The sequence below is a fragment of the Stegodyphus dumicola genome, chromosome 7 (assembly GCF_044657685.1).
Source record: "Stegodyphus dumicola isolate Sdum_Otavi_A_Nest chromosome 7, ASM4465768v1".
NCBI lineage: Eukaryota > Metazoa > Arthropoda > Arachnida > Araneae > Eresidae > Stegodyphus > Stegodyphus dumicola.
The window spans coordinates 178,749,551-178,871,446 of NC_140774.1; the positions used below are offsets into that span (position 1 = coordinate 178,749,551).

Below are 121,896 nucleotides of genomic sequence, written 5' to 3' on the forward strand. Positions count from 1 at the left end.
GGCGCAGTGGCTAGCGCGTCGCGCAGCAGCATCCTAAGTCCGGGGTTTGATCCCCGGGCCAGGCAAGGTTGACTCAGCCTTTCTTCCCTTGAGTGGGTCGATAAAACAAGGAGCAAGTTCGCATGGGGACGAAGCACCGGGGGCGTCCTGCGAGAAGCTGGCCACTTGTCCAGGACATATACTCACGCTTTCCCGGGGCCCATGGTCTAGAAAGCAGATATCAGGACATTGCGGGCCATGGCTCTCTATGGGCTGTTTGTGCCACCGAATTTAGTTTTAGTTTTAATTTAGCTGTGAAATTTCAAACCCTTACGCTTTCTTCATAAATAAATCCTGTTGCGTGCGCACGAGTTCGTTATGAAATGAATGCACAAGTCCGATGAAAAATGAACAAAAATTTATTATTATCACAACAAAAATGCTTAAATTTTCTCAAATTATCATGCAGTATTATAATATCTCACAGTAGTTATCTTTTAACTACTCAAATGTCCAATAGAACGTAATTCAAAACAGCTAAATAACGCTAATCCGCGAATTCGCTACAATCAACAAGAGCAGTTTTCTAAACAACAACAAACTAAGCAACTACTACGAACTGAGACGTTTTCCTCCTTTTATAAGATTTTAAAATCACGCGCTAGAATTTTCCAGTACTTTCTCGAAATCAAAAAGAGATATTTATTTATTTAATGCACGCGCTCTTGTATTTTCAATTTTCCGGCTTAGCTTTCTTTTAATATTCGTCACGCGCTGCACTGCGCGAGAAATAAAACCATTTAATTTGTAATTGAACTAACATTAGCTTTTTAAATACCAAATTCGTAACACTGACCGCTTCCCAAGGACTGCACGTCCCGGGCAGTACAATCCCTGGACAGGAAGCTAAACTTACAACTGTGGCATAAATGCAACTGAGGCATAAACATTACATCACAATATCAAACAACATGAACAATAAATGCAATAACTAACTTAAATCAAATGCTATCAAATACTAAATACAAAACAAATACTAAATACAAATTAAATCAAATATACATTTAAAAACAAAAAGGACCATGGTCTTATACTATTTACAATTATTTACATTACGTACTATGGCCATAGTAATGAGCTAACCTGTCGTAATGAACGACTTTAGGTTTAGAGTTCGAAGACTTACGAATCCGAACCACGACGTCATTCAGCCTATTTAGGACAGTGTACGGGCCATCCCAAGGTGACTGTAATTTCGGACAAAGTCCTTTCCGTCGAGTCGGATTCCACAACCACACCTTGTCTCCTTCGTGGAATTGATGTTCAGTAGCTCTTGTGTCGTAGCGGGTCTTCATCTTCTCCGTCGCCAAGTTGACTCTCTCTCGTGCAAAGTTGTGCATCACTTCAAACCGGGCCTGGAGATCTTGAATATATTCCTCAGACGATGAAGGAGAATCCGGAGGGCGACCAAACAATAAATCACAAGGCAGACGAAGGTCACGACCGAAGAGCATCTGTGATGGGGAATAGCCGGTAGTCTCGTGAACAGCACTGCGGTAAGCCAGTAAAAAGAGTGGTAATTTCTTGTCCCAGTCCTGCTGGTTTCTGAAAACCACTAATGAGAGGTTATTAAGGATGGTTCGATTGAACCTCTCTACCATGCCGTCCGACTGGGGATGTAATGGCGTCGTTTGGGTTTTGTCAATGCCGAGTAGTTTGCATAGTTCTTTGATTACTACCGAGGTAAAATTCCTTCCTTGATCGGAATGTAACTGAAGAGGCACCCCGAACCTGGAAATCCAGTGCTGTATCATCACCTCAGCTACTGTAACAGCCTCTTGATCAGGAATAGGATACGCTTCAGGCCACTTGGTGAAGTAATCAATGACAACGAGTATGTATTTGTTACCATCAGCAGTTCGTGGCAGAGGTCCCAAGATGTCAAAGGCGATACGTTCAAACGGCGCACCTACGTTGTAACGTTGCAGCTTGCCTCGGCTGCGTTTCCTCGGTCCTTTCCGACCTGCACAGGCATCGCAAGATCGGCACCACTTTTGCACGTCATCCTTTGCATTATTCCACTAAAATCGCTCAAGAACTCTCTGTAAAGTCTTCATAATTCCAAAGTGACCTCCTGTAGGGCTGTTATGTAGTTCTTTGAGGACATCAGGAATCCGGGATCTTGGAAGTATCAGTTGCCATCGGAACGTCTTCCCATCATCCGACTCGAATTTCCGGTATAAGACGCCGTTTCGAATGTGAAGTGAATCCCAGAGTGCCCAGTATTGTTTTGTTGTAGGACTACAGATAGAAATGTCCTGCCATGTAGGTTTTCTGTTTGATGACTCTATTAAATCAAGTATGGGTTTAATGTCGCGGTCTTCCAGCTGGTCTTTCCTGACTTCATCATCACTCCACGGGTCTCGATCAGCCGATGTTGTAATTTGTCTTGCGACCGGAGTCAGCAGCTCGTATTTCGCTTCCACCCTGGAACAATATCGGCAGCTTTCTGGGCAAGGTCTTCTAGACAGGGCGTCGGCGTTCCCGTGTGATGATCCCTTTCGATGACGGATAGTGATGTCATATTCTTGGAGTCTCTGTATCCACCTGGCTATTTGACCCTCAAAATTCTTGAAATTCAAAAGCCAGGCTAATGAGGCATGGTCCGTGCGGAGGAGGAATTTTCTGCCGTATAGATAATGATGGAAATGTTCTACAGCTTTGACTATGGCGAGCAACTCTTTCCTGGTGACACAGTAATTCCTCTCCGGTTTAGACAGGCACTTGCTCCAGTACGCTACTACACGTTCTTGGCCGTCTATTTCTTGGGACAAAACCGCACCGACACTTTCATTGCTCGCGTCCGTGTCGAGAATAAATGGTCTGTCGAGCTGAGGATACGTCAGGATTGGAGCAGATGTTAAAGCTTCCTTTAAGTTGTTAAATGCATCCTCGCATTCTTTTGTCCACAAGAACGTTTGCTTGCTCTCTGTCAGCTTGTGAAGGGGTCTTGCGATGGAAGAAAAGATAGGTGCAAAGCCTTAGGAAGCTTCTCAGCTGATGGACATTTTCGGGACGTGTCCAGGATTTCACCGCTGATACCTTTTCAGGATCCATACGTACACCTTCCGCAGAGATGACATGTCCCAGATAAGTCACTTCCTTTCGGAACAATTTGCATTTAGCGGGACTCAGCTTCAGATTGGCTTCTTTCAGTTTCTGAAGCACCTTCCTAAAATTTTCTAAATGTTCTTGAAAACTCTTTCCGACGATGATGATGTCGTCCAGGTATATCAGGCAGGCTTCGTAGGAAAGGCCTTTCAAAACAGTCTCCATAAGACGTTCGAATGTTGCCGGCGCATTACACAGTCCAAACGGCATCACCTTGAATTGCCAAAGCCCTTGTCCCGTAGTAAATGCCGTCTTTTCTCTGTCATCAGGGTCTATTTCTACCTGCCAATACCCACTCTTTAAATCAAGTATTGAGAACCACTTGCTTCCAGAAAGAGTGTCCAAAATGTCGTCAATTCTAGGAAGAGGGTAACTGTCTTTCTTCGTAACCTCATTCAACCGGCGATAGTCAACGCAAAATCTTGTTGAGCCGTCTTTCTTTCTGACAAGAACGATGGGAGATGCCCATGGACTTGCTGAAGGCTCGATAACATCGCTTTCTTCCATATCCTTTAAAAGTGTTCGTACCTCTTCCTGGTTAGCAAACGGTAGGCGTCTTGGATGTTGCTTGATCGGGTGATGATCGCCGGTATCGATTCTATGTTGTGTCAAACTAGTTCGACCCACGTCAGAAGACGAGCGGGAGAAAACAACTTGAAGATCTTTAATGACGCGTTCGGCAGCATTCTTCTCTTCATCATTTAATTGCGCATTCTGCAATAACTCCGATGTAATGCTCTCTGAGGACACGGGTTCTGGGATGTTGCTCTTTCTTTCAACGCTGGTTACTGGAGTACATGCTGCAACCACGTCGCCTTTCTTAATAACTCTCGCCTTCTCAGTTACATTGGCAACTCTCACAGGAATAACCATTCTCGATAGGTCGACGAGTGTTGAGGCTACTAGTACTCCTTTCGGGCTATTACAGTTATTGGGATATTCTATGATGCCGTAGCGAAAATCTCTGTTTTCGGCTATAGATCCAGGGAGTAAAATTTCTGTTCTTGCCGGTATTGTGATATTGTCTTGTGCTATGATTCTGTGGACAGATTTAACTTCTTCATTATTAATTCCAAATAACGTTATGTCCTCAGACGCAGAATGCAATTCATTATTTTTAAAGTCCAAGGAAAAATTATATTTCCTTAAAAAGTCTAATCCGAGTATGCAAGGATCTGTAACGTCTGCTACATATGCCATGTGATGGTAAGCGGCACTTCCAAACCTGATATTAACGTTCACTTTCCCCGCGATATCGATCTTCTCACCGGACACAGTCTGGAGGGTAACGCAGGGCGGCGTCCAGATAAGTTTGCTTCCCAATTGTTGAGCCAAATCTTTTCGGATGATGGTAACGTTGGCTCCTGTATCTATTGTCATATTGCAGGGAACTCCATTAATATGTCCTATTATAAAAAGTCCATTACTGCCGCCTCTCACTGCAGAAATCTGAAGCGCTTTAAACTGGGGCTTTTCATTATCTGGCAACCTCCGCCCCACGAGATGGCCACTAATTAGTTTCCCTGCTGCTTGCTAGGAGCGGTCCTAACATCCATGCCCTGGGGTGTTCTGCAGTTTCGTCGTATGTGTCCTTCAGCACCGCAGTTCCAGCACTTAACGGTCGGTTTCTTATCACCAATATTCCGTCTCAAGGCGTTGAGTTGTCTAGTTAAATCGTCTAGACGAAGCAGTGACTTGATTCTCTGGCTGCTGGACTTGAGGAGCTCTCACGGGGTGGCGGTCTCGACGAGTGGCTTGCTGGGCTGCCTCGAATTTCATGGCGTACACTAAAGCGCTTTTCAAATCTTTAACATCCGCCATTCGTAGAGCCTTCTGTATTTCGGGATCCCGGATGCCCTCGATAAAGTACTGCAGGGACAGGATTTCCCTCGTTTCTCTCGGGCACTCCGTAAAGGCGAGGTGGGACAGCCTTTCAACATCTGTGGCGAGTTCCTGGAGTGATTCGGTGGGCTTCTGTTGACGGGATTTTAATTGAAGCCTGCTGTAGTCTTTTAAACATTTCTCGCCAAAGCGCAGCTCCAATGCGCCGGATAAAGCTTCGAAGTCAAGTCTAAGGTTTTCTGGAAGCGTCTGCAGGATATCCGCTGCGTCTGCTCTCAGAGAAGCGGCGAGATGGCAGGCCTTAGTTTGGGAATCCCATCCATTCGCATCCGAAACGATAGAAAATTGTGTTTTATACACTTGCCAGGATGTCTTCCCATCATATGGGGATAGCTTCAGAGATGGACGAGCAGGCATCGGTAAGAATTTAAAACCCTCAGAATTGCTTCTTTCGTTCGCTATGCTCTTCTTTAAAGTGTCAACTTCTTTCGCAACGGCTGAAACCCTATCATCAATTTGTTGCTCGACGGCAGAAACTCGCTCTTCTATATGGTCTTTTACAGAAGAAACTCTTTCTTCTATTTCTTCTTTCACCGAAGAAACTCTTTCTTCAATTTGACCTTTTACGGAAGAAACTTTTTCTTCAATTTGCCCAACTTTATTTTCAACCACATCTATTCTGCCTTCCATAGCATCGAATTTGGTTTCCATTATGCAGGCAATTTCTCTTTTCATTTCGTATTGACTTTCTTCAATCTTTACTTGTACGGCTTTTATTTCGTCTTTAAAAGTTAATTGACCAGCTTGAATGGCCTTCATCTCTTCCTTAACGCATTCTTGTCCCGCTTCAATCCTTTCCTGATTAGATTTCATATCTTCTTTCAACGAGGCAAAGGCTGAGATCAACTGCGTTAATTGCTCTTCCATCGCTCTTGTTATTGGCATTCAAATCCCACTTCTGACACCAAAAATTGTTGCGTGCGTACGAGTTCGTTATGAAATGAATGCACAAGTCCGATGAAAAATGAACAAAAATTTATTATTATCACAACAAAAATGCTTAAATTCTCTCAAATTATCATGCAGTATTACAATATCTCACAGTAGTTATCTTTTAACTACTCAAATGTCCAATAGAACGTAATTCAAAACAGCTAAAGAACGCTAATCCGCGAATTCGCTACAATCAACAGGTGACAGGTGACGGAGAACGGGGACGCCTGGTGTTTAACATAGGTAAACAGGCGTGTGTCCCGCGCTCTCCCCTATCTAGGAATAACAACTCCCTGGGGCCCCGTGAGGCTGCCTCGGGAGTTTATAATACAGATCTAAAGATCAATACATGGCCAAACAGGGCCTGAGGATTATTGTTTGACAATGGTTGCGTGACAATAACTTTGTGGGTGTGCATGGCTGTTGGAATAACACAGATACATAAAAATATACAAAACAAATACAAGAATAGATACATATACAGGCAAAAACAAACAAATTCTAACAGATACGAACATAAGGATGCATTGATATTAAGATAAATATGAAGAGAGACACATATGTAAGATACAAGAGTAAAAACAAGAGTAATAAATACTTATAAAGTCATATGTGTATTGCTGTTATCCTTGGGGTTGCAAATGTGCTGTGAGCACTTAAACACAGAGATGAAGCTATTAGTACCGGATGTCGAGTTATGGTGCCAGGAGTTAGTGTTAGAGTTCGCTGAAAGTACAGTCTGCACTATAGTTCAAATTTGCAAGCGTTCAGGCTACACTAAAGTTTAGTGTACACTGTGGTACTAATAGCACTAAATTTGGAATTTGGCACAGTCACTAAGTTTTAATGCAATTGCTATAGGTTGGTACAGTCACTACAGCGCAGACACTATGTTAGGCACAGTAATTTCAGTACACAGTCACAATGTTTGCACAATTACTATGACTGTGAACAAGTACGGTGTAGGTACTGATCTTCACTGATGTGTGCACTAGTGCTTAGGCATAGTCGGAGTTGGTGCATGATGTATACGTGCGGTGCAATTATTACGTGCAACCATTCATTGCAATAGGTTGGAAGGTGATGTAGGCATTCGAAGGCAGTTTGAGTTGACACAGTTGGTACTCTGCTAGCACACCGGTAAGGTAAGTTCTAAAGAAGATTGACGTGTGCACATAAAGTTGAAGGCTTGGTGGTGGGGAGCTTTTGTTTAACAACTTGTGGGGGTGGCCCCTGAGTGAAAAGCTTTTGAAAAGGTTGGATAGTCGGTAGGGGGGACGAAAAGATGATCGTGCTTAATCTATTGCGATGAGCAGATATCTTGGCCCATTGCCCCGATTTGAGTGATAGCTTTGCAGATTTTAGTTATGGCTGGCTTGTGAGTGATGATAAAGCGGTGGTACGCATCTCTGTTCATGGTTGGACATGGGAGGTGATGGTCTTTTGTCAGCTGGCTGGTGAAAAGATAGTGGTCTGGGTTGCCTGGGGCTCCACAGACGCATATATCTGTTGATGAGATGTTGTGCCTTTGGAAGTAGCTGGGGAATGGGCCGTGTCCCGTGATATATCGTGTTAGCGGAGCGATTGCGATGTGTCGATCCGTGCTGACTTTGGGGAAGAAATCGTAGGTGCGGCGGCCAGTTGTGCTATGGTTCCATTCCTCCTGCCATTGTTGGAGCCCTTTACTCCTTAGCTGTCCCTTTAGGTAGGAAGGTGGGGCTTGAAGGTGTATCTGCTGTGCATTTGAGTCGGTTACTGCCTGATTGATCAACAAGAGCAGTTTTCTAAACAACAACAAACTAAGCAACTACTACAAACTGAGATGTTTTCCTCCTTTTATAAGATTTTAAAATCACGCGCTAGAATTTTCCAGTACTTTCTCGAAATCAAAAAGAGATTTATTTATTTAATGCACGCGCTCTTGTATTTTCAATTTTCCGGCTTAGCTTTCTTTTAATATTCGTCACGCGCTGCACTGCGCGAGAAATAAAACCATTTAATTTGTAATTGAACTAACATTAGCTTTCTAAATACCAAATTCGTAACAATCCATTTGAACATTTGCATCTGCGACTGGCAGATATTTTACTGTATGTGTAAGGTATTTTCTCCCGCCTTAAGACGTGCCTTCTCGCCTCCCAGGGTCATTTATTGTACTCATTGAGATCTGCGGTCTGACAGTCTATACTCTGGATGTATAAAATACACGAGCCCGATTCCTACTACCTAAAAGGGTAGCCTATGCTATCCGAGAAGGTAGTGGCTTCGGCCATCCAAGTGGATGACCGACAGCCATTCTTTCATCGGTTTCAACAAGCTCTACACGACTAAACGATACTTTTATGATCCGCATCTCCTGGATTGGGCCCTTGGGTAGAGTTGCTCAGCCTGAGTTTCAGATTCCTTTGGAAACTTCTTCGGCTCAAAATGGAAAGCATACAGGGGTGAGCCGTGTCGGGCAGTATATAAGGGATGCACGCAGCACGTACTTAAGTTACGTACACTCACGTTTGTGAAAATTGCAACACCAAGAAGGAATCGTCATAATTGAATGCAATTTAATACACAGTTGAGTGGTAGTGGTACAAATAAATGATTAAATGTTCAAAGCAAACAAACAATAACAAGAGATCAGAATCAGTATTTTGTGTGGCCACCACGCGCCGCAATAAGTGCTGCTACACGACGTGGCATGGAGTCAAACAAAGTTTGAATGTCTGACTGAGGAAGAGCATTCCATATCGTTTGTACGCGTACCCAAAGTTCGTCTGCAGACGCAACAGGACGAGGATCACGAGCAAGACGCCGACCAATGACATCCCACACATGTTCAATTGGCGACATATCCGGGGAACACGCAGGCCAAGGAAGAAGCTGTACCTGCTGCGCTGCAAAGAAGGATTTAACAATCCGAGCAGTATGAGGGCGGGCATTGTCCTGTTGAAATACAGCGCCTGGCAAGCTTTGAAGGAAGGGAACAGCTTCGGGCTGTAGAACTTCACGGATATACCGGTTGCTGTTCAGATTGCCCACAATTCGTAGCAATTGAGATCGTCTATGATATGCTATGGCGCCCCAAACCATAACTCCGGGTGTTCGTCCACTGTGGCGTTCGATAATGCACTCCGGAAGGTGGCGTTCACCGGCATAGCGTCTGACACGAATGCGGCCATCATGGTACCACAAATTAAAGCGGGATTCGTCAGAAAACACGACATGCTGCCAATCAGCACGCCAGTCTCTATGCTGATTGGCCCATTGTAGCCGCAGGCGGCGATCGTCGTGCGTTAGGGGGATCCTGTATAAAGGAGTCCGTGCGCGCAGTCCACACTGCAGCAGACGTCTACGAATTGATGAAGCACACAATGAAACACCTGTAGCTATTGACCACAGTGCTGCCAATTGTCTAGAGGAAGCTGTACGGTCCGTCCGCGCCATGCGGACCAGGTGTCTATCATCGCGAGCTGACGTCACATTTCGGGGTCCACTCCCGGATTTCCGAGTTGTCCGACACTCGTCCGTCCACTGCTTCCAAACGCGCATCACTGTGCTGCTGTTACGCTGCACACGAGAGGCTACTGCACGATACGACAATCCAGCTTCACGAAGGCCGATGATTCTCCATCGTTCAAACTCTGTATGTTGTTCAAATCTCGCTCTCTTTCGTCGACGAGGCATAAGTACAGATTGAGTTAACGTTTACCACTAGCAGATAACCACCGATAACCATACACGCCTCGCTACAGCCGTCTATTTATTCGGATCCATCAGCCGTTCAGAGGGCGCTGCTCAGCATACGCATGCGCTACGGATTTGCAATTCTAATCATTTGCATATCATGCGCTACTTTGCATTTCCTGAAAATTTCAGCTCACTCGCGTAAGTCCTTCATGGTGTTGCAATTTTCACAAACGTGAGTGTATTTAGCGTGAGCCTGCCGTCGTGGTGTAATTGGACAGCTAGCAATCGGGAGGTCTGGAATTCAAATCCCTGAGAAAGCATCGCTGATTTGTCTAGTTTCTTGACTTCTAAGAACAATAGTGGTTTCTATCGTGGCGTCCGAACTAAAAAATGATGGACTATAATTCGTCATCTCCATGATTGGGCGATTGGGTCCCGTCTTTCGCGGTCACCCTTTAAGTGGGATAGAAAGTAACGCGCTTTCTTCCTACTTACGTGTGCCATCCTTGCGAAGAGGAAAGCATATCCTTCTAGCAATCGGGAGTGCTGAAGTTTGAATTCCAGCGATGGCATTTCACATTTTTCCTGTCTCCGAAATAAAATGCTTAATAGTCTTTATAGATCTTGCTCTCCCTTCCCTTTTTCCCTGTGTGTATGTTATATGTGTGTATGTGTATGTTAAAGGATGGATCTATGCAGAGATATCTTTCAGACTGCCATGTTAGAATATACTCTCAAATAAATTTGAGTTAACATTTCTGAGAAGTTTATGGATAATTAGAATCTAATCGGATATTTTTCTTTTTCTTTTTCAGCTGTTAATAGGGCATTCATAATTAAAGAGGAAAATCCCCATTCACAAGAAAGTTCTCTACTTGAAGTTAAACATCTTGATACTGAGACTGACAAATGGCTGAATAATTACCTCAGCGACAGCCAATCAAATGAAATTTCATCAAAATTCGAGGAGCATAAAAAACGGTTAAGAGCTATCCGTTCGATATTTGACGACTTTGACGACTTTGACGACGACACAGATTCACATTATGATAGAGATTATGATACTGATGATGACGACGACGAAGATTATAACGAAGATGAAGATGTTGATGACGATTACTAGACAGCATTTCATCAGACTCTCGTGCTTTTAAGTGTATATATAGAGAAAATATAGTTATAACTATGACTCAGGCGTAATATAATCAAATGTAATATTTCTGAAAAAGAATGAATCATTATTTATTACAATTGTAAATGATTGTTGATTGTTTACATGCATACAAAAAGTACCTGTAAATAGCAAAAATTTGCCTATATGAACAATGCCGGTATTTATATTGTTTCAACATCGTTTTGTTTGTTTCAGTACCGACTACATGAAATATAACCAAGTTCTGGAACTCCAGGGCACCAAAACTATGTTGGAAGTATATCATGCTGTTGTTTCATCAAGATCTTCTGCTTCCAGATTAATTATACCAACAAAGTCATCAGACGGGAGTCCTCACACAGTCGTAATTCGGAGTACAATTGTATACATAATAAATACAATTGTATCTTAAATAAAATTTGCTACTATGTATAAAATAATAGTGATGCAACTTCAGCCTTATATTCTTTACCTGTGTATATATCCACAAATAATCTTGCTGCAGTATTGGCGATAAAAAGAAGAGTAACAATACATGATGTCACTCCTCTATCGTCCTCATACACTGAACAAACACACACACTGGCTGAATATTCAACTTACATGGAATAATCATCATTATTTGCATTCATTTAGCGATCAAAAAGGGAAAACTTCCGTCAGGCTGCGTTCAGAGTGAAACTTAAATGTCACAAGGAATAAAATACGGAAATTTCATTCACACCTGCGACACAGGGTTTAAGCCGCATACACTTAGAGAAGATAAATTTGCGCATGCGTGGATGTGTTTACAGCTTTCCCGCTCTGTTTACCCATTCAGGTTTCACGCGTTCGCTCTGATTGGTCGAAGCTTGTCCCAATTTGGTATAATGTGTAAAACTTCGAACTTTATACCAAGAGCCCTAAACCAGATTTTGTGACGTAGCACAGACTGGTTGCCTGTCAACGTAGGTGGGCTTAAACAGTACTAGGAGGTACTGGCTTAAACCGCTTATGCTCTTTATACCATCATCTGCACCATTCCACTCAAGAAGAGGGCCCACCAGCAGCCGATCGGTAAAGTCGCTGAACACTGGTAGTTCGGTCCGAGGTTCGAATCCCGCGAACGGGCTGGCTGCATGGGCGTTTTCGTGGTTTTACCCATGTGTAACGTGTATACGAGCCAGTTTTCCTTAGAAAGTCCTCCACGAAGGCATCCCTCCCCTTAGACAGATAGCCCTAGTGTGCTTTGCCATAATTAAACACACCACACCACTCAAGAAGAATAGCGCATTATTACTCCAGCAGTGTAATCATTGCAGTTTGGATGAAACAGATTCAGAAAAATAACAAACAAATAAATAAAATTAAAAGGTTTTTATAAAATAAGTTTTGATTTAAAACTCATAAAATATTTAATGAATGAATAGTGGGAAAATAATTTATCATATAGTTTAATGGATTCAAGAGATTAAATAATTATCTTTCAGGTTATTTAGATCCACAATTTTCGTGCTTCCGGAAGCTTTTCTTCATAACGTTAATTTTTTTAATAAATTAAATTTATTTAATTAAAAAAATAAATAAAATAAATTCAAATCTTAATAAGAGATATATTTTTGGGTGATAGAAGTCTCATAAAAGAATATAACAATGCATATTCTAATAAAATAACCAAATTTTAAACTGAAATCCTGAGAAGAAAGAGTATATAGACTTATGAAATGAAAAAATGAAAAGATTGTGACGCAGATTATTATCTTAATCTTGTAACATTTCCTGACATTGCCAAAAGAAGAAGGGATTTTGTGCCACAGTGTAGCAGCTATTTTGGGGAAAAAAGTAAAAAATCACCCAATTAATAGTTTTTATAATTCTTGTATTGAAAGCCAGCGAAGAGTTTGTTTTATAATCTGTGAAAATTTCAAACTTTTGCAACCAATGCATTTTAGGTATTTAAATTTTAAAATCCTAAACGTCAACTAGGCGAAAAGATCAGGCCATTTTCGAAAATTCGCCAAAGAGTTGGAAACAATGTTAGAAATTTAATATGAATTTCCTTTAAAAGAATTTAGAAAGTTTATTCGTTAAACGAAGATATGTGCGAAAAATCGCTTAAACATTTAAAATTTAAAAAATCTAAATTGAATTTTGAAAACATCACTTCACGGCATTGCATTGTCATCCACAATGAAGCTACTTAATTAACTAATACTTACTTAATTACTAAATACTAATTTACTAATTTTTAAAAAGAGTTTATTTCGGCTTGAAGAAAACATCACTCTACCTATTTATGATGATAATAATAATAATCTGTGTATTAAAATATTATACTTTTGCTGTAATACACCCCTTTCGAGGAAAAAATCTTGTTACATTTATTTAGTTTTATTTCTTATTTACTGTAATCTTCATAAAATGGTATGAGCGTGGGTTAAATTCAGTTAATTCTTTTAGGTTGAAAGTTTTTCCATATATATTAGCTTTATAGTAATGGTTTGAATCTATTTTCTCACTTAATTTGAGATTTTATTTATTAGAAATCATAAGTATGCAGGTAATTTTAATTTGTTGAATAAAAAATCAAACAGAAAATTATGTATCCTGCTTAGACCACAAGATCCAAGCTTGAACCTATATTTCAGAAGACCTCAATTTCCTCATGGCGCTGCTTTTCTGTCGCAGAAAAAGAAAATGAGATGGGGGGGGGGACCCTGAAAAACGCTGAGACTTAATCGAGCTCCATGAACAATAATTAACATTTATTCTTACTACACCAAAGCCTAAGTTATCAGTTCCGTTACACCCACCGAAGTTACAGACAGTGAGGTTCATGTGTCTGGATATTATGCAAAAAATAAGTTACAAGAGAAAAATTAGTTCTAAAAATATTTCTTATATCCATCATATAATTGATTAGTCTAAATCAGTTACTACATTGAGCTGAAGACTGAGAAACAAAAACAAAGCATTCCAAAATTTGTATACAAGGTGTACCATAAATGTTGCGACAAGCTTCTAGAGGAAGCATTGCATATCATAACGATTAAGAATTGCATAGGAACTCATGCCCGGAAATGTCAGGGGTATGTGGTAACAGGTAGAAGATGGCAAAAGCAACATGAGTGATTAATTGGAAACATTTATTGGACATGAATACAAATGGTGTACCACAGCTTGAATGTTACAAAAGATGCTCGACGTTTGCAACCTCAGACGCCAAATATGCCTGACATCGACATTTATTGACGGATATGTTCAAACACACCGGGAATTTCTTTGATTGTAGCAGCTGCGCAGGCGAGCCTTGCCCCGAGATCCATTTCAGACACAACATGATCGTGATACATGACACTTTTGATGGCTTCCCACAAAAAGAAATCAAGCCTCGATAAACCTGGTGAGCGTGGGGGCCAGGGAACTGGTCCACCACGCCCAATCCATCGATGCGGGAATGATCTGTTCAAATGGCTACGAACATCCAATCCAAAATGAGTCAACTTCTTAAGGACCCGTAGTCGCACAAATTTTGATGCAAACGTGCAAACAAACTGTGGTATGTTTGATACCGACGGACCATTGATTGCCGGACATGCTCAAACACACCGGGAATTTCTTTGACTGTAGCAACTGCACAGGCGTGACACAACAACTGCGCAGACACAACAGGATCGTGATACATGACACTTTTTAATGGCTTCCAACAAAATGAAATCAGGGCTCGCTAAATCTGGTGAACGTGGGGGCCAGGGAACTGGTTCACCACGCCCAATCCATCGATGCGGGAATGGTCTGTTCAAATGGCTACGAACATAAAGTCCAAAACGAGCAGGGGCCTCATCATGTTGGAATCACATGTTGCGTCTCACATTTGGTGAAACATCGTTCAAGCAAATCGGGAAGAACCTGTTCCAGAAAGATCAAATAATTCGCGGCATTCAAATGGTCCTTTGGTGTCAGGCATGTTTGGCGTCTGCAAACTTCGAGCATCTGTTTATAACATTCAAGCTGTTGTACACCATTTGTATTCATGTCCAATAAATGTTTCAAATTAATCACTCTGTTTCTTTTCCCATTTTCTACCTCTGCTACCACTTACCCCTGACATTTCCGGGTATAGGTTCGTATGCAATTCTTACTCCTTATGATGTGTCCTACCTCCCCTAGAAATTTGTCGCAACATTTACGGTACACCCTGTATATTACAAGAATGTAGAAGCTGCTGAAGTAAACAAAAGAAAAACACATTAAAAGCAAATACAAATATTATGGAAAGCAGTGATTCAAAGCTGAACCAATGACTTGCATGGACCAGTACACGACAATTCTTACATTTTGACTGGTTGACTAAAATATTTGAGCTCCTTGTGTAAGTGTTTTTTGATAGGTCTGGCAGATTTCATTCTGTTTTCCCCTTTAGTATATAATCCTTTAGTATATTACAGAATTCTTGCATTATTAAGTTTTAAAATGTACACATTTATAAAGTACATTACTACAGATGCATGGAGAGACTTTAATCTGTAAATTCTAAATATGAGTTAATGAAGGTAATTTTCGAACTTTATTTGAAAATAACAAATCTTCTATTTGCTAACCTGCGAAACTACAGGAAATATGTTCTGTAAAAATAAGGTCAGATCGAAAATGAAAGAAGCAACTGAACTCTCAGTTATCAGTGAAAGATACAAAAATAATTCAAACATTGGACCTCATCGCAACTGCGTTTTCGTTCTCAAAGATAATAAAAGATAATTCACCAACGAAACTCTGATTAAAATGGCTGTTTCCTATTTCTTCTGAAATTTGTGGGTATCAGTATCAGTTAAATGTATTGTAAAATAATGACAGACGGAACTAAATGTAAATGAGTGAGCACTGTAAGAATAGTAAGCAGAAAATAAAATGTTATAAAAAGTCTTATAATACTTCCCTTAAGTGTGTTTTATCAAGGATTCCACTTTCTAAGAATCTGAAATGGTGAAAATTTGTGCTTAAAGTACAATACCTATTCTAAAATACAAATTTATTTAAATTTATTTTTTTAACTTTGAAAAGGCATTTGCAGGAGGTTAAAAGAGGCATTATTTTAGAAAAATTAAAATGTCTGCTAAGTAGTCTACTCAAATATTCGCTGGAAAAAAATATATGTTTTTTTTAACAAATATTTTTCAGCAGTTCTTACTTAGAATATACCCTTTGACGTTTGTGAAAGGACTGACAGATGCAAATAGATAAATTTAAGACATAAGTCATGAAATTCGGCTTTAGTATGGTATTTCTTAAACGCCTCTATACTCTATATTTTTAACGGGGTTTGTTTTTTCCATAAATATAGTCGCTTTTACAAAGTACAGCGACTTCAAAAATTGAGAATTTCCACTAAATACAAGAAAGCTTATTTAATTTAGCAAATTTCAAACAAAAGACATAAAATTTTATGATCCTGCACAAACGCTTGGGTATTTGGTTGTATATATACATAAAATTACACACATCATATTAAAATGGGTTCATTTCGGAAGTTTCAGAAAGCTGTTACACAATTTTTACGATAAAAAAATTTGAACAATACATTTCTGAACAAAAAAAAAAAAAAAAAAAAAGAGTTTAACTAACTTTTTTATAGCTACAGATTTAGGCTAAATTCGTATCATCACTGTGACTAACCATTGTTTATTCCTCGATGCAATCTCTTTGTTACATGTGATTTTAGGAAATAAAATGAAATCTTGAAAGTAAATCATTGCTGATATTATAAGATATTTCTCCAGCCTTCTTAGCATGCCTTCGTGGTGTAATGGGCGGCACACTCGGCGCGTATTCGAGAGATCCGTGCTTCGAGTCCCGGAGGCATATTTCACAAGTGCACATCTGTGTAGCCACCGAGGGAGTGGCTTCTAGGATGGACCAATGAGCATCCAGTAATATTTCTGTCGTGTCACATGACCTTTCGCACGCTTTAAGATTTCAGCAAGGTGGTTGAAAATATTTTTCCACGCAATTTCCTTTACAAATTTCTGTACATCGTCTATTTCTTCTGAAAATTTTCATTGTGAAGTTAGATCAATTATAAGCAATTATAAAGATTTCACTACCTGGTTGAAAGAATTTGAAATAAATACACACACGAAACTATTTTGCAAAAATATTCATGCGAAATATTACTTAATAAGTGACAAATAAGACGTAAGAAATATGTGATACACATCTGAGTCCAAATGTTATCTTTACATAAAACTATGCATATGAGATAAATATTTACACCAGTTATATATGTAAATAGAAGTCAGCACTTTTTATTGCAGTCTATATGAAAAAGATGTTCTATAATAATAGCGAATGCAGAATTTTATTCAAGGTGAACTTCACTAATTTGCATTTAGTGTGTTAAATTTCACATTTAATAACTGCTCACTCCTAAATATCCTGTTTACGCAAGAAATACTCATAAAACAGAATGAATTTATCTATTAACAACGAATACATTCAATTTACTCACATATGACTTTTAATGTTAACAATGGATATAATTAGATCATACACAATATGTATTCTGAATCTTACACTGTCAAAATCAAAAGAATGCAAGCACTGAAATAGGAAAACATTCATTGTAACACTTCCAGTCCTTCTCAGTTCAATAAAAAATAATAAAAAAAACTATACACATGAATTCTCTTAATTCACATTTGTTAGTAAATGTGGATTAAGAGAATTCGTATTCGAGGCTAATTGTAGCTTGAGTCATTTTCTGAGTATAAAGAACGATAATATGCCGTGAACATTAATCCAAATATCGATGCATGATAAAAATCGCGAAAGTGAAATCTCAGCGACTCATTAAACTCATGAAACGAAAGCACTACGAGATTTTCTACTTTTATGCCATACATTTATAACTGCGAAACAAATGCAAATTAAAATGTAAACAACATACGCTCACATGCACGAAGATTTAGCGTCACAAGAGCAAAAGAAGCTCATTGGTCCATTTTCGAAACCCCTCGCTCAGTGGCTACGTTGATGTGCACTTATGAAATATGCGTCCCGGAGAGGTCACTGCACAATTTTCACCTCTCCTGTTTAAAAACAAAAAACAATGTCTCTACAGTGGCACCCGAACTAAAAGAATAACTAACGATATTGTTTATTTCATATTTTGTAAAACTTTAACGAATTTTTGATTAAAAATTCAGCAGTTTCAAAGTTAGTAGTTGCAACACTGTAGAGAAGGAAACATTTTTATCTCCAGCTCGCGAAACTGTCTAAGGGAAATTCTGAAGATATGCCGTTTTTACGTGGGGTGTATTTAATTATGGCCATACACACTCGGGCTATCTGCCAAAGGGGAAGGATGCCTTCGTGGAGGACTTTCTAAGGGAAACTGGCTCGTATACACGTTACAGATGGGGAAAATCACGAAAACACCCATGCAGCCAGCCCGTTCGCGGGATCCGAACCTCGGACTGAACTACCAGTGTTCAGCGACTTTACCGCTCGGCCGCTGGTGGGCTATGCCGTTTTTAAATATTTTTAGCCCAATGTGACGTTAATCCAAATGCTCTCGAGTATGTGTGTGTAAATGAAAAAAAAGCCCATTTGGGCGTAATATAAAATCTCAAAGGTTTCAAATTTTTTATTTATTTATTTATTGTGTGTGTGTTTTTATGAGACATTTTATACGTATTTAATCCCAAATAATTTGCTTACTTACCCAGATATAAGGTGAAAACACCGAATTCCATTGAAAAGGCATCCACGTAAGCATTTCTCTTAAAGCTTTATTCTCAAGAGTTTTGTGACAACAAATAAGCTTAAAATTTTAAAGGTAATAGGATTTCTTTAATTATTTTATAAATAAACATGTGAGCTAACGCAGGAATCATATTTAATTTAGGAATCTTAATATCCTATGAAATAAACATAAGTGCTTGAACGTTATAAATGCATTTTGAATTCCATAGAACCTAATATATTCGATCTCTTTAGATCTGAATCCTGAGTCAAAGGGTGTATGCCTTTCTTTTACTTTACAGCTCATTGTTCTTTTATTTCGAGAAAATCACGAGTTTTCCAGGTACAGGGTTAAGAAAAAAAGATATTATCACAATTATCAGAGAAGTTTGCGAATGATTTCAAAGGACTGTATGTAACTGGTTACTTTTTATCGCTAGGGGAAATTGAATATTTCTTTATAGACTCAGCTCTCAAAAGGTGTGATAAAGGCGTATTTTATCTTACAACGATAGACTGCGAGCTGTTATTGATATTGCAAAGAGGCAGAATTTTCGGTACTTTACCGCCATTTTTAGAAATAACATGGCGACAAAAATAGATAAAGTTTTGCTGTGTGTTTTGCTTATAACTTTTGGCATAAAAGGTAAATATTTTAATTTTGATCTTCCTCCTGTTTTCCACCTAACAGTTTACTATACTGACACCCTATTGCTTATATGACATTCTACTACACTGAATTAGAAACACATTGGTTAGAATAGATTTCTAATGTTTCATGTATAATAAGACGGTGGAACTAGAAAATATTCTTTTTTTAAATCTATATAACATTTCCACTGCGTAAAAATACTAATACTTAAATTATATGTTGTTATTTTTATATGCATTTAAATAATTTTTATAATGTAATTACTTTTTCTGTATATTTTAAAATACCTAACTGAAATATTTACGACATATCTTCTTATTAAGCAAAGAAAAAACAAAAGGGTAGCGCAGGAAAATGCGGTGCTTCATTACGAAGCCTTTTTTTTTTTCCCTCCTGAAATGTTTTGGGTGTTTTTTATAGATTTTGCATAGTTGAATATCATTTTAGCATAATGGAAGTTTTCAATATCAGTTTTTGTGAGAGAATGAAGATAAAACTAATAAGTGATTATTTTTTTATCGCAGACAGATCTTTAAATAAGAAAATTTAATTAATCATAACTACATATAAGACAAATTAAATTATCCAAACCTGTACCTTTGCTTTATTACTTTGTTTTACCTTTTGTAAGACACTCAAGTTTCTGATTAAGAATCCGACAGTAATCAGCCGTTAAAGTTGGGTTCGATATTTTCGATTCATTTTCTTTTTCAACCAATAACATCGTGATGAAATCGGAAACTGAGGATATATAAGTTAAAAGAAATAAAGAATTTTTTTTCATATAATCCTCACACTTTTCTAATTTCTTCTTTGCTTCAGAGATGCTAACTTTCTGAAATGTATCCCAAGCATTCTTAATTCCTCTATTTCATACCAACTGCCTGTGATGTAAAGCTTTGAAAAAATTGCCTAATTTGTGTCAGAGGAAAAATTTATTTGCAACAGGAAATTTCTCTTGTCAATGAAAGAATCCATTTTATTCTTTATATGCAGCTGTAGCAAATACGTTAATGATACACAGCTGTAACAGAAGCTGTGACAAATAAGTTAATGATATTTTCACAGCAGGTTCAATATTTTCATGTAGATATTCGGGTGTCACTTTTTGGATGATATTTGCTGGATTTTTCCATTTGCATAAGTAACAGTATTTGGTGAAGTCTACTTGAAGCTCTGTCAATAATGCCAACCTTTGAATCAAAACAGGGATTCCGCTTTCTTTCTTCATAACTGTGTAATCGTAGGCCCACCAGCGGTTGAGTAGTAACGTTGCTGAACACTGGTAGTTCGGTCCGAGGTTCGAATCCCGGGAACAGGCTGGCTGCATGGGCGTTTTCGTATTTTTCCCATGTGTAACGTGTATATGAACAAGTTCCCTTTAGAAAGTCCTCCACAAAATCATCCCTTCTCTTAGGCACATAACCCTCGAGGCTTTACCGTACTCTTATAAAAAATAATAAAATAAACAAATAAAATAAAATAAATCTGAAAAGTTTCAGATTTTAAATTACGTCCAAAGGGGCGTTTTTTTAACGTTTTGTGTGTAACCTTTATTTATTAAATATCATGTTCTTTGCACTTAAACCATAAAATTCAGTTCAATAGCAATGTCTCAAAATAATTTTAAAATGAGCATATCTTTAAAATTTCCGATACGCAGTTCCGCGCGCTGGAGATAAAAAGGTCCCTCCCCCCAGTAAAGTGTTGCCATTGCTCGCTTTGAAATCCTTGAGTTTGTTAATCAAAAAATTCGTTAAAGTTTTACAAAATATGAAATCGATCATAAAACAAATTCCTAATTTCAAATTTGGACTTCCACATGCCCATATTCGTAGGAGGATTACGTGATTCAAAATTCGATCGCTCTGTGTACCGTTGTTTTATCACAATGCGAGAAATATACCTACATTTCTGCAGATTTTTCATTATTTAATTTCTTCAAATATAATGCAGGACTCTAAAATTTGGTGGGAACAGTTTGAAAAATGAAACGGACATTTATAGTGATTCAACGCAAAATCGCAAAACGAAAACAATAGTCCTTCAGGGACAAAGCCCCTTTGGACTAAAAAAATTGTATATTCTTAAGTAATTTTCAAATAAATTTTCGAACATTTTCATCCTTGTAAAATAAACAATATAAATAAAAGATAATACATTTAAATTAGGAATTAAGACGATGGATAAACATCTTTCGGAATATTAGTGAAATGTTCCGGGTAACATGATATCTTAAAAACACTTAACAAGCTTTGATTATCATTACAATAATATTTTCAATCAAAATTATTAAAATTTCATTTTTTTTTTATTTGGTACGGAAACACATGCATTTTTGGTGCCTCTTTAATTACCATATCTCTCCGGGTATTTTCTCCTTTTTTGGTTTGAAAAATTTATTGTCGCAAAATTGAAAGGAGAAATTTATGCGAATAAGTCTATATCCGGAAGGCGCGGTTAAAAGTAATACCATAAAAAATGAAAAGTAATCATGGATAAACTACAGACTATTTTATCACAATATTATTTCTTTAAAAGAAAACTACATTCCGACAAGACTACATAGTAATATTTACATTACAATGTATAATAACATAGCTTTATTTCTACTTCTCTGTAACTTGAATATTGCTCAGTGTCTGGGATACTTCTGAGGCCTCGATTCACCCATAAATAATTACAGAAGATATACAGGGTTAGCGTAAATGATTCATTCATTTTGAAAAGGCTATATTTTCAAAAATATTACGGGTACGCACATGAAAAATATATGAAAAGAACCACATACTCACCAAGTTTTTTTCACTATTTCACCAATTTTCTCGGATAAATGGAAGGTTGCTTCATCGATGAGTATCATCTGGGAGGCGAAATCTTCGTCCCCCAATGTTGACGCAAAAATCTAGTCGATGGGTTTAATTCTCCTGCTTTAATTGTTGCAGGAGCTAAACATAGTACGGTTTGAAATGCAATCGTTGACGCAAAATCTTCCACACAGTTTTTCATGGTATTCCGAAAATCTGGTCAATTGACAGGGAGAACATCTGGACGAGCTCGATTATCGTCTAGACGTTGTGTCATGCCACCAAAGGGTAAAGTGACCACATTTTCATTGAGACAAAGCGGGACAAATGGAATGAAATGAGAATTATAATTTAGTTATGAAAGCATACCAATAATTCAAAAAAATATATTTCATTATATACATCCATATACTTGTCTCTAAATATACAAAAATATATTTATTATTAACTATTGGTAACTATAAAAATATTTGTAAAAAACAATAGTTTGAATAGTATGTTTTTTAAATTATTTAATATTTTATTTAAAAAAATTATGATGTTCTCTCACCGTCATATTTTTTATCCGAGTGAATACTTTGCAATAGATTCGAAACATTTATTAAAATGTCGTGAAATTTCTCACATGAATTAGTCAAATTATATTTTAGGCTTAATACAGATTTTAAAGTTTTAATGTTCAGCTGGCGTTTTTTCAATTGCCCATATTTTATTAATACTAGAAAAAACACATTCTGTTGCTGTATTTGTTCCTGGAAGGGAGAGTGCGTGATCTATAATTTTCAAAATATTTTCATAAGGAATATCATTCTGTTTAAAATGAAGGAATAACTCTGTCGACCTTTTTGTCTGTCTCCACATTTGCAGACAACCAACATTTAATTTTTTCAGCAGTAACTTATCTTTTTAACCAATGACACTTCATCAAAAAGATCATTTTCGAAAATATTATTGTGCGGAAAATGGTTGCTTATACATTCAAAAGATTTTTCCACATATTACCGTAATATCTCCTTTTTTGAATGTCCCCCAATGAAAGTTTTTAATATCCTCGAATTGAACTATCCATTCTTCAAGATATTCCAAGCAGTTATATAAAAATTTCTGAGTTCTTTCAGAAATTCTGATTGTTTAATGGCACCTTGTTCTTCCAACCTAGTGATGTCCTTTCGAATAACTGGCCCACCAGCGGCCGAGCGGTAAAGACGCTGAACACTGGTACTTCGGTCTGAGGTTCGAATCCCGCGAACGGGCTGGCTGCATGGGCGTTTTCGTGGTTTTTCCCATGTGTAACGTGTATACGAGCCAGTTTCCCTTAGAAAGTCCTCCACGAAAGGCATCCCTCCCTTTAGGCAGATAGCCCTCGTATGCTTTGCCATAATTAAATACACCAACACCAACCTTTCGAATAACTAAAAGGAACGTGATCGTTATCAATTCTTTTCTCGCAATTTTGTTTTTAATTTATTGATATCATTTGACACTTCCGTAGTTGAAATTTTGTCCCCTTCAATAATTTTCACATCATTGTGAAATAATATAGCTTGGTTGTGGATGAAGTGAAGCCAAATTTGTGAGGTTTCATTTTCAAAAAAGCTGCAATATTCTTGGACATTTATCTTGTGATAAAAAGTATGATTTATTGGTTCGTATATTTTTTAAATTCACCCGACAATGAAACAAAATCTAATATTCTCATTTTAATTCCTGTTTCTGGATCAAAAAGTGTAACAATTGTGGGAAATAATTTTAAATCTTTGTGGTTGGAAACATCATAATACATGGACATAAAATGTGCATTTATCTAATTATTTCTGCAATTGCGAAAACGAATATGGTGAAAAAACATTACAAATAATTGCTTCGGTTTTTGTCCTTGCACATGCAAATTTTTGTCGTACAGTGTTTTGATCATTTGCGACGTACAATCAATTGACTTGAAACTTTGATTGTGGTTTATGGTGTGGAAAGCAAATAGCCCTTCAGCTAATGATCCTCCGTGAACAATACATATTCCTTTATGAGACGTAACGACAATGATCGAACACCAGCGAGTAAATCTAACTCGTTACATCGCCTATTTAGTTTACTCTGCATGCATTTTATGTGTTTTTTTTTTAATTATTTCTTTATATTCACTATAATAATTAATAAATAATAGGTAATATATTTTTACAGTACATTTAAAATAAGAAATGTAGATGTTTTCTAAAAAGCGGAGCATTTAAAAAAAAAGGTGGGTCGCGGGACAGTCCTCCAAAGAGCGGGACTGTCCCCCCAAAATCGGGATGTGTGGTCACTTTACCAAATGGGCACATACTGACTATTTGTGGAGGCTGTATAAACTTGGTGAGTTTGTGGATCTTTTCATATATATTTTATACGTGTACGTAAAATATTTTTTTTTAAATATGGCCTTTTCAAAACGAATGAATCATTTATGCTAACCATGTATATGCAGCTGATTCAGCGGAATTATGGACTGAATATCAGTTCTTGTTTATTTCGCTGTGACTGATCGGTTTTTGTGTTAAGTTGGTATAAAGTTTAAGAATTAGATGGGAACGTTTCTGAATGACCTTTATAGGTAGTTTGCTAGGGTTTGTTTTTGTTAATGAAACGAAAAGAATCACTATATAGACGAATCACTTTAAAATGTAGGCCAACTTGTTCTCTGAATGCATCGAGGAAGGGGGGGGGAATTGCACGAATATTTTTTTTAATTTTCAGAACTTAGCGTTAAAAAACTAGGGGGTAAAATACGGGAGTAAATACGATAGAAGCTTTGAATTCAAACCTTTTTATTAGGTCAGAATTGAAAAATAAATGCATGACTCGTGTTTACAAATTACACTTGCTTCGATGTAAATTAAACTAATAGTAAATTCAAATTTAAAACTAAATCTAAGGCTACGCAAATGATTTAACACGAAGTTGGCTCAAACTTGTCACCGGTTTAATAATTTGAATGTTTGCAACTATAATTCAAACCTGAAGAATGCAATCTTATCTGAGTTCGCTAATTCTAGTAATGTGACATCAAGAGGTAGAAACACGCTCTGTCTTACAATTCAACAACCTCGGCTTAAATACTCAATCTAAATTGTGTTCCGGTAGGAAAACGGAAAGAGAAGTAACAGTAAAGATCTAAATCATAAAATAACTGATTAGATTAACATAATCGAAAGATATAAGTTCCATATTTTCTACTTAAGATTGCCCTTTTGCCAGAAAAGTAACTTTCTTCTCAAAAACCGTGTATGATGCAGAGATTTTAAAGCCAATTTCATATTAAAGTAAATTTAAGAATTAACGCAGATTAAGCATCTGTTTCACAGAGATAATTTCCCTGTAGAACCCTGAAATTAATTAATCATTTCGAATCATATGGTATCATTAACGTAACTTCCAAACTGTTGATGTTTTTTCTCTGTTACTACAACAGTTATCCATTTTTAAATAAATAAAAGTAAGAGATATTTTTCTTAATTTTCTTCCATTGATAACTTTCAACAAAAACAAGTTTGTTTACAGAATCTAATGCAGCACCATTCACATGTTTCTGATTAATATACTTTTCACATTTTCATGTGGTTTCATCTCTGAAATATACTGAAACGTTCCACTTCATATTAACAGTAAAGTCCTTATTTTATTTACACAACGCAAAATATCTGGTATGACGAGTCGTTTTCGTCTAAGTATTTATCAGTGTTTGTTTTCGCTGCTGTTTCTGAGTGTTATTTTTTTTCCTTCATTAGTACCCACATAAAAATAGATAGAGTTATGTGGGAGACGTAAGATACCTTGGAATGGTTGGTGGGAGGGGAAGAAGAGGTTTATAAGGTATTTTCTTCCTCCTTTCTGCATGCTTTCGTGGTGTATTTGAAGTAGCATACTCGACGCGTATTCCAGATGTTCGAGTTCCGGTGAGGGCATTGCTCATTTTTCGTGTTTCCTAGTTTAAAAATCCTAAAGACTCTACAGTGGCGCCCGAACTAAACGGTGGTGGATAATGACTCTTCGCCACCAGGATTTGGCGACTGGGTTCCCTAATCCCAGTCGCCTTTTAGAAGGATAAGTATATAAGGAATTTTCTTCTTCCTTTCTGTATGCCTTCGTGGTGTAATTGGAGAAGCATACTCGACTCGTACTTGAGAGGACCAGGTTCGGCAAGGGCATTGAAACCCTCGCCGAACCTGACATTGAAAAACTTCTAATTACTTTACACCAGGCGTCGACAACCTTTCTCGGCTGTGGGTCATAACCAACCAATATATGTGTATTAAGAACACGTTTCGATTCAGGGGTATTTTCACCATAAAACATTCTTTTTTGGTGAATAACAAGATAAATTCTGAGAAAAGAATTACAATACGCTTTAAAGGTAAAAATTTAAATTTAATAATACTTATTATCAGAGCAAATACAACTGAATGAACTTAGTAATTTTTCTCTTCGATATCAATGGCTCCCCTGATGCTGTACTTGTGACGTCAATTTAGTCAAATTTGGCTTATAGTTAGTAGTCTTTAAGACGAATACAAACATCTGAATTGTTGGTAGTTAAGCTGTTCCTCTTCTTCAAGTAAATTTCCCGTGTGAAAATATTTGCTTGTATTTTTAATTTGAACTGAATGCGGCAAAATAGCAAATTTTGGGATTAGTATGGATTGTGAATCAGCTTTGCCAAATTTACCGCTTTCTCCTTGGAATTATGTTACAATTTTTAAAAATGAATGTTCTTTACTGCAGCTTTATAATCAAACAAAAATGTTATTGTTATTATTTCTTTTCGGTCTATTTTTATGCATTCCACCAGGTCGTTTCATATTTATATTTTATAATTTATTTTTATATATTATACTTTACTTTTGGAACTCAAGCGGGTAACATGAAATTATGAAACGAGTCATTCGGTGACCTGTGGGTCATGTTCTACATCCGAGGTCTGCTCTATACATTAATCTAGCGTAGCAGAATTTTGGCACCTGTCGAATAGAATATTTTCGAGGGTTTCTCTTGAAGAAACAACCTTTGAACATCAGAACGTAGGTGTATTGCTACTAGTGCTCCAAGTCATTCAAAGACGAGAAAACTGCTTTCACAGATGCAACACGACATTTAGATGCAACAAATGTCACAGAAATTTGCTTTTAATTATTGATTATTACGTAAATAACCGTACCATATGCCTTTTGTCTGGTATCTGAGAAGCACTGGATCTCTATCAAATCAAATTCGGGGTTAGAAATAATTCTGGAACTGTAATCTCACTCAGATGAGTATACTCACAGCAACACTTTGCCCACTCTTTATGGATATCTATAGGAAGTTTGTCATTCCAGGTCAATTTTCGAACCCAACGTTATTGTAGTAAGAACTTCAGTCTAACAGGGAACTGAGTTATTAACCCAGAGGGGTCAAACGGCGTTTTCAAGATGAATCGTTTCGTGTTTCTCTTATTTTCGATGAATTCTATCAAACTACTTGTGTCTGTGTTCAAACTGTCTTATTCATTGGACCTTAAGTGTCTCGTCTGAATCATGGATTTCATGATGATAGGTTTTGAACTCTTCTCCACACTTTTTCATCAGTTCAGGATTATTATATCCTTTTACGCAAGTTCTTCTTTCCTTCCTAATTTATTTAGCATTCATTATCATATTAGCTGAAGATGAAGCATTCACTATAAGCTTAGAATCATCTCTACGGTGTTGTGTTCTGTAATCCTAAGTTTGCACAAAGAAATCACAGATTCATTCTATGAAAAATTAAAGAAGACCCAAAATTTAGTAATGTAAAATTATCAAGCAGGTTTAGAAGAATGGTCTGCAATAAAAGCTGAAGCGTTTTAGAAGAGATATGTAGGGCTCATGGAAACAAAGGGCGATTATCAAGAAGGAATTTCTCCGTTAACAAGAAACAAGAAACATACGCTTGACTTTCGCAAAATCTACAGTAAGCAACTATGTTATACACTCATTACCATAAAAATTTGAGCACCAAGAAAGTGTTGTCAGAATGAAACGAAATTTTACATATATAAGTTCTACTTTGATATAAGTAAGTGATTAGAAAATCAAGGAAAAAAGGATAATTTATTGCAGAAAAAAGTACACATGAACGGAAGTTTTAATACTCTGTTGGACCACCTCTAGCGCGAATGCACGATGCGATAGGAGGGGGCATTGAGGCATGCAAGTTCCGTATGGTATCTTGAGACATCTCGTTCCACAGTTGCTGTAAACTCGCCTCTAATTCGGCCAATCTCGTAGGCTGTTCAACTTGCCGTCCCAAATGACCCCAGATATACTCGACTGGTGACAAATCTGGAGATCGAGCATGCCAGGTAAGAGTGATAATGTAGCGGAGGCAGTCTTGTGAGATCCGTGCTGTGTGTGGCCGAGCATTGTCTTGTTGAAAACAGGCTCCTGGGACCCCTGCTATGAGTGGCAACACAGGTGGCCGAAGAATGTTATGATACAGTTGTTCTGAATTTATCAAAACATCTCCAATTTCTACGGATTTAAAACCTATGAAGCATGTGTGGAGTGGGTTAGAGAAAAGAATAAGGAAATTAATGCTCATTACTGCTTAATGTAAGGGGGAAAACACTTCAAATTGAAACAAGCAAAAGCTACCTTAGCTTTTCGTTGATTTTATAGTTTATAGAATTCTTTTTATTCAACTGAAACTGATACAGGTCCCTTTTCTTCAAGGTATAAAACTGTTTTGCAGAACATTTCTCAAAATGCAATGTTTATTTTCCTAAAACCAATCTAAGGTTGAATTCTATCAAACTTTACTAGTAAAGTAATTACACGTTATTTCTAACATTTTATTATTGTATCGTCTGTTGTGTGGTAATATTTTACTATTTGTTACTTTCCCACTGTTATTATATGTAATTACTTTCATATGAAATATGGAGTTTAAAATAAACAAATATATTCCTTTTATAGGGCCCATTTCAGCTGAAAAATATGCACAAACGAATGGTAACAATACTGGAAAGACTACTGCTGCTTCCAGTAGTAGCAATGCCGCAAATACTACTACCACTACTCCACTGCCTTCTAATAGCACTGCCGAGTCCCGAAACATAACTGGATCTACTAACGCTACTACAGTGCCTGCGACCAGCCCAACTGCATCTCCTAACATCACTACTTCATTACCTTCTAACAGCACAACTGGATCGCCTAACACTACTACAATACTTTCTAATACCACTACTTCATTACCTTCTAAAAGCACAACTGGATCTCCTAACACTACTACAATACTTTTTAGTACCACTACTTCATTACCTTCTAACAGCACAACTGGATCTCCTAACACTACTACAATACTTTCTAGTACCACTACTTCATTACCTTCTAACAGCACAACTGCATCTCCTAACACTACTAAATCTTCCAGCAGCACTACTGGATCTCCTTACACTACTACAATACTTGCCAACACCACTACTTCATTACCTTCTAACAGTACAACTGCACCTCCTACCACTACTAGATCTGCTAACATCACTACTTCATTGCCATCTACCGGCACTACTGAGGTACCGAGCAGTACAATAACTACTTCAGCCAAGCCTACAACTTCAACTTCCATTCCTCCAACAAAAAAGCCCCCCATGCCACCAGGTACGGTGGCTGCTATTGTTATCGTGGTCATTGTGGTGGTAGCTTTGATTGGAATTGCCATTTACTGGTTTATGAAAAAAAGACACGGAGAAGAAGACAGGACACCTCTTACGAGAGGACTGCCAACATAGAAAAGAATTTCCAGCGAATTCAAATTAAAACTGGCAATGAAAAAAAAAATTAATGCACTTAAGTTATCTGTATCGCAAAGCTGGACTATTTATATTTGTTTTATGTATATTAATGTGTAAAAGACTTTTCATTCTTAGATATATGTGTTTAAATGCAAATGCGTAATATACTGATTATAAAATACTGACTTCGGCACTGAAAACGGAGGTGACAGTTAATATAACCATTTTTTTCTTTTGATAGTCTTACACGATTAAGTGAAAAAGATGAAACTTCTTTATTTGCATTAAAGGCATTTCTTCTTGTATCATAAATAAATTAATGTAAATAAATTCTAAATGTAATAACTTCACTGTTTTGAATAGCATTGACAATGGAAAGTTATTCCTTACTAAAATTTATTTTTAACTTATTTTAAATCTTTATGGCTACTGCCTTTTGTAATAAACGACAGAAAAAGCTTACTAATCACATTTTCCCTCTCGTTTTTAATTTTTTTCTAATATATTTTGCAAATAATGCATGAAAGGTTTGATTAATTTACTTGTCATTAATGGACCAAATACAGTCAAATATATATTAAAACAGGCAAAAAGCAAATTTATTTTGCCGTCAGTTTTGAAGAAAACTCTACCAATTTCAAGGCCGATCAGAAAAAAAATCCCCCTTCTTCAAAAGCAAAAAATATTTCTCCTATGAAAGTTTTACAAAACATTTTTTGATTCTGAAAAAGAGAGACCTGTGCCTGATTGCTTTCGAAATCGGTACAGTTTTATTGAAAACCTACAAAAAATTAATTGCCTATTTTAACTTTTACACTTGAGCATTTTTTATTTGATTACGGCTATATACATATATTCATAATAATTTATAATAAAAATACTTTCCATATAGTTCCAAGAAACACAAATTAAATTTAAAACCATGAATTAAAAATTTTCAGTCAGAATTTAAATCACTAGTTTAAATAGTAATTTCAATCTGCTTGTTTAAAAACATAAAAATCTGCTAAGAAAAATCTTTAATCGCAAAAATACCAAAACCAAATGTTTAAGTATTGAAAAAATACCTATTGTCATTGATCGCAGATTAATTGAATTATCAAGGGGATAAACCAATCTACCATCAATTAACAACAACTTAGATAGTGTTTCATCTTACTTCCAAGTAAGCATCAAATTATTTGCTAGATCCGAACTTTAAGTCACAATTAATACTCGATCCAAACGGTTAAACAAAATAGCAAATAATCTTAAAATTACAGATTCTCATTAAGAACACAATTAATCTAAACGAGATGCTTACTTTAGAAGACATATCCCCTACACTTTCATTTTCAAACTTGAAAACAGAAGTAAATATATTAGAATATTAAAAGTTAATTCAAAATCAAAAGAAGATAAAAAAATTATACAATCTAAACATTACAGTTTAAAACAAGTAATAAATTAGAAATTTAAAGATCAAACTAGTAAGTTAAAATTAACAAACTTGCCTTCAAACTTTTAAAAACAAATGGCTGGAAATTCAAGTATTAAATGATGGAAGTAATTTACTTTTAATTAATTTATTTTGAATTTATATATTAATTTCTGGATTTTATTGTTGTTATTATAGATAGATTTACAAAGCAAAATTACTTAAGCAAGGAAGTACCACTAAATATGTAATAAGCAATATGGAAAGGCCTTAAAAGCCATAAATAATCAGGGAAATGTGAATAAAGAGGTCATTGAAGAGAAAGACCTTGAACACAATACTTTTTATTTTCCATTGTTATATTTATTTATATGAGAAAAGCATGAAATTACCATTGTATTAAAATTCAAAGAACATTTTTTTATGATTGGCTTTGGCACCAAAAATGAAACCTCCAAAAAATGAATTTGCTTTGATCTGTAATTTTCTTATTTTAATAGTTTCAATTCAGGTTTTAAATAGGCCGTTTATTCTTCTATGTATAAATATTTTATCTCACTTTGTTGTTTTTAATGTTATCGTAAAGTTAAAACATTAAATAATTATCATAATATCTTTCTGTACATAACACCAGCTTCCAGAAGTTAAGCACGCAATTCATACAAGCAGTTTTCTATAATGTGATCGAATTTGTGTGACCAAAAATAGCTGCAGGTGTCAATATGCTATTGTTTAATGTCACAAGCCAATCACGATTTACTGTTCGAACATATGCTAATTAGGCACTCGTTGAATATACCAGCATTCTGAAAGTTTTGAGGATTTAAATGCTGATGCGAAGTGTTTATAATTTTCGTAAAATAATTTTTGATGTTTCTATGGCTGAACGAAGATGAATGGCACATAATGAGCTCTGGTGTATTGTTTAGATGCATTGCAACAGGACAGTCAATCCACGATGTCACTCCTCCCTTTTTGGTTGTACATTCGATAATTTCGCGAATATGGAAACAATTTCAGACGTGCCAAACAGCTGTCCGGAGACATGTCCGGTCGAACAAAGATTGCTCTACCTTCTGAAGATCGGTATATTGCTAAAGTAGCCAAGAGGAATCAACGATCAACTTCCACAACTGTGACATCAATGGATGTAGCGTCATTTGCAAGACAATATCTGCAAGTACTGTGCGCTGAAAGCTTCATATGAAGAAAACGTACGCCCGCGTACCAAGTGTTTGTACTCCGACAAACCTCCTAAACAGAAGAGTAAAAATTAAGTAATGACATCAACATCTACGTTGGGCTGTCTCAGACCGGCGCAACTTCCTATTCACAGATGAATTCAGATTTGCCCTAGATTCAATTAAGTGTTTAAGAGCCTGGAAAGAACGAAGCACACAGTATCATGAGCAGATTATAATCCTACATCACACATTCAGAAGTCGAAGTATTATGGTGAGGGTTGGCATTTCAATGGCAGCTGGCACATCTTCAAACACAATGTTGTGACGGCTGCGCGGTATCAGGTTAATATCCTATTGTGAGTACGCTGCAGCAGTTAGTTCTGATTTTCTCTAATGCCATTTCCATAGCACAAGTACCTGGAAAATGAGGGCATTTTTCCCATGGAGTAACCAACGTATTCTCTCGACCTTAATTTCAATAAAAATTCTTAGGGTACTCTCGGCAGTGCTGTCTCTACAAATTCTCCTCCATATTACTGTCCTGATAAAGGAATAGCCACTGCTAGCATCTACGATGGTTAATCACCTCACTGAAATACCAATGGTATGTAAATTAAAATACCAATTCCTGATGGTGCTGAGCGCCATACTTTTAATTTTCTGGAAGGAATTTAGTGCTTTGTTTAGTGTTTAATCATATTTATAAGGAATTATCGCCTTTCTCTGTGCAAAGACTCTTGTGGTTAACTAACAGCAGTGGCTTCTTAATAGAAGCTTAAAATTCTATTAACTCTGTGAAGTAATTGAATGCTTAAGTTTTCATCTTTTTTTTGGGGGGGGGGAGTTAAAAAATATCAATTAATTCAAAAATATGAAACATAAAGGTAAAAATACTTTTCATTCTTTCTTGCTCTCACAAATCACTATGCTAGTATATACTTACAACTTTCAAAGCCGGAAAAAGATATGCTTAAGATGTCATTGCTGTACTATGTTGTAGGTCAAGGATGTCAAACTCATAGGTACACTTGAGCCAAACAAACAAGGTTTAACTTTAGGCGGGCCGAAAAAAAAAAAAAAAAAAAAAAAAAAAAACTTGGAATATTCTATGTTCGTCAGCGATTTTTCGTTTAATTTTACTACCACTTGGTTTTGATATAGACATACTGAATACAAAGCGCTGGAATAAACACGGTTAACGGTAAAAAGTTAACAAAAATTTATTCTTTCCACAAGAGATAAATCAAAATGCTGAAATATTTCTTCAAAAATATTCTAACAATATCACAATATGTCAAACGTTTAGCAAAAATCAATTCAAAACAGAGAAACTAATTCTATCTCACAGCGAAATCGCTACAAATCAATCACAGCATTAAGTACTCAAACAGTTCGCTAGAGCTACAGCTACTACTGAGATGAGTTGTTTGTTCTCGGCTTTTATAAGCTTTATAATTAATTTCTCGAATATACTGGAAACATCTATAAATATCTGGATTTTTGTGGATGGCAACAGCAATTACGAAATATTTATTTATTAGGTATTAAATGCACGCGCTGTTCTATTTTTAACCTTCCAACGCAGCTGTCTTTTCAAAAATCGTCTGCATTGCTAAGGCAACATGAAGCAAATCTAATTACAATTCTAAATAAAAAAAAAACTAAATAAATAAATAACTATGAAATCCGTAACAATATGAATTAAGTAATAATTAATAATAAAGCAAAGTGCATACACATGCATGCACCAATATATCGTACAAAACTATGATTGGAAAACTGAGACCATGAGTTCGGCCACATTCGGCTATCGGGGATGCGCACAAGTTCTGAGTGCACGTGTCTCCCAAAAGCCGAAGGTAGCTGAACGCAAGTTACTCACACGCATTTGTAATTTAAGTAGTGTGTGTGTCAGCTCGCTGTGAGTAATCTAACAACACAATAAATTATCGTTAATTACTTAGCAGTAAACATTTCATTTTTTTCTTCGTCGATGTGTTATTTTATTATTATGTATTATTATTTGCCAATATATAGGCCGGGCCACAAAAATATTTGTTGTGGGCTGCGAGTTTGACATCCTTGTTGTAGGTGCTTTATTTTTTACCATGATATTTTCTGCAATGATGCTTTTGAAACGCGATGTTTTCTTCTTGCTTTCTTTTCTCCCACGATGTTTTCACCTTGAATTGTTTTCCCCACAACATTTCCGTCCCCGATGGATATCATGAAAGATAGTAACGATAGCCATTTCAGTAGATGTTAAACCATAAGCAGTAATTAGCATTCTGAATCCTGTCGTTGACTAAAGTGATTGCAGTACAGTCGTAACCTGTGAAGCATCTTCTGATAAGCAGCATAAGAGTTAATTACGACAGCAACGTCAGTAAGATGTTGAACGATAAGAAATAACAGCTTTCAGAGTTCTCTCGCTGACATTAGTCTTATCTGAGTGCACAGCTAGGGTAGCTTATCGATAGCTATACTACGATTGCTATCTATGTGAGATATTTACTCCCTCCCCAGCCTCCATGTACTTCATGGATTAACTGCATTCAATGTTACTATGCGGAGGACATGCATGCTGTGAGGACTTATCTCACTTGTCTGACAGAACATCAGAACAAGCCCAAGAAATTCATCAAGGCAAGGAGTGCAAGAATGCGCTTGTAATTGGTAACAGCATTGAGCACCATACAGATGACAGTACTTACACAGTTCACCTCCCAATTCTAGTGCATAGCACCCCGGTGGGGAGAGGCGGGTCCGAGGGTCTCCCACCGCTCTTTCCCTATCACTAACCTCTCCACAGACGTTTCAGCTTGCCGCATATTTAGAGTGCTCCCATGCTGCACGGCCACTATGCATTTACAAACATCCATGCCTTCTCCGGAATTTGAACCCAGGCCCTTTGGTACCGCAATCACAGTCACTAACCACCATCTTGGTTGGAGACAGCGGAGGATATGTCTTCCTTTTCCCAAGATACAAAGTCCTCCATTCTGCCTTGAAAATTCCTCTATTCCCTCCATGTGTAACATTATAAAGGCTCGTTTAAATATGTGGTTTTATTCTTGCATTTGTGCTCATAATGCAAGCAGTGAAAGTGTTTTTTCGTTGATAAATCTTCAATATACTAATGAAAAGAAATATATTTAATACAGAATGAAAGAAGGCTAAATTCCTCCTGCAGTGCTACTTAATTAAAAAAAATGAAGACATTGTTGTTAAAAATAGGTAGTTTCAAAAAGTATGATTAAATAAGTCCCTAATTTATGGCACATCTGAATTCTGACATCCGGTGCTTCTCTGGCGTAGGTCTCATTGGGGGGTTAGCATTTTTCTATCGGACCTAAACAATAAGTGGAGCTCCAATGTTGCCATGTCTACATGTCATCGTACTAGATTTAAACTACTGATCTGAAATTCAGAAACGTCCAAAATTCGACGAAGATCCGACGTTCCCGGATCTCAGTACGCAATTCTACTTAAATGGTGGATGACGAATTTTTTGTGAAATTTTGCAATTTATCTCATGGTCTATTTTTGCTTTTGTACTCCCGTGAAAACATTACTACTCTAATGATTATTAACCAATTACAGAACTGCTAAAGTTAGAAAAGTCATGACAGTTCAGTATTATTGTCTCATATAAGAAATTTTCATAATGCTTCTGATAAATCATTCATCTTGTATAATTAACAGAATGCATAGTCAATATTCTCCATGTTAAATAAAAATAACAGAGAAACTGTGAAACGGATGGCCTGCATTATGTTTCCTGATGTAAATCCATTGAAAATAGGAAAATAAGTAGTCTTAAAAGACATACTTCAACACCGTCCCCCATCAAGTACCAAAAACTCCTGGCTACTGCACTGAGATAATAATTGTAATACTTTTCTGAAGATCTTCCCAGACAATCACCTTAAAATCGTGCAACGTTGGTCCACTACACTCAAAGGTTAGACATGTATTGCATAAAATGCTTCTCATAAAACTTCAATATCCTTCTTGTGCATCTTTTAACTCTTTAACTGTGAATTAAAAAAATATATTTTCCCTGTTTTCTGTCCAAGTGAACAAAATATGTCATGAATAAGGTAAATTTAGCATTTGGGATTTTTTTGACAAACGGTTTCCAAGCCAAAGACTGGGACACATATATCCTAGCCATAGTTAATGGTGGGATACATATGTCCACAAGTAGTGATTGACTTACTATAAGCATACCCATTATTCTCAAAAACTTTATTATATGAAATAGATTTTACATTGTATGATACAGCGTAAAGCATTCTTTGCACAACCCATTACACATTGGGCAACTCATATATTTGTTCTTTTCTCTATGCTCGATGAGCACAGCGGCGTTTTGAGTTTCCAACTATTGGAAGACGATCCCCAACATTCAGGAGACTTTAAATACTTTGTAACCCAGCTTTAAACTTAAGTGGGGCATGTATGTCCCAACAGTAGCCAAAGGATTAACTTTCCGTGGGGTAGAGCGGAACAAAACTCAAACATATCCTATTTTTTTACCTCGTTAAAAGCGAAACTGTAGCTATAAATGTACATATTTCCATTAAGTTAACCCACTCATTAAATTTACTTCATATTAAAATACAAAACAGTTCAAAATAACCTATATAATTTCAAATGACCACACATTTGAAATTAAAAAATACAGGGATAAGTGATACATCAAACAAAAGAAAAATTGTTTAAGTTTTTTGCCTTCAGCTTTAGAAGTTACAAGTAAATTTTTATAGTTATATATACTGCATGGATACAATATTCGAATTCATGTCATTAATTGCTTTTCCCAGAGTATCTTGTCACCAATTTCACAGCAGCAACAAGATGATTTTTGAATTCTAACATTTTGTTACAAACATATGAGGGAAAAAAAAGGAATCAGTTAAATGTATGATTCTGTAATCCTTATACACTGATGAGGCAAAACATTATGACCATCACCACATATTTCAATGAATTTGTCTGGATGATATGAATGGCAAGTGATTAAGTGGGAATGGTATTTAACTGCTGCTGGAGAAGGAAAGGAATCAATCTTGCACTTACTTTTGGGAGTGATGGGAAAGGCTGCTGATCTAAGCGAATTTGATAGAGAGCAGATGATAATGGCCCAAAGACTCAGAATGAGTATCTCTGAAACTGCACAACTGGTAGATTCTTCATGATCTTCTGTTATTAGCATTTATGGAAAGTGGATAAATGGCAGTGAAACCGGCAGTAGACACCAGAGTGTTGTACATCCACATTGAATCAAAGAAAAAGGATGTCACAGTGCATCCAGCTTGGTACAGCAAAATCGGCACAAGACAGTGGCTAAGCTTACAGCCCAATACAATGCAGGTCCAAGTGCAAGAGTTTCAGAACACACACTTCAGCGGACACTGTGGACTGTGCAGCAGGAATCTCACTCAAGTGCCTTTTATGACTAAGTCATTTTCAACTACACCTACAGTGAGCACGGAAATATCGAGACTAGACCACAGATAACAAGAAGAGACTTACCTGGTTGGATGAATCATGATTTCTCCTTCATCCCTTCGTTGGTCATGTCCCGGTACACTATCTTCCAGATGAACAATTGCTCCCCCCCCCTGTACAGCAGGTCATACACAGGCTGGTTGTGACAGAAGTTATGCTTTGGGAGATATTCTCATGGGTGGCTCTGTGACCTTTAGTTGTGGTAGAACAGGCCATGAAAGCAGTAGACTCTCTGACCATAACTGTGGATCAGCTGTTTCCTTACATGGTGCCTGTCTTCCCAACTGGAAATAGAATCTTCCACCAGGACAATACCCCATGTCACAAGGCTCGAATTGTGTTGGAGTAGTTCAAGGAACATCAGAATGAATTCCAATTAATGTTTTGGCCACCTAACTTGTGAATCTTAACTCCAAAGAGCACATTTGGGATGTCATGAAGAAGCAGCTCAGATATCAGACATCACCATGTCAAAGTATCTCGACTTTGTGAGACTGCTGCTTAGACATTTGTTACAATCTGCCTCCAGTTATCTACCAAGAACTTGTGACATTCATGCCAGGCAATTTGCAGGTAAAAGGTCACTGAGTAGGTGGTCATAATATTTTGGCTCTTTAGTGTATAATACGAAAGTATAATTATCTCTTGATTTGTTTACAAAATTTTTATGATAATTAATGCTGAAAAATATAAAATGAAAACCAGAGCTCACCATACAGTCATAAATTCTGAAATAGTACCAGTCATTGTTGCAACACAATAAGCATATTCCATAATAAAGTATGCAATAATACAATTTAAATATTTTAATTTTAGAATTTCTGTGATTTTCTTAATATAAATTCTTTTTATTTGTCCATAATTCAAAGCATAAAAATATGTTATGTCAAAAGTCCTGATGTTGTACTTTGCAGAAGCAGTACAAAAGAAAATCCAGAAAAAGCTAAAAGTTACTACATCCCAAAATCAATAAAATTAGTTTAATAAATATTTTCTCTGTCATAAAAATGAACAGGAATGTTGCATATGTCAAAGTATATAAGCACAATTTATGTCAAGGTGAGGTCAATAATCTTGATAACTTTCTTTCAGTCCAATTAGATTCTGCAGAACTTCCTGATAATCATCTTTCTCATATGCTGTTTCAACACATTTCACATATTCTTTAAAATGCAGCTTGTTAGCTTGTGAGAGTAACCCATCAATGAACTGGGCAGAAGAATCTGAGCTACTGAAAGATGCAGCTACTGGCACTTTCTCAACCCCTAAGAAATCCAAAATAGAAATTTTACTTTGGAAATGGAAGCACTTTATCAAAATACACATAAAATTTAATTTCAGTTTATTCATATAACATGTTTTTTTTCACCTCTTCTGATATAGAATTAGGAAAAATACTACAGCTCTCTACATATTAAGGGACAGTGAGAAAACTGTTTGTAACAACATGATTATCAAGCACTTTATGCAATTCCAAATTATGTAGTTTACATTATACACTGGAACCAGTTTTTGTGCGATTATGCAGTCCCTATTCACCCCATTAAAAAAAAAAAAAACTTTTTAATTGTGTTGCAACAACTATTTTTTATAGCTACACCCAAACCTGTTTTTATGCAGTGAATAGGAATCATATAATAGCACAAAAAAAAAAAAAAAAAAAAAAAAAGAGAGAGAGAGAGAGAAGAAGAAGACTGCGCAAAAACTGGTTTGAAATTATTAAACATGCCCATGATTACTCAAATACCATTATTCTACATACATTTGGAAAATTATTTTTTTCTTACTTGATGGATTTCTTGACTTATACCTACCTATAAACATGTTTGATTTAAGACTTAACAGACATATGCCTTCATGGACTTCAACAGACATGGCCTGCTATTTAGTTGTTCTGGACTAAACTAATTATATTCAACATACATATACCAGAAATATTATATTGTGAGCAATACATTGTCTGTGAATTGCAATAAAAATTTGAATATTTTTGATGAAGTTAACTTGATTATGGTACATTTTACACTAATGAAATCTTTTATACTTAAATTTATTACATCACTACTCTACCATTCAATAGTGGCTGTAAGAAGAATTGTTAAATTTCATTTGGCTGCAACTTACCCTTTTCGGTTCATGACAGCTGTTTTAGTTATGAATATTCACACAATAGTATATAATTTTTCTCAAATAATACACTATAATCACCACTTTTTTGCTATTTCCTCCCCCCATAGATTAGGTGTTTTATAAGTACAGCAATAATGGGAATGCATGGAAAGATGGAAACAAATTATATACACAGTACATAAACAATATTATATCAGGGTTACAATTTTTAATACTACTATAAAAACAATACTAAAACAAACTCTAGGCTTTCTTAGCTGTATTTATATAAGACATGAGCTTCCAGAAAATTCAAGAAAGATCTGTCATGTGAAGAGCATATCTCATATTTCAATTAAGCTATTTTTATATTCTGAACACTGCCTTTTTGCTCCCCAGATGGTACAGTGATTAGTGGAGCCTACTGTGATGCCGAAGGAACAGCGTTCAAATCCCAAAAGAAGGCATGGATGTTTGTAAAATTGTCTGTCCCATCACAGGATGTTAAGGTGGCCACCTATCAAGTGTCTCCATAATAAAATGACCACCACTTCTGGCCTTAGAGTGGCAAAAGCCTAAAAATGTCCACCATTTTTTTTTAAACCACTGCCCTTTTCAGATCAACAAAAACAATTCCATACTAGAATCAAACATATATTAAAAATATGTATCACAAATACAAAATAGATAAATAAATATTACAACAATGTAGTAAAAAGAATTTAAATATTTACACACACAACAGATAAAACAGTAAGATTTCCTTTAAGCCTCATATATCGTAAAAAGAAGAAAAACTTGATCTGAATATATGCAGTTCTTACCTTGACTGTTAGAAAGCACCCCTGGATGTAAAAGTCCATTGACACCAACAGTACTGTTGAATATTTTGGGAAATGGTGGAACAACACTACACTTTTCGTAAAATACAGTAGCAGTACTACAAGAAAAGTATAATATAAATTTAAAAATATACTCAAATTTTAAACAATTTTTCTTTTGTCAGAAAAATGAAAAAAAAGAAAAAAATCTTTTAAATTGAACAGTATTTAGTAAATTACAACATAAATAAATAATAAACCTACAAAACTATTACTCACGTAACTGAACTTGCTGAGTATTCGGCTAAGTATTGCTTGAATAATTCTTCAGGTGTAGCTGAATGATATAATGATTTACCAGGTCTACACAAGAGAAAAGAATATTAATTATAAAAGTGATATTTTCAATTTTTTTCTCATTTCAAACACTTTACACATTATAATATATTTTATAATAATTATCAATGGGCTTAAAAATTATAAAAATCTTAATTTCTTGACTGTATAATACCGTTGTAAGTTAGCTAAATATTTGCCTCCATTATTTTTGCTTTGTTGAATATTACTTTTGATGCATCTTTTATTATTTTATTTATTTATTTTTTAATTTACTGACATATTGTATAATAATTCTGCTTATCTCTTTCATATTTTTGAGTAATTTTTAATTGGTAGTCACTTATACTGTACTATTATGTGTTTAATAGCTTTGTTATTTTACAGTAGCCATAATTTGGAATAAATAGACATGAGATTCAAGAAAATTAATTATAGAACCATGACAGTGAATTAACAATTATTGAAAAAGAATATGCCTTTACATTTTTAAATGCATTTTAGCTTTGATGATTATAGCTTTCAAAAGCATTTTTGCTTTAATGCTAGATTTTTAACTTTCAAAAGTATTTCAGCATTGAAATTGTGCAGCTGTTCTTAAAACTATCCAAACATGCAATACTTAAAATTTTGAATAGAAATATGCTTTATATTCAAACATCTAAACCTATATGATCTCATGTGACATACATAAAACCAGTGGAAATTTATATTATAGCAAGGATTTTGTACCAAAAAGGAGCAACTTGCCTACAAGGGCTATTAATTTCGTTTTGGCATTTTGTGTTGTCCAATATAAAATTGTGCTTCACTTTTCAAACTGTTGCCACCAAATATTATAGCTCAGCATAATACTTAAAGAAATTAAATAATGAAGAAATGAATATATGTATGTTTCTCGCATTGTGAAAATATGATAGTACCTAGAGACATCAAATTTTAAACAACGTAGTCTCCACTCGAATATGGGCATTTGGAATTTGTTTTTATTACCTATTTCATATTTTGGAGTAGCTATTTATTGAATTTTTTATTAATAAACACAAAGATTTCAAAGTGAGCAATAGCAACACTGTACGAAAAAATCTCCAGCCCACAAGACTGTGTATTGGAAAATCTAAAGATATCCTTTCTTTTTAATATTTGTGATATTGCTGTTGAATTGAATTTTATGGTTTAAGTGCAAAGAACATGATATTTAACAATTAAAGGTAACACACAAAACGTTAAAAAACAAAATCATAAATAAAGTAAGAAAACTTTCAGTTTTCTTTTTTTTTTTTTTTTTTTTTTTTTTTTTTTTTTTTTTTTTTTGTTACATAACTTTTTTTGCTAAATGCAATCTTAAAATATGGGAAAGCTAACTGATTGGTAAGGGTAGGTAACTGGAAGTTAATCAAACCCATGATGTCACCCATAAAATGTATTTACATGGCAATCCAGCAGATAAAAGCTGATTTCCAGCTTCACATTCAATGGTCATTTTTCTGATTTGCAATTGTTTTTGTGACATTCAAGTATACCTTTTTTTTTACTTCTTGCAAAAAACTGTAATGGGAAAGTGGAGTTTCCTGCTGATGAAAAAGAAGTGCTACATGTCTTCAAAAATATGGCATTTTGTACAACACAGAATGCAAAAATTCCCATTCCATAAAGTTGCTCTTCTTAAATGATAAAATTTTGTGGATCAAAATTTGTGCATGATGCTGAGTTTGTATTATTATTATATGATTTTTTTTTTTTTTTTTTTTTTTTTTTTTAAGTTAAACTGACCCATTTCTACATGGGAAGAACACTGCAAAGGAAAAAAAAAAAGTGTTTTATTATGGATGTTTCTAGCATTTTTTATTTTTAATTTTGTTAGCTGGTTGCTGTTACATGTAATTTTTAGTGCAGTGCCCTTTGCGAAAATGGCTGTTGTCCTTTGTGCCTTAGCTTGATGAAACATTAGTTGCCAATAGTTCCTGAGTTTTCAGGAAAGAGGTGCAGATAATCAGAAAGTACCAATAATTTTGAAAAAGTCCACTGACAATTGTTAAATTGGAATTTATACACATTAACAAATTTTCCTTCATGGATTCTTCCCCTTTAAAAATTTCTCTTCAAATTTCATAAATAATATTTTTTGTAATATGAAAAGAACTGCAATTTTTAAATTTTTGTTTGAACATCAAATTAAAATTCCTTACTTCTGAAATCTAGTCAAAGGTACACCTCTAAGAACAGATGACTGATATAAAGTTTTTTCTGAATCAGGTTTGTAGAAAGGACTAAGTGATGTCACATAGTGTTCTGGCCCATCCTTTTCAACCATTGTACTTATGAAGGTATCATCACACAGTGGGAAAGGAAGACATAAGCTAGAGCAGACTAGCTAAAAAAATATTTCAAATTAAAATTTTAAAACAAAAATTAAAATTTGCATAGACTGCATTCAAACAAAAAAAAAAAAAAATTGTAAAATATTTTTAAGACTATAATTACATAATAGTCATGGATTGTGTTGTGGCATTATATTTGAGTTTCACTCACCAGTTTGATTTTACTTCACAGCTTTCCTGTAGCCTCATTTCATCACAGGCTCACTCATTCCAAAGTATGCAGATTTGAGAAGCAAGCAGTTTAGTATAAATTTCGAGAAAGAGCTCATAATCAAAGGAGAGTTTAGACAATGTTGTCTGCCTCCTCAACCAGCTCATAGCTTTACAAATTGCTGCTGCTTGCATAAGACTAGAATTCTGAGACATATGTGAGCGGTAAGTTAAGATTTTGACTAACTATTAGTTGTCAATCCATAACTTAGTACCCCGTTTACAAAGCATTTAGGTATTGTAACTACAAGTTGTTAAAGGCTAGTTTTGTGTTCACTGTTAAATCCAGGTGATGGTAACTTTATCTTGTAATATTTTTATTTTAACCTCATGAGTGGTGAGGTTAAATAACCTTAAGTTGAATATCTGTGTCTGTCTGTTAGTTTAAAGTGGTGAAGCTAATAGTGAAAACTAAGTAAGTTTAAACACTTGAAGAAAAGGAGCTGAGCTGCACTTGACCTAGTTAAGAATTAGATGGTTACAGTAGTAATTATGAGTGTTACAGTGTAATTATAATCCTAAACACTTAAAATCGGAAACCTCTAAAAATTTAGAAGAAATTTTGTTAGTTATTTTCTTTTTCATACAGCAGTTTATAGAAAATTTTTAAAGAAAAATAAACTGCATTTTACAGAGGGGAAAATTAACCACACGACTTTTCTTTATTGAAATGAAAAGTTTAAGTTTAAATACATACAAAATGAAGTACTGAAATAAAGGAATGAAAAACGCATGAATAACTGTCCATATTATGCAATGTTGAAACAAACCTCATAAAACACTTTCTGGAATAAAATAAACCAAGTAAAAGAAGAAATAATACAATTTCTAGAATAGAATAAACCAAGTAAACCACACCTATCCCCCTAAAAAACATTTTACTGGCTGGATCTTAATTGCAAATTTAAGCAAAAATGAAAATTGTATATGGATTCACAATTTTAAAAAGTTTAATAATCCTGATATGACAATCTCTCATTCTAGCAAGTAATTCAATAATTCCAAACCATTAATATATAAAATGTTTCTTGATAGTACATTAATTACATTTTGATTTTACTGAAGAAAATGCCAAATATTTATTTGCATTAATAAATTATCTTATTTTTTAAATGCATAAATCTCAATGCAGAAATTTCAAACATATATTTAGTTTACTAAATTATCAAAGTTTGTTCTCAGATGTCAATAAAATAAAAGATTTTTACCTTTCTCCCATATATAGACATACCAGAAGAAATTTCTGACATGCTAAACTTTAAAGACTTATGACGATATGGAGATGTGAGAGTTTCAATGGCAGCAGCAATTATTGCACTTGTGTGATATTGCAATTTTACCTAGATTTAAAGAAAACAAATATCTGAGAACAAATTCTTAGACTTTGCTCTTTAAAATTTTCCGTACTAAAATCATGCATTAAAAATGGTCAAACTGTTACACATACTATTATCATGAAGTAAAGTTATTAAAAGTGCATTTTATACAGTTATAAAAATGCATTTAATATATATGTGCAGTAATAAAAAATTAATTTAACATATATAATATTACAAAAAATGCATTTAATACACATATAGGAATAAAAAATTAATTTAATAAATATAGCATTATAAAAAATGCAGTTGGAAAAGCAGTACTTGATACTTATCACCAAAAAATACCACTTCTGATTGATTCCTGCAAATGTTTATAATAGACCTATTATGGATTCTTCTAAAAAGATGAGATTTTTATTTCTTTTTCTTCTTATTAAAATCTCTCCCCCTTTCAAGGAACAATGGAGATAACTTCTTTTTTTTTTATTATTTTAGTGTTTATTTCAGATGAAGCACAGCAAATGCATATCTGCACTGTGTCCATTTTTTAGCACTAGGAAGACTATTAGTCTTGACTCTCATTTTTGCATCATATCACTTTTAAAATAAAAGGATACTGTTAGCAATGTTATTGCCATATATTATTTTTGAGGAAATAATATAGCAAATATTAAAAAAAAGTATGGCAACACTTGACATTCTATGGTGAATTCTAAAGTTATGCCACTTCGAAAAATTTTATGATTTTGCTGTTGAATTTTATGTAGCATAAATGCACAGAAATTGATGCTCAATTAATAAAGGTAAAAAAATACGTTCAGTAAGTCATCTTATTAAGAAAACTGAACATTGATATAATGATCTAAAGAAAGACTAAAAAAAAAAAAAAAGAAAAAGAAAAAAAAAAAAAAAGAAAAGAAAAGAAAGGCTACCAACAAAATCAAGGGATGCCATGACATCTATTGAGCTGTACATGAGCATGTATAGTTATCATTTTCTATTGTACAGAAGAATAGGGAAAGAAAAAATTAATCATCAGGAATGAGTCTAAGAGCAAAGTAATAAACTGCAAGCTCATTGACAGCATTGTAAAACCTTTAAAAAAAACCTTTGTCTAATGTTAAAGGCTAAATCTTGCCAGTTGCCATCCTGCATTTGTTGTTCTTTCTGAATTGTTCAAAGGTTGGACTTTTTTTAAATTTATTAAGAATTAAAAATCTTCAACCTTTAGCCACATAAATATAATCCAAAAATATGATACCAGAAGAAAATTTCACAATAGTAAAATATTGAATGCACATACGAATTCATATGCCACTGCAATGGAATTTCTTTCACTGTATGCAAGATGGCCTAAAAGTTATCTTATAGAAAGAACATATTTACAGATCCTAATTTTTGACGTTAATATTTATTGGATTGAGCAATTTCATATATTGATATTCAAACTATTAATTCAGACTGTGAGAAAGGGAACTGCTCATTGTCCTCCAAGATTATCACACTTAACAAAATACATGACTTTGCAGTTTGGGGTATGATAAAATAAAACAGTTATTTAAAATAGATTCCAAAAAGCATTGAACAATTTAAAGAATAGAACTATTGTATAATTTGAGGGTTTGAAAACTGATCATAAAATGAAAAGCAAATTTATCAAAAAGTTTCAATGAAATGGGAGCTTTGTTACAGAAAAAAAGCAAGACATTTTAAATATTTACTTTAATAAATTTACTGTTGATGCTATTTCTATATATTACATATAAGATACATTAATTATTAAAGTCCTAAAAATGTATGGGTAAGGTCCTTTTTTAGCCCTCAATATAGGAAGCCAAAGGAGAAGAAAACACATTTTGTTTAAAAAACATGGCTGTTAATAGGGTTGATGACAATAAATTATAAAAACTTTTTAATTCTTTTCTTCCTATTTTTCCATGTTTTTTCCCCAACATTAGTCAAATAAATCAAAACATAAATAAAATAACAACACACTCTTTTGCAAAAAAAATCGAAGCACAAAGAAGGACTTTTGCGATTGCCACGAAATTTAGTATGCAAATACATCTTGATCGAGAACAGGAATTGAGATCATAGCGCACATTTCTAATGCACAATTCACAAAGTATGAAACCAGTAACAGAGGTGGAACATTATCTTTTTTTGTTGCTGCCAGTTTAATTCTGTAGAGAAGGAATTAAAGATGCCATTACGACGATATCAAAGACCTTACAGACATTTAAATGACATCGAACGTGGTCGCATTGTAGGGTTGCGTGAAGCTGGGTGGTCATACTGAGCAATAGGCCGCCATCTGCAGTGTACAGACACTGCTGTGCAAAGATGTTAGCAGCAATGGTTGCTACTAGAAAATTGCCAACAAAATAAAGGCTCTAGAAGGCCAAGGATCACAACTGGCCCAATGGTATAATTCTCGACTACTCAACGCACTACAGCCATGTCTATACCTCCTGTGGTACTGTCCACCATCTCACGGCACTTGTCTGAGGCGGGATTACGCTCACGGAGGCCTTTCCGACTTTTGCCTTTGACCCCACAACATCGGCGAAGTCGTCTGGAGTGGTGTTGCAGCCGATCATCATAGCTGCCATCCTACAGTGTTCAGCGATGAATCGCGCTTTACTCTTGAAGCAGATGACCACTGTGTTCATGTCTGGAGAGGATGGGGCCAGCGGTCCCAATCAGCCTTTGTTTTACAAAGACATACAGACATAACCCTTGGTGTGGTGGTGTGGGATGCTATTTCTTAAGACAGCAGAACATCTTTAGTCATCCTCCGTACATCTTTAACAGCTCAACGATATGTTGATACCATCCTGTCACCAGTTGCATTACCCTTCATGGCACATCATCCTGGGGCCATTTTCCAGCAAGATAATGCCAGGACACATACCACTCGCATATCTCTGGACTGTCTCCGTGTGGTTGATACTCTTCCTTGGCCACCAAGGTCACCAGACTTTTCACTAATTGAGCATGTCTGGGACATGGTAGGCCGCCAGATTCGGGCACCACAAAATATTGCAGATCTGAAGCGCTAAATGATGAATACCTGACAGGACGTATCGCTGGATGACATTAGGAACCTCTACCACTTCTCGCCTCGATGAATTCAAGCATGCATTGCCGCCAGGGGTGGTTCGACTAAGTACTGATTTGAACACTTAAAGGGTGATTGCGACTACTCAACGCACTACAGCCATGAACTGAACAGGTACTATGACCTTGAAATGAACAGGTACTATGATTTTTTAATCATTTTGTTATCTGTGTATGAGCTATACACATATTCAATTTCATCAAAAACAATCCCTTTATTACGTAATTAATCAACTACTGTTGATCAAAGTTGTCAGAATCCACTGACGTATGCAGGTTCTGTTTATATATAACTGATTAAAAAACAACAAAATTCATTTACCTTTTCTGATGTATCGTTGAATATGACGTGATGTTTCAGCTGGCAATCTTCTTTACAGAATAACCACAATTGAATTTTCTTGACATCACATTTTATTTACATAAAACATTCAAAAGGAAAAAATTAAGATTTAAATACATTTTCTTGTACAGCCTCTCTTTTTCTTTTATGGCTGGCTGTACGAAACAATTTATCCGTCCATCACACGGATTCGAAACGAACTATCTACTGTTTACAAAAAGAATAATAAAAACAAAGTTTTGATTTCTCTCACTAATGGAGCCTCTAGTGAGAGAAAGACACTTTAGATGAATATTTAACACCCTTCCTTCATGGTGCTTCAATTTTTTTGCAAAAGAGTGTATTATAAACAGAAAGTTTTAAAATTAAAATTTAAACAATTGATCAAGTTCCAGTTCTACCGGCAGGTTTCTTGCCTAACGCATTTTTTTAACTTAAATGTACACTGTGCAGAAAAAAAAGGGGATGGACAGTTCTATACTTCCCATTCTACTGGGTCGATTGCCGAAAATTAACTTGCGTTTTTTATGTCTCGAGAGTGCGACTTAGATAATATATCTCGAGAGTGCGATATATTAGATTTATATATAACATTGTTCTAATATAGGTATTCTGACACCAAATCGAACTTCTTGTGAAATGACATGCCAATTTTTTTGCCATATTTCGATTCTATGATTCAAATTATGGCAAACTGCCACGTTTTTTCAAAATTCACATGAGTGGTTTCTAAAAAATTAGCTCTCAAAATTTTAGCTTCTCAATGTTAATTGAGTTTGATTGTATATTTATTAATCTCTCTTTTTTTTTATTAAACTTATTCGATTCTTCTTTTCACCTTTTGAAATTCAGGTTCATTCCAAACAAAACTCGCATGTTTTTTTATGACTTGGTTTTAAAATTTGTATTTTTAAATAATTTTTATAAATTTTTCAAAAAAATTTTGAATAATAATCTATAAAATTTTTGCCGTCATCTAAAAGTAGACATATTTCTAAGCATACCTGCAAAAAATGGCAGTTTTTTATTCAAAATTTCCGAATACGTGAATTTATATATTGGCACATTTTGAAATTTGGCATATTTTTTGAAAGGAAGAAAACATCAAATGTGGTTTAGATACTTTTCTAAAATATTTGAAAGGAATTATTTGGATAGATGTGGCTTTTTTCCGCTCATGCACAAAGTTGCCAAGTGAATTATTCTTGGCGCTAACTGAAAAAATTGCCCCAAGATAAATTTTTAAATTTCTCTGTAGATTTCGCACCAAATTTTACAAAATTTAATATCTGGCATAATTTGAGTCACAGAATCGAAATAGGTAAAAAAAATGGTATGTTATTACAGAAAAAGTCCGGTTTTGTGTTAAAATCCCTATGCTAGAGCAATGCTATATACAAATATAATATATATCCTAAGTTGTGCTTTTGAGACATGAAAAACGCAATTTGAATTCTGTCAATTGGCCCAGTAGATTGGGAGATACAGAACTGTCGCCCCCCCTTTTTTTTGCGCAGTGTACATGATGTAACTAATTAATACAATCAACTTCCAAAAGTTAACTAAATATGCATAAACTGGCCTTTGCTATTTCTAATTTATAGAACTGTCGCAGGCCCCCCCCCTTTTTTTTTGTGCAGTGTACATAATGTAACTAATCAACACAATCAACTTGCAAAAGTTAACTAAATATGCATAAACTGGCCTTTGCTATTTCTAATTTATAGCAAAAATAAACATAACATACATCATACTGAATAAAAGGAAAAGTTCTGTATGGTTCAGCGAGTTTAACAACATCATCAGAGAAAGACAAAGGAGAAAAAAATGATGAATGAATGTTCATATTGCTCATGGATAACAGTATAGCAAATAATCGATGCATCTGTTGCTTCACATCCTAAAAATAAATAGAAGTATGAAATGATATAAAATATTGCTTAATCAATACATAGTTTAAAGAAAAGTAATACTTTAAAAAATAATTCAAATGCTGCATGCGAAACTTAGATAAACTGATGGATAATCTTAGAGCTAAATTATATTACTACACAGAATTTCACATAAATTTTATGCTTTATATTTATTCTCATTAAATTTTACTCTGGTCTATTTTCTTAAGAATTTTCTAAACAGTTATTTTCTTATGAATTTTCTAAACAGAAGAGATAATCTTAAATTGCTAGCAAAAAACGGCTTTTATATGTTAAAAGTTTAATTACACTTTGACTTTCCACATTACTAAATAAACACCTACACTTGACTGAAATTTGTTATTACTGGTTATTGTATTAATTAAATCAGATTAGACTGGACTTTTCTGGTTGCCATTTTTTTATAAATCTGTTTTCTTTTAATTTTAAAGTTTTTAAAACTTCAGGGCCCTTTCAAGGTGTGCCTATGGCGGCCCTGATAGTTAATACTTCAGTCAGCACAGTTAATTTTTTCCATTCAGTTAAGTACAAAAAAGTATCTCACAGAAACATCGTTCTGACTAAGGGTTAACTATAAATGCAGTTCCATCAATCAGCACAGGAATAAGTACAGAAGCAGAAAAAAACAAAGAGGATTAATCTATTGCTCAGGAAAAAAATTCCTATATTTTCATTATACAGTTTTCACATGATTAAAATACCAAAGGTTAAGATGTCACATCCAGAGTTCAAAACATAATAAAAGGACTATTGAATATTTTATCAAGCCTTCAAGTCATTATCATATTGAATCCTATGAGCAGCAAATCCCAGCAAAATTCCAAAACAAACTTAGAATTTTACAAAAGAATTGCTCTTTTTCCATAATACTTTAATTATATCTAGGAAAAAAAAATTAACAATTTACGCATTCAAGGATATGCATCCATGACATTTACAATTACAGAGAATTCTAAAAATACACTCTCCCCCCTTTAATTCTTGCAAATGAAAATCATTAAAATTTTTTCATGTTTTTTTTTTTTAGCTAACATCTATTTCGGCAACATATACGTGATCTATCAAGATGGTTACAATTCCAGCATTATCATTTCTCAAGAATGCTTAAAAAGTATACTACTATATTTACATTTCAACTTAAAAATTATGTCCACATTAGATTTAATTTTACATAGCATGATTAATAAATATATTTATACATATATATTTGGGCTTATACATGCTCTATGTATAAGCTATCTATAACACTTCTTTAGCTTATTTTAAAAACCTACTGTTAACAGACTTTGCTGCATAAAATTCTTAAACCTCTGGTGGCAAACTAATTAAGCTAACACATGACAGGTTAAGATTAGTTGCTAACACATGACAGGTTAACAAAATAGTAGTTCAATCATTATTAAATAATGTTCTATCTTTGATAATTAACTATACATGTATTTACAATTACCTGAACAGGAAATGCATTCTTATCTTGAAACACAGGAAAACATATTGAAGGATGGGCATGGTATTCATCATCAAGATACTGGAGGATATTACTGCTTATACCAGAGAACCCATTATGAGCATCAAAAATAACATGAAAACCCTAAAAATTTTTTAAAAAAAAAACATATAAGTTGCAAAAACAAATTACATAACAGAAAAATAAATATCCACTTATGTCAAAAATAAACAGTGCAAATATTAACACTTTACTGACCGCTAGCAGTTCAACAGCATACGCATGTCCGACCAGCCGCAGGTTCTCCCTAATAATAAAATGCAAATGATATAGCAAATGGCACTTGTTTATTGCCATGGCTACCAATTGATATTTTTAGGTAGCCCCAAGGGAAAAAAACTGATTAATAGGCTAACAGTTCATAGGCGTTGGCGAAAAAAAGCTGATTAATAGGCTACCGGCTGGTAGGCATTGGTAATACAAAGCCGGTTAATAGGCTATCAGTTGGTAGGCGTTGGTGATAAAATACCGATTAATAAGTAATCAGTCGGTAAAGTGCTAAGACAAGATGTTTGCAAGGGAGACACTTTTACTATACACTCAAAAAAACAAATAAAAATTCTCAAAGATCTCAACAGTTGAAGTAAATACTGTAATTATCATGAAATCTTAAAAATTTCATATGGCTTTTAAAAAAATCTAGCCCATAACTTTAGTTTTATTTATGCATAAATTAAATAACAATTAATAATGTTCATAAATTGGAAGAGTAAACACAGTAAAATCTTATTTAACCTAACTGAAATGTGGTTTCATTTAAATGGTGAAGAAACTAACTTTAAAAAAGCAAGTCTAAAAAGAATCCATTCCTTCCTTTTCTTAACATTTCCAACTTTTTTTTCAAAATTTCCCTATTCCAAAGTAAATGCATATTTTATAGTGCAAATGAGTGATCTCAGCAAATTGCTTGCAAAAATATTGAACTGTGAAATCTCTATTCAGGAATGACATTTCAGTACATATTACAGATGGATAATGCTAATTAAAATTTGCACTGTACAAAATGATTTTACTGAAAAAGAACAGAAATGGGAACAACAGATTTCAATATCAAAGTTTCATATCTGCCATTTTCTCAGGAAATCTGTCAATGGACAATTACTAGCTATTGCAATAACATACAATTACATAAAGCTATTCAAAACAGGATTTCTAAAACTGGAAACCTAGAATTATTTGTAAAATATTGTAAGTTTTTAACATACATTCTAGTCCAAACCCAAAGTATTATTAATTTTTATCATGAGCTGTTTTCAGAGAACATTATTTTCTAAACTGAATTTATTATTAGTTTTTATTTATTATTAATTTTTATTATTATTAATTTTTAACATGAGCTTTTTTCAGAGAACACTGGTTTCAAAGCTCTGATTTAAACTTTTAAGAATTGCATACTTTTCATAAAGTATGAAGCAAGTACCCATTTTCTTCATTGAAATAATTTAATTACATTCCCAAATGAAACATGTACAACAACTTACAAAGTAGTGCTATAATTTAATTTTCCTAATAATGTTTAAAACAGCAGGAACTTTTACTGGCAAAAGTGTATTAGTTGAGTTTTGCACAGTTTGCATGCAACTTCTCTGTGATTTCAACTTCACAAAATCATGGATACAGTAACAAGATCCCTAAGGACATTATACCAGGGCTGTAGAGTGGGAGTCGAAGTCATGGAGTCAGAATCAGAGTTAGGCAGATTTTTAGGTAAAAGGAGTCGGAGCTGGAGTCGCTAAAAACACGTCGACTCTAACTCTAGTTTTGTTGGACAGTTTGAATGTGAAATGAAATTAAAGTGCATTGAAAAAATATTTAATGACAAACTGGGTTATTATTTTTATTTATGAACTATATACATTAATAAATAGTTATTTTCTATTTTATTGACATATTGCTAAATAAATATAAGAGAGGAGGATGGATGTGATATTTGCCATTATTTGATTAAACTGATTCATTTAGTTACTTCACTTCGTTACAAATCTCATTGGTAAATTTAGGTGAGCAGCAATAGCAGCAAGACCTCCCAAAACTGATGCCTTGAATTAAGAATGATTTTAGAAGATGTAGATAACTCTAATGTTTCACTAACAGAAAGACTCTGGAATGATCTTGCGGAATGGGAAACTCATCTTTCTACACCATATATAGCCACAAAAAAGCTACAATCCGAAAAATTAACAGGAGGTGAGAATGGAAGAATGTGATGCTGTTCTTTCTGAAATGGAGGGTTTATTGCAGAAGGAATCATTTCTCCAAAACAGCCCGGTGGCAATGTGGCTAACGTGTTGCGCAGCTACACCACAGTTCGGGGGTTCAATTCTCAGGCTGGGCAAGGTTAACTCAGTCTTTCATCCCTTGAATGGGTCAACAAAATGAGTACCAAGTTCGCATGGGGACTAAACACTGGGAATCCTGTGACAAGCTGACCACTTGTCCAGGTACACATGCTAATGTATTCCAGGGCCCAAGGTCAAGAAAGCAGATTTCAGAGCACTGTAGGCCATGGCCCACTAGGGCTATTGTGCCACTGAGTTGCGTTTATTATTTCTTCAATGAAGCAAAGAGAAACTAATTTGCCAGAATATGAGATCTTGCTGTGTTCAATATATGTATATCCAAAATATATCCAAAACGCTGAATTTTGTTGGATGATGAACAAATTAAAAATCTTTGAGAAAGAGAGCCATCTATGAACTTTCATTAGGAATGAAATTATTCTCAGAACAACTGGAATATTCAAATCAGAACAGTCAAACTGCAGACATTGTAACTGAGTCTTTATCATCCTCCAGTGATGAATTAGATTTTGAGAAATATTTGGATTATATTGAAAAGACTAAGGCAACACAAATGAAAATAAAGAACCAAGAGCCTTTAGATATAAAAATGATAAAATGCAAACAAGATTTCTACACAACTTTTGAAGAAATAGAGAAATATGATTGTTCTACCAAGACACCACTTTTAGAACTTATAAAAATCTATCCTGAAATGTTAAAAGAAGTAGCCCTAATAGTAAAAGCTCTTCCTCCTACTCCAAGTCAGTGTGGAAAGACTCTTCTCAGCTCTGAAGTTTATCAAATCAGATTCTATGGTCCTCTAACAAAGATCTTGCTGAAGCTATACTGTTTCCTCGAAAATACTAATGCCAGTTTTTCCATTTCATAATAAATGCTAATTAATATAAATAATTTGTTATGCTATCAATTTTTTCTGTAGCATCTATTACTTCTTTTGTATTAAAACAATAAGCTGTAACCCATGTGTATATGTTTACATATATATGAGTGAGTCGGAGTCAGAGTCGGACATTTTCCCTAGCGACTCCACAGCCCTGCATTACACTGATAAAGGTGAACAGTAAGAGGTTATTAAATAATATTTACAATAAAAATTAAATTCAACTTTTTTTTTTTCAATTATCAGTTCACACTATTTCTTTTACACTGCTTAAATAAAAATTTAAAAAAATCAAAATGGCAATTTTGAAATTTACACTATTTAAAATGGATTCAACAATAATATTATTGTTAAAACTGATATGTATAAAATGAAGTTGTCATTTTTTACGAAAATAATCTTGACCACAGATTAATAGAAGCAAATGTTATCCACAATTGTTTCCTCCTCATTAGATTAAATAAAAGGAGTTATATTGTAGTTATGTTATTTATAAATGGAAAAAGAAGTACTGTTTATTTCTATACAATAGACCTGCAGATAATCACATTCTTCAGTCATCCTCCGTACAGCATCTTCAATCATATCCTTTCCAAATTTAGAATAAGTTTCTTCTCCTGAGCTATACAATTGAAGGGGGATATTTTCTCTACACAAAAGAAATAATTTAAATGAAATTCATCACATTTTCATTTAGTGCACATAAATGGTACAAAATCACTTTTTTTTAACATAGAAATGTTAATCTGGATATTATGCTACTTAACACAACATATATCACAGAATTCGATTACTTAAGGATATTTAAGTTCAGGGTAGTATTTAAGGCACTAAAATGATAACTTACTGTCTTTAATAACTTTAGCGTGATTGTGTGCATTTTTTGCAAGAGCAATATCATTTATTATTAGTAACAACTGCATTACTTTCAAAGAAATGCAGAATTAAATTAAAATCTAACTCATAAATAAAATGGTAAGAAATGCTAAGATTTGTTATATCACTAATTCCCTAAGGTAATTTTCTATTGCACAATAAAAAGCTTTGTTAAAAAAAAAAGAAATATTATTCATTAAACTGAAGCATGAAGAAAGTAATTTATGAATCAAGGGATATGGTGAATGAGGTAAACTTCATCACAAAATCTACTTACGATGCTTTTGTATATGACACCGCATGTTTTTGTAATCTGAAAAGAGATTTTTCCTGAATCAAGCACTAATTTTTAAACATTTGCTGAAAATTCTAAAGTCTCTTCCAGAGTTAAATATGACTTTAAACATTTTCTCAAATCTTTTAATCATTCCCTCATTAACACTACTAAGAGTCTGTTATTGATATAACCAATACTATGGCAATCCCCCCCCCCCAATTTTCTTTATAAAAACTCACAATGAATTACAGATTAAAAGATTTTTTTTATTTGTATTGATAGTACATGAAACTGAAGCTGCATTATTAGTATGTTGTTAATACCAAATACCAATATTTTTAAAATTTATAAATGTTCAAGACAACTAAAAATGCATACATGAAACCAATTTATGGATTTACCAATGGATTTACCTATCAATATTTCATCAACATTAAAAAAAAATATGAATACCATTTCAATTGAAAAAATTCAAATCTTTACACATTAAAAATGTATAAGTATGTAAAATATAACAAAATATAATAGTTGCAGTAAAAAATAATTGGCCACCTCAAAATTAACATTCTAGATTTGGTGCTCTCCCCCCAATTCATCTGTTCTCTCAAATTCGAGATTTTTTTAACTTAATTTATACAAGTTATTTGTCTTAAATTTCAAGTTTAATTTTGTATAACAGTGTATTAATATTAAGTAATATAAAAGGCTTTTGAATGAAAACTAAAAACTTTGACAATTGTGCAATGCCAAAAACCAGTTACCTTTTCTAAGGAACAGAGGTTTTTCGATATATTCAAAAAGCACCTCCCAACCATCAGCAAGATGGTATGCTGATTTTGTTGGAGAGGACTTGCCAAATTAATTATCAAAGTATTCTTGTTTTATTTAGTATTGCATCATATTATTATGTTTTTACATTGAATTTTCTGTTGCATTAATATGTGTAGCTACAATAACAGGAAGAAGTTTATCATAAACTGTGCATTATATTTCCACGTCAAAGTTCGCAGTTCAATCTGTATTATAATGGAAATACCTTCATCAATAAAAAAATTGAACAACTTTTATTTGAACATTTTACTTTGTGAAAAAATTTGAACTTTTACCTTGTGGAACTATTTTGAACAAGAACTTAAATTTTGAACAAAATTTCATTGGACATTCTTATCTCGGAACTCTAAAAATGTGCAACTGTTTTTAAAGACTATAGTGTATTAAATTCAAAATTTTACCACTTTCAGTGAAATGTCAAATTCAGTCAAAATATCACTCGAAATTCTATGATGATAATTTTTTGTTTAAAAGTTAATACTATGTTTTACATTTTTCAAAATTATATATATCTTTCACATTTTGCTGCTCTAATGCTTTTTCTTCCATCCTGTTCACCCAACCTTTCTTTTGAAGGAGGAAATATGTAAAATATAAAAAGATACGATAGCTGCATTAAAAAATAATTGACCACCTCAAAATTAACATTCTAGGTGCTCTTTCCCTAAATTCATCTGTTTTCCCAAATTTGAGATCATTCCAAATTAACACTGCTAGTAAGTAACACTGCTTGAAAAAGGTAACTAAAACTAATGCTGACCAATTATAGCTTAGAATGCTTTCTGCACATACGAGGTATAAATGCTGAGCCACGAGTAATATTCTTCCCTTTTTTCCTGACTTTTGCCATGCAAGCAGCTCTTTGTTGCTTATGCTTCCCTGCCTGGGATGACATCATAGCTTTTTATCTGTGTATATAAAAATTATTTGTATTCAATGATAATCAAAAAGTCTGCCAAAGAACTAATTTCTCATGTGCCTAGAAATAAAGATGGTGATTCGACAAAATTAGTTTTTTCAACGTCTTATTCCTCCTTTCCACCCAGCCATGTCCACAGCCAGAAGTTAATAGTACTGGGTTCATGACTGCACGCTTAGTGATATTATAGTATATTATGCTTAAGACTTCACTTCAGAGTCTGTCTGCAAAAAATACATGAATGTCATCCTCTTTTAGGGTTTTTTAAAGCATATATCATATTTATAATGGCTTTAAGTATTTCAGGATTTTTTTAAGTAAGTTTGCTGACATGATACCTTCACAAATCTGACCAATACTGCTTTAATCTTTCTTCCTAATCTTAACTACTTCATTTTTTTTTTTTTTTTTTTTTTGTAATAGCCCACATTGAAATCCATAATCATCTTAATTCATACTGAATGTAATTCACATGTTTTAATAAAAACTTATATAACTGATATTATGATGGAAAGAAAATTATTAATTGTTTTTGAAAAATCTATGAATCTTTATGAAATATAGAAACCAGGCACTGCACTTTTGCTGCTAATAACATATTGAAATAAACATAAAAATTTATCTGACTAAATCTTGATCATTTCATTTGACAATTTAATAAAATTACAATTTATAAAACTAGAAATTTATTTTTTGTAATAAGACAATCTTGTTAGTTTTGTTTAAAAAAAAATCACATACAATAAATTTTCTTTTTAATGCTTTTATATAACAGTGCAGATTACTTTATTGAATTTTAAACAAGACATGTCTTCACTTAGCATTTTCTTTCAGTAATTATGACTCTAGAGCAAAATAAGTAATATTTATTGCAATTTTTTTAGTTGATTAAGAAATTTTCACTTTCAAAAGCCACAAATGCTTCCAGAAATAGAATGCATTATGGTTAGGGTTCTTTAAAATACAAAATTTCTTGCTTTCTAGTTTCCCACTAATTTCCTAAAATGTCAAGAATCATACAAGTTTAGAAACTTCCAGTACTTATTGTATTTACATGGTTAAAAATTAGATATTTTATTACGACATATACTTCTCTACCTGCAGTTATGATAAATTTTTAAAACAATAATCCAAAGTTACATAGCTTTTGAAAAGGAGCTTTTTTACGTAAAACATCAATAATTGAATTAAAACTTAATTTTCGTATATTTTGATAATAACTCTGATAAGATCAAACAAATAAAAAAATATTTTGTCTAAAAATTAATTCTCAATTTTATGATAACTAGTTGCACAATCAATCAGATGATGAGAACTATATTAAACCAAGTACTACAAAGATTACAGAATAAGTCACCATAATAGCTCTCTGAAACTCAATACACAAAATTACTTTACAAATGCATATTCAAAGTTATAAATGCATGGAGGTTTTGAGTAAGGTTGCCAAAGGACATTTTATATCACCAAATAATCAAAACTAACTCATAAATGGTCATGGATGTTCTTTTTCTTTCAGTAAAGAAGCAAGAGATACAAAATTTTAAGATGCAATTAGTTTTATTCACTAAAAGCTTCACATGCACTTTATTTTCTTACAAACAGTAGAAACTCTTTGGCACAGTTGAATATTTTTATATTTATTATCACCTCAATCCATAATGCTGAAAAAGCAGTTAAAAAGTTAATGAAATTAGCTGACTATCTTAGTTGTCTCCTTTTTTGGAGAGGAATTGTGAAGGCTAATATGATACTTAGATTAATTTACGATAAATGGTGGGGAGTCATCAAAGACTTGTTGTACATCAGGATACAAAAGAAAACAATCTAAAGCAATTTTAATAATCCCAGATAACATCTTGGTAGCAACTGAAAACTTCAGAGTTTCCAAGAAAAGAAATCCTATTGATGATAAATATCTTTATTTAATTTTTTCCTTAGGCATTTTGTTAATTTTACATACCTTTCACCATATAAAAAGTACCATCCTGTGTAATTCATTTTTAGAAATATTTCTTACTATTAGAAATATTAATTAAAAATCTCTATAAATCATGCACAATTTCTTGAATTACATTCTTATCTTGAAATATTTTACAGGAAGGTCAAATAAATTATGAAAAAGAAATCTGTTTTCCCTTTTCCTCTAATAAATAATTTTACAAAACAAAGTCAAGAAATTAAAGCCTGGCTAAAGCAATTGTTGCCTTAAATGACTATGAGCAGCTTTCATCCAAATTTTAACATGCATATTACAAATGTGAAACAATGGTATAATGAAGGATCAAAATTTAAACATAATAGCTAAAAGAAAAAAAAAAAAAAAAAAAAAAAAACAGTTAACAGAAACTTACTCAGAAGGGCACACTTCATTAAGAAGGCAAAAACTTTTCGGATGTAGATTTGTTTTCAAGAAGTCTGACCACACAGTTGTGGATGAATTAAAATTATACAGGCTTTCACAAGCTACTTCATTCTCAGTACCAGATGATGCTTCAGCTACATGTAAAAGAAAGTCTAAGAATAAAATATTTTTAATAGTCAAAGTTATAAAAACTAAAATTGCTTTTTTTTTTTTAATTTTATTTTTAACTGCAGCATTATTTACAGTAGTAATTAAGATTTTATTATTATTTGCAGCATAAAAAGTCAAAAATTCGCTATATTACCAACAGACAAAATTAATGAAATTACAGTTTATTATGCAACTCAAAAATAAATTAAGCATTCCTCCACATTGGAAAAAAATTGCAAAGTAAATGTAATGTTAAAACTAATTCAAATTGCTTCTTCTTTAAAATTAGGTACCTCAAGACACACAAACAAACAACATAAATTCCAAATTAACTTATCAATCATTTAAGTACTTTTCGATACACGAGGTGCCAGTCACAACAGTGAGCCAAATCACCATTTGTGATAATCTATTTGTTTTATTTCACAAGCAGTTATTTAATGATGATGCTATGAATAAACTGGGTAAATTAATATTAATTCTGTTATTTTACACATTTTCAGTTACTTTTCTTGTTGAAGCAATGATTTTTTGGGGGGTATACAATTTAGCAATTTTCAAATGATGAAAAGTATGATTAAATACTGGCCCATACAGAAAGTGAAAGATTAAATTTTTGAAAGGAAAGGTTGGTAATCAGGTAGTATCCAATCTGCCCTTTTTTATTAATTATTTATTTATTAGATGGTGCTACTAAAACATATTTTTGAATTTGAAAGAGCAATAAATAGTGGGGAAAAGAAGTGATTAAAACAGCAATCGATTTTAGTGCCACCATCTAAAAAATAGATAACTATCTAAAAGAAGTAGGTAGCATACTACATGATTACCAAAAGGTTTCAGTATGGATATTGTTTTGTAGCTTGTATGCATTCTTCTTACAGCCATCTGGTGTAGTTACTTCTGGAGTCAGGAGCTCAAATTAGTATAAATCTGTCAACTGTCGACCAGAATAATTACATGTGTTCCTGATTTGTAAATTTCTATATCTGTCTTTGCTCTTAGTAATTATCTTTGCTTTTATAAAATAGCCAAACTTTTCATGAAGCTTTACTTATTATTAGTGTTGCCATTTCTACCTCTCATTCAGTTTTGTGTCAAAATTTACATTTTGCATCATGTTAACCAAAAAGTAACAGCATTTATCACAACAATGCTAAAAACTCGTAATTTTTCTTTATCATTTATTGCTAAAACTATCCAAAATTATATTCATGTGTACTGCAATAACTAATTAATGTATATTAAATGGCGAAAGAAATCACCTGATTAACAAAAATCAGGATTGATGAAGCAAAGAAATTCACATATACAAAACAAGATAAGTTCAATAATATAAACAGCATCATTTTTGCAACTAAATATTTATATACTCTTGCTGATGCTCTTTTTCTGTTTTGCTGCACAAACTCTAAGACTTTCAGTTTAAAAGCCACTGTATTTTTCCATTTCAAGCATGCCACTTGCTAACTACCATGAATTCCAAATGATACTATGAATGAAAAGAGAAAGCTTGAAATATGCAAATGCTCCAATGAGGGAGGAGGGGGAAGTAATTTCATTACAAAACAGTATTTCCTGGAAGCCAGTAAAGTAAGAAATTCTTTAGTTTTTGGGGTGCGGACATTGTGCGAGTCCCTTTTTTTTTTTTTACATAAATTTTATCTGTAAAGTTGAGGTGCAGACATTAGATGAGCATATACAGTAACATAAATATATGCTACATAAATTACATATATATATGTGGGTGATAAAATTTTCTTGCAATTTTCTAAGTTTTTAAAATGTTATTAAAAATTTTACGATTTATTTCATTTGTTCCAACTTCAGTTAAAAACACATCTACTTTTTGGTGATGAATACATCTTAATCACTGAGAAGAAAACAGTAACTGGTATGTGAATAATTAAAAAAAAAAAAAAAAAAAACTAATAAAAATCAGTATGTCTATTCACAAATATCATAATAAACTACTTTTATACAGTTTAATATTTAATACATACTACACATATTTATGTTGGTTATTATAAGTAAAATTTATCATCGAAGCTCACTTTCAGTATACTCAGATGGTGCATTTTAGATAACAGAATAACAAGTAGATAGGGGGTTACTGAGCAATCTTATTTACAATGGCTGAAAGTTACATAGATATGACTTGGAAGTACAGCATCCTTTGCTTTGAAATTTAAGGAACGTTTTACTCAAAATGAAAAATTTCATTGAAAAAATGGTACTTTCTGATTATCTGCACCTTCACTGAAAAGTCATAACAAATATTCATGAAGCAAAGCAGTATGTTACCAAAATAGTTATGTGGCAACCCATGAAGTTGCAAAGAGTATTTACGTGACCATTGCAGTTGTACAAATCCCACGTTAGTGCAATTCTCTGATTCTGATGATGTTTTTTAAGCAATAAGAGATCATTGTGTACATAAGGAGAATAACTCTGCAAAACGAAAAGGAATTCTCGAAAAAGGTAAGGTATTTTATTACAGATGTTTCTTGCCTTTTTTTTAGTATCGATTGACTGATTGTTCTGTATAAGATTCTTAGTATGGTGCCCTTTTTAAATGGCTGTTGCATTTTGTGCATTAATTTGGTAGAAAATTAGCTGCCAAGAGATTGCAGATGCTTTCTAAAGTTAGCAATGAGTTTTCGACTATTCAGTGGGACTGCAGATAATCAGAGAGTACCAAATGGGGTTTTTCAAAATCCAAGCATGGTAGACCACTACAGAATTTAGTACTGAAACCAGAACTATACTAAAATACCAAATTTAATGTGACATGAGTGAAGAAAAAAACACATGTATCATACTTCTCAATGCATTTCTGCTATATACCTCTCATGTTTTAAAAATTTAAGATTTTTTTTTTTCATTTAATATCAGGTTTATAGCATCAGATGTCATATGAAAAAAATTATGTTTCTTTCTATTTACATCTTTGATCAGCACATTGTGCACAAATTAAACAACTCTATCTTTTGACTAATATGAAAATTGGTACATCATTATTTAATAACAGGTATTTTCTTATGAACTGTCAAAAATTAGAATTACTGTTAATATATAAGATGCCAGCAAAAGTAATTTTATTTTCTCACTATTTTTATTATATGTTTAATGAATGCACTTTCCAAAATGAAGTTTATTTCAGTTGTGATCTATATTTTGCCCAGCTACAGGGACAAGTCTTGGCTCTGCAACAACAGCAACTCGCACACAGTTTACAGCCACCTCACGAGAATCTTCAACATTCCGAGTCTTATCAAGCAGTGGAATCCTCAGCCCCAGAAGAACAGTCCACAAAAGAATATTCCTTCACTGAGGTGACACGAAAGAAGCGGAAAACTTCTACACCTTCAAGATCTTCTCCAGTTCTATCGGAGAACGTTCTATTATTAAGGTCAAAGAACTCCACACGGACACCCGAAGGGATTAAAGCTCAACTTTCGGCAGATTTGAAACCCCCCCCCAGCTAGGGATCACTTTAGTGCAGATTCGGCCGACAAGGTCCAGAGAGCTTCTCATCCAGTGTCGAGAAAAAGCTCACCTGCTACGCCTGAAACAGGCAATCGAGGACAGGCCAGCACTACTAGAGACACTTGAATTTCGGGAGCCCAAGCCAAGAAGGGAAAGTGTAATTATTTTTGGAGTACCTGAGAATCTAGGAAAAGAAGATCTAACAGCAGCACTTGTAGACCAACTGCCCAATTTCAATCCCAGTGCTTTTCAAATACGAGCAAGCCGTTCCGGGCAAAGCGGAAGGAAAGATAGGCCGTCTTTTAGTGGGTTTTGAGTCTTGTCCTCTCCATCCATACATTAGGATCATACGCTGTTACAACTGCCAGGAGTTCAGTCACTATAGCAGGTACTGTAAAAACGCTCCAGTTTGCGCGAAGTGTGGTAACAGCCACCCGACGCAGGAGTGTAGCTCGGAAAAAGTGAGTTGCACTAATTGCTGCAGTAGTAATTCTGAAAAGGGGATCTCTTTCAGCACAGATCACCCAGCTACTTCAAGTTCCTGCCCAGTGTATGGAGCACATTTCGAGAGCCTGAGAAGGACCACTGCTAAGAACTAAACCAAGATGACACTAAATAAACATATAGCAGGTCTTCGATTTTTACAGTGTAACTTGCAGAAGTGCTATGCAGCAACTATAAATACGTTGCAAGTAATGACACATACTGCTGCCAATGTTGGAATCTTCCAAGAGCCATACGTTTACAACGGAGTGATTCCTAGTGTTCCAACACACAGCAGAACGTTTCTCTCAAAGAATCAGCTAGCTGTGATTATTTACAGTAGCCCACTCTCCCCTCTCCTAATGAAAATCACAGAGCATACAGTCTCCATCAGACTAGACACTAGTAATTGCAGCATTGATATTATTGCTGTGTATCTACCCCCGAGCGAAGATATTACCTCTCTATTAGAGGAACTTAATTCTAACCTTCTAACTGGGGCATCACACTGTATCATAGCAGGAGACTTTAACGCCACCAGTCAACTATGGGGTGCTGACTCGGAGAACCGAAGGGGAATTGCGGTACTCGAATTCTTGGACAGTAAGCATTTCATTGTCATCAACGCTCAGGACTCACCGCCTACCTTTGAAACATCTAGAGCTCGAGGGTGGCCAGATCTGACAATATCAACTCCCAATACAACTCCGTACATACAAGATTGGACAGTGAGTGACCTGCCGTCACTCAGTGATCACAAAATTATTACTTACAGGCTGGATACTCCTATAGACTACATAATAAAGAAAAGATTCAAAACGGCATTTGGAGGACATTCCGTTTTACGGGAACACATTCGAGTGCATGTAGAGAAATTTATCAAAGATTTCAACAACTGCCAGGACAAAAACTCCTTAGATAATCTCTACGACTTACTAGTTACAAAAATAGTGCAAGCCACCCACAAAGCATATCGTTTGAAATCTGTAAAGGCAAAACACTCGATATCCTGGTGGTCACCAGAGCTTAACACAGAGAGGTGCAGAGTTCGGGCACTTCGCAGAAAAGCACAATCCACGGTAGATCCATATCTATGGCAACTCAAAATGATAACATACAATAAAGCCAGAGCTTTATATAAAAGAAAAATTAAAGAGGCCAAGTTAATCTCATGGAGAACTTACAGTAGTAATGTCACTAAAGCCTTTGGACCTACTCAAAAGATAACATGTAACAAGGTGTTTCGTCCTACGACCCTTTCGCCTATGGTGAATAGCACTGCCTCATTCAACATCGAAGTAATCAGTGAGATCATAAATGCAGTTTTTCCTGATGATGATGAAGAGGATTTCTTAGAGGAGCAAGAGGAAGTGAGAAAAACCTACAGTCTGAAATTTCGCCAAGTTACCAGAAGAGACGAACTCCCTCCTACGCAAATGGAAGTGGATAACATCATACGTACTCTGGCACTCAAAAAAGCTCCAGGTCCGGATGGAATTGATAATATCATCATTAGAGAGATACACTGGGAATTCCCAAAACTATTCCTTGCAATCATTTCAGCTTGCTGGAAACATCAGTACTTTTTTAAAAATATGAAGTTGGCAGAAGTGGCGTTATTCCTAAAATCAGGCAAAACTCCGGCAGAACCTACATCTTACAGACCAGTCTGTCTACTGCCAGCGCTCAGTAAGGTATTGGAAAGAGTAATTCTTTACCGATTGGACTTCTTCCTGCAAAGGAACAATGCCCTGCATCCCAACCAATATGGATTCCGAATGGGCAACTCAACCGAACATGCCATAAAAGACTTAATGGCCACTATCAAACAGAACAAGGATAACAATTTGCACTCACTGGCAATAGCCATTGACATCAAGGGAGCCTTTGACTCCCTTTGGTGGCCAGACGTAATAAATTTGCTGCACAACATGGCCTGTCCAACAGCCATTATTACCGTCCTTCGCTCGTACCTTCAAGATCGAAGTGTACAAGTAACATCAGACAGCGGCATTTATGTCAAAAATGTCTTCAGAGGATGCCCACAGGGGTGATGCCTTGGACCAACACTGTGGAATATAGTGGCAAACTCGGCATTTCGTCAGTTTGAGAGCGTAGAATACGCTCGAATCATAGCATATGCGGACGATTTTATGCTAGTTGTGGCAGGAAGGAGTAACCTCGAAACGAGATCTCAATACTGTCTTGATCTGTTCTCCCAATGGGCCAGAGCACATAAGCTTCAGGTTTCGGCAGAGAAAACTAAAGCTTTGCTCATAGGATGCAGCAGGCAGCTAAGACGCAACCCAAGCATTAAACTCCATGGGATACCGGTGAAATGTTTCCCCCAACTGAAATATCTTGGGCTATTACTCGACAACAGACTTTCTTGGATGCCACATGTCAGGAATCTTAAGACTCGAATTAGCATCCTAAGCAACAACATGAGACGAATGACTTCACATAAATGGGATATCTCATCTAAGCTACTAAAAATTTGGCATAGAACCATTACAGAAAGAGTAATAACTTATGGAGCAGCAATCTGGGGTGGCGAACTTACCTCTCACATGAAAAGATCCCTGCTCTCTATTCAGAGACAGCAGCTACTTCAAGTATGCAGGACCTACCGTACCACGTCAACACTAGCCCTACAACAACTAGCAGGAATTCCTCCCCTAGATTTGATAGTAGAAAGGGAGGCAGCTATCGTAAGGGTTACCAGGCTGGGTCAAACTTCAACACTCTGGGGTCATAGTTATCACCACTTGGACTACGAGGAGCAAAACAACTGCAATAACTTTCATCCAGCAGCTTTTAATCTCTCTGACGGTGTCAGTATAAACGACCAACCAATTCAGAGGTACAGTAATAACCTTTTCACAGATGGCTTCAAAACTGAGAATGGCATGGGCAGCACCTTCTGTAGACTAGAAAATGGAGTTGTAACATTCGAGTGGAAAAGGAAATTAGGCTCGAACAACTCGGTATACCAAGCAGAGCTTCTAGCTATCAGTGCTGCAATTAGATATGCGAACACATGTCAACAGGAGAAATTCTCCATACTCAGTGATTCGGCATCAAGTCTGGCGGCTATCGCAAGTCAAAACAGCCAGAGTCCATTGGTATACAGAATTCAGAAACAGCTTCTGACAATGCCTATTTCACAAAGACCCACTTTAAAATGGGTTCCCGCTCACACAGGGATTCAAAGCAATGAAGCCGCTGACCTACTGGCCAAGCAGGTAGCCAATTGCACGGATATATTAGAAAGACCAACTAAACTTCCTTGGTCTCATATTAAGCGAACAACTTTGACAAGTCTGCTACAAAATTGGCAAAGTAGATGGACAGAGGCAGAGGTAAAACGAAGGACATTTCGCTTACTGCCAAAAGTTAACATGGAATTAAAGACCCACTGTGCTAGCCTAACACAGTTCTTGACAGGTCATGGACCATTCCCAGTATACCTGAACAGATTCAGACTTAGGGATACTCCTTTCTGCGAATGCGGAGAGGAAGGCGACACGGACCATTATTACTTCCATTGTGTACATACAAGAACCTGGCACTTGAAGTAACCAGCGGACTGTGCCTGGGCAATGTGGACTACTAACACACTCAAAAACAGAATAGCACTTGATAAAATAGAGAAAATCTCAGGACACTGCCTAAGCAGAAACAACCGTGGATAATATTATAACGTTTCAAAAGTTCAGAACTTAAAGCAGATAACCAGAATAACACTTAGTGCTTTGCAGTAAACAATATGTAAAAACTGTTATTAGTATATAATATTCAACCTTGTTACTCTGGAGTCTTCCCTGCTGTGATGGTATATAATTCCGTTTGGTTCATGTCTGTGGTCGGAAGCCATCATAGCGGTCCACTCACTCACTCACTCTATATTTTGTTTCATAAACACTTAAACAATTAATTCACACAAGCACATCATTTTCAAACAAAACTCTGAAAAGAAAGTTCCAAGCAAATGTAAAATAAAGCCATACTCACAATTCTTTGAAGGATTACCTGCCTTTTCAAACTCTTCTAAGAAAGGATTCTTTCTTACAGGTGGATCCTTAATTACATCTACTGCACCATCCCTTCAATAAAAATAAATATTAAACAAAGATTAAAAAAACAAGGCTTCCATTAATAAATTAAATAAAAATTTTAGTACACTTTTTTGTTTTCTCAATTTTACACACCATAACATCTCACTTTGATCTTCTTTAGGGTACCGGTACAGTGGGCATTCTTTTCTTATACTTACAAGATTAGTTTTCAGGTCTACAAGAACCAAACGAGGTGTGTAAGTATCTTCTCTCTAAGAAATAAGGACAAAGTTGTAAAATTCAATAAATGTAAGAAATTTTCAAATGTTTTTCAGAATTTCTAAAGTAAAAGATGCAACAGCAGTTCACAGCTTTATTGAGGTATGAAAATGGTTGCTTTGTAGTGAAGACTACGCAGACTTTCTGTGTTAGTTTACTCTTCCACTGTATATTAACAAAGAAAGGACTTTTACTTAATGGTATGTTTGCGGCTTGTGCTATTTTTTTTCTTTAGCATTTGTGTCAAGATCTGTATAATGGACTTCATAAAATGAATTTCTTTTTGATTTTGTTTAATTTTCGATATTATTTGCTTATGTTTTTTTTTTTTTTTATTATTATTATTTTTTTTATAATATGTTGTGTTAAGGTTTTTTTCTGTTTTATACAGTTTTAGTCTGCCATTAAACTTTTTGATGTATTGCATCTTTTTAAACAATATTAAAGCACAGTTACCATATGTTACTAATCAAAACTAATACATACATTTTCAGATAACTCAGTCCGAGGTTATTAAAAATATTTTGTTGTTAGCACATAGATTTCAACATTTTACTGACTTTCACAAATCCAAATATGACGCAATTTCTAGATAGGATTACTATTATGCATTTCAGTCATCACATGAAAATGATTAAACTTGTACAAAATTTACATAAATAATTTTAAGTAAAATGATAAAGACTAAGGGCCTTTATTATTTTACTTTAAAATCAAACATATCAGTAATTTAAAACAAAAAATACTTTTTTATTATTATGGCCTCAATTTTTTAAATGCCAAATTAGAGCCAAAATTATTGCCAAGTTACTTCTTACATACATTTTCCAACTGCCATGTTGTCAAAATTCTTTTTATGGCAACAGAATAATTTTCTCATCTGCTTTCACCACATGAAACTCTGCAAGGTATGACAAAGGTGAACTATTGACTTGCTGATTTTTATTTTGCCTCCTAATGGAACAACAGCACAGTCTTCAACGTTTTCTATATTAGCAGCTATTATTGGATCAACAAAATGAAATCTACAGTTCACATTGAAATGTTTGTAACCAATATTTCCATTCCTCTGCTTTATATACTCGCCAACCGTCTAAATAAATTGTTGATGCCTCTTGAATATGATCATTTTTGCCATGAGTGCAGTGACTTCTCTATTCTTGATCTGAGAAAGAAATAGTACTTCCTTTCTCAGAATAATGCATCAGATATCCAAGTGGAACCGACTGCAATACCAAAGAGCCTGTGTTCAAATCTCGGAGAAGGCATGGTTGTAACTGTCTACCCCTTCATAGGAGGCAAAGGTGGCCCACCTATTAAATGCCTCCATAATAAAGTGGCCAAATCAAAGTTGGCTGACAGCCTGCCATTGTGGTTTAAAAAAAAAAATATCCAGTATTGTGGGAAGAATTCTCCTTGGCTTTGTTTTTATTCCTGTATGATCAGATTTTTGTTATGTCCACAATTTTTTCATACCCTGCAATTCACTTACTTGGTTTTCAGATTACATACTGAGAAAAATATCTCTAATACAACTGTTCCACTTAATTGCTGTATTATTGTAAAAGCTGAGTTGCTTCTCCCAGCAATTTATTGATGTCAGTTTCTATGCCCAACAGTAACTACATCATTGCTCTATTAGAAACAGTATTCTGAACCCAACTGAACAAATGGTTAAATCGGATGTTTTTCATTCACTTGCAATTTCATTTCAGTGCACTGCCAAATTCTTTCACTGAAATGCAGTTTTATTTAATGGCTATTTTCACATATTCAAATGTAAAGTAAAAAGTGCCTTTTTTGGAATACAACTATAACATACTCCTCACTTCTCAGTACATCAAATATTTTTAACATATTTTTGCAAAAATGGAAATATGTTAACAAATGAAACACTGAAAGCTCATCTTGTGACTAGGGCGTGGAGTCGGAGCTAGAGTCGCTAAAAACAGGTTGACTCCGCCTCCAGTTTTTGTTGGACAGTTGAATTTTAAATGAAATTAAAGTGAATTAAAAAAAGTAATGACCAACTGAGTTACTATTTTTATTTATGGCCTATATACATTAATAAATAGTTATTTTCTATTTTATTGGCATATTAAGAAATAAATATAAGGGAGGAGGATGGATGTGATATTTGCCATTAGTGATTAAACTGATTCATTTAGTTGCAAATCTCACTGGTAAATTTAGGTAAGCAGCAAGAACTCCTAAAATTTTGCCATTCTGAAGAAGTGAGCAGAAAAGGGAGCAAATATTGATTAAGCAACGCGATGACCAAGTACATATTTGATGATACAGAAGTTGTTAGAATTAAGAACTTTTTTAGAAGATGTAGATAACCCTAATGTTTCTTTCTCACTTATAAGGTATTTCTCCCACCTTCTTGGTTTGGTGGTCTACACGCGTATTCCAGAGTTCCGTGGTTCGATTCTCGGTGAGAGTATTGCTCATTTCTCATACTTCCTGCTTCCAAGTAACCTAATGTCTCCACAGTGGTTCACGAACTAAAAAGGTGGTGGATAACAATTCTCCCAACCCAGGAATTGACGACTGGGGGCCCTAAAAACCCAAATCACCCTTTAAAAAGGGGAGCATATAAGGTATTTCTCCCACCTTTTTGGTGTGGTGGTCTGCACGCTGGGCGCGTATTCCAGAGGTCTGTGATTCGATTCCTGGAGAAAGTGTTGCATATTTTTCATCTTCCCTGCTTCCAAAAGAATACCTAATGTCTCTACAGTTGTGCTCGAACTAAAAGGTGTTGGATGATGATTCTCCTCACCCAGGAATTGCCGATTGGGTCCCCTAAAAACCCCAGTCACCTTTTAAAAGGGGGAGTATATAAGGTATTTCTCCCGCCTTCTTGTCACGCCTTCATGGTATGGAGTTCTGCACGCTGGGCACATATTCCAGAGGTCCATGGTTTGATTCCTGGCGAAGGTGTTGCTATTTTTTCATCCTGGCTGCTTCCAATTACTTTAATAGCTCTACACACTAACAGGAAGACTGCGGAATGATCTTTCAGAATTGGAAACTCTTCTTTCTACACCATATATAGCCACAAAAAAGCTACAGTTTGAAGAATTAACAGGAGGCGAGAATGGAAGAATGTGATGTTTTTTCTTTCTGAAATTGAGAGTTTATTGCAAAAGGCATCATTTCTTCAATGAAGAAAAGAAAAAGCAGTTTGCTAGACAATGAGATCTTGATGAGTTTAAAATATATATATTCAAAACACCAAATTTTGTTGGATGACCAACAAATCAAAAAGGCAAAGAAAGCCATCTATGAACTTTCAATACGAATGAAATTATTTTCAGAAAAATTGGAGTATTCAAATCAGGACACTCAAACTACAGACTTTGCAACTCAGTCTCTGTCATCCTGTTTCAGTGATGAATTAGATTTTGAGAAATATTTTTGGATAATATTCAAAAAGCTAGGGCAAAGCGAATGAAAATAAAGAACCAAGAACCTTTAGATATAAAAATGGAAAAATACAAACAAGATTTCTACATGGCCTTTGAAGAAATAGATAAACATGATTGATCTTGCAAGAAACCTCTTTCAGAACTTATTAAAATCTGTCCTGAAAAGTTAAAAGAACTTGCCTTAACAGTAACAGCTCTTCCTCCTACTCAAGTCAGTGTGGAAAGACTCTTATCAGCTCTGAAGTTTATTAAATCAAATCTATGGTCCTTCAGCAATGAAGATCTTGCCGATGCTATACTGTCTCTTAGAAATAACCTAATGCCAGTTTTTCCCTTTCATAATAAATGCTAATTAACATAAATAATTTGCTATGCCATCAATTTTTTTCTGTAGCATCTATTACTTCTTTTATATTAAAAAATATGCTATAACCCATGTGTATATGTTTACATATACATATATGAGGGAGTCAGAGTTGCAGTCGGTCCTTTTCCCTACCGACTTCACAGCCCTGCTTGTGACAAAAGAATGAGTGATCAAGAATTGTAAACAGTTAAATGAAAAAAGAAAATATGATAACATATATTTACTTGGAGTTCTCCTCTTAACAAGCAAACTATAAATAATAGTTGTTAGGAAAGTCAGGCACCTGATGATGGTTTACACGGCTGTTTATCAATAATCTTGATGCTGTTAACAAACCGAAGGTAATAAAAATATGCAAGTACCTGAAAAACAAATCAATTAACATTTTCAATGGTGCATAATATGGTTCCACTTCTAAAATGTTTCGCCCGAAGTTCGATTGGGAGCAATTCCGGCCTTCTGGCCAGACCAATACCTAGACAGACTCGACTTCTCAAGAAAAATTAACAGTCTTCACAGTGACTAGAACAACCATTGTTTATACGGTGGTAGGTTCAGGCTTGGAAAAGACCATATGGTATTGTCTTGTCTCCCCTTTGCTTGTGGGGATACTATGTGGTGTGATATCAGAGGTTGTCGTTGGAGGTATGGCTCCCCTTGGTGAACACTGAAGGATGATTAATATCAAACTTTGTGCTTTCATAGTGGATGCTTAGCCATCCACCAATGACTTGTGATTCAAAACCCAAACTTTGTGAAAGAAAAATTTTCCCCCTGGGTTGACCAGGAAAGGTTATGTCTTTTTTAATTGCCTTTAGGGGTTGGAGGCATTTAATTGTATAAAGGCAGCTTCGAGCTAGACAGGTCTGGGTGTTACTTTCCTCCTGGTGAGCTTCTTAAATGCAAATGTTTATTTATTATTTCATTGCTTAATCTTCTTAATCTTTTTGTGAATGTAAGCTGTTCTTCCTTATACATACGATACTGAAATCTACTAATGCATGGAGACTCATGGAGACAAAACATGATTAAATAAATAAATTAATAGCTCATGGTTGACTCTAAAAGACATCACAATTGACTACTAGTTCACGAAGATTGATGGGCCAGTTCTGGTTTAATTATTCTCAAGTAGATGCCATAGAGCATGGATGGCAATTCCATTTGAAATTAATGTTGCATGTATAAACACTGAATTACCAAATACAACAACTTAAGTAAGATTTAAAGACAGGAAATATAATATACAGAAAATTAATAACAATACTAAACAGAATTTTAACTGTCCTTCTGAGTTTGGCATTTACCTCTTTGCTATGTAAAAATAACTTGCATAAAATTGGTTGCACTTCTGAAATAAAACAAAACTTTAAAAAAAAAAAAAAAAAAAAAATTTAAAAAAAAATTTTTTTTTCATAGACTCACTTTTGATGTCAATATCACTTTTCAGATAAACAGATAACATGATATTAGTCAGCCCTAGTGAAAAAATTATACTCCAAACCAATCGTAATGATCAGGATGGCCAGAGTTTACTTAAGTGTTTTGAAAATATCATGTGATCAGAAGTTTCTTAGCTCTGGAGGCATCAAATGAAATTTTCTACTTACTTTATATGGAAGAACAGAATAATGAAAGAAATAATAGTCAACAGGAATGAGTACAAAAATAGATTGATCGACTGTAACATTAACAAAAGCATACAAAACGTTTTTTAAAAAAAGCCTTTTTGGGTGACGTTAAATCAGAAACTTTGAGGGCAAACAGGTACAGGTCCCACTTCATCAGGAGCAAAGGAATTTTGCAATGAAGCAAGAAGCAATAGCCATATTCATAGCAAAAGTAAAGTAAAACAAATGAGAAGGTAGTGCCATCTGTCCACAGAAATAATAACATGAAAAATTAAGTTATTAAAATTTTAAGTGTTAAGGAGGATTGGATTGGAATTTAAAATAAATTTTTGTTATTATGAAAAGCTTCAAAGAAATGCAATTCACCGCTTTTTGATAATTTTTACAGACTCAGAATAAGTCAGAATTGTGATTGAATTTTCAACAATGCTTAGCAATATCTGCTTACCCTTGAAATCAATAGAGATTTGGTTAAAATCTACACCACACAAGGTATTTGCTTTGCATAATTGCATGTTTTGCTTTAGGATATTTCTCTTCTCTCTTTTCATATTTTCTTTTTTATTTTATTATTATTTTTTTTTTAATTTCTTCTCGTATGCAATGTAACCTCCTGAATTACAATTTATTAGTATAGATTATCTTTTACAAATTCACTTGGCCTTGCCCTGCCCCGCACGTGACTACTTCTCAGCCAATCCAGCTGAGGCGAGTTTCTTCAATACTAATTCATTCATCTTTCAAGCTTCCACAGTCTCTTTACTGCTGGCGTCCTTTCACTTGTACTTCTGCTCACCAGTTCATTGTAGATTTATCTCTGCACACTGAACCAATATTCTTGAAACCCCTCGATGTCAGACCTTTTACATACAACTTCAAGATCTTCAACTGATCACTGCAAACTTCTGAAATCTTATTGCTTATCATTCTAAAAAGTGATCATCTTTACACACCCTACCAGTATTCAAAAAGTGACGGCCTTATTCGATAGGAATAGAGCATTCCAGCCCTGGTGCACTTCAAGCTGAACGTTTGTTAACGAAGAGCTTTCTTACTTCCAGATGTTATCAACAGTTAATGTCATAAATTTTAAATTAGAAGAGCCTATCCGCAGAAAAATATAGAAAATTGGTTTAATTGGAAATTGGTTTAATATAGGCTATTGGTTTAATATATGAAAATAAAGAAAATGAAAGCAATCAGTTTTATACTAACCTGAAGATTTAGACCTTGCCGAAACATAACATCATGGTTTATGTCAAGTGGAATACTTTTATCTGGAGTGTAACAAAATGAAGATTCCTAAAAATGAGTATTAAGAGTTTCAATAACTAAAAATTTTAACAATTTTAATATTAACAACAATTTTTAAAAAATAAGCATTTAAAATCTATTGAAATTCCAAAATAATTAGTCATAAATAGGAAACTTATTGAAAACAAACAATTATTTAGTAGGCATACTTTTGGGTTACAAATATACCTCTGAAAAATTAAAATTTAGCTAGCTGATATTTATTTGGGCAATCACTGTAAACTGTTGCATTTGTACTGGATTATATGAAGATAGCCAAGCTCATTAGTACTATTTGCTTGAGGAAGGCTGCCTTAATAAAATAACTTTCAAAGGAAAACTAGCTTTTATTTCCATTATGCATAGGAAAAACTATAAATGTGCTCATGCAGCCAACCCTTTCTGTGGGTTTTGAATTCAAGTCAAGCTCTAGTCAACCACTCGGCCACAGGTGAAAAACTGCTAACTGTTGACAGAAATCAAATGCTTTGTAATCAGCGATGCAAAAAGTTTCCAGATGTTTTTTTCTTCAATAAGTCACTAGTGTTAGATGAATTTGAGTCAGTTACCTTAATATTCCACTACTCGGTACTACTCTTATATGCGCCCTCAGGTCGCCAAATGTGACAATATGTGTTCTGTTCTGAGACGGTTTTGGAGACGATGTTGTTTGTATGGCAACCCTTTTGATGCTGAAACTTACTCTTTCACTGCGGTGGTTTTATTTGCTCATCGGTTCTTGTTGTGCGAGTTTTGAAATGTAATGTTGCAATGAAAGATGTGGTGGGAAAATTTTAGTCGTGTATTTTAGATTGTGTGCAAAGTAAATTTAGTATTAAAAGGTACAATGTTGGAGTTATTAATGAGTCTTGTTTACAGGTATGTTTATGCGGATCAGAATGTATTTTTGGAATTTTTGTGGGAGTCAGGACTTCTGAAGCAAAGTTTGGCATGTCCGAAATGCAAAGCTGATATAAGAAGTCGTACAAAGAAGGGCATTTCTGATAGACTTGTGTGGATTTCCAGGGAAATGGTTGCTGCTAACCTATGTGGCTGTCAGCGGAGTTTAAGATTTGGAAGTTTTTATCATTACCTTTAGAATTTTGAATCGCAGAAAGATGCGTGATATTGCAAAATTGTAGCACTTTTGTTCACAGACGTTGTGTGACTGGCGAAATTTTATTCATGAATGTATGCTGGATTTTGTATGCTCTTGATACTTGTGTTGTTTGAAGAAGCATTCATTATGATAAGTGCATTTTTTTTATTTTGTAGAATCTTATGTTCATGGTTTTTTTAGTATGAATTTCTGTCGTTATTGTTGTTTTTTTAATTGTTTGTAATTTATTTTAGTTATTTTGTTGATTAGTGTGCAATGCCTAGATTATGCAACTTGTAGATGTTTTTTTAAGTTTAAACAGAACCCTGTATATATGTTATTCTTTGAAATTTATTGTTGTTGTGTTAATTTATTTAAGCAAGGTGTGCATAGTTCGTAGATTCCTTTGCTTCCTAAATAGTGCAATTCGTAGTTTTTTTTAGTTTAAACAGAATGCTGTGTACATGGTATTATTTGAAATTTATTGTTGTTATGTTAATTTATTTAAGCAAGGTGTGCATAGTTCGTAGATTCCTTTGCTGCCTAGATTGTGCAATTCGTAGACTTTTTTAAAGTTTAAACAGAATGCTGTATACATGGTATTCTTTGAAATTTATTATTGTTATGTTAATTTATTTAAGCAAAGTGTGCATAGTTTGAAGATTCCTTCACTGCATAGATTGTGCAATTCTGTGATTTTCAGTTAAAACATGTTGCTGTGTACATGGATTCTTGTCAAATATTTTTGGTTAGAAACTTTACGTTTTTGCTATCTATTTTTTTTTTTTTTTTTTTTTTTTTTTTTTTTGTATTTTTAGCTTAAATTGTGCGTTCAAAACGTGATTTTTGCAGATGCGAAAACCGCGTTTTTGGAGACATTTTAGGCTTAAAGTTCAAAAGGTAGACAAAAAATTTAGATAGTAATATGGCACCGTGGAGGTCACCAAGCGAGGGCATATCTAAGAATTTTCACTATTCTGGACCCACTGTTACTTGAGAATGGTTTCTCTTAATAGTGCACCAACACAGATTACAAGAAATTTGTCCACTCCCAAACTCTCAGAAATTTGTTGCACTTCCTGGAAAGGGTTGCTAAAAATCTCATTTGTATAAATTAATCATATTGGTACTTATGTAGTACCACCTTGGTAGAAGTCACCAAATTTTCAGAATGTGCCAAACTCTGACAACACGCCCATAATAATATTTCAGGCAGTTCTGCATATTATAGTTCATCAGTTTCAGTAAGCCATTTTTTTACGTATTCTTTTTATTGTACAAAAAATTTTTATAAAAAAATAGAGGTGCATTTTGTCTTGAACTCAATTTTAAAATATGTTCTTGAGAGATTAGCCCGGCACTAAAAGAAACTGTTATACAATTTCAGCAGGAATATAGTATTTGTTTTGCCACAAAATCGGTAAAAGGAACAAATATTTTGAATCTCTTCTTAAAGTGATCACTATAAACTTTCTATTACAATAATAAAAACAAAAATCCACTTGTAAGTAAGAGTACCGTTCCACTATCAGGACCGGTTCAGAAATGTATGCATATATATATAAGTACAACTATATGTGTGTGTGCATACATACACACATTCATACATTTCTGAATCTCGTCCAATATATAAAAATATATATGAGTATAATACTAAACAATTTTTTATGATCACAAACTATCATTCTTTTTCTTCTGTAATATATTCTCAAACTACGACAAGCTGGTTATGGTGATACATAAATACACAGCAGGATTAAGACTTAGAGGACCCAAGCACTTGAAAAATTTTGTCACCTTTCATGTTTATGCCAGTTTTTCTTTCATTCCTTTCCTCTCTCAGCTTCGGTTAAGCTGCTTTATGCATTCCATGGTAAAACTGATAACGAAAATTTTGGTGCCCTAAGAACGTGCTCATATTGCTTATTAATTAATCGAATTCTGTATAAGTACTTTCATAATTGAATCTTTTACTTCATGTAACTTCAGTTTATGAAAGGGTTCACAGAAGGCACTCTAATTTTTAATAATATAGAGAATTTTCACTCTTCTCTATCATGGTGATTTGCAGAGTAGCCAATAATCTGATGTACAGATATAAACTGAAGCAAGATTGAAACATGTGCATCCATCTATTCATATCACCAGACTAGCTGCTAAGCTTCTGTCCCATGTCACATCATTGGACATTCGAGAAAGAAACCTGGGGAAGGAGGAGTTCAGGAGTCTCCCATCACTCTTTTCCTACCAATAACTGCTCGAGAACATTTCGGCTCATCATGGCCAAAATAAAACCAGCCCAGAAAATATTTTTGGAATTTCATTAAAATGTACTCTAAACAACAAAGAGGTCATTCCAGGCAAGTTTTATTTTGGCCACTCTGTACAAATTAAAGTACCAGATTCCTTTATCTATGCATTAAAACATGACATATATATATATATATATTTATATATTTAATGATGATTTGTTTATTTATTTTAAAAAATATGTCTGTGTAATTATCATATTTATATTAGTTTTTCGCTGAATGTGGCTAGCCTATATTTGACGGTGCCCTCACCAAGTTGTTGTTTCATTTACGGAAACCTGAGTAAAGGGTGCCCGTTGGATTATCGCCGAGTTGTTCTTTCATTTATGGTAACTTGAGTAGTTGAATGTTATGAAAACCCTATTATGACGTAATTGGTTGAGTGAATTTGACTGATGGGAAAAGATTTGTAAAGGCTTATTTGTGTGTTGGATGTTGGTTAGGAAGTTGCTTATTTTGTGGTTTACACTATAAAACAGCTGAATGTGATAAGATTAATTTGAAATTTCTATCGGATTTGGAACAAAGGAGGAAGTATTAATTGACTGGTGTGTAAATGAAGGTTTACTTAGTACAGTCAAAAGTCGTTAATCCGGACTTCGGCGATTCCGGATTATAGATCATCAGTTTAAATCTCGTAAGATGGCATGCAGAAATTCTAAAATTAAAAATATGAAACCGTAATTTATGAAATAAAGAACAGTTATGATCTAAAGTGCATCAAAATTTACAAAAAAAAAAAAAAGCTTAATATTTGTTTACTTTATTAAACATTTCTTTTAATGTAAGTTGTTTAAGTTGCTTCGTTTTATGTGATAATACTTTCTCTTTAACTCTATAAACAGACATAATTTCTTGTTCAGTTACAAAGTTCCGCTGTTCAAGTCCTGTAAATGCTGTGCCGAGAATACCGACTAACTTGTCAATCGAAATTTTTTCGTTTTCACTAACCTCTCTGTCACCTTCTTCATGTCTTTATCCATTTTTTGCAGCAATTCCACTTTTTGTTTGATGGACATCGAAACATACTTTCGTTTCGAGCGGTAAAGACGGTGAACACTGGTAGTTTGGTCCGAGGTTCAAATCCCACGAACGGGCTGGCTGCATGGGCGTTTTCATGGTTTTCCCCATGTGTAACATGGATACGAGTCAGTTTCCCTTAGAAAGTCCTCCACAGAGGCATCACTCCCTTTAGGCAGACAGCCCTTCTGTGCTTTGCCATAAATGAGTAATCTTATCCAATCCATGTACCGTCGAAAATCGCCAAGGGGTACCCTAAAATATACTTTTTCCAAAACAAAAAAAAATATGATACATGAAAATATAAAAAATAGAATAATAAAATAAATTCCAAAAATTAAAGAAAATATTACGTATTTTTTAACACCTTTTTAAGAGTGTTAATGTCAACGTTAATCAGAAAATGTAATTTTATAAAATTACAGTTAATCGCGCACTGTGAAAATTTCACTTAATTTCACCTACTGCCTCTACAAATTTCACAGTTTCATTCCGCAATAAAATTAATATCGTAATAATCATCCAATTTTTCCCATCTGTTAAATTGACTGAACAGCGATACATTTGAATTTTTGTTCGCAGATATTCTCTCCATATACACTTCAAATTATATTTATATGCACTCATGTCCATAAATTAAAGATAATGTCAGTTCTGGGAAATAAAGGTTTAGAGACAAAAACATGACTTATTCATAAAGCCCCAGGCAAAGCCTAGAGATGACACTTTGGACTATTCCAAGTTCCTCGGATACTTACATTTGAGTACGCTCATATTCCAGGAGGCCGATTAATACTACCTCGTAAAAAATTATCCACACGCGCCCTCTGTGTCATAACTATACTGTTATGGCACTGAGCAGCTTACAGAACGTTTGTAAAGCTTCTTTGCTACTATTCCTTACATACACCGCTCTGAAACTCTCGTCATTGTAACGTACTATCGGCGTCATTTGATGGCTTCCTGTAATTTGCATATTATTTTTGAAGATGCATGCGATAATTCTACAGGTAAAATTTTTACTTTAGAGTTCGATTTCCGTGTGATTCTGAATTATCCTTAATTTATGGACATGAGTGTATATCACATACCTGCATATTCCACCAGTGGCAGCCAACGAAATTTGCATACTGGCCAGCTTGTATAGTAACAACTTCATGAGCAGCCATTACGTTTCAAAATTAAAAAATGCCCGCTAAACTTTTAAAAATAAATGCACATTATATCACACAAACAGACGAGCAGTAGGCTTTTATTTATTTTCATTATTAGTGTTGCCAGATTCTAGTTCAGAAATGCTTTCTCACAAAGCAGAAAGGCCAACTCAATATATATAAATTTATTTTTTAATTTATTTCCTAAACAGTATTGATTAATTGATTATATTATCTCCTAAGTTTAATTAAAGTAGAATTATTTTAAAAGTGTGCATTCATACTGGTAAGTTATATTTTGAAAGATGTTTTGAAGTAATTTGAAAGCAAAATGTTAATAATGTTTTAACAGGGACTGGAGTTAAATCATCACGAAGAATAATATTTCAATTGTAAAAGGAAAAATTAAAACATGTAATCATTGTCATTGATCGGAAATTAGTTGACTTTTCAAGGGGAACAAACCAACTCCCGTTCAATGAACAATAATTGATAAAAATACGTAAATACGAAAGTGTTTCGTCTTTACTCGAGTTATAAGTTAAAGCCAAACCGGCAATTCTAGTCAGGCCAAATATTTCCGCGAATAGTAGGAATTATGAACCAATGCTGATACTCAAAGAACTTATTCTTATGAAGCATTCTAGTCAATTCAATTTGGAGTAAAAATCAATTACTGTAGAGAAATCCTATAAAACTCAAGTAACCGTCCCCGACACTTTCATGTTTATGCATTTGAGTACTATATTATTTGTAGAAATTAAACATTGGAAATTGTCATTATGAAATCGAATTCAAAGTAAAGTTGAAATAAACATAGAAGATTATAAAAAAAGATAAATAATGCAAACTTTGTAAAAACAAATCAAAGAAAATATAAAAATAATATAAAAATAATATAGAAAATAATATAAATAAGATCAGTGAATGTACATGAAGATATAAAGGCCAGAAAAGGTATTAAGTAACTCACATTCTTTCTAGTGGGGGAGTTGGCAAAATACCTTTTCTGGCCTTTATATCTTCTGGCCTTTATATCTTTATCTTTCTGGCCTTTATATCTTTATATCTTTGATTTGTTTTTACAAAGTTTGCATTATTTATCTTTTTTTATAATCTTCTATGTTTATTTCAACTTTACTTTGAATTCGATTACATAATGACAATTTCCAATGTTTAATTTCTACAAATAATATAGTACTCAAATGCATAAACATGAAAGTGTCGGGGACGGTTACTCGAGTTTTATAGGATTTCTCTACAGTAATTGATTTTTACTCCAAATTGAATTGACTAAAATGCTTCATAAGAATAAGTTCTTTGAGTATCAGCATTGGTTCATAATTCCTACTATTCGCGGAAATATTTGGCCTGACTAGAATTGCCGGTTTGGCTTTAACTTATAACTCGAGTAAAGACGAAACACTTTCGTATTTACGTATTTTTATCAATTATTGTTCATTGAACGGGAGTTGGTTTGTTCCCCTTGAAAAGTCAACTAATTTCCGATCAATGACAATGATTACATGTTTTAATTTTTCCTTTTACAATTGAAATATTATTCTTCGTGATGATTTAACTCCAGTCCCCGTTAAAACATTATTAACATTTTGCTTTCAAATTACTTCAAAACATCTTTCAAAATATAACTTACCAGTATGGATGCACACTTTTAAAATAATTCTACTTTAATTAAACTTAGAAGATAATATAATCAATTAATCAATACTGTTTAGGAAATAAATTATTATTAACTAATTTTGCAGCAATTGCGCAAGTAATAATAACTTGTATTCGCACTAAATGGATTTAAGATCATACAACAATTTATTTTCTAATAGTGTACCAAATTCCGGAACAGACGACGGAAGGGAGAGTGACTTTCATAACTATGATGTCAATGGTAAAATTTGCATAAAAGTGCTTTTAATGTGTATCCATTTGCCGACTATGTACTCACTGGAAATTAACATCTCTTCATCTCAGATTTACCTTATATTCCGCAAGGTAATTGCAAATATTGTATTGAGGAGGAAAGAAAAAAATGAATAAAGTAAACAAATAAATATCAAGCTTTTTATTTGTAAATTTTGATACCTTTTAAATCATAATTGCTCTTTATTTCATAAATTACGGTTTCATATTTTTAATTCTATAATTTCTGCATGCCATCTTACCAGATTTAAACTGATGATCTATAATCCGGAATCGCCGAAGTCCCGACGAGTCCGGATTAAAGACTTTTGACTGTACTATCTTTCACAAATAAATGTTCAAAACCTTCTTCTCCTAAATATTTGTAGAATTTCCAGTCACCCGAAAAAATTGTTTGCCAACACGTCATAAATCACTTAATTACCACAAACCACACGAACCATATAGCAAATCCAAGTTTCCATGTAAAAAGAGTTGCCATAGAAACCAACGTAGCCCCCAAAATCATCGCAGAACATGCAATTGCGCCCAAAAACAGTGCACGATACATATCGCCGCCTTTGGCGACCTGAGGGCCCATATAAGAGTAGTACCCAATTAACTGTCATCATTTTATTTTTCCTTCTATTTTGAAATAAATTATTTCAAGGGCTATAGAATCACATTTCTGACTGCACTTTGGATCATCTGCAGCTTGTCGCTCGAATTAACATGCATTTAATGGAAAAGAACAGCTGGATATGACAACAAAACAGCAATAGATTGTAGCAATCACCTGCGAGAATTATTTACTCATAGCTTTATATACAGAACTTTCGTAAAAATCGAACGGGATAACAAAATAATTCGACGGCTCAATCCTAGTATACGCCGCACCAGTCTATACATTTTTTACTTGGACACGCCTTTTTATGACGTAATTATTGGCTATGCCTCTTCTTGAAAACAAGTTTTGGGTATGTTATACTTCATATGTAAAGAAAATTTAAATTATATTTTAACTGAACTGAAATGTTAGGTTTATAATGTTCTGCGCGAGATATTTTTTATTATAAATATATTTTTGTGCATTGTGTGGTACTGTTAGCATTTAACGCATCGAGTTGTCTTTCAAAAATGTATTATTAAGACACCAAACGATTGAAAACGATCATTACCATACGACTGAAAATATTGAATGACTGATTTAAAAATTATGACCATAATTGCTCAAAATACAGAAAAGAATTCTTATTGATGCGTATGTCTGATTCGGTGCTTTCTGAAGAATGGATGATTATCTGAATCCGTTTTTTTTTTTAATCAGTTGGAGAGAAAACGTAAAAAATGCGTGATTGAGTGGTGTATGGAAAAACGTTTGATTTCAATATATTCTGAAAAAGGACAGGGCTGAAGGTAAGTTTAATTTATTAATATTGACTTAATAAAATATCGGGTGCTTGTCAAGTATAGCAATTTGGATGTTCGGTAATTACTTTATTATGGTAGGTTTATTTTCGTTTTGTGTCATTTTTCTGGAAACATTTTTTTTTTACAACTCGAAACAATGGAGTTGGTTATGCGCGAGTTTTTGCAATTCTCTGATTTTTTTAAGTGAAAGCAGATTTCTGAGTATATGAGGAATGCAGAGTTTATTTTATGTCTGGTTTTTTTTTAAGTGAAAAGAGATCGTTGTGTACATAGGCAAAGCCAAGGTAGTGTGCAATGCCGAGTTTGTGCAATTATCTGAGGTTTTTAAGTGAAAATATAGCGATGTGCACAGTGCAGTGCCGAGTTTATGCAATTCTCTGATTTCTTTTAAGTGAAAAAAATCGATGTGTACATGGGCAAAGCCAATGTAGTGCGCGATGCCAAGTTTGTGCAATTCTCTGATTTTTTAAATGAAAATAGATCGGTGTGTACATGGCCATAGCCAAGGTTATGCCGATTTTGTGCCGCAATGCCGATTTTGTGCAATTCTCTGATGTTTTTTAAGTGAAAATAGATCGATGTGCACATGGACAAAGCAAAGGCACTGCGCAATGCCGAGTTTGTGCAATTCTCTGATTTCTTTAAGTGAAAATAGATGTATGTGTACATGGACACCGAGTTTGTGCCATTCTTTGATGTTTTTCGAGCGAATACCGATCGTTGTGCACATGGGCAAAGAGAGACTGTGTGTGATACCGAGAAGAAAGGTAGCGTACTTTATGTGCAGGGTTTAATATATGGTTTGCGTATTTTATATTTGTATTTTTGTTTTAATTGTAAATTATATTTTAAACATATTTTTTATTCAAATTGTATTTTTAATTGTTTGATATGTTAATAATGCTTTCCGATTTACGATAAATAACGATAGTCCGACGATCTACTCAACAGTAGCTAAACTGTAAACTTTGACCCTATAAGTAATTTTTACCTCATTATTTTAGTACGCAGTGTTTGCTATCGTAATTGCACTTGATAATATGAATTCATTGATAATATGTGTGTGTGTGAAACATTGCTTAGTGTTCCATTTTTTTTTTTTTTTTTTTTTTTTTTTTTTTCAAATGGCAGACTGTGAGCAATTACAAATGTAACCCAGTCCAATAATCTATACAAGGCCGGATGTGGTGGACTCTTTATTATGGAGGCACCTAATAAGTCGGCCACCATTGCCTTTTCTATGAAGGGACGGACAATTAAAACCACGCCTTCTCCGGGATTCGAACCCAGGCCCTTCGGCATCGTAGTCAGCTTCCCTGACCACTACACCGACTGGGCGGCTTAGTGTTCTAAATTTGTAGTATTTATTTTCTTATTTTATTTTCTTTCATTGTGAGAAATTAGACTTTTTTATTTATTAATCTGTAGAATTCTAGTATGCTTACAGAGAATTTGACGTGATTTAGGGATTTAAGAAACTGATAGGAAAGCTGTGTATGATGTTCATATGCAATAAACAAAATAATTTTCCTTTTCATTAATGTAAAATTTAAAATTTTAAAAATATAATGAAGAGTGCCTACTTACTGGTATGGGAAGGATTATGTCGTTACATAACAATAAGGTAATTTGTAAAAATGATAAAATTTATATGTTCCACAACATGAATTTAAATCTGAAAAAATCTTTTTTTTATTACTTCCTTGTACGAAGTAAAAAGGAAGTATTGTAATCGCGAAAAGTTTCAGGCAGCATATTTCAACGAAAATATCCATTTTGACTGCTATCGAATGCAATTTAACGATGTTTTTGCGTGATAAATGTACGTAAGGACAGAATAAAATACTCTTTTCGGTAAAATCCTAGTATACGGTGCAGCCTTGGCGCAATTTTGAAAATTATCGCCAACACCAAATATGATCCAAGGAACGTCTATATATATACTAAACACTATATACTATGTGTGTATATACATAGTATATACACTATACATATAGTATATACTATTTGTAAAACCATATATATTCTTTGAGTGATCTGTATACTACTCATCGTATATGTTGCGTTTTTACTGCTCATCATAAAGTCGCCAAAAGTAGCCAAATCCCGTGTGCACCGGATACTAGGATTAAACCCTCTTTTCCTTCAAAAAAATTATAAAACTGCTTTAAAATTAATTCTGAAGAGAATTTTTCGTGGCGTCTGTACGAACGTATGTACGTACGTGCGTACGTACGTTCGTGCGTACGTACGTATCTCGCATAACTCAAAAACGAGTAGCCTCAGAACTTTGAAATTTTGTATATAGGACTGCTATAAAATGCAGATGTGCACCTCGTATTTTGGTTGCAATCGGCCGCACCAAACGTATATAAATATATTTATATATATATCCACTCTATTACCCGGCTCAGTGATCTCAGTTTCTTTACTCTTATATGTTTGTAAATTGTACATGTTTTGCTTTAAAAATGATTGAATTATGTTGTTTTTATCTTCCGGTTAAGGATTTTATGCCTTTAGTAAATCTGTGTGCAATATTTTTAGAATTATCAGCAATTTTAAAGTTGTTTAATTACCGCTAAGCCTGTTTTTAATGGCAGCCATTGATGTTTACATTTGAAACAGGAGACTAGTAGATTTGTTGCCAATCTAGAGAAACTTAAGCTTCGCAACAACAAAGATAACGCATTCATTTATTATTGCCAATTAAATCATGCTTAATTCTTTCTGGAATCTTTTCGAGGAAATAAGCGCTTGAGATTTACTTCGTAATTTTTAATATAGATATTTTGAGTTTTTGTGTATTTTTGCCTTCTCGCGAAGTGAGAACTGAATTAATTAAATGAGAAAAACTCAATCGTCTGTGAAAAACTGTTTCTTTTTTGTTTTGTTTGCTTAATTTCTTTTAGTAGATTTCTTTTAGTAGATCTTTTAGAATCTTTTAGTAGATTTGTTGCCAATCTAGAGAAACTTAAGCTTCGCAACAACAAAGATAACGCATTCATTTATTATTGCCAATTAAATCATGCTTAATTCTTTCTGGAATCTTTTCGAGGAAATAAGCGCTTGAGATTTACTTCGTAATTTTTAATATAGATATTTTGAGTTTTTGTGTATTTTTGCCTTCTCGCGAAGTGAGAACTGAATTAATTAAATGAGAAAAACTCTGTGAAAAACTGTTTCTTTTTTGTTTTGTTTGCTTAATTTCTTTTATACATAGTTCTTGCTTTATTAAAGTATTTGAATAGGACATGTGGCAAAGATTAGATAATTCTTTAAATTATATACATTTTGTGCATTCTGAGTTAAAATATGAATGAAATATAATACTGTTAAGTAAACCTAGCGCCAGAGTGTCGCTATGGTAAAGAAAGTGAATTTTAAAGAATGCATTTATTCTATTGCGGTTTATGCGGCGAAGCAGGTTTAATTCAATCTAATAAGTTTAAATAAAATGCAAGAAAAATTGCGTATAATTTAATATTCCGTACAAGGAAGTCATGTGGTGTACACATCAGATTTTTTTTATCAATGCTAAAGCTTAATAATCTTTGAAAATACAAAAGCTGTATGAAATGCAAGTATAAGAGATTACGATGTTGTTTACCGTTTTAATAACTGGTAGAATTCGGTTACTGTATCATGGTAATTTTAAATATAAACTTATAAACTATTTATTATACTTATTCAGTAACACCTAAGCTTAACTGTTGGAAATGTAAATTTAAAGCAAAGAATTCGTTGTTAATTTACAATAATAAACAAATCATTATTGTTATTTTTAGGAGAAAATAGAAAGTACGAGTAGCGTAAATGCGAGAATACCATGGACCTATGGTCTCTCTCTATAAGGTCTCTACTCTTATAAGGTCTATGAAGAATACATTGTGACGTGACAACCATTTATGGACGTTACATAGCTCCGCCTTCTCAAATTATGCAGCATATTCTGAGCTTTTATATAATCGACAAAACGTTTTTACGAAGCATGAAAACGAAGAAAGTCCAGGGTTTAATTTCTATACAGTAAGACCCCGCTTAACGCGGGGGATACGTTCCATCAAAGTAGAGCGTAATGCGAAACAGCGCTAAACGAGGCTATCTTTACATGTAAATATTGGGGTTAGGGGAAGATGGCTAGGAAATTGGTTAGGTATTAAATTTAAAAAGTATGTTTTTTTAATAAAAATAAAACCAAACATTTATTTCTTAAAGCCCAAATTAATACCACATTATTATTTCTTGCAAAAATAAAAACAAAATATAAATAACAAAACGAATATTCTTAAAAAAAAACAAATAAAATTCTAAGCCAGTCATATTTAGTTAGCCTTCCGCGTTTTCAGTGTTCTGCCTTTTTGTGACAAAAGCATCTAATGTTGTTTGCGTTTTTCTTTTGCGTTGTTCTCTTAAAAGTTCTTCATAAACGGATAGAGCATCTCTAACACCACGCCTTACTTTTGAGCTCCTGTCAAAATTCGGATCATTTTCAATGAATTGATCCATTATTTCAGTTATGGTAGACAAACTCCTTTTTACAAACGCCGTCGAAAGTTCTTTTTGCTCTTCTTCTGAATCACTGCTGTCAACATTTTTGTTTTCTTCTTGTTCAGTTAATTCCTTGAGCTCATCATTAGAAAGACTAGCCGCTGCTTCTTGAATTATTTCTTCGACATCTTCCACATTTACCCCTTCAAAATATGTCTGTACAATACCGCACCAAACAAGAAATACAAGTACACTCTTTCGGATATGTATTTGAAACCTATCGCTGCATAATATTTCGGGGAATCCCCGTATGCTGCGAGCGATTTCGTGGAATCCCCGGGTTGAAATAAAAGAGCGCTAAACCGAAACAGCGCTAAACGAAACAGCGTTAAGCGGGGTCTTACTGTATTTAGAAGTGCTGGAGCCTCATGGAAAACTCTTACGAAGAAAAAAAAAAAAAACAAAAAAAACAATAAATAAATAAAATAAGTAAAAATTAAAATTATTAGTAATTAAATTAAAATTAAGAGAAATGTAAAGAGCTAAATAGAAGTTTAATAATTTATTAAATTAATTATAAATAGTTAAATAAAAATTAATTTTCAGACATAGTCTTATTTTAAGCTTCAACTAAAATTAAAATTCTACTCAAAAGCTAAGAAGTATCTCAGCCGATATCTGTTTGAATTTAAGACCTGAATATACATTAATGTATTAGTTCAAGGGATGATAGACACAAAAACAATTCTTTTTTTCAGCACACCAATGAAAAATGATAAAACGATTAAAGCTTCAGAAAAGAGAATAGTGAGAATTCTAAAAAACGTATCTGGATATGGAAGGAAATTTTAACAGAAAAGTATAGCTTTGAAAATAAAGTGAGAAGAGTCCAACACTTTCTGATCGTACTCGGTCGCTATAATTCCACCCGTCAAGCAGAAATTTTCCCTGAATACGATCTGATAATAATGTGAGAATAAACATAGAATTTCTCTAGATGACAGTAGACAGAAGGGGACTTCTAAGATGACAGTAGTGGTCCCCCTTGATTGGGTATATCGTTCAAAAAGTGTACAGGAGCTCTGAAGTAGGAAGTTACTAGCGTAGTAACTGGGTCAAATAGAACTTAAGTGAGATAAATTTAAGTAAGAGTACTGTATAAAATTCAGGCTCTACTTACTTAGCTTAAACTCATCTTACTAAAATGCATTTTAGCACAATAATTCTTACTTGAGAAAAAGATGAAAATACTTTCGTATCAGGAAGTTCATTCATATACTATGGCGTTGATTCATATTCCTTTCTGAAAGAAATTTTGAAAAAAATAAACGAAACAAATGAAAGTCTTAGGGCACAAGATCAGGCAAGTATGCTAAGCTTGGCAACACTGCTCCTCCAGACATCAATACTTTTTGTCAGACTTGTGCGTGGTCTTCTTTGAAGCTCCTGCCAATGAGCCAAAAATCATTTTGAATGTCTGCTGTCGCCAGCTGGACAGTTTCAACTAGTCCACCTGTAGAGTCATTAGGTTTTTTTGAAGCAGGTCGACATGAAAAATGAACAATGCCCTTATCGGGACTCGAACTTGGACCTCTCGAATACGCCCCGAGTGTGCTAACCGTTACACCACGAAGGAATGCAGAAAAGAGGGTGAAAATACCTTATATACTCCCCTTTTAAAGGGCGATTGGGAATCAGGGGACCCAGTCGTGAAATCTTAGTGGTGAAGAGTCGTCATCCACCACTTTTTAGTTCAGGCGCCACTGTAGCGTCATTATTTGATACTGGAGATGTACCCTCGTCGGAACTCAAAACTGAACCTCTCGAACACACGCCAAGTGGGCAACCGCTACACCACGAAGGCATGCAGAAACAAGGCTGAAAATACCTCATGCACCTTTTAGAAACTTCCAGAGCTCTTTAATCGTACAGGAACTGCATTCCGTCCTGATAACGTGAGCCCACATACAAGTTTGATCCCTTAAAATACGTTATTGGAGACTGGATGAATAATTGTTGCCACACGTATCATACTCGCCTGATCTTGCGGCCTAAGATTTTCACTCTTTCGCTCTATTCAAAATTTCTTTCAAGGTATAACATTCAATTCAGACGAGGTCGTAAAACAGCACCTTGTTCAGCTTTTCGCTGATAAAGTTGTGCTCTTTTGTGAATGAAGAATTAGGCAGTTCATTAAAAGTAAACATTTTTCGAACAAAACGGGCAACATACTATTCATTTCTGATTGATCTTTAAAGAACACAGAAGAAATGCGCCATACTTTTCAGACAACCAGATATTTTGTATTTATTTTTATCGATTTTTCCTTACGAAATTTTTTTTTTCTTGCTATCGCTTTAATAACTTAATTGTGTTAACAATAAATAAAATTGAAGCAAGTTTTTATGAAGCAAAGATGTGAGAGCTTTGTTTAACCCTAAAGTTTAAGTACTTTTGAATCAAACGTTAACTGTTAAACTTCTTTCATAAATTACATTTTTTTTTATAATCTGACGTATTTAGAAACAATTTAATCTCACTGACTTAGCATATTTTGATTCATGACATAAATATATCAGCAGGATATCAACGTAATGAAGCAAATGCTTTATCTTATCGATTACTTACAGACTTCTTGATTCAGCACTTTTCCTCTCTTTCAGAAGTTTCGAAATTTACTCAAAAAAAGAGAGCATGTTAAGATGCAACTCAATTCTGCCCTTGTATACATAATAATAATGCAATTATAGTTAGACCGTCTCATCCGCGACCATGAGGGCAAACACGCATGCGCAATTCGGACCGAATTACTCTCAAAATAGTGTGGAAAGCTGGGGACATTCTTTCCCTAGAACATATAGATTCTCTCTTTCCGGAGAAGAGGAGACCCCTGAAAATATATTATTTAAAAAACTCGGAAATTATGATTACACAGTAGAACAACGCCACAAAAGGCCCCGTACTATTCACCACAATAGTCGATGGTAATTGTAGATATATTTTCGTTCTGTACTTATTTAGCCAAGTTTTATTTTATTATTATTATTACTTTTAATCTTACTGCATTACTTTACAAACGCTATGGACCCCTGACAAAGCAGGTATAGACTTTGGTGTGTATACAGTTTTATTTTTGTGAACCGTTTTCTTCTGTGATAAACTATGCTATTTCATCATATAATCATTTGCCAATAATTGCTTATCTAAAGAATACTATGAACTTTTTTTCAAAAATGCCTCATAATGCAACCTGCAAGAGATGACGCCACCGGACCACCAGCAGACAAAGAAGCTTTTCATTTTCAAAAATAGATGGAGCCACATGAGCACCTTCGTACCTTCTAAGTTTACTTATCTCTCAACAGATGGCGGCATTGGAGCCTCCATTAAAAATCTCTGAATTCTAGCACGGTATGTGTAGAAGTACTTTCCATTCTAGTGGATTCAACTTCCTTGATCCTCAAGATTTAGAAAAGTCAAGAATAATATATTGGTAAAGTCCGCAATAGGCCGATTTCTCTTACCCGAAGTTAAGACATAGACATAGAAGAGAAGACTCTCGCATGACTTTTCACTTCGCAGAAAGTAATAACTCCCCTTTTGGACGAGTCTATATGTTTTGGCAGAATGCCAGCTAGGATTGCGTTTTAGATAGTCAAACTATACTGCGCACAGATTATCTAAATTGCTAAATTAATATTAGAATGGATCAAACATGCATGAATATTTCACTAAGCAATTGTTGGACTGAAGAGTATCGAGTCAAGAATCCATTAGTACTCAAAAGTAACAGTGCTTCAAAATCCATTTTTAATAAAATAGCTGATTTATGCGGTCATCGTAAATTTAAGCACCTAGGAATAAATTCTGTAAAAAGGAAAAAATGTACCTACTGATTGATTGAATCTTCTTAAGGAAGTAATCTAATAAGTTACATATTTATTAATTAGCATAATCATAAAATTAAAAAACTTTATTAGTGTGAATTTTTAATTTTTTAAATGTTAATTTCACAGCACAATTGGGAAAATATATTCAGAGAAAACAAATATGCCTTAATATAGGATGCGAACGTCCATGATTGCCACAGAAACTTCGTTTTGCTACGAATTTCGCACTTAGATACATAATTTCAGCAGAATTATTAGTAAAATTGTATTTTTCTGTGTAATGTAGCGCGAGACAAATTTTAAGAGAAATCATGCTGGGAAAGTAAAAATACAAGGGCAAGTGAATTTAACATTGAATAAAGGGGTATCTTGGTAATTTGGCGAGATATCGCCAAGCTGACAATGGTTTTGGCGACTTATTTTGTACTTAGATACGTAATTTCAGTGGAATTATTAGTATTTTTTCTGTGTAATGTAGCACGAGAGAAATTTTAAGAGAATTCATGCTGGAAAAGTAAGAATAGAAGGGCAAATGTATTTAACATTGAGTAAAGGGGTATAATGGTAAATTGGCGAGATATCGCCAAACTGACAATGGTTTTGCTACTTATTTTGTACTTAGATACGTAATTTCAGTAGAATTATTAGTAGAATTGTATGTTTCTGTGTAATGTAGCGCGAGACAAATTTTAAGAGAAATCGTGCTGGAAAAGTAAGAATACAAGGGCAAGTGTATTTAACATTGAGTAAAGGGGTATCTTGGAAATTTGGCGAGATATCGCCAAGCTGACAATGGTTTCGGCGACTTATTTTGAGTCCCTAAAATGTTGCCCAATGGTCACCAAATTTGATGACCACTTGCGACATTTTGGTCCGGTCGCTGTATCATCGTAATATGCACTAAAAATTGAAGAAATGTAATTGACCACTTTGTTAGCTGTAACCGTAATTCCATCCTCTAATTGCTTTCCAGTAATTTCGAGAAGCAGAAAGTACTAGAAATATCTCGCAGCCGATTGAAAACTATTTAAGGCCGAAGGAAGAGAATATGCTCTCAGTTGTTTAGTTAGCTGCTGTTGTTATTGTTGCGAGTTCAGCGTGAGATCGGATTAGCTTTTCCTTAAGATGCGCTTTGCATCGTTTTGTCTTCCACGTTCTTGTTCTTCTACTACTGATTATACTGCATAGTACTCTGAACACTTATACGAACATTTTCTGTTCCATTCATTCTGGAGAATTCCAGAATTCGGAAATGTTTCTTTTGATAAAAATAAATTTTATTAACTTACTATCAGACTTAAGCATTCAATCTATTACGAACTCGTTCGCTCGAAACAGTAACAACGTCTTTTCTTTTCAATCAAGTGATTCAAGGTTCTTGCTAAAAGGAAGCTCTAATGTTAACTGATCGGGAAAACTGCTCTGCATACAAACATTATCTAACAAGCTGCCCACTAACACCAGCCACCACCTCAGATTTCCGGACAGAACAGATGATAAAATTCCGAGGCAACGCTATATCATCAAACAAAATGCACTCATCACAAAGATCAATAAATTCTGCACATCCTGGCAGAACACGGCTGGATCTTTGTGATGTTACATAATTTCTCCTTTTACGCAATTGCACAATGCATCCCCATACCAATATGCAGTTTCTTTCAATATTGCACCTATTAATACTCCTTCGTATACCTTGTCAAAGCACGAATTCTAAAATAGCGAGAGGAGTGGGACAATACCTGTCTAACTATCAAAGAAGATTGCAAAGTACTGGTGTCTTCGTCTTCCGTTACTTGTCACTTGTCTATTCTATGGAAGCTTTCCTTTACTCTCAAACTACTATTCTACCAGCGCCGCTATAGGGAGATCAGTTCTGGATCCTTTTTTCTCCTCCGGAACCTCGGTCTGACAAGAACACGGGACTTGCCCAAGAGGCAGTGCCTTGTCAGGGAGCTAGATATGTCACCCTTTTGTCCGATGTTCGCAGCTAAATATCGTTAGTCAGTCTGGATCCTCTATACACACTTAAGGGCCGTTCCCACTGGGTTTATTGAGCTAACGGGGAATTAGCCGACCTATCTCCAAAAGCAGATTTTCTCATATAGCAAGCTGAAAAATCAGAACTACAGGCATAGCGGAGCTAGTCGGCACATGGACCAGTTCGTTCTGAAGGGCCGTTCAGACTGGGGTTTATCTGAGCTAACGAAGTCAATTCCATGTGTCGGCTAGCTTCGCTATGCGTGCAGTTTAGTTATTTTTCAACTCGCTGCGCTATGGGAAAAACTGGTTTTGGAGATCGGTCGGCTAAGTCAGTTGTCTCCGTTACATCAGATAAACCCTAGTCTGAATGGCTCTAAAATGCCATTCCCACTGGTTTTTATCTGAGCTAACAGAGTCAGTTCCCTCCGCTATGTCTTTAGTTCAGATTTTTCAATTTACTCCCCTATGGAAAACTCGTTTTGGAGATGGGTCGGCTACGTCAGTTGTGTCCGTTAGCTCAGATAAACCCCCGGTCCTTTAGAGTCTGAGGGAGTTTCGGGGAGCTGATAAGTTTTCACCGTCACAGTACCCCACATCAGTGTGTACTGTGTACTCTGGCAGTAGATTCTGGCCGATGTAATACCAGAAATTAAATTCGGCTTATGCCATCGAGTTACCACGACTAAGAGGGGTGGTATTCAGTAACAATACCACCCCACTTAGTCATGGTATTCAATGGTAGTGGTAACCTCTCTTCATCGTGGTATTCAATTCTTGTTATAAGATTGGTTGAATGCTTTTAGTTTTTTATTTCTCCCAGATTGTTAAACATTCAATGTTTAATTCTAGAAATCTACGGACCCCAGTTTACAAATCGCTGAGCTAAAACACAACGTTTCTTTCAAAATTGCTGGTTATACCATTTTATTCATTTTCCTTTAGCTCTCAGAGGAAGAGACTGGTGAGGACAAAGCATGGAAAGGTTTAGTACTTAGTCTTCACTTCACAACACTTTTAGATTATCGATTTTTCTATTGCTGTGGTACCCATTTTTCGGGGAGATAGTGAAGTCATTCGGCCGGTGTATTTGGGTAGTTGCGATGTAAAATGTTGTAATCTTATATGACCTGGATCAGATTTCTTGGTTAGAGTTGGAACTGTTGTTTGGAATCGTTTCCCAAAATGAAAATTGGCCGCATGCTTCACACCCTCCCCCAAATGTTTATTCTATATTAATCCTTCTAATAGAACTCTAGCTTTGAAAATATTCCAGGTGTATTTTTAATGCGTAACAAAGTTAATGTGATCCGAAAAAATACTAAAAGTTATTTAAAAAATCTTCTTTCAGTGCGGAAACTCTTAAGTGAAAACAAGTGCTTTTTACACAAGCCTAACTTGCATAGTTTTCCAGAAATAAGAACCTTTGGATATGACATTTGATTGCCCCCATCAAAGACAAAAATGTATAACAAGGGAGCCACAGTGCGTTTCGTGAGCAGCATGCGGCTCTTATAGGAATAAAATATAGATATGTAATATAGTTAACTAAAAGTATCCAAAAGGGAATACTTAATTTATTTCATTTCTTTTCACTAAATTATCAAAAGTTTCTTTCCATTTGAAACCTATGAAACTACTTTTTAAATGATGCAAATATGGAATTGTGGCTTTTGGAAAATCTAGTTGCTGCTCTCGAAATTTCCCGAATTCCAACATGTGGTTATTACAGACATGAAGTTCGGCCACTCCTGGTGTATAAGAAGTTGTACTATTTAGAAGCACCTGGAAGTAGTCCCCTCTACTCCGTCGCAGATAGCAAGAGTGAGATGTTATAATAAGCAGTGGGATGTTTATCAAATACATTCAAATTTTTTTTGTGTGTGAAAGACGTCAAAATGTCATCTTAAAATGCTGCTAATTGTTACAAGAAGGAGTATGAATTAAAAACGTTCCTTATTAACATGGCTCATTAGTAGTTAATCAATCATGCAAAACGCTCGAACTGTTGTTTATCATTAACTGGAGAATTGTATAAGAAAAACTGACTCGTATTTACGTTAATAAACTGAAAAATCGCTTATAGATATTCTGTTCTAGCTATACATAAGTTTCTTATCCTCACAACTTGATCAGTGACGAAAAGGTTTAAATAAGAACAAACAACCTTCACTCATATTCACTTTTCGATTTGCTTATTTTATTTATTTATTTATTTATTTTTTTACTTTCTCTTCTACTTTTAGATCACCCGGTAAATATTGCTGAATAATAATAATAAAAAAAAAAATAAAAACCGCAGATTGTTATGTTTCAGTACGACAGTAGCGCTACGCGTTTTTCACGAAAATAAGAATGACATGGGACTTTTTAGTCCAAAAGAGGCAATTTGCCCAGAAGGACTAATTGTATTTGTAATTTATAATTAAATGTAATATCTGTAATGCATAATTAAACAAATCCTGTCAAACAAGCTGAGGATTAACCGAATTTTTATACGTAACACTATGCAATTTAAATGCATATAATCAGAAATATATAAACATTGTTAAATTATCTATTGTTACGAATTTGGTATTTAAAAAGCTAATGTTAGTTCAATTATAAATTAAATGGTTTTATTTCTCGCGCAGTGCAGCGCGTGACGAATATTAAAAGAAAGCTAAGCCGAAAAAAATTAAAAATACAAGAGCGCGTGCGTTAAATAAATAAATATCTCTTTTTGATTTCGAGAAAGTGCTGGAAAATTCTAGCGCGTGATTTTAAAATCTTATAAAAGGAGGAAAACATCTCAGTTTGTAGTAGTTGTTTAGTTTGTTGTTGTTTAGAAAACTACTGTTGTTGATTGTAGCGAATTAGCGTTCTTTAGCTGTTTTGAATTACGTTCTATTGGACATTTGAGTAGTTAAAAGATAACTACTGTGAGATATTGTAATACTGCATGATAATTTGAGAAAATTTAAGCATTTTTGTTGTGATAATAATAAATTTTTGCTCATTTTTCATCGGACTTGTGCATTCATTTCATAACGAACCCGTACGCACGCAACACTATTAAAAATGAATTGCCAAAAATCGTAAAAATAAATTAAATATGCTACGATTAATCTTTTCTTTATCATCGAATCGTATCGAAATTCAAGACTAATATCATTAATCATTCAAGAGTAATAATCTGAAAAGTATGAATCACTTTTCAGATTGTTGATCATGTTTTTCGCATGTTTCTTTTGAAGTGTGGTCTTCTTTTCAATGCTGATTTAATTTACATAAGTTCTCCAAATTAAACTGCTTAAAACTACACGTGAATTATTAGTAATATTTTTCTGTTAATTATAACATGGTTTATTCTTGTTTCCTGTGTGATTTTTAACTGCTGTCGTATTTAACTGTGAACGTTGTGCCCAGCATTATCCCAGGTGGGAATCTAATGTATATGATACAGGCATTATATTAAGTATACTTTAACGCATTTCATTACAAAGAAAAATTTCTAATATTATTTTATCGTTTCGATCTTTAACATTGTTTCATCAAAACAGATGAATAGAATTATTTCTACTTTGATGTTAAAGTTCCTTTATGTAATAAACAATGTTATAAAAATATTTCATAGTTGTGTAATTTTATTCTGTATTAAAACAACATTATACGATTTTTTTAATCCTTTTAATAGAGACATTGTAAGAAATTATCATATTGACTCGTGTATGCTGTCGCAGTGCAAGTGGCTACGACCTCCATCTAACAGTTGGAAGATACATGACTCAAATCTAGTTGAAAGTGAAGTTAAGTTTTCATGTTTTCCTAGTCAGAATACCAAATGGATTTCTTCAGTGCACTTGAATTAAAGTTTGGTGGGTGGTGAATCACCATCACTTGAATGAAGTCAGTGAGTTTCGAGCATCTGCTAGGCTAGTAAGTCTGCTAGGCATGGCAAGAATTGTGGTTCGAATCTCGAATAGGATATAGTTGATTTTTCATGCTTTTTGCATTTAAAAACAATGGGACTGCACAATAATTTTATTTTGAATTTAGTTTTGTTTCAGATGTCCTTTATTTTAACCAATCTCCGAATAAATACCCTAAAAAATTCTGAAGTTCTGTTTTATTTCAAAAGGAAAGTATGGCTCTCTTTATGTTGGATGCGGCCAAAGCTTTGATCGGGTCTATAAAGCAATCATTTATAAGAAATCTGTGAAAATATGTAATATTCCGAAAAACAGAAATTCAGTCGTCCGAAGCTCTTAATTAAATCATAAAACAATATTTAATTTTGAAAAATAGTAATTTTAAACTAATTATTATTTAATAATAATAATTAGTCCAAAGGGACTTGAGTCCCGAAGGACTATTGCTTTCGTTTTGGCATTTTGCGTCGGACTCCTATAAATGTCGGTTCACTTTTCAAACTGTTGCCATAAAATGTTAGAGTCCTGCATTATATTTGAAGAAATTAAATAATGAAAATCTGCGTAAATGTATGTATATTTCTCACATTGTCATAAAATAACGGTACATAGAGTCATCGAATTTTGAATAACGTAATCCTCCAACGAATATGAGCATGTGGAAGACCAAATTTGAAATTTGGAATTTGTTTTATGATCGATTTCCTATTTTTTAAAACTTTGACGAATTTTTGATTAACAAACTCAAGGATTTCAAAGCGAGCAATGGCAACGTTGTGCAGAAAAACATTTTTTTTTTTTTTTTTTTTTTTTTTTTTTTTTTTTTTTTAACGAAGAAGGAAGAAAATCTGAAAGAAATCAAATTCTAAGGTCCAGAGGATTTGTACTCCAGCTAACACAACGTTTTTGTTAGCCCAGAAGAGCTATCAGTCTCAAAACGGGATTTTGCGTTGAATCACTATAAAAGTCTGAATTACTTTTCAGATTGTTGCCACCAAATATTATCATCCTATAATATATTTAAAAAAATTAAACAATGAAGAATTTGCATGAACGTATGCATGTTTTTCGCATTGTAAACGGGTACCTAGAGGCATCAAATTTTGAATAACGTAGTCCTCCACCCGAATACGGACACCTGGAGACTCTTTCCTGGAGAGGATTTTGAATTTCGAATCTGTTTTATTGTGCATTTCACATTTTGTAAAACTTTAACGAATTTTGATTAACAAACTCAGTGATTTAAAAGCGAGCAGCGGCAGCACTGTACGGGAAAAAATATTTTTATCTCCAGCCCGTGAGCAAATTCTAAAGATAAGCTGTTTTTAAATATTTTAGCCCAAAGGAGCATTAGCCCAAATGCTCTAAACGTACATATATATATATATATATAAACGACCATTTGGGTGTAATATAAAGTCTGAAAATTTTCAATTTTTTTTTCTTTTTAATATTAGTCATTGCTTTCTGCTTTTAAGCCTCATAAAACTCAACAGTAAAATCACAAAATGTTTAATAGCAGGATATGTTTAGAATTCTCGATACAGTGTTAAATGTTGCCACACATTTTTTGCCACAGAATGCGAAATGGATTTCTACAGTGCACTTGAATTAAAGTGTGGTGGGTGGTGAATCGCCATAATGTTTTTATTCGCTGTATTGTTTCTCTTAAATTAATGACAGGCGATAATATTTGATGGCAACATCCTTTCATTTGAAATGTGATGCGGATATAAAAGTAAGGATCGAGAATAAAAGCACCTGTGGTGCTAATAATCATTGATCACTTAGAGAACACGACATATCATGCCTATTAGTTAATCTAATTCAAGAGAATAATAATAAAAATGTTTGAAATTTTCCTTGAGCATTACCAGATTGTAAAACCAAGTAAGCAAAGCAATAGGTCGATAGATTTTCTTGATGCAGAACGGACAGAATCACTGGTTTTATAATCATTGGTATTCATCATTTGGTAACGAAAATGCAATCAGAATCAGAAAGCGCAATTGTCTACGAAGTGCAATGAAATAAAGTATGTTTGCTACCAATATAGCGAATTTCTGTCAGTTATAAATAAGTATTTGCGGTTCGGGGTATAGGAATTTGTTTGTATCAGCACAGACAGCTTAAAAATCAGCATCGTTAGCAGAAATAATAGTTGCTCTGAGCTCAGCGAATGGGCGAACACTTCTCATGAACAATGATAGAGAGAAACATGATGCTATTCGTAATCCGACTGATTTCATCAATTTAACCGTGAACATATTTAAATCTTCATTTCGTAGTAAATTTCTGCCTAAGGTAGCAGGGTATTCATAGTGATAAATTCATAAGCTCCTGAAAATTCTGAGTGCCAGAACTATAAATCAAAAACACTTCAAATAAATTAAGTAAACACTTAAAGGTGGTACAAGATTTTATTTTCAACTTTTCGAAACACTGAAAAAATTTTGCATTACTCAACGACTTCATCAATTATATTTGCTTCCTTGAGCGTTTTCGAGTTTCTCTCTTTCATTAGTAGAACATGAAAAAGAAAAACTTGAAGCAGGTATTATATTATTTTATCAAAGAAAATAATGTTATGTGTGTGGGGGGGGGGGAAGAAAAGCTGCCGCCAATTTATACAACATTAAACAATTATTCTGGATTCATCGTATAGTCCATTGCATATCAGAATAAGAAAATTATCCATTATAAACAATATACTTCTTAACAACGAATTTATACTTTTGAACACCAGCAGCATCATTAATAGACAATTAACTATTTGAACTTCGCTTTTAACGCAGTTATAAAGTATTTCTCCCGCCTTCTTAGCATGCCTTCGTGGTGTAATGGTCAGCATACTAGACGCGTTTTCGAGAGGTCCGTGGTTCGAGGCCGTAGCTCATTTTTCATCTCTTCTGCTTCTAAATAACCTAATGTCTCTACACAGTGATTTCATGGTTATGTATAATCAAAATGCTAATTTTTACCTCTGGGATGCTGCTAATAAGGCATTCAAATGGATTAAATGGTTTAGACGACAGTAAAGCACAACAGAACTCTCTTGCTGGGGAGAGATACCCTCGCGGAGGGATACTTTAAAGCAAAGTGCCTAATATACACTTTGCACATAGGGAAAACCACGAACATTCTCACTCGCTTAGGTCATTCTCTGGGGTTTGAACCCTGATCGAAATACTAGCGGTCAGCAAATTTACTATTCGACTGCTGGTAGACTTAATTGTGGAATCTAAATCTGATTGTGAAAGTACCATGTACAAGGGATACATTAACCTTCATTAAATTTCCCAATAATACAGCTGGATAAAAATAAATAAATTTGAAAGATTTCAGATTTTAAATTACGTCCAAAGTGGCTGGTTTTTTTTTTTTTTTTTTTTTTTTTTTTTTTTTTTTTTTTTTTGGGAACGTTTTGTGTGTTACCTTTATTTATTACATATCATGCTCTTTGCCCTTAAATTATAAACTTCAGTTCAACAGCAGTATCACAGAGTAATTTTGAAATGAGCATATCTTTAGAATTTCTGATACACAGTCTCGCGCACTGGAAATAAAACTTTTTTTTTTTTTTTCGTACAGTGTTGCCATTGCTCGCTTTGAAATCGTTGAGTTTGTTAATCAAAAATTCATTAAGTTTTACAAAATATGAAATCGATAATAACAAATTCCAAATTATGCTACCAGATGCCCATATTCGGTGAAAGATTACGTTATACAAAATTTGATGGCTCTAGGTAACTTTGTTTTATCACAATGCCAGAAACATACATACATTGATACATATTCTTCATTATTTAATTTCTTTAAATATAATACAGAGCCATAATATTTGGTGGCAACAGTTTGAAAAGTAAAACAACGCAGAAAGTGAATCAACACAAAATGCCAAAATGAAATTAATAGTCTTTCTGGACAAATTACCCCTTTGGAATAATAAATAAATTAATTATTTACATTACCCCCAAAGGGACTTTTTATAACCTCTTGTGTGTTATCTTTATTTATTAAATGTTCTTCGCAAACCGTAAAATTCAATTCATCAGCAATATCGCAAAATAATTCAAAAATAAGCATATCTGTAGAATTTCTGATACACAGTCTCACGCCCTAGAGATAAAACTTTTTTTTCGTACAGTGTTGCCACTGCTCGCTTTGAAATCGTTGAGTCTGTTAATCAAAAATTCATTAAGTATTACAAAATATGAAATCGATAATAAAACAAATTTCAAAATCCAAATTAGGGCTTCCAGATGCCCATATTCAGGTGCAAACGTACGTTATTCAAAATTTGATGGGTTTAGGTAGCGTTGTTTTACACAATGCGAGAAACATACATACATTTATGCAGATTCTTCATTATTTATTTCTTTAAATATGCCTAACAAAGGGCGGTAATATTTGGTGGCAACAATTTGAAAAATGAACCGACATTTAAGGTTTTCAACGCAAAATGTCAAAGCGAAATTAATAAGCTTTCTGGGCTAACGCCTATTAGGCTAAAAAAGGGAAAGAAAAAAAAATTGAATGCCTAGAACAGAAAATGAGAATTCTGAATGAATTCTTCTTTTTGACAAATATTCATCGAGACATGCAAAACCTAACTAAATCGAAAGAGTTTTTGTTCCTGGAAAGGGATTTAATGCCGTCGATCATTATGATTTCTTTTTCGTTCCCAAAGACAGACTTTCCACCCTCACCACCACCACGACAGTTCACGGTCGCACACGTGCAGGGTTACTGTGCTTTCCAACTGATCGTCGCAAACCGACATGTGCTGTATGCCACGAAATCGACGAAATTTAATTTTTACTTGATCCCACCCAGAAACCTTTATCAAAAATCTTATTGTTGTACTTCCCAAGATGTCATCAACATACTTTATTTTAAATACAGGCTGTACGAAATTGTCAACCCACTCCCCGCTTTATCTCCGAATGTGCAAATTAAAAGTCGCCTATTATCACTGCAAGAACAGTTGCTATTTCTGCCTCCGTTGTTACAAACAAGCAATAGAGGCTTCATTACAACTTCTGTTGTAAGACTCCTTTCCGGTGTAGTAATCCTTCTCAGTACTGATGAATTATGCAGAAACAAAATCTGTTAAGCCAAGTGTTTCGAAAGATCTGCGTGTCTGGGAACGTCAGAAATACTAATAATTTATTGCTGCATTCCAAAGGATTTTATTGTTATCTGGGCAAAGTGTGGATACCAGAGTTTAAAGGAAAGCTTTTATATTTTTTAATGACTAAAATTAGCTAACCTTGCGATGAGAAAAATTATTAGATTTTTCAAGCGATTCTATTACTAAATCACAATTTCTAGACATGTATCTCGGATTTGATTTACTCGCATTTATTTAGCGTCGATGTCTCACGACAGAAAAAATAGTGCAATAATGCTTTTGCTCTTCCTCTAAGAATAGGTGTTTTTTGCCATGATTAGTTGATGACTTTAGGCTCGGTGGCGCAGTGGCTAGCGCATAGCGCAGCAGCACCACAGGTCTGAGTTCGATCCCCGGGCTGAGCAAGGTCGACTCAGCCTTTCATCCCTTGATTTCCATCCCTTGGATCGATAAAATAAATACCAAGTTCGCTTGGGGACTAAACACTAGGGGGTCCTGCGATTAAGCTGCCCACTTGTTTAGGGCATATGCTCACGTACCCCGGGGCCCATGGTCAAGAAAGCAGATTTCGGGGCACTGCAGGCCTTGGCCCACTAGGGCTGTGGCGCAACTGAGTTTAGTTTAGTTGCAGACTTTTCATCTTGAATATGATTTTAATGTTAATCAATTGATTTTAGCACTAACAGAAGCACTGGAAAATAACTATTCCAGTATATATTCAGACTCAGCCTCTAGCCTCCAGGCAATCCAAGGCAAATGTAGTAAAAATCCACTCGTCAGGACCATACAAAACTCTTACTAAGAACACCTAAATACTATAGGCCTGAACTCCAGTGGGTACCTGCCCACACTGGAATACTGGGTAATGAAATTGCAGATGCAATAGCCTAAAGAGCAGCAACTGACCCCCACGTTCGCACACTTGACGTGCCTCTCCCGGGTTCGTTCTTAAAAGCTGAGCTCGAGAGAGAATTACTCAAACGTTGGCAACATCTGTGGGAGACAGAAACCACCGGCAGAAGAGTTTACAGATTTTTTCCAAAAGTCTACCGGCTTCTAAAATCTGGCTCGTCTCACTTCACTCAGTATCTGACAGGACATGGTCCCTTCATGACTTACCTGCATCGCTTCAGACGACGCGAAAACGAGCATTGCTCATGCGGGATGGTAGGAGATCCGGACCACTATCTGTTCGCTTGCAGAGAGACCGCTAAATATCATCTTAGGCAACCAGTAGCAAACCACATCCATGCATGGGCCGAAGCTACTTCAAAAAATCGCAATGCATTGAAACGCATACGCGATTGCATAAACATTGCACGCATAATCTCAGACAGGCTGGAGTAATTCTCAGCCACCATCCTCGTCACCAGCACAGCCCCTGTATGCTCTGTACCTGTAGCGAACTAATTTTATCTTAAGTTAGCTTATTCGGCTTTTCTTATTCCCTGTATATATTTATCTTCTTGAACTGTAAACCTTGAATTATGAACCTTGAACTATGTATTTTGCCTTATTTTATGTATTGTTTCCACTGTTTTGCCTTTTTTTTATTTTATGCATTGTTTTACTTTCTAGTATTTTACTTCTTATTACTTTTAGTATTTGTAACCACCTATCCATTACTCTGTAAATATGTAACTGGAATTGTTCTTCACGCCCGCAATGCACCCTTCTTCCATCATGCACTATCGTCTTCGTCCAGCATTTGTTTGCACTGCCCCCAGCAGTCGTCTTGAGCACAATATGTATTTATAAGTGTGTCTTTTGTTCAAGTTATTTCCGTCAGCGGGGCTACCTGGCCGATATGCTAATTACCCAGTGGACCGGCTGCCTCGCTGTCGGTGGAAAGAAAGAAAGCACTAACAGAAGCCAGTGGAATACCTCATTACACTTCCCCCCAATTTAGTGAGACTTAACGTAATATTCATTATACAGTAAACTCCCGAGTATCAGGGTAAGTTGGGAAATCGCAGTGGCTACGAAATGGCAAATTTTCGGGAGATGACTCTCTCTCCAAAGTGCTGTTCAGTACCTGCCGAACACATGTTGCGACGTGTGGAACAGCACCATCTTGCATCCATATAATGTCATTAACAATATTTCCCTGCTGCAGTTCTGGCATTACGTAATTCTGCAACACTGTTCTATACCGAGCAGTTGTGATGGAACATCTTTTCATACCTGTGGAAATGGCCTCTTCGAAGAAATACGGAACAAGAACGAATGTGCTTGCGATGCCGAAACGCATAGTTACCTTAGCTTCGTGTAAAAGGGCTGGTACCACATCGTGACGATTTTCCTCAGCCCAGTGAACGCGATTCTTGGAATTTAAGCTCCCAGTTCAGGAGATATGCGCCTCATCTGGCTATTAATATCAGGAGAGGATACCTGCTGTCTTCATCATATCTGTTGAGGGCAAAATTCGCTGTAGTTCGTCACCAGATTGCAGTATCTGGATGCGCTGAAAGCGATAAGAAAACATGCGTAGAATGGAGCGCAGAAGCTTGAGGACTGTGGTTTTCAGTGCATCAAAACTGCGAGCAACACTTCTTGCAATATGTAATTGACGTGCAGTAATCATATTATGCACTTCCGCAAGAACTTTAACAGTCCTCCTATGGTCGTCCGGATTATCAGACGTGTATTCAGTTTCTTCAAATTGTTTTACCGACGTGTTTACATACCACAGGCCTCATCTTATGATTTCGCCGATTTGCTCGTTCATATAAAACAGCTTTATCAACTCACCTTGTTGTTTCTCTGCAAACGCCATCTTGTTAGTACGTTCGAATACCTGATAGAAGTAAGAATTTTCCCACACTGCTCATTAAAAATTTTTTTTCACAAACAGTGCTTTCCACACAGTGTTCTGTGATTTGCGCTTGTACTTACTTACTTACCACCAGCTGAGTTGCTGTACCACCTGTTATATGACTGTCAGCATTTGTACTCAATTGGTGGAGCATTCTATTATCGCTTAGCCTAGCCAAAAATCTCTATAGTCTATTCCTGTGAATAATGCAGAAGCACTTGCTCTATGTGTTATAATTGGTCTTTACAATGGTCTTCTTTGCACATGTTTTACGCCAACAATTTTTGTCAGACCGTGTATCATTCCAAAGCCATTTATGGTGTTTTAATGTGCTAATCAATTTACGTAGGAAAAAAGTGGATGTTGACATTTTCGAAATGCTCTCACCGTAACCGTAATTGGGAGAGCTGTTTTGTTTTCAATCCTCACAATCTCGAAAGCGGACCTTCTAACAATATCTGAAATTTCATTTTTATTGGCTGAGTGGGATAGGCCACTGAGGGTTCATGTAACGGGGAAGTTTTTTTATGACCCCCCTGTGCTTTGCTTTAATGCTAAGAACTTATGCTGTTGTAGCCAAAAGTTTGGCTGTTTGAAGCTACATGAATTTAAGGCTATAGGCACATCACATTAAATACTATCTGGTGAATCTCAGAAAGGGGAAAAGTAAAAGGGGTAGGTAAAGAGGGTTATCGTGATCTCATAGTGAAAACTGGAAAATCCTAAACTCGATGAAAGGAAAAAAATTATATCCTGCGGAGTTGAACAGAATCAAGTGTAATCATACAGTGGATAAGTAAAATGAATAATACTAATAAAGCAGATGTAAAACTACGAGTGCAGAAATTCCAAATATATACAGTATACCCAAGAAATAAAATTATAAAGTAAAGATGCGAAGCAAAGCACTGAAATGAACAAAAATAAAGGCTTAGGTCACGAAATTGTGGGTCCTTCATTCTATAAGCAGTGAATGGACGAATCCTGTCATCTTCAAGGATGGCACTATATTGAAGTGAATCACTGAAATAGCCTATGGCGCAGTTCAATCCTAGTTTAAAGAACTAACAATTGAATTTATGCAAGTAGTCCGAAATATAGTCTATCTTCAGATCGTCGTGAATTAGAAAATCTATTCTTCTTAGGAAATGTGCATTTGTGTTTGTCTCAGGATCTTTATCCACAACCCTTATAGTTTAAGGATATCACTGGCAGAAGCAGCCGCTCACGCAGAGGATGCATAACACATAATGCGGATTAGAATCGTGTTGTAAATCTGTTTTTCTGAGAAAAATGAGTCCGGAGCCTTTACCCAGCTGAATTTGCAGGTGCCACATAGTTAATATGAGTACCCCAGGTGAGCCGATGATTGAGTTGAACTCCAGATAGTTGACTTTATCCACTCTTGGCACCTGCTGTCCAAAGAGGTACAATCGCTCTACAGTGACGTTGATGCGCTTTCGTCGAATCAGCAGTAGCTGAGACTTTCTAGTAGGAATAGCAAATTTCTACTTAGAGCATTAGTGTTCAGTTTCTAGTACAAAGTCCTGAAGCATGTCAATAGCGTTGTTTGGCTGAACTGATCTGACAGCTATCGCATTATCGTCTGCGTAGCATGTCAGCTTCATATTCCTATTAATGTATTCCCTGGGAAAATGCGCAGCGTAAAAGAGATATAGCATAGGTCAAAGACAGGAGCCTTGCGGAACACGTGTTAGTGAAATTGTTACAAAACTTATAAATTGCGATATCAGTGTCTTTTGTATCTCTCAGACTCACAAATCATTAATGCTTCTTTAAGAGATTATAATATAACCAGTCAGTGAAGTCTTATCTAATCATTATTTCCTATCTTGTTCATTTGCGGTTTTGCAGCTGAGGATGGTGGTTCGGTAAAACCGTCGAAACTAGTGCTGTGAAAATTTTGTAAATATAACGCTGATTTTTGTTGTTTGACTTCTGAATCAGTGAGTGAAGGTTTTGGTTTTTGGAATAGTAAGACTAACGACTCCCAGAAGTGGTCACAATCAATATGTGACCAAGAAGTGAGTAAAAATGAATTTTATGTGATTGCCTTTGAACTCGAGATCTTCAGTTTTCGAATCCTACGTCTTACCCACTGAACCACGATGTGCTCGTACTTTTGTGAACAAGAGCAATTCCTAAATATAGTATGTTCACCGAGAAAACAGACTTGACCTTGTCTGTTAGGTTGAGGAGTTCATTTTACTCCAGAGAAGAGCAGAGTTGAAAACGAGTGAACGCATCCAAAGTTGCAAATGAATGAATCCAAATTCCATTATTTGTCCGTTAGCCTCTGCTTATCCAAAATAGAGGCTCTCAGCTGGGGGGGATTTCATAGCTTAAGGAAGATGAACGTTTATTTTATTGTTAAGTATTTAGCTTCAGTTTATGAGTATAAAAACTACTTTAGTTTCTTTAGCTCGAGTTTATTCATATTTTAGTATTTATCAACATTATCTATACTTTATGTTGTTTGATTTATAAAACACGTTAAAACATAATACAGACCTAAAGAAAAAAAATTAAGATTTCACCCTGAACATGCTTGCTTTCTACGCTTTGGTTTAGCTGGACTGCAATCTGTCTGATCCTTCTATTTTACTACAAATTTATTTACAATGTAAACTTCTTTGAATAAGCACAATCAATGTGCCGATTTAATTATGGCCACAACACGTTTACTGAAATAAAAGTTGAATTAAATATACCTTGCCTGCCAAATTTCTTATTCATTGTGGATCGGCGTTTCAGCATTTTACGACATCAAAATTCCTGCTGGTCAATACTTCTGAGTTTTTTATCATATATATATATACATACATATAATTTTCATTCTCTTTGTTTAATTTTGCTTATTAGGAATGCAAATATATATTTTCGCATTCGTTTGCAAGCTTTCACTTTCCCTTATATATAGGTAGGATTGAATTTGTGTTGTTTTCAAATTAAAAAAATTCCCATATAGAGAACACATATACAGTCAGTAATTCTAGATAGGTCCTGCGATTATTCTGGTATTACTTTATAGGGAAAATATCAACCCTGGGAAACCAGAATCGATGTGTATTCAACCGTTTAATTTCTCATCTATAATACCCTGCACGTTTCATTGAATTTTTATTTTTATCCTCCATTATAAATTCTAATTTATTCTTAAAATAATTACACTATCAAGATTCGCGATAAGGAGACACGTAAGCTACTTTCAGATCTTATGTGTAATCTCCAAACATTAGTGAAGCATTGTTGAATAAGGCATTATTGCGTTTAGAAAAAAATATTCAACTATTAAAAAAAAAAAAAAGAGTCTGAAAGGGTTCAGATTTTAATGTTCGCCCAAAAGAGCTGTTTTAAAGCTTAATATGGTTTATCAGCAGAGATTATCAACATTGATGGCCGAGGTAGAACAGCGAAACAATTTATTGGTTACTAGATGAATATACATTTAGACGAAGGTAGAAACACATATTTCGGTGTATTTGATAAGTGAAAAAATAGGCAGCGTAATTCTATAAAAATATTTGTTTTAAATTAGCTATATTATGCATTAAGTGCATTTTTATTTTTAACTGAATCAGATTCAAAATTAAAAAAATAATAGTCTTAAGAATTGCATATACTGCTCTTAAAAAGCTTAGTTTGTTCATTAATAGTAGACAGATTAAATTTGAAAAATACATATCTTACATTTTACCGAATGGCAACAGATTCGATTAAAACTATAACAACGTAAAATCACGTTTCGAAACTAATAGCCTTTTGGGGCTAATAGAGTTTTTATAAATTAAATTTGTGACTAAAATGTTGAACTGATGGTCGTACTTTTCGGTTTTCGTGATTTTAAATATGGAAAAGAAAATGGCAACTTTGAATTCCAAGATTTGCCTTATATAAAAGATATTGAAGGCAGTTTTCTAGAAATAACATAGTTAATAAAAATTTATTAAATATTTTGTGATACTTAGCTTAAAATTTTTATCAGCTTATTTATTACTCATAAAGTAAATATTTTCTTAAATCTAATCACGATGTTGGATAACAGCAGTACAAAAGGCAATTTCTTCCGCTATTGCGATCTACGTATATTTTAAACCATCTTGCATCTAGAGACCGTTCATGTAATTATCTTTTTAAGTTTAAGAAATAAATTGGGCTTCAATGGGAAAAAATACTCATGAAATAGTTAACTTAAAACCTTCACATGAGTTGTGGAAAAGAAATTATTTATATAGTGTTTTGACATCTAGAAACTAATCTATTGTTTCTACATGAAATCTATTCTTTTAACTTTTCTTAAAAATGTAGTTTTCTATTGCATTGCAAATGCTTTTAGCCCAAAGGCGAATTTACCAAGAAGGGATATTAATTTCATTTTGGCATTTTGCGTTGGTTCACTATAAGCGGCGCACCCTTTTTAAATTCTTGAGCAAAATGGGCAATATATCAATTATGTGTATGTATTTATGTATGTTCCTCGCATTGTGGAAAAACGGAGGCACCCAGACCACCAAACTTAGAAAACACCAGGCAGTCCTCATGTGCACCACGAAGGCCAGGTTTTGAATTCCGAACTTAAAAATAAAAATATTTTGTATTTGGTGCGAATTTAATTTGATTAAAAATTCAGAAATAAAAGTAGTATATAACTGAAGTATAAAAGCATTCTGTTGCTACTCCTCGGAGCGTATGATATTTATTTCTCGAATTTTATAAGCAAACTCAGCGATTTAACAGAAATATGTTCCCACTACCCGAATTAAATATATATTTACCTTCCTCGTGGCAATGCACAGTCGTTCAGCAAAACATATTTAATTTTTCATTCTAATTTATTCTGTTATTAATTAATAAACTAAGTGATTTAAAGGCAATAAATTAAGATTCATTTCAATTATTATTAATTACCCTTTGAAATTACATTACCTAAAAACTAAACTCAGTGGCATAACAGCCCTAATGGGCCAAGGCCTGCAGTGCCCGAAATCTGCTTTCTCCACCGTGGGCCCCGGGGTTGCGTATGCATATGCCCTGAACAAGTGGTCAGATTGTCGCGGGATCTCCAGTGTTTAGTCCCCAAGCGAACTTGGTACTCATTTTATCGGTCGGTACAAGTGATGAAAATCAAGGGATGAAAGGTTAAGTCGACCTTGCCCAGCCCGGGAATCGAGCCCCGGACCTGGGGGGGGGGCTGTTGCTCGATGCGCTAGCCACTGTGCCACTGGGCCTCAAATTACAATACCTAGATTCATTACCTATTCAATTACATTACCTAGATTCAAGAAATTCAGTACATGAATTATGTATGTATTTTCTTTCTTATGAGAACTACACTCTTTTGGGGGGAAAAAAAAAAAAAAAACTCGAAGAACCATGAAGGAAGTGGTTGTTTTTGATGAAATTGAATATGTGTATAGCTCCTACACAGATAATAAAATGATTTAAAAGTCAAGGTCATAGTACCTGTTCACGGCTCACAATCACCCAGACACGAACACGGTAGTAATCTGCTTCAACAATGAAGCCGGGTTCATCGCTGAACACTATACGATGCCAGTCTGATGGAAGCCATGATGATCGGCTGCTACACCACTCCAAACGACTCCGCCGATGTTGTGGGGTCAAAGACAAACGTTTTAAAGGCCTCTGTGAGCATAACCCCACCTCAGACAAGCGCCATGAGATGGTGGACGGTATCGCGAGAGGTACAGCCGTGGCTGTTATTGGGTTGAATAGTCGACAATGATACCATTGGTGCGGTTCGGGTCTGGCGAACAATCATCCTATCTTGCCTCGCATTTGTGCTCCTTGGCCTTCCAGAGCCTTCATTTGGTCGGCAATTTCCTTGTAGCAACCATTGCTGCCAATATCTTTGCACAGCAGTGCCTGTACGCTGCAGGTGGCGACCTATTGCTCCCAATGACCACCCAGCTTCACGCATCCAATTAATGCGACCACGTTCGAAGTCGTTTAGTTGTCTGTAAGGTCTTCGATATCGTCGCAGTGGTATGTTTAGGTGCTTCTTTACGGAATTACAATAACAGCAACAAAAAAAGATAAATTTTCCGCCTCTGTAACTGCTTTTACACTGTGCAAATTGCGCACTAGAAGTGCGTGCTATGATAGAAATTCCTGTTCATTTGCCTTGAAACTTTGATCATTTGCATGTTCGATCAAGATGTTTTTGCATACAAAATTCCGTCACGATCGCAAAAGTCCTTCTTGGTGCTTCGATGTTTTGCAAAAGTGTGCCTTTTAGGTGCTAGCCCCCATAGCACAAAACATCCTCAGGATGTCCTATTTAAGTCGCAATATCCCGGGACATACTTAGGATGTCCTAAGGAGGTTGATTCTCAGATGTCCTGAGGAGGTCGTAATTTAACATCCTGAGGATGTCTTATTTAAGTCGCTATGTCCCGGGATATTACAGGATGTCCTGAAGATGTTGATTCTCAGATGTCCTGAGGAGTTCACCAATTTCACATCCTGAGGACATTCATTCTGCATTGTCCGGAGGACTTTCGTTGTCAAACATTTTGAGGATATTTGTTCTCAAATTTACCAGTTTTAATTTTTTGACATTGCACATCTGAAACTTGCACATTATTTTATTTTCCATATGTATTTTACTAAGTTGTTTCTAAATGCTGTACATTAAAAATATTGATATGATTGATGATTTATTCTTGTTATTTTGTTATTAATTTTAACTGCTATTTTTTCTGACGTTTTTAAAAATTTATTTAGTTATGGAAAAGATTTTTTTCAATGGATTAGCATTTTCTAGAATATTTGCAAAATTCTAAATAACATATTTTTTTTATAAAAAATGTATAAATTACATGTATAATTACTTACAGATTACAAACCCTACTACAAATATAGGTAAAATTAGATATATATATATATTTAATTACGGAAACGATTTTTTTTTTAAATTTGGGTATAGGAACATTAGGTATTTTTTTGGAAGCAGGAAACATGAAAAATTAGCAACTGCCTTCGCCGGGAATCGAAGGACGGACCTCTGGAATACCGGCCCAGTGTGCAGAACCACTACACCACGAAGACACGCTAGGTGTGGTGGTGGTGTATTTAATTATGGCAAAGCACACTAGGGCTATCTGCCTAAGGCGAGGGATGTCTTCGTGGAAGACTTTCTAAGGGAAAGTGGCTCGTATACACGTTACACGTGGGGAAAACCACGAAAACACCCATGCAGCCAGCCCGTTCGCGGGATTCGAACCTCGGATCGCACTACCAGGGTTCAGCGACTTTACCGCTCGGCCGCTGGTGGGCCGAAGACACGCTAGGAAAGCGGGAGAAATACCTTATATTACTTCTCTTTTTAAAGGCCGACTTTTTTTTAAGGGGATCCAATCACTAAATCCTGGGTGTGGATATACCTCATCCAACACCTTTTTAGTTCGGGCGCCACTGTAGAGACATTAGAATTTTTTTGGGAAGCCGTAGAGATGAAAAATTAGCAACCGCCTTCGCCGTGAATCGAACCACGGACCTCTGAAATACCGGCCCAGCGTGCAGAACTATTACACCACGAAGGCCCGCTAGGAAAGCGGGAGAAATACCTCATAAGGAAAATTTTTTCCCTCTAATTACAGGACAGAAAATGTTTTTCAATCGCGCGATCTGTTATTGATATTGAATTACAGTCGTGCGATAATTTCGCAGTAAAGATACATCTCTGATGACTATCCAAGATTCTAGAAACTTTGGTCTTATATAGAGATGGTCGTCTTATAGAAATAATACTTAATATCAATATTTATTTATAATCTCAGAACTATTGGTCACTTTCAGAAGTGGTCGTTTGAGAGGCGATATTCTATATATTTATTTACTGATACTCTCAGATTCCAAAATTTGTTTATATTCTCAGAAACATTGGATGGAAGGTGGTCGTCCCATACATGCAAAAATTTACATTTCATTAAAAATGAATTCGGCGTTATTTAACTATTTCCCTATTAATTAATTAATTAGATAAAGAAAAAATTAGGAGATAGTACTGTTTATTACGGAATAATGTAGGAAGTTCTACAGAACTATATTCTTTCGCGTCATTTCACATTGTATCCGGCAAACTACTAGTTCCTCGAAATCTTCCGCAAATCCGTAAACATCTGTCTGATTTGAAACGAAATCCAAAATGGCTGCGCCATGAGGTTAACTTGTATGGATATTTTTTGTTGCATGAAAGGTAAGTTCAATTGCAATACTTGTATGTTTACTTTTTTTGCTTTTCGAATTTATGTTATTTATGTCATTTTGACAGTCAAATGTTTCACAGCTTTATGAATTGTTACCATTCTGTCGTGAATTACGTGTATCTCAATGGCTGGCTGTCTTTTCAAATATCTAATTTGCCCTGCTATCCAAATGTTTATGACTGAATTTTTTTTAGTCTAGTTTATGCATTCAGTTTCAAAATAATATGTGTGATCAGATTGCTTATTATTTTATTGCAGCAATAAATTTATGTTAAATAATTTGAACAATTGTATAAAAATAAGAGTTTGCATTGTTTTGTCCAAAATATGTATGGTTGAAACATTATCTTAATCTAGTTTGTAATTCAAGTTTTTTTGGGGGTACTGTTCTGTTATTGGGACCAGAATCAAAAATGTATGAACCTGTGTTCGTAAGTATGTGCATAGATGTGTATATGTAGACACACAAACATACAAGCATACATAAATACATTTCTGAACCCGGTCCTGATAACAGAACAGTACCTTTTTTTAATCTTTTTTGAATATTTTATAAAAGGATTAAGCATTTTTCAAACTGCATATCATTTTAAGATTCGACTTGCAGGAAGACAAAATATGATCATTCAATCAAATGCTTTTATCATTTTCTCATAAATATTGTTTGCATTTTTATTGTATTTTAGATACTTTAGTTATGTAAAGTGAACATGAGAATATTAGGAAAGCTGAAGAATATGAATAGCTACCATAATACATGTATTTTTTCATCGAGCCCATTGTTTTAGAAACCAATGCACCATTATTATATGCTGGCTTATTTTATAGTTATATGCAGTTTAATTTTATGTTCATGTTACTGTAGTATTGTCATTATAGTAAAAGTATTGATAATTTTTGTTGAATCTTGCAAGTTGCCTAACATTCAGAATTATTACTACCGAATTTTACTGATAGGTTTTTTCGAGTTGACATAATCTGTCTGATAAATAAAATAAACTGGTGTTTAAATTATATGCATTTCTCTTAATGTTTCATTGAAATTGAGATGGAAATATAAATGCTATCCAGAAAAGTGAATTCTTTTTGCCTGAAATAACAAATTGTGCTAAATGATTAATGTTTATATCATTTTAGAAATGTCAATATTAAAGTTTCTCCTCCTTCTCTTCTTTGATTTTGAAATAATTTATAATAAAATAATATATGCATAAGTGTAATTAATGTAAAGTGTCATTCAATAATATAATTTATTTTTACTGATATTTTTATATTTCTTATCTGGGTTTTCTTTTGGTGTTAGAAGGAGGAAAAGACTGTAATGTTTTAATTAAGGAAACAATTAAAACATTACAGTTTTTTAAATAACACAGTTACAGTAATGTTTATTGAAGCAATCAGTACTGTGTGATTGCCAGTGATTGAATAATGTTAAAATGCATTGTTCATAAGGAAATCTTTGTGTTATAGATTTTATTTTGACACAAGCTGAAATTTGAATTATTAGGAAGCACTTTGAAAACCCGAATTATTTCCTGAATCATTAATCAGGCCAATATATAACATACAAATTTTCATACAAAATTATTTCTTTGAGCATATTATAAAGAGCCCATTTAATTTTATTATTTGTACAAATTTTAGACAAAAGTAGCATGTAACAGTTAAAGATTTATTGAAGCCTACTTGTTACTTGTGGTAACAAAGAAGTGTGAAAGATATTGCCACATTAGCGAACATGACGATCATTGATGCTTAGTTTAGAAATTTAATAATATATTGAGAAATGCTGGGAACTTTCAGAAGTAGACATTTTGGAAATGATGGGCTTGATAAGAAATTTGCATGGTTTTATTATTTATTCTTTAGTTAAGAATGGATTTTAGATGTTCATGTGAAAGAATTCTCTTTAATTATATGTGAAAGAATTGTTAAAGTTTGGCATTTAAAAAAAATGAATTAATAATATGCAATTATCTTTTTATTATACATATATTACTATATATTTCTAATGCGCTATGTAAATGTCAGTGCTAAACAATTGAGAAACTATTTTCGGGGCAATCTTTTCTTATACATGAAAAATTCTGATACTTTCTTATCATCTGCCCTCACAGCTTCAACTTATGCTAAAACAGCAAGAGTATGCACACAATAATAGCAAACTATGAATATGCATACCACACACATGTATTTACATGCTTTATATTTAATCTTTATTTCTGAATAGTATTCCATTGGATGAAAAATATGTGAATATTGACCCAATATATATATTTTTGTGTGTGTGCATCCTAAAATTTCTTGTTTCTTATAAAGTGCTTATTTGAATTACTACTTGTGAACAGAGCAGTAGATATGAACCGTAAACTAACCATTTTGCCAATTTTCACAGCTTTGCAGATAGTCAGAAAGCATCAAAATTTGTAATAATGTTAAGTTTAAATGATGTTCTATACTTTTGTGTTAATTTTTCTATTCTATTAATTCTATTTCTGTGTTATCAAACTTTCTGCAGGAATTTCAACTGCTTAAGATGTTATTACCATGTGGAGAAGAATTTGGTTTTCAAGCTAGAAAAAATTGCAGCTGAAGGATTTTGTAGAAGGTCAGTCAAACTGGTTTTAGTTAATTATAATTTAATTTTGGGTGAAGAATTCTCAAATTTATTTATCATAAGTGTCTAAAGGTCTTCTAAATTAAATTCTGCTTGTTTTTGAAATTTTTCATGACATTCATTCTTTGATTACTATTATTTTTTTTTTTTTTAATTTACTAACTTATGTCCAGGCACATAATGTTGCATTTAATGCCATACCTTAAATATTGTAAAATGTTAAAATAATACATTTCACTTAAAAATGTGGTTGTGACAGTAAATTTTCTGTTACATTTAATCATATCTATAAACATTGGTATACATCATTTTTCAATAATCTGTATATTATTTTGTGCATTTCTTTTACATCCAAGATCTGGCATATGACTTGCTTTTCAAACTGATAACATGGTGTAATAATGTAATCTAATGGTTAAAGTTTACTATGGAACGGGCCAAATTTAATAAATTATTCTTTGATAGAAATTTATTCATGTGTTCAGTGTGTCTCATCTCTTTAAATTGCTAAAGTAAATTTTATGTACTTGCATTTAGGAATTTTGACTGTATCAGAGTAATTTTCAGTTATTATAACATGCAAAGGAAAAAATTCATTCATAGCTCCGTATTTAAAATTAGTTAATTAAAGTCCTTAATAAAGAGGGACGTTTTGTTGTTTTTAATGTCGATAGAGTTTAATTCAAAAATATGCCACATTAAGGGTTACTTTTTAACCTAATTTAAAATTTTCATTACTTTAACATGCCCAATAATTGTTATTTTAACTCTGATATTGTAATAATATCAAAATTCCTTACTTTTTGATAGGTAATCCAAATGTAAAACAAGAAAAGAAAAAATTAAAATCTAGAAGTATATTTATTTCATACCTCTAACAAATAAAAACAACGCAAGCACTTTTTACTGTCTATCTGCATAGTGTGGCATGTCTCGTAAGACTGAGATTTGTATGGTCAAATCCATGTTTCAGTTAAAGGAAAATGCATGCACAGTCTTCTGATTTTCCCTTCGATTAAGGATTCTGTATATACTAGCATAAGAAATATATTAGTTAATGCAGTGTTATACATCAATATTTATAGGCAATTATTGTGGCTATGTTTATTATAATTTTGTTCACTGTAATGGCTGGAGTGCCTAAACCATCATGCTGTGTAAACAAAACTCAAATCTTCATCTCTGCATACTGCTCCACTAGTGTTTAAACCACTGAAATGGTGATTATGGTAGAACATCTTTGGTAAAAATTTACTCTACTGTAACCCTTGGCGAATCGTTTCTTTTTTTTTATATCAAGATCGGCACCTGAGAGGATCGGCACCAATTTCAAGTGGCCGCTACACAAAACCAAAATAAGAAGTCAAAGACATACACAAACTCTGTGTCCATGTACACATCGACCTATTAAAACGAACTGGGCATTGTGCACTGCCTTAACTTTGTCCATGTACACATTGATCTATTTTCACTTTAAGAAAATCAGAAAGTTAAAAATATCATAGTTACCAGAAAAAATTCACCACTGTCTTAACATACAGACAACCAAAAATACACAAACAGAGAGGGATAAGTTACCAAAAATACATATTTCCTAACATAAAAACATTAAACAACAAATCTTCTAACAAAAATTAACACACAGAGACAAAAAAATAAATGAAACGTCATTTTTTTCACGTACCTTTTTTTTCACATGCATATGTTTAGGCTTCCCACCACCATCCTCCAGGTAAGCAATTCAATTCAATTTTTCGTCTCTTAGTCACCTCAGACATACTCAAACGATGGTACCCACACCAAAATAATAAATAGCATGTTCAAAATACAAGACCATACCACTTCCGTGCAACCAAACACAGCAATTGAAAAGAATGGTAAGAATCAAAAACCTGGGACCGTACAAAAGGTTTACTATTAAAAAAAGTAGCTCAAAACTAAATTTATCACAACACGTTGGCAATATTTGAAATAACTCCTTTTTATTGACAAAAAAAAAGTTTTTTTTTTTTTTTCCTAAAGGCTACTTTCGCCAACATTATCAACATTAGGGTTACTGAAAAACTTATTTGACGCAATGGGCTTCCACATTTCACAAACAACCACTTTGCGATTTTTTTCAGACAGAAACCAAGGTGTACCATACAGTAAAGATTAGCCACATCTTCATTTACTACTGTTACAAGTACTTCTTTGGTAAATTTCTGCGGTTAAATTCAAAAGTTTAAAATTGCATTAACATGATCAGATTCAGAGTCATAGCTAGGGTTTTCAGCGCTCAGGGACAACTGAAGATTTCGCGCCCCCTACTGCTTGCCAAGGATGGAAAACATTTAATTCTAAAATGTTCTAACATCAGTTTGGCGCCCCTTGGATTCTGCACCTGGGGACAGATGCCCCTCCTTCCCCCTCTAGCTACGCCCCTGATCAGATTTTATTTTCTGCACGTAGCTAACAATTACATATGTGTTGTCAGATAAATGTTACCAGATGCAGTTAATCATTTTTTACTTGCCAATCTCATGAGACAAGTTTTTTTTGCTCCTGCAAGACTTTACTTTGTGTTGCAAAATAAATTCATTCTCACTCTTTTTGGACTTGCCTACACATTAAATTTAAAATAGTTTTATGAATAGGTAAGATGTGATTATCATAATTTTGTTTCTCTCTTTATCTTGGCAACTTTATATGTTGATTCAGTATCCAGGTTACCTACCAGTGGCTGATTGATAAAACTGCTCATATGTTCAGCTGGTGGTTTGAGTTTATTTTCTGACATAAAAAATTTTAAAAGGCATTCCCCATGTTTATTTTACTATAATCGAAAAATCAAATAATTGCTACTCTGTTTATAGGTATTAAATGTTAAAATATTTTAAATGCTTCCTTTAATTTGCATTGTAATAGTCATTTGTTTAAATTTAATTATGAATTATATTCACATATAGTAATTGTGAGTGTTTTTTTATTTTAGGTGCTGTGAAAGGCAATGACAGAGATCCAATTTATCAAGAGTTCTTATATACATAAGAATACATGGATATAAGATTGTTTTTCATGAATTCAAATAAAATGTGATAAATTGGATTAATAAAAACTATTTTGAATTTTGAAAAGTGTTTTTCCTCTGTTAATCATAATATAGTGCCATAAATTTCTGAATGTGTTAATTTTTCATCCAAATAAATAGCTTTACAAAAATTTGTCATATTAATAGATATTGCATAATTTAGCATTATTATAAATATTAATTATAGCAGATTTAGCTGAACTACCTTTTTAGTCTCTCTGCAGATGAAGTCACAAAGGTAAGTGGTTAGATATTTTTCTGTATTCCCCATTAAATAATTTTATCTGGTAAATTACCATTACTTATATACTAAAGGTGAAAGAATAAGCTTTCCTTAAAGATACAAAAATTTGCAGATATTTCAAAAAATTGGTATACATAAAAAAGTTCTTAAATTGCCACATATGTGAAACTGAAAATGTTATATATGAAATAGTTCAGAAATATAAATATTTTCACTATTTTTTAACTATAATTCACTGCATTTGTTATATATAATCACAATTTAAGGTAGCAGTGCTTTTCTCACTGTGATTTCTCATGTATTTTGATTCATAAATACACGTACATAAATCCACGTATTTTGATTTCTCTTTTGAGACCGAATAAAAAATGAACTAAACATTCTCGTTGACATTGAGAGTTGAGTAAAAGCTGACCTCAAAATAAAATGAATTAATAAATTTATGGAAAATTTTACATAGCATATATTGAGCAGAAAGAGTAAACTTAATATACTTAATGGAATTAATAATTGGTAGAGTTGATTGCAGAATAAAATGCCTTAATTGCATGGTAAACAGTAGATCTTTTGAAGTTTTTCTATGTTGCGTAAAATGCAGATTTAAATTTTTGATATTGATTGTCATATAAATGGCAATTACTGTTTTATTTTGCTCTGAAATGAATGGTTAGTAATAAAATTCTGGATGAGACAATCTTTAACATGCGCTAGAATTTACAAAGTTTAATTTGGTGCTGATTTCAACAGGTAAATTTCATTTTACTGAATTTTGCGTAAAATAATATGAATGAACCATTGCAAATTATTTTCAGAACTTTTTTTTTTTTTTTTAATCTAAAAGGGCTATTAGTTTTGAAATGTGACTTCATATCGTCAGTCGTAAACTTGTTTCGCTTTTCATTCAAGTCTTGCCATTTGGCAAAATTTAACATATTTATCTTTAAAATCT

General features: G+C 34.2%; 3 protein-coding genes and 1 long non-coding RNA gene across 8 annotated transcripts in view; 3 read left to right on the forward strand and 1 right to left on the reverse strand.

The window, feature by feature from the left end:
- Positions 1-11,261, forward strand: part of LOC118203512 (uncharacterized) — a 20,062-nt gene extending 8,801 nt beyond the window's left edge. For both annotated transcript variants that reach the window (XR_015042251.1, XM_035376101.2), the window contains exon 2: positions 10,482-11,261. Coding sequence is in view for 1 of the 2 variants with exons in the window: in XM_035376101.2 (XP_035231992.1) it covers positions 10,482-10,789 (308 nt within the window). In the remaining variant the exon portion in view is untranslated. The remainder of the gene's footprint in view (positions 1-10,481) is intronic.
- Positions 11,262-19,012: 7,751 nt separating this feature from the next.
- Positions 19,013-30,133, forward strand: LOC118201749 (uncharacterized). Its single transcript, XM_035374212.2, has 2 exons — positions 19,013-19,184; positions 28,963-30,133. Exons 1-2 carry the CDS (start codon positions 19,124-19,126, stop codon positions 29,778-29,780), a joined length of 879 nt encoding a protein of 292 aa, XP_035230103.2. The 5' UTR covers positions 19,013-19,123; the 3' UTR covers positions 29,781-30,133.
- Positions 30,134-38,866: 8,733 nt separating this feature from the next.
- mst (misato mitochondrial distribution and morphology regulator) lies at positions 38,867-81,321 on the reverse strand. 4 transcript variants are annotated; one of them, XM_085821124.1, is made up of 14 exons: positions 81,136-81,321; positions 75,536-75,622; positions 68,766-68,884; positions 68,569-68,660; positions 60,422-60,566; positions 56,318-56,353; positions 55,699-55,813; positions 51,925-52,065; positions 50,288-50,440; positions 44,967-45,098; positions 43,357-43,541; positions 41,111-41,194; positions 40,835-40,950; positions 38,867-39,166 (listed from the first exon to the last, which is right to left on the reverse strand). In XM_085821124.1, the coding sequence occupies exons 1-14, from the start codon at positions 81,211-81,213 to the stop codon at positions 38,967-38,969; spliced, it is 1,683 nt and encodes a 560-aa protein (XP_085677250.1). In that variant the 5' UTR covers positions 81,214-81,321; the 3' UTR covers positions 38,867-38,966. The 4 variants fall into 4 exon arrangements, with proteins under 4 accessions (XP_085677250.1, XP_085677252.1, XP_085677253.1 ...); XM_085821126.1 differs by lacking the exon at positions 81,136-81,321 and adding an exon at positions 80,803-80,938; XM_085821127.1 differs by lacking the exon at positions 81,136-81,321 and adding an exon at positions 79,976-80,228.
- Positions 81,322-114,886: 33,565 nt separating this feature from the next.
- Positions 114,887-120,740, forward strand: LOC146996585 (uncharacterized). Its single transcript, XR_015042252.1, has 3 exons — positions 114,887-115,006; positions 117,535-117,624; positions 120,608-120,740. It is a non-coding gene; the product is annotated as an uncharacterized LOC146996585 (long non-coding RNA).
- The last annotated feature ends 1,156 nt before the right edge of the window (positions 120,741-121,896 follow it).

Excerpts from the sequence above, each read along its gene's own strand:
- LOC118201749 (XM_035374212.2), top strand. The coding sequence starts at position 19,124 with ATGGCGACAAAAATAGATAAAGTTTTGCTGTGTGTTTTGCTTATAACT. Across the intron at positions 19,185-28,962 it reads TATAACTTTTGGCATAAAAG|GGCCCATTTCAGCTGAAAAA; the intron begins GTAAATATTTTA and ends TTCCTTTTATAG.
- mst (XM_085821124.1), bottom strand. The coding sequence starts at position 81,213 with ATGGCTGCTCATGAAGTTGTTACTATACAAGCTGGCCAGTATGCAAAT. Across the intron at positions 50,441-51,924 it reads AGAATGCATTTCCTGTTCAG|GATGTGAAGCAACAGATGCA; the intron begins GTAATTGTAAAT and ends ATTTATTTTTAG. Across the intron at positions 43,542-44,966 it reads TGTCTATATATGGGAGAAAG|CTAGTCTGCTCTAGCTTATG; the intron begins GTAAAAATCTTT and ends ATATTTTTTTAG.